The sequence below is a fragment of the Amblyomma maculatum genome, chromosome 1 (assembly GCF_055883805.1).
Source record: "Amblyomma maculatum isolate TAMU_Amacu chromosome 1, ASM5588380v1, whole genome shotgun sequence".
NCBI classification, from domain to species: domain Eukaryota; kingdom Metazoa; phylum Arthropoda; class Arachnida; order Ixodida; family Ixodidae; genus Amblyomma; species Amblyomma maculatum.
Window position 1 is genome coordinate 9,813,379 of NC_139344.1, and position 142,775 is coordinate 9,956,153.

Consider the following 142,775-nt stretch of genomic DNA (forward strand, 5'->3'; position numbering starts at 1 on the left):
ACACAGACGCCCAAAATACACTCGAAAAGCTAGATAGTTAACACATCTACACGGTGTAACAATAAGAGACGCAAAAGAAAGAACCTAGGCATCCTAAGTGTTATGCAAATGATAAACTCGAGATCGAAATTGGCGTGCATCTGTTGAACTCACCGATTACATGCAGCGTCTCTCACGATATCTGACTAAGAGACTCAAAGACGAAGTTCGACCGCCAGAGCAAATAGATGTCGGTTTAATCTTGTGATTAGTGGCAACTTCCGAGAGGCGACGAAATGTTTGAGAAAGGTGCGCCTTTTCTCTTCAGTGCGGCCCGTCATCAGTTAGCGGCAGCCGGAGAAACATAGAGCTTGGTTGCACGTTTTGATGTGACAATCGTGTAAGAACGTTTCTTCTTTTTAAAAAGGTGCACCTAATGGTATCACATTGTCATCGCATAATGGTAGCTTAAAGCACTGTTATATATATTGGCATACTCGTTTCCCAATTGCAAAGTTACACATGGAAGCTGCACTCTGCAGGGCACTTCAGGATGAAAAAAAAAAAAAAAAGAAAAAGGAACACGTCTTTTGTTTTGTTTTTCTCAAAGGTTGACATCTACTGCAGTCTAGCCGCACTTTGTTAGCATCAATGCGGTCAATACTTAGGCGGCGCATGCAGCTCCCTCGGAGTATCTGAGATAGAATAGCAGAGTGAATGATGTCACGCCAATGATGCCCGAGAATCAAACGTGCATATGTGAGCAATCAAAACGTAGATTATTGTTATTGGGAGCAAATTGCAGGTGGCTTGAAAGCAGCTGTTGTCTTACCCAATTGCGCCACCGCAATACCCAATCTTCACGCACGCGTCGCGACACGGTTAAGTAAATGCGTCAAATGCATGCGACGGCCGCACTGACGGAGCCGCGCACAGCCGAATCTTCAAGCAAACAGCCTGAAAATGGCAGCTTGTCTTTTATTTAACGGGACATTTCGATGAGCCCTCTTACAACAAACATTACAACTCGAAACCAACCTTCGCCAACGCGCATTCCTGTAGGAAACTAACTACAAGCTCTCTCTCTCTCTCTTTATCATCAGCTGCTAGCACTATCGCAGTTCAGCCTTACAATAAGCAAATCCCAGCACCCCCCAGCTGTAAAAAAATAAAATACTCCGGAGACGTCAGGCCGAAATTACTTATGCTGAAGGATCGGGTAATGCATGATCTTTATACGGTAATGGTGCTCACGGCTTTAAGAATTCAGCCTCGTACTCTGTAAACTTGCCGCGCTGCTACCTTTTTTTTTTTTTTTTTTCACGTGCTCTGCTTTACAGGATTGAAGATAGCTTTGGTATTACTAAAGTTAATCACTTTGTGCACATTTGTTCACGTTCTTAGCTGAATCAAGTAAACATTTCACCTAGCCAACAGGCAGTGAGACCGCGGGCCAGCACTGCGAATGACGATCACGGCCTAAGCGTGGGCATTCGTTTTTGCTTAATAAATGCAAGGCCTTACCTACTTGTACACCGGTTGCTCGAGTGAACGGTTTTAAATTCTTTTTCTTTAAATAGGAACTGGAAACAGGAAGAAACTTCTCAGGAACAGACTGTTACCTTCGATAGTAGTCAAAAATACATTAAATGTGATCAAAATTAGATGACCAGATAGAAAACAATTACTAATTAGACTTTTTATGAGCACTATCTGGTGGTCTAGGAGTTCATAGTCATATCACTTCAAAGCAAACTGACCCCTAAATTTGGTGTAATGCAAGTACGTGCGATGCTCATCTTGTTTCATTTCGCTTTCATATTTTAGGCAAAGATCGGCGAAATCGGTGACTGTGGACCTCAGTGGCAGCGCAATGAAATATTCGGGATCGCTTACCGAACTTAATTAAGAGGGTTTCCGTGATAGCTGTGTGGCCTGGATCCACTGCGGGCAGATGGAAGGAAAATGAAGACGACATGCAATGCACACGCAGGGAGCAGCAATTAAACGCAAGGGTTGTCATGTCCACCCGGCATGTGCCCCTCTGAAGCATGTATCGTTTAGTGAGCACATTCTGGTGATGGAGGTGTACCATTATATACAAGGAGACAAAGTCGCGGTTTAACTGGAAACTCTAGAAGCTGGGTGACCATATTCAGTAACGCATTGCTTTCGCTTCACCGTCGGCTTTACGATGAGCTTTGTGAACGTTATTTGAAACGCTCGCCACACCGCCACACTAGTTGACACATTACACGAGCAGTCTTCACGCCCTGCGCTTCACGAATCACAAAACATTTCACCAGCGACTACCACAGCCATGCGTAAACGTGCGTGCATCCAGCAGTCAGCAAAAATAAATAAAAAATACGGCTGTTGTCTTTTAGCGCCACCAATCGGAAAGGCAAGGAAGCTACTATCTTCTTCTGAAGCCTCCGAGTTCACCTCCGCGCGGAGGTGATCTTGGAGGCTATGCTGCTTCCACGGGCGGACTGGAGGGACCTAAAGAGGGGCTTTAGAGGGACCTCGCTTCGCGCGCCCTCCCTCGAGACCAGCCGCGCTTCTTCGAAAAAAGTTAAGAATGGCGAATGGTTTTAAAGAATTCTGGCGCTTGTGTTATCTTTCCTGGAAACTTGGATTAACCATTCGGTCGGAGCCAATAGTTGGTTCGCGATGCTTGAAACATGATTGTATTTCTTGAAAACTGACTCCGAGTTAGAAATACTATCCCAACTGTATGGATGGTATTCTTATGAGAGCTGATCGAAAAGGCAAGGCGTAGCCCGTCGGCAAGAGTTCGACCGTTTTAACAACGTTTACATCTAGTTGTCTCCGTTGGAGCTGACCCTGCGTGTTATATTTAGAAGGATGATGAAATATTCGAAAAATTAAGAACGCGTTTGTTGGATGGAGGCCTGAAGGAGGCGCACATGTGCCAATAGCCGGTAAGGATCGCTATGGCGCGCCGCGGCCGGACGTGTTGCAAGCCGCCGCTTGCGTCGCTCCGGCGGCGCTCCAGCGTCAACGCCATGGTGACATAGGAAAGCTGTGCGGTGGAGCGCCGAGAGGACGACCCGGCGCGCTGGCCGCTGGTATGTCATAAATGCTCTAGTAAGTGATTTTTCGAGTAAATAAAAAGCCACTGGACTGCCAATAACAAGCAAAATGTGAAGATCGCTAAACAACACTGAAGTGCTGTTCGAGCGATATCTGCGACCCAAGCGAGGTTTTTCAAGCCACTGCTGATCGGTCGATCGGCAAACGTCTGCTCGCTCCGCTGCTGAATGCGCCGCGCAAGTGGAGCTTATGATCATTTTATTATAAGATGGCCTTCTCAGTATGCTGGAGAGGGAATTCTAACCTTTATAAAGTGTTGGCCCCTTCCGGTCCGCTGCCCCTTCGATGCGACACGGCACGAATCGGTGGAGTTCGTCGCCCAGCGCGTCCACGGGTGGCACCGTTGCCGAAAGTTTGGAACTTGTGAAGGCACGCTGCTGTTGCACGATTATGGCTGGCAATCCTTCTGATAACATCGCTGTTTTGTCTTCTTTTGTACGAGCGTGCTTTGACATGGTACGTCATCTGTCGAGCAGTGAGGCAAGCTCCATCCCGGCCGTTAGCGCGCTTGCCTAGCTGCCCGACAGATGACGCTCCATGTCAAAATAGCTTTTCGACTCTCTTCTGCGAAAATTGTGCACGCAACCGAGAGCAGTTTTTTCTCGATTTCGGAAAATCTAGGCAAGCAGCGATGTTGAATCACTTATCAGATTTTGTAGACTATATTTTGCTACTTTGGGAACGTTATTTCAGCTCGAATGGGGTAGTAGATGTTGCATAGGAATTTTTTAAATTCCAGCCCCCAAATATTCAAGACCCTGTAGATGCGAGCGAGTGGCTCGGTTTCCAGCGGAGCGGAGAGGAACTACAAAACCTACGCGCATCCGCGCCCGCGCTGCGCGCGGCTGTCTGCGGAGTCTGCGCAGCCCGCTCGCTCGGGAGCGCGTGCTACAGGCAGCCGCACGTGCACGCGGAGCGGGAGAAGGAGAGTGAGGACGAGGGGGGATGTCGTGCGTCTGTGCGCGCAAAGCCGGCGCTCTTTGCCAGTGGTGTTTCTTATTTCTGCTTTTTTCTGTGCCCCGGCTGACATAGAGGCTGGCTGGAGGCACGCTTTTTATCGGTGCTTTCGAAAGTGAGAAATTATGATTAATTGATCGCCGCGGACATTGTTTTCAAAGAGCGCTTCTTGGCAGGCTCAGACAAAAAAAAAACAACATGAACGCGAATTCGGTACTCGAAGGCAGAGGCAAGCGACAGGTATTTTGAAGGACTTGAGGCGGCACCTCTTGATGTCACTTCCATGTTGCTCAGAGAATGAAGGGTCCAGCTAGTCCAGCCTTCTCGTTGAGAACTGATACGCGTGTACACAGCGACGAGTGCTCCGAGCGCTGGTTGGGGAGCTTCCTTTCCATTTATGACTGCTCACTTGAAAGGGGCCTATTAAACTCTTTGGGGACAGACGTTTTAGGCGATGCTGCCGGCGCCGTGGTGCCTGTTTTCGGCGCGTTTAGGACGCGTTCCCTACAAAGGCACAAAGAATGCCGCCTTAACCTTTGGTTCCTGCTGACAGCGGTGAGGGGGAGTTCGCTGCTGTGGCGCTGCCATCCGAAATCAATGACTTACCTACCTTTAACGATGAGAGGTTTCTTAACGACCTGGATCACTGACGAGAAGCCGAGGCATGCCATTTTTTCGGCAGTTTCCTCTCTCCGCGAGACGAAGAACGATACCACTCGCATTTCCACTCGCATTTCCAGTAAGCATCTTCAATAGCTATCCCAGTGAGCTGCGCTCGCGCCCGTCTACCTATATGCCCTCCTTTTCAACTCTTGCTGTTAGCACTCAGTACAGTGCAACTGAAATTACCGGATTAAAGTGGGACCAGAACATCCGCACTCTCGAAGCATGCAGCATAATCTCGATGAATGGGAAGTGATGAGGTATAGACGCCAAATGACAACCTCCTCAGCAGCCCGAATACCTTCAAGGACAAGAACCGGCCGAGAACGCTTAAAAAAATCATTACCGTCTTTGCCGTCTTTTTTTTTTGTTTTGTTTTTTTGCTAATTGTTGTTATTTTCTGATTATTCGGTAATGTACAAACTTCTGTGCGTATTCTTTGTGAACGCTTTATTTTATATGGCTCCCTGTAACTATATCGTCCTGCAGTGCCTTTGCAAATAAATAAATGCGCAAATTAGGAGACAGGGCTTATCACATATCTGGAGTCCGGGCAGCGAAAAGCTCCAGCAAGTTCTCCGCGTTAACGGCAAAGTTAATAACTTCATCAGTTTGTCAGTTTGTCAGTCATTAATTTATCAGTTAATTGACAATCTCTGTTAGTTACCACAATGTGAACTGCTCAACGTGCCGGATGTCAGAAGAGACAAGTGCTCAACACGCCGAACAAAACCGAGCCTTGAAAAAAGCCGTTAAATCCATGTTGCTGACAACGCATTCCTCTTCTCATTCGAGGCCAGCGGTGTCGAAACAATACCGCTGGGTAAAATACTATTATATTGAGTTCCGTCGTTTAAATCATATCACCGTCATGAAATATAAATGCTTGCTCATTCAAGCAGCGTAGACTTGAAGCGCTCTTTCAAACCTAAGAGGGCCTTCTGGGCTCATCTTCTGTCTGCAAATAACCGAAATGGCACTTTGGAAGCTCAAAACATATGAATATTAGTAGAGCTGAATGGCAGCAATGACACATTATTTTATAAAAACCGCATTCCCGTCCAGCGTAAGTGCAAGTTCCCTGTTTACCGCTTTGTAAACTTGACCCCGCAACATGCAAAATTCCGGAATAGTATAATATTGCAATAGGGTTAAAGGCTCCGTTCTATAGAAAATCCGGCGTCGGCTTTGTTTTTGTGTTTTTCGACGCGATGTTGTTTTAAGTTCAACTTTTCTTACGTCTTAAGACCGCACCCCACACAGCTAATATATGCGCATATCGGCCATCTGGACCCTTGTGCTTTTCTGTATTTTAGTGCAAAACTAAACCCATTGTTTTTTTTAATGGTAGTATTTACTACTTCCTGAGAGCTCAGGAGAGCTTAAAACAAATATTTTGTTATTGATCAGAAATTGAGCAACACAACCTTAATTTCAAATTCCTAATAAGCTCTTTATAACAGTATCTCACAATAAAAAAAAAAGTAGCCCACTATAGCCTCATCATTAAAGGGGAAAATAAATTATGGTGGACACTTAAGTTTCGCCATCAAAGGTATGAGGCGATAGCGTAGGCCACCAGTCCACATATAAAGCCCCGCTCTAACCAAGCCGTATAAGAACGTGCCAGCATGGCCTAGGGGTAACAGGATCCTGGCAGGCTGATTCCGATGCCACCCTCCCAGATAAGAGGAGAGGCCCTAGTTGGCAGCTCCTGCCAGATGTGACGTCAGACAAAAAATTCAGTCAGTGCGCCGACATGTTAGCTGCCAGCTAAATCTAGTGAATGGGGCCTTTAAGAAAAATGGACATGTGTTCAAACATTTTTAAGAATTGCAAGCCTTCCTATCTACCACTGCATGCACTCTTGTAGCTAACAAGAATTCTAATGCCAGTAGTCTTAAAATCACAGCCATTGCACAAAAATCTTTAAATATTATATATACAGGCTCCCAGGCGCCCATGCTCCCATGCTCCATTCAGAACCGCAGCATCCCTCACGACTTAACGGAAGACCTTGAAGACGTCTTTCTCACTTTACGCCCTGCCTCCGTTGTTTTAGATCTCGCAGGGATGGTCGGAAAAGTGTTGCCTCGTCAGATTGCCCAAGCCAAGCGAGCTCCGGTGATTTCTTTGGTTACCTCACCTACCAACGTCGAGGCACGGCTCTTATAAGCGCACAAGCCCTGGACACTACTCAAAGCCCCGACACGACATGGCTGTTACGGGAACTTTATCTCCACCTCACTCTCCCCATGCTCACACGTACTCTGCAAAATCCAAGCCAACAAACACCCAACTTACCCCAGTGAAGCTTTACCTCTACTAGTTTGGCGCCGACCCCTCCTGCCATAATCGCCCCTCCTCGTGCTTCAACCTTCATCTATACCTCGTCATCAGATGCACCACTATACCGGACCTGCATCTTCATCCTGGCGTGTCGCCAACGGGACAGGACCAGCAGCTGTTGGCAACACAAGCTATGGGCATTTTTATGATCTGTGCATTCTAAATAAATACCCTTCTCCCTGTTTACTTTAACATATCAGTTGGTACTTCCGAAGGTTAGCCTTGAAACGGCAGCCTGCCTTCTCAATCCTGTGTTTCTATAATAACGACTCCGCGTCGATAAACAAATTTGCCTTTGTATTCCGATCGACTGCTTATCGAAGCCTTTGTATCACATCATGGCTGCCTTCTCCTTTGCCTAACACGTTTATTGCAAAAGCAATAGTACTTTAGGTTTCGAGCCTTCAGCGTAGCGCGGCCGTGGCCACGTCTTAGCCACATGACGCTGTGTCGTCACATTCCACGAAACACTGGGGTGAGAGCTGGGCTACCAACTCAAGCGGTCGGCGTAACTCGGCGGTAGCCTCGTCTTACCCACGTGCCACTGACGTCACACCCCATGTGACAAAAAAGAGAGAGATGGGCTCCCGACTCAAGCGGTCGGCGTGGCGCGGTCGGAGCCGCAGCTCAATTGGCAGGAGCTGCCAACTTGGGTCTCTCGTTTCACATGGGACGGTTATATCAGAATCAGCCTGCTAGGACCCTGGAATTCACGTTCCCCTATTGGCCACTAAGGCACGTTCATGAGATATTAATAAAAGCGAGTTGGTTCCCCATGTTCATACGACTCGGTGTTTGCGGGGCTTTATATGTGGGCTGAGGAAGAAGAAAAAGAACGCTTGGTCCCCCGCAGCTAATGCTTTCGCTCACTATTTGGTTCAGCAGTGTTGAACTCTTGTAATTTTTTACTTTTCTTTATCTTAAAATTATTCCAAATATACCTGGATAATGTGGATATATAACCTGTCACATTGCCTTGGAGGTCATGTGAGTAGTGCAAGCTGCTAAAGGCACTGTTGTTAGTATTTACTATACTGCAGGCCATCTTGGACCTGGACTGTTACCGTGGCAAGTGCTACTACACATATTGCGGACGTAGAAATGTGTGAATCAGCTGATGAAAATGCGGCTTGCGCCGCCACAGGTAGCCTGTTTCGGTTGGTGCGATTCTTAGAAATTAAGCACTCGGTATGCGCATAACATTTGGAAGCGTTGTCTGATAAACAAACGAATCAACAGAAAACGTTCCATATTGAGTGTCACTCCACATTTGCCTTTTCACAGCGGCCGGAACGTGCTAAGACTGCTCCAAATAGCCACAATAAAATAATTTTCTACTACGGAAAATAATTTCTCATGTGTCATAAAATTTAAGTTTCAGGCAATTGTGCTTTCGGTTAGTGCCGCGGTTATCAGCTTTGTCAACGACTGTAGTTGAAATTCGAACTCTGTCTTTTTTTGCCTACCAGAAGTCAAGAATGCATTTCTGCTGTAAAAAGCGAAAAAGCTTTTGTTAGGACAGCCTTACCGCCTCGTGGAGCACGCCAGAGTGACCCACGAGAAAAGCAGCGACCTTAGAATCCGGTAGAAGAATGCCGCGAACATGTCCCCGGCCGAGGAGCCTGAATTTGAAGTCCGGTACCAATTGAACCTCATGAAGATGCAGCACAGGCAGCAGCCCATGGCCGTGCTCCATTCGACAAGCTGCATGACCTGGGGAAAATAAACATTAAGGTGATATTTGTGTAACAATATTTACTTCCCTTTTTAGAAATAGTGTGAATTATGCAAGTCACGTGCCCGGAATGAGAAATCGAACACTCGCGGATCCCGTGCACACGATTTCTAGAACAATCTGTCTTCCAGGACGATTCTCCGTAGTTTGACCTCCGGACATCGTAGCTTACTTACGGCCCATTAGGTACAAAACTCGTAAACAACATTTTTTAGTTGTCTCAGAAAAGCAGGCAGATCGAAATAAAGCACTACTGTCAATCCCTAGCTGTTATGAGAGGAAAATGCTGGTCACAATAATTTATGAAAGCTATTTATGGAATGTAATGCGGTAAGGGCGCAAAGATTAAAGTAACGCTCAAGTTCCCAGTCTATGGCAGCATACAAACGACCTAAAGGAAATAAACAAGGCTTATGACACTTAACAGCAATTTTCTCCGAATCGTCAAATACCGGCTTTTTCATTCCATCCCTTCATTATATAGCCTGCGTCTCACATCTCTCAGTCATTTAAGCTACTACACTTGCTTATTTATCAGTTATTTACTAACTTTAGAAAATGCTCATAAACAATCAGTATTCACCCGTCCTCTGCACAACACAAAAACTTCGAAGCTAGCTTGACTAATGTCGAACGTATCGGTCGCCAAACGTTGCGTCCCTGATTTCATTTCTGAACTCAGCCAACGCCGGCGAGCGATAAACATTATGAAAACGAGTTATGATGACGCCCCTGAGCCCCACGTCTCGCCCCCGTCACTTGGGCGCTCCCGTAAGAGGGCGGACCCAGAAAGCGCACTTGGCGTCGAAGCGAAGGGCTGGTATACGATTGCGTATTGAGACGTGGTCCTAATCAGTTGCGATGGGCGCCACGGAGCGTCCAACAAAACACATTTGTGAAATATAAGGTCCAAGCAGAGCTTTTAAACTTTACTCAAGTACTCACGAATGCCACATCTACGGATACGCTTCATTAGAATATTCTCAAATATTTTTCAAGGCTTCTTTAATGATATCTCAACCACTGACGATGATTGACAGTTGACACAATACTAAAAACTTGTGATAAGGTGCTGCATAAGAGAAGCTTTGACGACGTTGGAGCGACGTTTATTTTTCATTTTCTGTGCCAGCTGCAAAGCATATGCATTCCAGCACGTCCATCTTGTTCTGTTTTTCGAGCAGCAGCGATGTGCTGGGTACTTGTCGTGTGTTGTACCTGTAAATCTCTTCAGATTTACTTGTACATTGAACGCCGTTACCTTTGTATGTCTTTCTCTACCATGCTGGTCTTGATTTGTGTCCTGCCTTTTTTTTTTAGCCCTGTAATAAAACGTTTCCTTAACAGACTGTTACTTTAATAAATACTGCATGTTGATTGACCACTTGCTCCAAACAGGACAATTGCGCCACGTAGAAAGAATCATTGCATATTCATGAATTCATACCTATCTGTATTATAGGTACACGTTTCTGTAAAATTTACATTCAAAATAATTTCGGTACAACAAAATTTGCAGAGGGGGTTAAATGAGGCATACAGTCCACATCCGGCCGCAGATGAACATGGGTGATGCGCAAGCAATTTGAAATTTGTGCCAGTGGAACCGAATCAAGAAGTGTTGTTTCACAGACCCTGGATGAGCTAAAAACCATTAGGCGGCGCGTAAGAAGAATGAAATTTGCGACATGATGCCGGAACAGGAAGTGTGGAGGCAGTCGCTTTCACCCAACGCTTGGTACGCTTAAATTCATTGTGCGGCTTTTAGCAATTCGAAATTCGCGCCAGTGAAACTGAAACAAGAGGTGTGGGCCAGTTGCTTTCACACACCCAGCGTGAGTTAAAATCTATTGGATGGCGCGTAAACAATTCAAAGTTCGTGCAAATGAAACCGAAACAGGAAGTGGGGGGATATGTGCTCTAACCCACGACTAGGCGCGCTAGAATAGATTGGACCACTGGGGTGCATGAGTAGTCTTCATTCCCTACGGTAATATGAGTTGATGGCGTTATCTCGTTACTACACACTGCAGAATTTCTCAAAGCTAATAATAACAAGAGGTGTGGGCCAGTTGCTTTCACACACCCAGCGTGAGTTAAAATCTATTGGATGGCGCGTAAACAATTCAAAGTTCGTGCAAATGAAACCGAAACAGGAAGTGGGGGGATATGTGCTCTAACCCACGACTAGGCGCGCTAGAATAGATTGGACCACTGGGGTGCATGAGTAGTCATCATTCCCTACGGTAATATGAGTTGATGGCGTTATCTCGTTACTACACACTGCAGAATTTCTCAAAGCTAATAATAACAAGAGGTGTGGGCCAGTTGCTTTCACACACCCAGCGTGAGTTAAAATCTATTGGATGGCGCGTAAACAATTCAAAGTTCGTGCAAATGAAACCGAAACAGGAAGTGGGGGGGATATGTGCTCTAACCCACGACTACGCGCGCTAGAATAGATTGGACCCCTGGGGTGCATGAGTAGTCTTCATTCCCTACGGTAATATTAGTTGATGGCGTTGTCTCGTCACTACACACTGCAGAATTTCTCAAAGCTAATAATCTGACCCAGGTTTTCTGTATGCGTGCCGGAATGCCATTCTAAAAAGTTTACTATGATCTAAAAATCAATCTAGAGACCACTGGGGTGCATGAGTAGTCTTCATTCCCTACGGTAAAATGAGTTGATGGCGTTGTCTCGTCACTACACACTGCAGAATTTCTCAAAGCTAATAATCTGACACTGGGGTGCATGAGTAGTCTTCATTCCCTACGGTAATATGAGTTGATGGCGTTGTCTCGTCACTACAGACTGCAGAATTTCTCAAAGCTAATAATCAAATGAGTTGATGGCGTTGTCTCGTCACTACACACTGCAGAATTTCTCAAAGCTAATAATCTGACACTGGGGTGCATGAGTAGTCTTCATTCCCTACGGTAATATGAGTTGATGGCGTTGTCTCGTCACTACACACTGCAGAATTTCTCAAGGCTAATAATCTGACCCAGGTTTTCTGTATGCGTGCCGGAATGCCATTCTAAAAAGTTTACTATGATCTAAAAATCAATCTAGAGACCACTGGGGTGCATGAGTAGTCTTCATTCCCTACGGTAAAATGAGTTGATGGCGTTGTCTCGTCACTACACACTGCAGAATTTCTCAAAGCTAATAATCTGACACTGGGGTGCATGAGTAGTCTTCATTCCCTACGGTAATATGAGTTGATGGCGTTGTCTCGTCACTACACACTGCAGAATTTCTCAAAGCTAATAATCAAATGAGTTGATGGCGTTGTCTCGTCACTACACACTGCAGAATTTCTCAAAGCTAATAATCTGACACTGGGGTGCATGAGTAGTCTTCATTCCCTACGGTAATATGAGTTGATGGCGTTGTCTCGTCACTACACACTGCAGAATTTCTCAAGGCTAATAATCTGACCCAGGTTTTCTGTATGCGTGCCGGAATGCCATTCTAAAAAGTTTACTATGATCTAAAAATCAATCTAGAGACCACTGGGGTGCATGAGTAGTCTTCATTCCCTACGGTAAAATGAGTTGATGGCGTTGTCTCGTCACTACACACTGCAGAATTTCTCAAAGCTAATAATCTGACACTGGGGTGCATGAGTAGTCTTCATTCCCTACGGTAATATGAGTTGATGGCGTTGTCTCGTCACTACACACTGCAGAATTTCTCAAGGCTAATAATCTGACCCAGGTTTTCTGTATGCGTGCCGGAATGCCATTCTAAAAAGTTTACTATGATCTAAAAATCAATCTAGAGATTCTTTTGCGCTGTGTGCGCGTAGGTGCCTTAAAATTGATAATCCTGACCTCATGAAGTCTTCTTTCTGTTACTGCAAATAGTTGTTATCCTATACTTCTTGCTTAAAGCGGCAAGATATATTTAAAATTAGATGTAAAAACAAGCTGAAACGTAAGAATGAAGGTACGTGGGACGGGGAGGATCACGTGGCAACAAGAGCGACGCAGAAAGTACGTCACTGCTACGTATTGCTTTCCCGGTCCACCTTGTCCTCTCAGCAGTCTATTTTGTTTTGTAACTTTCTTCCCTGGCTGTCTAATAACCCGGTGGGGTGAATGGGGAGCGGGCGCCCGGCGTACAGGTAGAAGCGTACGCGAGGGCTCCGCACACATCGCTCGAATGTATTTCATTTCTTTGTGTATGTGTGTCTGTGCGGGGGGGGGGGGGGTAAGCGGGTGGGGGCGCTGAAGAGATTTCGGAGGTGCTGTGCGCACGCTGAAAAGCTCACTCCCCGGTGTTGTCGTCGATAGCATATCTTTATTTCACTGATTTGTGTGCGCGGAATGAGTGAGCTGCGCTCTTTTGCTCCCGCTCAGCTCTGCGCTTGCGGCTTGGCACGTACACATTAAATAACTAGAACTAGTTCATACTACGCGAAATGAAACGGCGCAAAGACGCGGACAATCAAGAGGCAGGTGCCTTTACTAGACCAAAGTTTATTCCACTCGCTCGATATGGGAAACTTTGTGGCGAAGAGAACAAAATACGGGAGCGGTAAATGCATTCGCATAATGATTTTCTATTCATAATGTTACGAACGAGAAAGAAGCGGGCAGTGGCGTGGGCAGGAGCACTGCCGCTAAGCCCACCGCAATTCAATAAATCTCATAGTAATCGGCCATCTTCTTTCTATTCTCTTGTGTTCATCGGCTTGCAGCCTGAGATGCGTGCCTGGGCTTAGGCTACCGCCTCTTGGCGACCGGTGGCCCGAAAAGCGTCCTGGACCAAGATTCATCGGGGAATCATCATGGCGGCAAGCCGTTGTCTTCCTTCTTCCTGCTCTCCATCCAGTAACGCCTATCGTCATGCCGTGGATACCATGTAGATCGACAAACTTCTTCGTCCACGATCGGGATGATCGCTTGGTTACTGACGAGGAAGGGGTCAGTTGCGTGGGCATGCACTGGCGCTAGGCTCGCCGCGATTCATTAAATAAGCTACCAGTCATCGGCCATCTTCCCTCTGTTCTGCTTTGTTCACCGGCTTTCCGCCTCGTGACAGTATTCTCTTGTAGGCTTTCACGCATTACATTTCTCATTAAAGTCTCTTCGAACAAACTTGCTGATAAACCACGGAGGAACATTGACTAGTTCTTCTCTGAGTCACTGTTATTTTATTTTTACGTTCTCTTTTACAGCCAACATATGGCCTGCCCCTCCTCTCCTTTACCGGGGCCTGGGCGCAGACTTTTTGCTCTAATGCGCTGAATGCAACATGAACAAATATTTTACCTCATCGCCTATTTGTTTTCGCTGGTCCGCTTTGAATTTCATTGGAGTCCACGTTGAAATATGCTTTTAAAAGAGCCCTGAACAGACCTCACTGAGGTGAGCAGACGTTGCGTTCTTTCCGCAAGTTGTTAGCGAGGCGAAGCGGGCACCGCAGTTGATGAGGAGTGTCGTGGAGCAAGTCTTTTCGCCAATAAAACTTGGCGTGACAGCAGTCGAAAGCCTCAATTGGTCTTGGTCAAAATACTGTTTTTTCTGTCCTACTTATTAGAATTCCTCTTGACATATGTAATGCCTAAATGTCATTTTCCACTTTAGTAGAGGAAATCGAAAAGTATTTTCGCGCAAATTGATTGTTTCCTTTCATACTCAGCGATGATGTACAAAGTACTCGCACGGATAGCAGTGGTAGAAATCGAGGCGCGAGCGCAGCTCGAGGAGGTGCAGGCCTATCAACGTATTCACTTTTTGCAAAATTTGCCGATTTTCATTTACAATGCTAGGTCGTCAAGCTAAGTTTATAAGTGCACACCAAAGTATGTTTAGGGGAGGGAAGGAGAGCTCAATACCCCCGTGCCACTGGCCGCCTAAATTCACCACCACTTGAAGCTGCCCATACGCTCCATCTGCGGCAGTTCGGAAATGAGGGGAAAAATGAAAGGAAAACTTCAAGCGCATGCAGAAGAACCACAGCGCTGGGGCACCCGTTGTCAGAGACCGAAAAAATATCCCCGGTCATCAGGGGGACGGGGAAAGAAGTTCAAAAAGAAAACGCGTGCTGAGCGGGAAAGAAGGACCAGGATGGTAATACGTTGCGAAAATTGAGTCGCTGAGTAGAAACCAGCGCATCAGCATGTAGAAAACTGGCAGAGGATTATCATGGTCAAACATAACTATCTGACTCAAGCTTTGTTAACTAATCAGGGCTACGACTACATTATTTCACTGCAGGAATGCATGCGTGCCGGCCCATCTTCTGTTGGCATACACAAAGTACAGATTGTGAGAAAACTTAGTTTTAATCACCCGTAAGGAACGCTGTGGCGCGGGGCAGCGAGCAACGGCATGTGGTAATTGAAGACACATAATTCGTCCTGGTTGCATCTACGTGCTTTGTAAAGATGTAATCAGTATACGATGCACTTCTGGTAGTGGGTTGTTAAACTGTGTGAGCCCGAGTAGTTCGCGCATTCTGAGTTCTGAGGATTTTAGAAATTTCTCTGAGCCTCACACTGGCAACCACTGCGATTAGCGTCGATGTCTGTTTTACCGCAGGTGATGAAGGGTGCGTTCAGTGCCCGGCAATGCATCGGCCACGTTTAGATGAGGCCGAAACGCGAATCGCTCGTGTGCTGTACGATATAAGCAGACGTTAAAGATAACACTACCGAAGATAACCGAAGCGGTGGCCTTGTGGTAGAGCATCCGCCTCGCATTCGGGAGGTACCGGGCTCGATCCCTGGTGCCGCCGGTTACCCACCGGTTTTTAAATGGGTACAAGCTTTCCCCCGGCCTGGTGCTCGGCTCTTCTGGGGTGAAATGCTTGGGAAAAGGGGTCACGGCCCAAATAGTTGCGCCGATGTGGCAGTGATTCGTTCCGCCATCGGACAACAATAAGTCCGCCTTGCGCGGCAACAGCCCATTATGTGGCTGTTGCCGCGCAACAGCCACATAATGAGGGTCAAAGGAAGTACCTTTGCAAGACAAACAGAACCACCTTTGCAGGCTGCGAGGTTCGAAACTGGGTTTGGGCCCACTGCGGAGGAGGGGCGCGCAGCGGGGTTTACGGAGCTTCTCCCAAACGCACACCCCTGTAAAAGCCGAGCACCAGGCCGGGGGACGCTTGTACCCATTTTTACCGGTGGGTGTCCGGCGGTGGGTTTTCCTGGGGCATTGCAGCAGCTTTCGGTGCTGAATGGCACCTTGCAGTATTCTGTGTTCCTAAAGGTTTTTACGCTGTTCGCCATTGCGTATCGAATTACATTAGAGGTGTAAGATACATTTGAAAGCGGTTGCGAGCGTTCGCACAGCAAACTATGGGTGACCTCTTGCAAGACAATGAACGCATCTGTAGAGCGGGGGCCACCGAAGCGGTGGCCTTGTGGTAGAGCATCCGCCTCGCATTCGGGAGGTACCGGGTTCGATCCCTGGTGCCGCCGGTTACCCACCGGTTTTTAAATGGGTACAAGCTTTCCCCCGGCCTGGTGCTCGGCTCTTCTGGGGTGAAATGCTTGGGAAAAGGGGTCACGGCCCAAATAGTTGCGCCGATGTGGCAGTGATTCGTTCCGCCATCGGACAACAATAAGTCCGCTTTGCGCGGCAACAGCCCATTATGTGGCCCTTTTTTTTTTTTTTTTTTTTTTTTTTTTTTTAGGACTGCTGCAGCTGAGGCTCTAAGGGAGCACTTCAGGTGAGGGGTCAAAGGAAGTACCTTTGAAAGACAAACAGAACCACCTATGCAGGCTGCGAGGTTCGAAACTGGGTTTGGGCCCACTGCGGAGGAGGGGCGCGCAGCGGGGTTTACGGAGCTTCTCCCAAACGCACACCCCTGGAAAAGCCGAGCGCCAGGCCGGGGGACGCTTGTACCCATTTTTACCGGTGGGTGTCCGGCGGTGGGTTTCGAACTAACCACCTCCCGCAGCCGAGACGGGCGCTCTAACCATTAGGCCACAGACGTACATAACACGTTCTTTTCTTACACGGAACACTGGAACGGTCTTATATCACAATGAAAAGTGCAAGACAGGCAAATAACAAATGTATAGAGTGTATAGAGACCCGACTTTTACGCACCATGACTGCATTGCTCTACAGATGCGTTCATTGTCTTGCAAGAGGTCACCCATAGTTTGCTGTGCGAACGCTCGCAACCGCTTTCAAATGTATCTTACACCTCTAATGTAATTCGATACGCAATGGCGAACAGCGTAAAAACCTTTAGGAACACAGAATACTGCAAGGTGCCATTCAGCACCGAAAGCTGCTGCAATGCCCCAGGAAAAACAAGCTCAAGTGGACGATGGAAATACGAATCTGGATGCTCGATCGCATTCCTGCAGTAGCCACTGTGAAGGTTCTCGCCACTATTCCCGAAGATTCACAGGTGAAAATTTCAACTGGTCTAACTGGTCCCGTACTAATAATAATTCGTTTACAGGAAAGGAAAGTCGCAGTGTTTCATGTTTACTTTGGACACCTCAATTCCGCTGTAAGACGAGGGAGGAAGGTGGGAGTGAAAACGGAAAGAAAGAAAAAGATGTAGTGGGTGAGCTACAAATAATTTGGACCACCTGGGGATCTTTAACCTGCGCTGACATCGCAAAGCACACGGACGCCCATCCGTTTCGTCCCCATCGAAACGCAGTCGCCGGCAGTCGCGATCGAACCCGAATACTGCTGAACAGTAGTCGGGCATTTTAATCACTATGCCACCGCGGCGGGGCCTAGGCAGTCGAAATTATTACTGAGCCCTCCACTATGGTACTTCATTGAATGCCACCTTCCTGCCTTCCTTTAGAGCTGAGTTTGAGTGTCCAAAAGATGGGACAGATGTATGTGCCTTTCTTATAAACCAATTTACATTAACAGTTCCAGGGCACACGCGCTAGAAATTCTCTATGTTCTGCATTTTACAATATCGTTATTGTAAGCCGTAATTAATTAAAATATCCGTTCGCAGTTAGTACACTTTACTTCACGATATATTTGAAGTGATACGTCGAAAAACATCACTGAGGATTTTAGAAATTTCTTTGAGCCTCACAAGGGCACCTAAGGTTGTCCTGTACAGTTTTGTGGTCGGAATCATGACGGGCAAAGGAAGTTGAAAACGTAGCCTATAAATGCATTCCTGCATTAAAAACTTGCGGAGGGTTATCCCAGTCAAACCTCGTTCTCTGACCGCAAGCTTTGCTAGCCATGGCTACACAGCCAGGCGGCTGCGCCGAAGCGTTGACGCACTCGTACAGGCACGCACATCAGTCATGACGAGACTGATCCACAAAGTGCCAGCAAAGCAGTTAAATGCAAGCGTGGTCAACATTTGCGGAGTCCTCCTCTGAGGCGCGTCAGGGCTGAAGGTGACACGCGCAAGTGAACGACCTTGAACCTAGATGGTCGGAATATCCGAAGCCCTCCACCACAGCGTATCTCAACTCAAGGTCAAATTTGACACATAGCCTTGGTAGTTTGCAGTGAAAGAGTATAGCTAACACCTAAAAGCAGTACTAATTGAACAGGGGCGATGCCAGTCAGAATGCACCTAAGAGGAGAGAGAGAGAGAGAGAGAGAGAGAAGGACACGAGACCTTTATGTGCAGTATGCGACGAGCTGACGGTTAGATTCCACAGTTCTTGCGTGTGTTAAATTGACACAGTGCAAACTCGGCCGCATTTTTATGTGGGCCAGATACTATGGCGCTGTAATGAAGCGTGCTGTCAGGGCACGCAACCTGTCTTTGTGTGTATCGCTTAACAAGCCCTTAATTATCCCAAAATTTATTTTCTGGTCTGTACGACATATTAATGTTGGTCCTGCGCTCACACCTAGCAGTTAAGAAGCTCCAAAAATGTTACTTGCGGTAATATTATTATGCAAGAAATTCATAGAGATGGAGTATTCGAGACAAATTTTAAAGCTTTGGCTGGAGCCTATAATTAACAAATAATTTTTAAGCGTGCGCCTGGCGACCTCTCGCAGCTCATTTGGGCGACACATTCCCGAGCGCACCGCTCGCAAATCTCCCTTATGACGTCCCTGTAGATTGTTGGGCGCGCCCGCTCATTGGATGTTCCCAAGTTACACGAGGAGGGATAGGAGAAGTCGCGACTTTTCTTTTTTTCTTTTTGCGCGGGTTTGGGCAAAGCGTAGGGGTGAGAGGAGGAGTCTCATTTTCGATCGCCTATATTTTCGGTGCTACTGTAGGTAGGTTAAAAATGTGTGCGTCGAAGAGACGATTGATCGGATACCTATTTCTCGCACGCGTACGTCTGCTAGTTTTATTAAATAGCTCTTCATAGGCCCTTTACCTTTTCATTGCCGAGAAAACAGAGGGGGCACGTTTTTTTTAAATCAGAGCAAACTCTATACTCGAAGGGAGATCTGTGGATATCTTGAACGGTACCCCATCATCTTATGACATTCCCAGAAATTCCGTTCATATATAATTTCTCGATTAAAAATGAGTTTCTGTAGAATTCTTACTGACCGCTGCATCTCTCTACGTCTGCTAAATTATTTCCTCGCGAAAACACTTGCAGGCATTTATACTTACTCGGACTGCACTTTTGATTAGTTCTACAACTTCAGAGTGTGCAATTGTAATTCGCGATACTCCGCTTTTCGCGTGTACCACCAACACACCTCTGTTGTGCGCCCGGATGTCCCGCCAATAGCGTCGCTTCCCCGATCTTATTAGGCAGATCCCCCAGCACACGTGACAGAACACTTCGCTCATTTTAAAATCAGGACTTATCTGCTCTTTCTGTGCTATATTAGCGATTCTAGCTGCATGCTGTCGCGTATAGCCTTGATCTGCTGGCTTATGCCATCGGCACACACAGCTGAAGGTAATCACACCATTGCTGACATTTTCATATTAGCACGCCTCTGATTTCTAAGTCCACTTCATTCCAGTCGTGTTTCTCCGTCCATCATGCTACTGCTAAGTGATGTTGCAGTGCCAACCTTGAGCTATCTGGGCAGCTATAGCGCTGTGTGCAGTTGCTATTCTGTTTTGTAGCGAGAGCTACATTCGCGACAGTCTCGCATTTCGCAGAGCCCTGTCCATGCCTATCCGAAGAAGAAAAAAGAAAGAAGAGAGAAAGAAGAAAAAGCAGAAGACCAAAAAGAAGTAGCAAAAGAAGAAGTGGGAAAGAAGGAAACGAAGAAGAAGAAGAAGAGGTGATCCTCGTGTGGCATAAAACTGAAACCATAAACTACTAAGTGCAAAAGCCATGTCTTTACTTTTAAGCGCAGCCATTCCGATTTCTCTCGCGTAACTCCAGGTTTAACCACTAGCTAAACCACAGCTATTTTTTTTAATGCAACAATCATATGCATAAAATGTTTGCTAAAACGGGCTCCCATTTTTTTTATTTCTTATCCCACCCTTAATGCAACACGTAACATGAGCAGTAGTTTGACGAAACTCTGGTAAGTTGCTAGAATAGAGCTCTGCTACTAATGATGAGTGTCAAAAAGAAACAGAGCCTTTTATTCTCACCGCATTATTCGAATTATTAGCAAAAGTTTGCTATCTTTACAAACTATTATTATATGGGGAAACTGTTGAATACAAAGTTTTAAACTCATAAATAAAAAAATGACGAAGGTTCAGAAAAGGCAGCTTCATTTTGAACGTTCTCTTTTCTTTTTTACTCTTGAAGGACGGGCGCTGTATGAAACAGCAAGGGAACTGTGAGCTGCGTCTGCTTTCAGGCGCAGACGACTGCAAATCGGCAGCTAGGCACGCCGCGGTAATAACCAACGGGAGAACTCTAGCAGGCGCAGGATATTTAGGACGGGCGCTTTTGCATCAAGCACTCGGCTTTTACCTCGCTTTCATTGGCGCTTTCAAGCACTTTTACCATTAAAGAATCTGAAGCACTACTTCTGGCTTCGCTTCTCGCTTAATGTTAAACGTATGATTCGTTTAGTAAATTAGCCTTTTCAAAACGAAGGGCTAAGGTAAACACGAATAAAATACAGTAAAGGTATATTTGAAAACACATATCTGCATACTCCTGAAGCATACAAGTTTAGAAAAACTAACTTCCAGGTCTCAGTGTCCCGCACTTCAATGGACATCAGGAGCTGACGTTCGCGATACCGTAAATTCGAAATTTTAAGCCCCAGCTACTTTTTATCGCAGCAGAAAAGAGAAATGGCCCAAGCTATAAAAGAACTGTGTGTGGTATGCTACTCCTTTCAGTGTCAGTAATTATTGCTTTGTTTCTTTGCGGAGAGCAGTTCCGTTTTGTGTATAGTATAGTCATTTTAGCTTGCGTCCTGCGATATATTTTTGGCTGTTGTCAAATGCTCTGTAAGTTTTTTTTTTTGTTATTTTTGTATAGGAGGCCATTCTATAGTCAAGTGTTCTATAACGCCTTTTGCCTGCTTATTCGTTGTTTTTGTATGCTTTGTGAAGCAAAGTTAAAAAAAAGACAGTCCCAATTTCAATGACGCAATTGTCCTGTTTATTTAACCATTGTGGCCGATTAACTGTGATGCATAGCATACGATCTCTGAATGCATACCACAATAAATTTTATGCTGCTTGGCAGCTCCGATTGTAAACTTTCTATATAGCCCGGTTGTTAGAAAATAATTCCTGGAATTCTTCCCCAGGATGCTTTGAAACATTATCTTCGCAAAGCAAGAAACCGTTACATAGGGCTGTCGTCTCGCAAGCACTTGCAGCCCCCCCCCCTTCCGCGTTAAAAAGAATGAACTTAGGCCTCGGCTCGGTGGCTCAGCGGTTAGATCGGTCAACCGTTGATATGAAGCAAGCGAGTTCGATTCCGGCTGCGGTGGTAGCTTTGCGATGTAGGCGAAAAGCAAAGCGCTCGTGCATTATGCGATGTTGGGGCACGTTAAAGAACCCCAGATGGTCGAAACTTCCATGACTTCCCACTAAGGTGCCTCGATAACCTGATGCGCTTTGGGACGTTAAGCCCCATAAACCAAACCAAACAAAAATTTATGAAGCGTGTTGAAATTCAACACCAAAAATGGACAGTATGCTGCAGAAAGGTGCAGCAATTTTTTTTGTGAACATTGCACCTGAAACAGACGGCTTCAACATCCCCATTCGAAGAACACCTTCGCCAAAGATAACCTTACAACATTTTTTTTGCGTCTCTCTGGTATTGAAAAGCCCCTACGACTGTCTTAAAGATCAAAAGCCTTTTAAATATAAGTACAAGCGATCATAATACTGCACACGGATTTAGAGCTAGGAGTGTTGCATAAGTGTCTCGCTATATGTGACAGAGAAGCAAAGCATGCGTTTGGTTGTTTTTGAAAACACAGTGCGAACATGTACAGTCTTGAGCAAAAGTGGTATACAACAAGCAGACGGTGGCGGAGCTAAGAAAGATAGGAAAAATTGCATGAAAATGCCATCTAGCGACAGCGACAGTGGCAGCGACAAAATAGAGCCCTGCCACGATTGCATCCATCTCGTGCAGCTGTTGCTAGATAGCGTTGCAATGTAGTTTTTTTTTTTTAGCTCCGCCACCAGCTGCGAGTTGTATTGGGCGCGAGCTCCACCGCTGGAGATGGGCGGCGTTAGTGACGACCTGGGGGAGCAAGTGGGATCACGTGGCTCCGCTTACTGCTGCTGAAGTAGGCGCTGGATTGAATTCGTGCGTTTTGTAAACTAAATGTCGGGGTTTTCTCTGCAGTTGTCCTTTTTGACGTGTGCCAACATCACATACTTGCATTTTGCGTCGTCACAGTTGTTGCTTTAGTTTATTTAAGCTGTTGATGGCCCGTTACTGCTCTGTAGACAACACGGAACCCAGCACACACTTCCATTCCTAACCAAAAAATTTGCTGAAGGAAGCTTGGTTAAACAAGTTGCCAATGTGTAATGAAGTGAGTGGTCATTCTTGTGAGTACAACATGCGTTTGATAGAGCAAGATTTCAACTATATGGAGTTGTAGAGTTTGGTGAGTTGCGGCCGAATGACTGGCGGTAATTATACGTTTTTGCGCTTTTCACTTGTGAAGCTGGCGAAGTCTGATTGCTGGCGGGATAGAAAATATGCTGGTTTCTTCGCCGAGCGGTACCTACTCAAAGAAAGGAATGTTCGTCCAAAAGTCAGGAGAAGTCAAATTTCTTCTCAGTGAAGGCATTGATGCCCCCCCCCCCTTCCCCCATTTAGGCTGCCACGCACAGCGGTATGTGTTGTGACTCGGGTTAGGGAACTTCAGCATTTCAAATGACCGAAGAAAACAACCATGCATACCATGATATCCTCACGTATAGGCAACAAATCTACACGAAAAAAGACACCACCGAGGTTTGAGCGGCAATGATCGCAGTCAGTGTGCAAGAAGGAACAGACCTTTGCACATTTACTTTAAAATATTTTTTCGCGCCATCCCCACTGTAAAATTTGACTAATAAAGGATCAGCCAAATGGCGCCGCTTCTGTCGGCACTGTCCGAAGTGCACCGCACCTCTCACCCCCTGAGAGCTCCGCTCCTCTAGCAGAGAAATATATCATTGCCGAGCAAAGCAGCGATGTAGTGGGGCAGCGCGTAATTCTCTCAAAAGGATTACCATCATATATGACCGCTTATTTCTGTCTGGATCTGTCATATGTTCACTTTCTTTAAAGGAGTATAGACACGTACATTTTCTATTGCGGGATTTTTGCTTCAAGCGATCCACGATGGTCTAAAACAGAGGAACTGCGACCCAAAAAGCATCGACATGCCTCAATTAATTAATTATGAGGTATTTATCAGGACCAGTTTCAGTTTCCAGCTCTCCGAGCACAAGCGCACGATGACGTCAAAGATGCGAGTAGCATGGCCCGATCGGACAACGTCAGTCACCGTGACCAGTGTGTCTCCCATCCTGCCCAGGCTCCCGCCTGCTCAAGCGCTGATTGGTCCCGACGCGGCAGGCCTGAGTGGCGCCCCACTAGGGAGCCTACATGTTGCGCCGCGGAGCCGCGGCTATAGTGCTCTTCTAGAGCACTATACCGCGGCGAAACACGTGAGTTCCCTAGCGCCGGTTAAGCATGTGGTGCCATCTGGCGCGGTTAAGGCGATTTTCGTGGCCGTCGTCATGGCCTCCGAGATCACCTTCGCGCGCGTACGCACGCGTGGTTGATCTCGGAGTTCATGCTGCCGCGATCGGCTCCGATGGCCTGCGCTATCGTTAATCTCTCACGGATCACTGTTTATTCCCGTGTATAACATCCATACAAAGGACCATGAAAACGAATAAATTAGGAGGATTGTTTGACCGATACTGAGGTGCTGGTAGAGGGATTGCAACGATCAGTTCAGTTCAGTTCAGTCGTTCAGTCGTGTCCGACTCTTCGTGACCCTATTGACCATGTCACGCCACGCTTTCCGGTCTCTCACTATCTTCCTAACATCACATAACTTCATCTGCAGTGCCTCGAGGATGCCATCTAACCATCGCGTTCGCTGCCTACCCCTTCTCCGGCAACCCTAACCTTTCCCAACATCAAATCTTTCTCCAGCGACTCCTCTCTTCTCATCAGATGACCAAAGTAGCTGAGCTTTAACTTTAGAATTTGACCCTCCAATGAGCAGTCAGGGTTTATGGTCGACAATATTGACTGATTTCATCTTCTGGCAGTCCAAGGAACTCTCAAGAGTCTTCGCCAGCACCACAATTCAAACGCGTCAATTCTTCGGCGGTCAGCCTTTTTCACAGTCCAACTCTCGCATCCATACATCACAACTGGAAAGACCATAGCACGAGTTATACGGATCTTGGTTGGCAGACTAATGTCTCTGCTCTTTACTAGGCGGTCAAGGCTAACCATTGCTCTCTTTCCCAGAAGCAGGCGTCTCCTAATTTCATGGCTGCAGTCTCCTTCCGAGGTAATCTTGGAGCCCAAGAAGAGAAAATCTGTCACAGCTTCCACTTCTTGTCCCTTGATGCTCCAGGACTTGATAGGGCAAGACGCCATGATCTTTGTCTTTTTAATGTTAAGTTTAAGCCCGAACTTCTCACTCTCTTCTTGTACGCGCATCAGAAGTTTCTTGAGTTCCGCTTCACTTTCTGCAATTAAAGTGGTATCATCCGCATATCTAAGGTTGTTGATACGTTTTCCAGCAATCTTCACTCCAGCTGAAGACTCGTCCAGACCGGCCTTCCTCATGATGCACTCTGCATATAGGTTAAATAGGCAGGGCGACAGTATGCAGCCTTGCCTCACTCCTTTCTCAATCGGAAACCAATCAGTAAGACCATGCCCAGTTCTGATTGTGGCCTCTTGCCCTTCATACAGGTTCCTGAGGAGACAGATGAGGTGAATTGGAACTCCCATCTCTTGGAGAGCTTGCCACAATCTGCTGTGATCTACGCAGTCAAACGCTTTCGCATAATCAATAAAGCAGAAGTAGATGGGTTTCTGGAACTCTCTTGCTTTTTCCATGATCCAGCGAAGGTTGGCAACTTGGTCTCTAGTTCCTCTGCCCTTGCGAAACCCAGCTTGCACGTCCGGAAGCTCCCGATCCACATACTGCTGCAGCCTACCTTGGAGGATTTTCAACATCACCTTGCTAGCATGCGAAATAAGCGCGATCGTGCGGTAGTTGGAACAATCCTTGGCACTGCCTTTCTTTGGAATGGGGATGTAAACTGACCTCCTCCAATCCTGTGGCCACTGCAGGGTTGTCCAAATCTTCTGACATAATGTATGCAGAATGTTAACAGCGTCATGGTTGAGGTTTTGAAGCAACTCAGCTGGAATGCTATCAATTCCGCTAGCTTTGTTCTTAGCAAGGCTGGCTAAGGCCCATTCAACTTCACTCTTCAGGATGCCCGGCTCGAGATCAGTTATCACAACCGTCTTATGTTGGGTTTGCACATTCGGGTCCTTCTTGTACAGTTCTTCTGTGTATTCCTGCCACCTCTTCTTTATCTCTGCGGCTTCAGTGAGGTCCTTGCCTCGTTTGTCCTTTATCACGCCCATCTTAGCACAGAAGCTTCCTTTGATATCTTTGATTGTCTTATACAGAGCTCTTGTGTTCCTTAATTGGCTGTTGTCCTCAACTGCTTGGCACTGTATGTTCAGGAAGGCATTCTTATCTCTCCTTGCTATTTTCTGAAAATCCGCATTGAGAACCTTGTATCTTTCTCTTTCCCCCATAACTTTTGCCATCCTCCTTTCCTCAGCTATTTGCAAAGCCTCTTCAGATAACCAGTTTGCTTTCTTGCATTTCTTTTGCTTTGGAACTACCTAAGTAGCAACTTCTTGTATTATATCACGAACATCAGACCACATCTCTTCGGGCTCTTTGTCTTCTAGATCTAATTCTTGAAATCGATTCCTCACTTCCACAGCATATTCTAATGGAACTTGATCCAGATTATACCTGAAAGGCCTTCTAGTTTTCTGCGTTTTCCTCAATCGAAGCTTAATCTTGGCAACAAGAAGCTGATGATCGGTGCCACAATCGGCCCCAGGCCTTGTTTTTACTGCTTGTATAGCGCTTCTCCATCTCTGCCGGCAAATAATATAATCGATCTGATTTCTGTACAGACCGTCCGGTGAAGTCCATGTGTAGAGGCGCCTCTTGTGCTGTTGAAAATGAGTATTCGCTATGGTCAGGTTGTTTTCTTGCCAAAACTCTACTAGCCTCTGCCCAGCTTCATTTGGCTCACCAAGACCGAACTTGCCTGTAATTCCGGATATTTTTTCACTCCCTACCTTAGCATTCCAATCTCCTATGAGAAAAACGACGTCTGATGATGGGGTGCGGTCTAAAAGGCATTGTAGGTCCGCATAAAATCTCTCAACGTCAGCTCCTTCAGCAGTAGTGGTCGGTGCATAGACTTGGATAACTGTTATGTTGAAAGGGTGACCTTGGATCCGAAGTGAAATCATTCGGTCGTTTTTGGGGTTGTACCCTAGCGCTGCTTTGCCCATTCTTCTGTTTACTATGAGAGCGACCCCATTCCTTCTCTTGGATTCGTGCCCACAATAAAAGACATAATGGTCGCCGGGGTTAAATTCTCCCATTCCGGTCCACTTGAGCTCGCTGATACCCAAGATATCAATGTTCAATCTGTCCATTTCTCGCTTGACGATATCCAGTTTACCTTGCGTCATAGATCTTACATTCCATGTTGCTATGTGATACATCTCCTTGCAACATGGGACTTTCCGGTCGCTTCCCGACACATCCACAACTGAGCGTCCTTTTGGCTTTAGCCCAGCCGCTTCATTCGTCCTGGAGCTACTAGGAATCGCCCTTTGTTCATCCCCAGTAACATGTGGGACGCCTTCCAACCTGGGGGGCTCATCTTCCGGCGCCATATCATTAATGGTATTGTGATTGGCCATAGGGTTTTCTTGGCAGGAAATACTGGAGTGGGTTGCCATTACCTTCTCCAGTGAATCACATTTTGTCAGAACTCTCTGCCGTGACCTGTCTATCTTGGGTGGCCCTACACAGCAGAGCTCACGACTTCATCGAGTTTCGCAAGCCCCTCCGCCACGACAAGGCAGTGATCCATGAAGGGGATTGCAACGATACAAGCGAGCTTTTTTCCACATCCACTTTGCTGCTGCTGTCCAGTGCTACTCGCCAGGCGTCTGCTAGCTCCGCTGCTGAAGGCGTCTTGCGAATCATGGATGCATCTTTTATGCGATAGGCTTCATAGTAAAGCGGCCCGAAAGTCCAACGTTTATTACAGCGTTAACCCATTCCTAAGTGCCGTCCGCTGCCGCTTCAATGTGAAACTAGTTAGGCCCAGCATGCTTCGTTCACGAATCACACTAGATAATTCGGCGGCGAGAGCGAGCGAAATCCGCTGCCGCCGGCAGGCTCCTTCGTTCTCACTTCACAGCAAACGCATCGCCGCCGACACGATATCGATGTTGGCGCCATCTGGCGACAGCCCATCAAAGCTGTCCTTTTCGCGCGTTTTCGTGCACGCGCTCTTGAGCTGCGGGTCAATCTGTTTTCGTTGACGCGCTCGATTTTTGTGCAGGTTGTGCGCACTGTAATAAAACATGAGGAATTCAGAAGAGGAGGAGGTTCTCTTGATTCTTCTGGCGAACTCGCTGTGTGCTGCGCGTCAACGGCAACGCGTGCTGGACGCTCCGAAGAAAAGACGGCGACAGCGGCGTTGGTGGGTACGACCAGCGCTGCAACGACGTGAGGAGCTCGGCCACGCCAGCAAGCTACTGCCGCATCTTCGTTCTCCCGACGTGGAATACTACCGAGAGTAAGTCTGGACAGCCCTTTGTACATTCTGTTCTCAGGTTATGTTCAGTGTAGTAGTACCGTGAATAGGCTGCTAAAATAGCATGAGTCGCCGTGGTGGCTCGTGGGTTTGGTGTTCGTCTGCTAATGAAAAGGCCGTTCGGTCTTGGCTGGTGTGGCTGTATTACTAGATTTGGCGCTAGACAAAGAAACATGTTGAGCGTTATAAAAACAAATAAGGCATTTCTCCGCCCATCTTCACGTGCACCTCCACCCCGCTTCAGTTGTCATCAAAGTGTACGCGAACTACTGTAGCTTTCCTTTCCATCAAGCAGTGATTGTTCATTCATTATAATCATGTTGAATTGTGAATACATGTTTGCTCCTATTTTTTTAGTTACCTAAGAATGCCTCCATGTGTATTTGACACCCTCCTGGAGCTGGTTGGGCCTCACATCCGCAAAAAGGACACAAAGTTTACAAAAGCAATCTCGTCAGAGCACCGACTTGTCCAAGCTGTCAGGTAAACACTTTCTTAAAGAAGTGCGTGAGTCCGTACACCATAACTGAAGACTGCTGCTGTTTACATAAACACATCATCTCATTCCTCAACTGTATATTTGTATTTCAGATTCTTAGCAGCCGGTGACACAATACGGTCATCATCGTTCAGTTTCCTGAACGGACATTCAACAGCCTGCGGAATAATTTCCTCAACGTGCCAAACAATTTGGGAAATCCTTGGGCCAATATACCTTGCGGTTCCAACAAAACCTGAGGAATGGCTACAGGTAATCAAGACATTTTACACATTTCTGGCTGTCATACCATGAAAATTGTTTACTATTATTTTGTAACAGCCATATTTAAGGCAACTTCGCTTGGTTCCTAATTATTTCACCATGCTAGTATTAATTATATCTCATTTTTCAGATAGCAGCAGACTTTGAAGAAAGGTGGAATTTGCCACATTGTTTAGGCACACTAGATGGGAAACATGTTGCTGTTGAATGCAGTTGCCAGCAGCATTGACGGCAACTATAAGAACTTTTTCAGCAAATCACTGCTTGCTATCAGTGATGCTTACTACAGGTATACCTCCTCGACTGTAAACTGTACTTCTGCTTGAGTGCTATGCTGGAGCTCGAATGGTTAGAGTGTTACTTTACAGTTCCAGTGAGAAAGCAGCAGGTGTATGAAAAAAAAAGCTTGCCGCATTTATATTATTGTCAATACTGTTTTACCGAAGTACTCTTCGCTTACAATTAAAAATACCAAAGAGCTGGAAACTTACAGCTGCCTAATAGACACTTATAATGAACATGTAAAAGAAGCGTACCTAGTGCAAAGCAGCAGCGCTGGTATTAGTGGCCAACCAAGGCCTTCTGACAATGTCTGAAATTGTTGCATAACTATAACTCTGGTATGAATTGGCTTTCTGTGCCCATAAAACACCAGTAAAGGATGTGCAGTTTTCATTCCCCTCCTTCATTTTAAGTGACAAAGTGTGCTGTGTTTGTTACCTTTAGATCAGGTTCATTTATGTCGAAGTTGGGCACTTCGGAAGCGAGTCCGATGGTGGAGTATTTGGACGCAGCACTCTCCAGGAATCGATAGAAAATAACCAAAGAGGATTCCCGAAAGATGCACCCCTCGGAACCGCTGGTAGCATTTCCTTGTTGAGGATGAAGCTTTTCCCCTGAAGACATACATGATGCGTCCTTACTCAAGGAAAAGTATGTTTTATCAATTTTCTTGCACTAGTACTTTGATACAATAGCAAAAAGCACCAATTTTGTTTTAGGTATACTTGAGTGCTTACTTCAACAAGCATTCTGATGCAATAATAGGCTGTTATTTCGTAAAGTTAGAATCATGCTCTCCAGAAGTTTGTTTCATTTCTAACTGTAAAGAATGTAAACTCGACCAATTCTTTAAGAGCACCACAGCAGTGTTGAACGAACACCCATAGCAGCCTGTGATGAAGCAAGCCAGTGAAAAAGCCAAAAATATGCTCATTCGCACCATGTGCTACCCATTTTCATCCTGTCTTCTCTCTCCACTTTGATCCAGAGCACTGTACAACCGTTTGTTTGACCCCTTGAGTTGGTGTTAAAGAATAGATTGGGCAATTTGCTTTCATCTTATTTATTGTGTATAGGCTGACACATCACTGAGGTGTTTAGTGTGCATGCAGGTATTTAATCAGCACTTTGCAGTAAAAATTTGGGGGACAAGCTCTGCCATTAAGGGTATGACGTGATAGCGTTTCACAGACACGAATGGTGTTTCCTCATTTCTTCAATTTTTTTATTTATAATTACTTAGCATCAGCAAATAATGGCTTTCCATTCTGAAGTTTCACCTGTGAATGTATTTTTCATTTTCAATTATTTCATTTAATCAATAGAACAATTCTACTAAATTTTTTAATGAGCCTCATGAAACATTGCCTTTTCATTCTGACCATTTTGACACCATTGATTCCCCATTTTGCTGTTTTTTCATTTATTTAAATCATCAGTAATATATCAATTACAATGGTTTCATTAACTTGTCATCACCTATCACGCACCAATCAATAAAACCACACATTACCATTATACTAGTTTTTATGCAGGCCTCGATTATTTTCAACATTTGCTTCTGACTATTGTGCTGACTATAATGCAGATGGCTTTTGAAACAAATGATACGTATAGACTATATCACTTAATAGCTGTCATTGGCTTTTAAATTCCTAATGTTGATCTTTACTCATTGTTCATTTCACAGGCCTCCATCCACTGTTTGCTTCGAGTGACTCCAGTGGACCATCGAATACAGATTTCGAAGAGGTCCACAAGAACAGAATCTTCAATTATTGCCTCAGCAGGGCTCGTAGAGTCATAGAAAATGCCTTCGGCATTATGGCCTAAAGGTGGCGCATGTTGCGCCGTCCTTTCAAGGCGAAGGAAGATAACATTAGAAAAATAATCTCGGCATGTATTGCTTTGCATAATTTTCTAATGAAAGAATCTCCTCTCTCTCGAACTGCATATTGTCCGTCTGGCACTGCTGACAGCACTGATTAGCAAGGGAGGGTTGTTGACGGAACCTGGAGATCCGAAGACGACAGGAACTCAGCACTCAATGGCTTGCCCCACACTGGCTGCCATTCAACCAGGTACCAAGACATTGCAGCTAACTGTGGATCATCTGCATGCTAGTTCAGTAATTTGTCAGTCCTTAGCTCATATGTTGTTAACCTCATGAATAGAGCAGACATTTAGAGTTGGCGTCATGGTACTTGATGCGTGTTTGCACAACATTTGCATTACAGGCTTGCTTACGACGTTAGGGACAGACTCTGCCAATACCTAATCAGTGACGGGAAAGTACCGTGGCAGGTGACTATGGTCAGGGGGAACGTGGACTGAAAAGGTAAGATATATGGCATTAGTATATGTGACATTTTTTTTTCCTTTTCATAGCATCACAGTTGTGACTAGTTGGATGGATGATAGGAGCGTCTCATTTGTAACTGGCTGTTGGAAGCTTCCACAATGCTCGGGGGCAGTTGTCATACTTGGCCAGTGCCTCCTTCAATATTGGATTCAGAATTTCAACATAATGCATAGCATCTAATTGTGTTGCAGTGAATGTGACAAAAGGAAACATTGCTTCAAGAGGAAAAAATACCACAACTTTATTTTATAGTGAATTAAGGGTCGAGCATTAACATTGCTTGCCTCATTTTAGGGTACATGATGTTGTCAATTTCATGCATGGCATCGACTTGCTCGAGTGGGCTTAAAGCTCTCAGTCTTTTCACCAGTGCCATACAGAAACGATATGGCAAATCGTCGTCTTGCTTCTCTGTGCTAATAGCTGTAATTATCTGCAAACATGCTGACGCAACTTGAAGGTGCATGTCCTCTGAAGAGCTGGAAACAGAATTTTTCTGGTAAATGGGCATTAATTTTATATCAAAGCATTTTACCTTTCTGTGGTGCTGGCACTTTTTCGAGCCTTTGCTGGCCTTGGACAGCTATAAAATAGACAACTCTGTTAACCAAATTGTTATAATAAGCATGTTACATGCACTGCATAAAGGAATTGTATTTGTAACACAAATTTTGTGCACATGCACATCAAATACCTTTCAGATTCGAAGTACTTGTCCCCTTCCGGCATATCCTGTGACCTACAATGAAGACAAAATTGCTGTCACCATTTCGAAGTGCTGTAGTGACTGGGTTTCGTTTTTCACCTTTCGCTTCCTGTGCTTGGAAGAAAATGTTTCCCAGGTGGATGTACTGCCTGGGACTGTGCAGGAACCTGAAGAGGTGCCTGCGGCTGAGAGTCTTCTTCTGCATGTGCTTGTCTGCAACGGCACCATATAGTGCGCCATGAACAAACCTTGTATGATACTATTCAGCAACAAGTAACCTTCATTTCATTTGATAAATAAAAGTTAGGCAATTAAGGTCCACATTTAAGGGCATGACACATTATCATCAATGGTTCCTTGTTTGTTATATCCTTACTTATGTGTGTATCAATTATCTTACACTAATTTATTAACATAGACATAAGTTACACCGTTATGTGAAAGACCACCCAACAGAATTAAGCTGTACAGTGTGCCTACATTCATTAAGAGTTGCATTTCCTTTGCAAGTTTTGGTATTCTTATACTGCAGTAAAAATTTTACTATGTGCTTGGCTCCATGTATTCCTAAATGCTCTTTGTTCATGTCCTTATTGCCGCTCTATTCTGTTCTATTCACAATTTCCTTTGCTCCCCCACCCCCCTTCAATGTAATGACCAATTGTTTTGATGTATTCCTATATGCTCTTTTGTTACATTGCTGCATTACTGTTATAGTTGGTTCGTTGTTTTTGCTTCCTCCCTTATTTAATGCCCACTGGGACTGTTAGGGTAAATAAATGGAAATAAAATATGTAAAACTAGGGCTTGAAACATTACTGCCGACCCAATCAGTGAACATGCCATGAGTGCTGTTTAACATGAAAGGCTTGTGAATGCTTGCATGCTTTGAATTACATAACATTTTGGTACATATGAAGGCTTCCTTGAAAAAAAATAAGTCTAATTGATTTGATATCTGTGAAAAGACAATAAAACTAATTTGCTTTTGTGCAATCTTCCGTGTTGCATGTTCTTTGACAATTCATTTCTGTATCTCCAGCAGCCCTAAAGGCACACATTGTGTTCAGAATTGAAATCTTTAAGCGGTAATTTTTTGAAAAAGGCTGTCCAAGGTTCTGTCATTGAGATAATGGTTCACGTAAGGTTGCAACACACAAGCAGCAGTATTAGTATTGTAGGAAAGCACATATACATTCTAGTTTTTTCTATTAGTTTGGAAGTCCTTGAGCCATATGTCTCAAGGACTTGCAAAGAAAACATATGTGTGTATAATGCAATGCTGTCACTCACTCTTGCACAGCAGAAAATGCAACATTGGTGCAGAGGCTGAAAAAGTTTGAATATTAGTCTTCTTGAACAGTAATAATATATGTACAGATAGTGTCACCTTTGTGTAGAACGCTCGAGAAGGACCATATCGGGCTAGAAAAGTCAGAATCAGACTCTGGCTCCCAATTACTGGGCAAGGTGCTCATGTCTACCTTGCTTCTAGGTCTCTGTGGCACTACTTCCTCTTGTGTTTTGCCTCTACAACTGGATAATTGCGGCGATAACTGACTTTGCTTACAGAAAAATGCATCTTTCGAGCGCTCTACAAAACACGGATGCTGACTGCACTTCCTCGCACCTGTTGCACACATTACTGTAAGAAAAAAAAATGCTGCATTAAGAGTATTTCTGCCGAGTGACTTGCGACAAGGAGGACAGGATATACGGCGAATTTGCTTAACACGGTTCACCGGTTCCCTTTTATTGTGTTATCTGAAGGAATTATCTAAATATTCACATGAAGTGTTCAGTTGTAGTCTTGACATAAAAGTTGCAACACACAAGCAGTAGTATTATTATTGTAGGAAAGCTTGAATACATTCTAGTTTTTCTAATAGTTCGCAAGTCCTTGAGCCATATGTGTCTTAAGGACTTGCAAACAAGACATATGTGTGTATATGGCAGTGCTGTAACTCACTCATTTGCAGCAGAAAATCCCACGTTGGTGCAGAGGCTGAAAAAGTTTGAATATTAGTCTTCTTGAACAGTAATAATATATGTAGAGATAGCGTCGCCTTTGTGTAGAGCGCTCGAGCAGGACATATCGGGCTACAAAAGTCAACTTCAGACACTGGCTCCCAATAATTGGGCAAAGTGCTCATGTCTACCTTGCTTCTAGGTCTGTGTGGCACTACTTCCTCGCGTGTTTTGCCTCTACAACTGATTAATTGCGGCGAGAACTGACTTTGCTTACAGAAAAATGCATCTTTCGAGCGCTCTACACAACAGGGATGCTGACTGCACTTCCTCGCACCTGTTGCACATATTACTTTAAGAAAAAAAATGCTGCATTAAGAGTATTTCTGCCGAGTGACTTGCGACAAGGAGGACAGGATATACGGCGAATTTGCTTAACATGGTTCACCGGTTCCCTTTCATTGTGTTATCTTAAGGAATTATCCAAATATTCACATGAAGTGTTCAGTTGTAGTCTTGACATAAAAGCTGCAACACACAAGTAGCAGTATTATTATTGTAGGAAAGCACAGATGCATTCTAGTTTTTCTGCTAATTTGCAAGACCTTGAGACATATGTGATGTTCAGTTTCTTTTGTATTACAAATTCAAAGTAGACAACAATGACTGAACTTACATTGGTTCCGGCGACACTGGCTCCATAATTTCCATCATTGCATCGAAGTGTTTCCACTTAATTGCAGGGGTGTCCGCGGCGCCTGCCCCACTTTTAATTTCCTTTTTAATCAGATTTCTCTGCTTCAAAAAAGTATCTCTCAGGTTATTGAACTTTTTCTGGCAAGCGAGTCCTGCAAAATAGGAGTCATGGTAATACACCGAATTTCTTCTCTATACAAGCAATGGTCCGGCCTTGCATTAATCCCCGAACAACAGCCGCATACGTACAACAGCGCAACGAACGGTAGACTAGGAACGAAAGAGTTCGGTTGGACACAAACGTCCAACCCGCACTTTTATTACATTCCAGACGCATGACAATTCATCTACGTGGCTAACGTTTTCGATAAATTGGACTTACTTGCATATTAATTTATTTCGAGCGGTTGGCGAAATCACTACAAATCCAGGGAGCGAACCTCGCAAGCGTAGACCACCGACCGCGATATCGAGGAACTGAGTGGGGGCATACCAAGATGCGTGCACTAAATTATAATAAACGGCGCATCTCGGGTAACATTTATCTGCTCGCTAAAAAGATGTCCAGAAACAGTTGAGTACTGTTTTCATGCACCCTCGAGGCCTCGACTTCACGAGCGACTAGACTGACTGCCTGAGGGAAGCTATGTACGCCGATAAAGAGCGTCCAGCTACGCTATGTGCCGTGCCGAAAGCAAAAAGCATTAACATTCAATTATTCACTAAAGCATGGCACATCTGACTCATGAAATGTGGCAACATAAGCATCGACATGCTATTTGCAGTAAACACAAGGGACATACGTACCGCTCATGCCAAAGGCGGCGCCACTCTTGTTCCAAATGTCGTCTTTGAGTACACTGTTTTTATGTTCCGGGGGACGCTTGTCATACAGACAGCGATAGAGCTTCACAGCGTGGTGGTAGTGGTTGATTTATTTTTTTAAAATAATCAAAAAGAAAGAAAAGAGGATTGCCGGCCGCGGCAACTGCTATCTAGAAAACTGAAGCACTTGAGCTGCGGCCGGCGAGAAAGAAAAGGGGATAGGGAGAGGATAGCGAGGGGAAGTAGAGAGGGGATCGATAGGAAGAAAGGACAGGGGGAGCTTTGTACGTTATTTACAAAGTAAAGACGGTCAACGAGTTCGCATCGCTCGCGCGCAAGTGTCCGAGCACTCTCCACAAATGCCTTCGCGCGAGCGACCCCTGCAATTGTTTACAAAATATATACACATATATATGTAATACCATTGATGTATATACATAGTCGCGCGCACATAGCGTCCTGTCGCAGACAGATCGCGCGCGCGACACAATGCACCAGCTGCCGGGTTGGGGCGCCCGGCAGCATACGTCCAAGGTAGCACACACGGAGCGTTCAGGTCACGCACGCACTACCTGGCGAAGAGCAAGTGAGGCTTCAAGCCCGCCCGCTCGATGAACGCACAGAGGCTCACCATTGCCCTGTCACGGGTGCGCGCACTGCCTCGCGGCCACATGAGCGTCTCGATGCTGTCCGGGATGATTCCGAGCGCCCTATAAGCCGCGAGCATCTCGCGACGTGGCTCTGCGGATGCGGTACAGCGAAGCAGCATGTGCTCCAATGTCTCCACTGCACCGCAATCACCACACACGTCGCTCGACGATAGTCCGTGGCGCACCCGTCTTACCCGGGCCACACGCAGCCGACGCGCACTCGGATGAGCATTGCACGCTGAAGGCGCGACAATGAGCGCGCGCCGACAGCAGGGATGCGCTCTCCTCGCGCGATGCGTGGGTCCGGGTGTTGCTGACGGAGGTGGTCATAGATTACCGCGCGCACGTCCTCCAAAGCGAGAAGTTCGTCGCTGGGAGGGAGCTGATGTGCGGCGGTGGCGAGTTCATCGGCTTGCATCACCATATATTTAGCATCCACGGGTTGCCTTCAACACCTGACATCGCCTGATACCACCAGTGAGCCTGTGAGTGCCACATTTTCGGCTGTCTGACTTCTCGCTACCCCGTGAAGAGCGCTAACCCTAACGGCCAAGGGGTTGGGGTGCCTTACCGCCGCGGAGACGCCGGTGCGCCCGCGGATGCGCGGCATAGCGTTCGCGCAACGCGGGTCTAACGACGCTCGCCAGTGAGTGCTCCCGCTTCATTGATGACTACCACGACCACGATGAATTCTCTAAGAGGCTACGACCCGACGGAGATGGACTTCACTCTTGTACCAACATCCCAGCAGCAGCTGATGCCCCCGCAGGATCTCCCGAAGGAAGACAACAGCCATGGCTGGAACATATGGTCCCGGCGCAACGACAGAGCGGCGCAAGCTAAATCCACGCCTCCCAAGAAAGAGCAGGGGAACAAAGAACACCGAGAGCCTCCTGCACCGAGACCTCCGCGTCTACCGAGTCTCAGGAATTTTCCATACAAAGTCATCATCCGACCTAAAACCACGGTGGATCTGCAATCTGTGGCTCCACGCTCCTACGATCTCGAATTAGGGATCCAAGCAGCCCTCAACACCCCTCTACAAGAAAAGCCAACGCTGCGCGTTGTTAGCCAGCAGAACATTATAATGGTGTGTACTCACTGTGAGGAAGACGCGTTCCGCCTCGCCAAGCTTAATTGTCTGCACCTCGACGGCAAGAGTATAACGGTCACCGCTTATGTTGCCTTGCCAGATGATGTCTGCAGGGGTGTCATACATAATATCAAGCCTGAAGTGAGTGATGACTCTATCTTCCAAGACGTGTCCTCACCCAGCCATTCCATCCTGGGAGCGCGCCGACTGGGCAAGACTACGTCGGCAGTCATCGTCTTCGCCGGGCAGAAGGTTCCCTTCACGGTCAACTACGGTTGGTCAGAGCGCCGCTGCTACATCTACCGGAAAACAAGGGCGGCTTGTATCAACTGTGGAACGCCAGGTCACCGAGCAGATGTCTGCCCGAAACCCAAGGGGGCTGCTTGCCAAACCTGTGGAACGCCGAGTCCAGATGAGACGCACGAGTGCACACCCGTTTGCGCGCTGTGCAAGGGCCCGCACAAGACTTATGCAAGAGACTGCAAGGAGAAATTCCAGAGACCGCTGAACAAGAACGCTAGTGCCGCGTCATCAAACGCGGCATCAACAACGAAACTTGAAGATGAAGAAGATAGGAGCAGGCCAAGGCAGAAGAAGCAGCCTGCACAGCGACACAGAGGAGCGTCGTCATCAGTCTCCCGCTCTCGTTCCGCCTCCCGCGGCCGTTCCAGCTCAAGACGCCGGGCAACAGGCTCCATCCAGAACGCTAGTCACGTGGAGGCGGGTAAAGAACAAGGGAAAGAGAACCTCATCAAGACCACCGGGGTGCCGAAGAAGACGTCCTCGGGTCAGCTTTCAGATTCGAAGGTGAGCTTTGCAGAGTGGCCTCCCCTCCCCTCGTCCTCCCCTCAGAATAACACGGAGTTGGCAGCACTCAAAAAAGAGATAGAAAGTCTGAAAAAACAAGTCAGTGCTTTAACAATCCAAAACCAAGAGCTTAAGCGAGCTACTACTAGCGCAATAACCCCGGTAACTCAGCCGACTCCTCAAAACCAAAAACAGCAGGTAGTACCTAGCTCCCAGCCCGCCTTAGGCGAGGTCTATCAACAAATTATCCAAGAACTGAGGTCCTTCAAGGAGGAGTTTCAAGCTTTTCCAATTTACGTGAACGCCCAATTCCAAGAAATTCGAGAGCAGATTGCAAACAACCGACGATACACGGAGACGGCAATTTCTGCACTTCGGAAGGAACATGCGTATAAAAGACATAAGTCGAAATTCGCTCGTACAATGCAAGTGGACGAGCCATCCGATACGGATTCAACATGCCAGCCAAACCTAGAGTAAAGATCTGGCAGTGGAACTGCCGGGGATACAGGAGAAAGCAGGCTGCTCTAAATCTACTTATATCTCAGGAGTCTGACCCACCGGCAGGTATCCTAATTCAAGAACCCCACCTAATACCTATTAAACTCCAAGACTATGTCACCTACCAGCACGACCAGTTAACTGCCACGTTAGTGCACAAATTATACACTGCCATATTGCACGACCCTTTCGAGCCGGATATTGCGCACTGCTATATAACTATTCTTCCTCTCCAAAGAGGAGCGGCAAGCACGCACGTATTGAATGTATACAGCCCTCCTAAAGACAGGCACGCAAAATTGGGTTCCCTCATAAAGAAATTTCTGACCTCAGTGGGCCATTCCCCCTGCGTGATTGGGGGCGACTTCAACGCACCACACCCTTCATGGGGCTACCCGGCAGCGACACCAAAAGGCAGAAAACTGGAAGAAGTAGTGACGCAAGAAGGGTTATCGACCCTCACCGATCCCACTTACCCTACGAGGCTGGGAAACAGTGTCAGTAGAGATACGTGTCCTGACCTGACGTTCACCAAGAACATACAAAGCGCCATTTGGAAGAATACCGAACAGCACCTGGGAAGCGATCACTTCATACTCTCTCTGGAGATAAGCACAAATGCGTGCAAGCGCAAAATAGGTATCGCAAGAGTTACGAACTGGGACAGGTGGAGAAAGGCCCAGACATCTCCTGCAAACCCTATTACCGACCTAGAGGAATGGGTTAAAGATGAGGTGCACACTTTGAAAGCCTTTACAAAAGAGGTCTGCACGACAGAGGACTGCCCAGCGGTCGATACGCACCTTCTACATTTATGGGAAGCGAGGCACTCATTGACAAAGAGATGGCGCAGACAGCGGCTTAACCGCAAACTCAAGAAAAAAATAGAGGAGATAAACAAAAAGGCAGAATCCTATGCCATATCCTTAGCCAGACAGAACTGGAATTCGCTCTGTGATGGTATTCAGGGGAAGCTAGGGGTGTCAAAGACTTGGAAGCTCCTACGTGTCCTAATCGACCCCAGCAGCAGCAAGTCGGCCACTAAAGACAGGCTCACGAAGATCGTACACGCCACCCCGGGTACGGACACAGAGTTGATGGAAACGCTCAAGACCAGGTATCTGTGCACTGACCAAGTCGTGGAACAGCCGGAGTATTCTGGGCTGCCGAATCCCGAGCTGGACATCCCACTCACGAAAGAAGAAATAAAAGCAGAAATCGTGGCCATGAGAAAAAATGCAGCTCCAGGTCCAGATCAGATAACAGCGAAGCTCTTATTTAACCTCAGCGATGACACCATCACCTCGCTGGTGGAATGCTTCAACGATCAGCATTGGGCTACAGGAACGTTACCAATATCCTGGAAGACAGCCGAGGTTCGGTTCATTCCGAAACCGAACAAACCCCTTAAACTGGATAATCTAAGACCGATATCGCTGACCTCGTGTTTGGGGAAACTCATAGAGAGGGTCATCAACACGAGACTGAGTAGATACTTAGAAGATAACAACCTCCTACCTAACACTCAATTCGGCTTTCGCCCACACCTATCAACACAGGACGCCCTGTTGTACTTGTACAAAGACCTCCTTGAGACACCTCCCAAGTCACAGACAAGGGCCATCCTGGCACTTGATTTGAAAGGAGCGTTCGATAACGTTCTACATAAAAATATCCTGCAAAGCCTCGCCGATACCAACTGTGGCGCAAGAACCTACAACTATATCAAAAACTTCTTATCAGCCAGGCAAGCCACTATAAACTTCGGTGGAATAAAATCAGATCTCATCACTCTAGGCCCGAGGGGAACTCCGCAAGGGGCGGTACTGTCACCCCTCTTGTTCAACTTAGCTATGAAAGATCTACCAGGCCTTCTTTCCGAAATTCCCGGCATCAAACACACATTGTATGCGGATGATATCACTGTCTGGTGCAACTCGGGGAGTGACGCCGAGATCGAGGAGCGTCTTCAAGCAGCAGCGGACACGGTGGCCCGGTACGCCAGGGAGAGAGGCCTCCAGTGTGCGCCGGAAAAGTCCGAGTTGCTAATTCTGAAGAACCCGAGGACACCCCTAGCACAGAACATCTCGGTGTATATAGAGAGCCACCCAGTACAGAAACCCACGGAGATCAAGATCCTAGGGCAGTATATCCCGCAGGGGCGACAGAACACCACCACAATGAAGAAGCTTACAACATCCACCGAGCAAATCCTCCGGATGATACATCGTATCCGAAATAAACACCATGGCATGAAGGAAAGGGACACCATTCGCTTGGTGCAAGCTTTCGTGATCTCGCGGATAATGTACGGGACGGCATTCCTTAACCTCTCCAGGTCGGAAATTGAAAAGTTGGAGACACTCATCAGGAAAGCCTACAAGACGGCCCTGGGGCTACCGAACTCCACGCCAACGGCCAAGCTCATGGCTCTAGGAGTACATAATACCCTCGAAGAGATGTGGGAAGCACAATGGCTCTCACAACTCAATAGGCTCGCACTTACAACACCCGGCAGAGAACTGCTCGAGAAGATCCATGTTAATCAGCCCTATACAATTGACCAAAGGGAAGAGGTCCCACGCGATGTGAGAAGACGCATCAACGTGTACCCCATGCCGCGGAATATGCATCCCGCATATAACATCGAGAGGAGGATAGCAAGAGGGGAAGCCCTGCAGAAGAAATGGGACAAGCAGACTAACACCCTTTACGTGGACGCAGCAGGACCACACAATGGAGTCATGACTATCGTAGTCTCAACGCCTGCGGGGTCGATGGTGAACTGCGCCTCGGTGAAAACATCTAACCCCACTCACGCAGAGGAGGCAGCTATTGCATTAGCTGTAGCATCTAACCCCAACGCCGTTGTGCTCACTGATTCTCAAAACGCCTGTCGCAACTTCAATTACGGATTAATTCATAAGTCAGGGTTGTCATTGCTAACTAAGCACCCACCCAACCAAGCATCAATCATCTGGTTTCCCGGTCACCTGGAACTACCAGGAGGAAACGAAGCCGCTCACAGGCATGCCCGAGCTCTTCTATACCGGGCGTCTCCCCCTGATGACCATAAAGGGTGCCGTGACCTGATAGGTTTAGCAGTGTATGCTGACAATCTCGCGCCATACAGAACAGCCAGAAAGGAGTACCCAACACCACACAAATCCCTCAATAAGTTAGAAGAGAACATCCTTAGGAGACTACAAACCAACACATACCCAACACCAGCTAAATTACACCTGTGGTACCCTACACTATACTCTCCGCAGTGCCCACACTGTGGAGAGGTAGCTAACCTCTACCATATGGTGTGGGCATGCCAATTTAATCCCTTAGTTGACCCCATTCCTAACCCCTCGGAGGAGCAGTGGGAGGCTATTCTGCTCAGCGATGATCCTGACCGTCAGCACTGGCTGGTGGGGAGGGCCAGCGCAGCAGCAGCAGCCAATGGACTACCGGACTAGGCGGCCCACCCACATGTTCTGAGAATACTGAATAAATAAAGATGTTTTCAATCAATCATTGCCGTGTATGCCGCAGTGGCCGGGCACCCACTGCGCGCGAATGCTGCACTTTCGCTCTGCGAGGTGCTCGAGGCGCTTGCGTATCGCGCACAGCAGCGGTGTGCCACGGCCGGGAGTCTGCAGGCGGCTGAGGGCGGCGCGGGAGTCACACAGCAGTGCACACCTGGGAGGTGGCGGAGCAATGGTGAGCAATAGGTCAAGGCCCAGGCGAAGGCCCACTAGTTCCTCCGTGGTCGAAGAGCCCAGGTGTGTCACTCTTTGCTGGCGGTGCAACTGCAGGGTAGGGATGGTGGCCGCTGCAGCGAGCGAGCAGCTTTCTCTCGCCACGGAGCCGTCAGTGAAAACAAGCAGGTGGTCGCTTACTTGCTCATGTATGACGGCTCTGGCTAGCTGTTGCACCGCACAGAGTGGTGTGCTGCGTTTTCCCGCGATGCCGATAATCTCGCGCTGTACCTCCGTCGTGAGGGGCCAGGGCGAGCAGAGGCCGTAGGAGGGCGTGGCACGCGTCAGCTGGTCATACTCCTGCAGCGCCGCACCCATTCTAGAGCGTGGGAAATTCCGAAGGCGCTGCAGGAGTTCGCCGCCGTCTGGTGCGCGGTGAAGGCGGTCGATGTGGTGCAGCGCTCGCTGTGTGGCCTGTAGCTGCAGGGGCCACGCGCCTGCCTCGGCCAGTGTCGCTTCGCATTGAGAATTACCCGGCAGGCCAAGGCAGGTTCGCAGTGCTTTGCGATGCTGCACCTCCAGTGCTCTCCACGATGGTTTGCGCACCGTCACGAGTGGCAGTGCGTAGAGAATCGCCCCCACGGCTGCTGCGTTGTAGAGGCGCAGCGCAGCCTTCTGGGAAATCCCCTGGCCCCGGGCGGTGAGCTTGTGCACGGCGGCGGTGGTCCTCTTCATCTGCTGGCATGCCCTGGTCGCCGCGGGACGGAAGGAAAGGCGCTGGTCGATATCTAGGCCTAGGTACCGCACGGAGCATTTCCAAGGCAGCGGCATGCCAGCCAACGTTAGCGGTGAAAGGCGGGCGCCCCTGCGAGCGCCGCAGGCCATGGCCGCGGACTTGCCCGGGCAGGGCGCCAGACCGAGATCCCGCAACCGGGCGTCTATCGCGCAAAGAGCCCCTGAAGGCACTCTCTGACGCGGGGAGCCTCGCCCGGCGGCCCCAGGCACCACAGTGCGATGTCATCCGCGTACATGGAGATGTACACACGGTGCCGGTTGACTGCGGGCAGACAGCCCGGCACCGCCGACATCGCCACATTGAATAGAAACGGCGACAACACCGATCCTTGCGGAACGCCTAGATCCACCGGACTGGGTCGCGAGAGAGCCCCTCCTACACGCACGCGAAAGTGCGCGCGTTGAGGAAGCCCTGCACATAGCGCAACAAGCGCCCGTTCATGCCTGCCTCTTCCAGCCTCGCGAGGATCACCGCACGGCGGACGTTGTCAAACGCACTCGACACGTCGAGCAGCAACAGCAGTGCGACCTGCCGCGCCGCTACGACGTGCTCGAGCGCAGAAACCACGTCTGCGATTGAGTCCGCCGTGCAGCGCATCCCTCGAAAGCCTGTCTGACACTCATCGAACAAGTCCGCCTCCGCGGCCCGCGTGTGTAACCGCTGAAGCGCCATATGCTCCATCACCTTGCAGGCCGCCGACGTCAGCGCCACAGGGCGATATCCGCTGAGCTCCGTGGGTGAGCGACCTGGCTTCGGTAGCGGGCAGACGACCGCTGTGCGCCACTCCTCCGGTAGCTCCCCGCGTTCCCACACCAGGTTCAGTTGCCGCAGAAGGACTTGACGTTGCTGCGCGTCCAGGTTGCGCAGCACCTGGTAGGTCAACCCGTCGGGCCCGGGCGCTGAGCGGCGGGTGCAGCGGCGCAGGGCGTCATTCAGTTCCACCGCTGTGAAGAGCGCGTTGCACGGGCCGTCGTCCGAGGCGGAGGAAAGGACATTGGCATCGGGGCTCGGGCTCGGTGTAGTTGCTGCGATGGCAGCGGTGCTCGCGGGGCGTTGCGGCGCAAACCGGTCAGCGAACCGCTCAGCTAGTTGTTGGGTTGTTTGGCCGCTTAAGATGGCGAGAGCGGCGAGGGGCTGAGGGTTCGCCTGAGGTGTAGTCAATAAGCATTTCCACCGTGACGCTCATTTCTTGTAGCACTGTATCCGAGCACGCCGTCGCCATGCTGCACCGAGCGACAGCGCTCAAACCTTCCTCGCCTTCCTATTGGCTGATGGGATTCGGCGGAAAAAAATCCGGCGGCGAGAATCGGTCCCAGACCGATTCGGCTTTCCGCCGCGATTTCCGGCGGATTCTCTCCCGTGGAGGCGGAAACCGCGCGCTGTCGCCGCCGAATGATCAAGTGTGAACGAGCCAGGCGGGGAGCGGCGGCACAGTTCACGTCGCCCGGAGCGCCAGTGGACGGCGCCGTTGCCGAAAGCTGTGCTCAATGCCCCGCCGGGGTGGTGCAGTGGTAAGCCGCCCGACCACTGTCCGGAGTTCCCGGGTTCGAACCCGACCTCGGCGGCTGCGTTTTGATGGAAGCGAAACGAAGTGGCGTCCATGTGCTGTCTGATCTCAGCGCACGTTAAAGATCCCCAGGTGGTCTAAATTACTCCGCAGCCCTCCACTACGGCTCCCCTTTCTCTCTTTCCACTTTCACTCCCGCCTTCATCCCTTCCCATACGGCGCTGTTCAGGTACCCACATAGCAAGAGTGACAGATACTGCGCCTTTCCCTTCCTGTAAACCAATTATTATTATTATTATTATTATTATTATTATTATTATTAATATTATTATTATTATTAATATTATTATTATTATTATTATTATTATTATTATTATTATTATTATTATTATTATTATTATTATTATTATTATTATTATTATTATTATTATTATTGTGCAGGAATGCTCTTGGGACCCCAGCACAGCAGGCAGCCTTAATGTACACCAGGTTTAAGTTGCGCGAGAGTGTCTTACGAGTAAATAATTTGTGCATCCCCTTTTCGGAGTCCGATCTGTATGTCCGTGCGCGCGCACGAAGTATACGCAAGCATTGCGCTTTAAAAACACGCCGACCGTGAAATCGACGCCAAGTAATCGTAACATGCAGCTACGAAGACAGCGTGAAAAGCCATCCAGTGAAGCCAGCAGAAGCGGAGAGCTTTTCCTGGGGTGCCCAGTCGATAGGGTGAGGTATCCTGTGTCGTCATTTGTCTTTGCTCTGCTGACACCACGTCAAAGTTGTTTGACGACGTCATGTTGTTTACCTATGTACACATTTTCGTCACAGAGATGTCACTGTCGATGGGTTTTGAAAAACGGACTCTTTGCCTGGCTAGTATTTAAAATCAAACTGAAATATTTTCGCGGCAAAATGAGAGTTGGGATTACTTGGAGAGCATATCTGTATAACCAAGAAAGCGACCGTATTCCTTCTGGCGCTTCAAAAATCGGTGTCTATACTCCTTTAACAAGAGCGACAACAGCGTTGCACGTGTGCAGCGTCGTAGCAGTAATTCAATCTCTCCAGGCTACGCTTCGACAGTTCACGGACTTTGTGAAATGCCTCCTTGCAAAATCGAGTTGGCCTAATAAATCAAATAGTCTTGAACAGGCCTAGGCCGAAGTGTATGTGAAATAATTGAAGTTTGGCATTAACGGTCAACTAAACTGCTTAGGAAAGCTTCGCACAGCAGCAGTTCAAAGCGCTTTATCCTACTTTCTGCGTGACGCGGCGTTACCAAGAGATGACGCAACGGTATGTCCTCGCACCCAATACCCCTTTTGCTTACGACAGCACAGGTGCGACATAAGCGCATATTCCCATGTAAATTTGAGCTCGTGAAAATTTGAGCCATTGCCGCAAACTTACTTTTAACAACTTCCGCTGCCTGAAGTCATGGATGGTGATGAACGCCACGCAGCCGCTGAAGTAACACACGGCACGGTAGCACGATCGTATGTAGTACTCATTGGCGGCCTTCATTACAATCCTGCAAAAAACCGGAACATCATACATGAGCACAACGAAAAGTTGCCTCTGTGAAAACTCTACTAAAATCAATATCCTCCAAAATCTATATTATATTATGAAACGCTCCATTAGCTCAATAGATTAGTAGCGTATATGCATCTTTCTATGAGTTCCGTGAACTCACTCTCCTCTCACGACTTTCTGCGGGCGCGCAGAAACTGACATAACACCCAAATTCATAACAAATAATGCCTTTGTTTTCTCGGAAGCCGTAAAGTGACGACAGAGAGCTCATGAAATAAAATCAATGCTATACAAGCTGCTTGGGAGTAGTGAGAGTTTGGCACGGCTCAGAATTATACCTAGCTAAATCAGTAGCTGACATTTTGTGGTCTGCCTCGGAGCTTGAAAACGTTTCAATGCCGCCAAATTCTTCAGAGCTTAAAAAATTAAGTTGATGTTTAGGGCGCGAAATTGGGATTTGGGGGGGAGGAGTGACTTTCTCTATTTTTTTACATGTAGATTTCGAATAAGATATCTGGATGAAGGGCTTCCGCGGATTATTCGAACGTAATCAATACGTATTATGAACCTTGCGTAAATCTTAGCTTTACGGTCCGCAAGGCTACTTTTCATCCAGAATGTTAACACAGACAGTATATACCTTCAGCTTGCCGCATTGCCAAGCTCAGGTGGAGCGTGGTGCCCCTGATTAAATTTCCTGGAATCAACTTTTTCCTCCTGTTTATTTTTAACGTTTCCTGTTGCCCATCATCGGCAGGCACATTATTTGCGTGAGGCTTTTTAAATTCTCCACACAGACAAATTAAGCTCCGCTGATAGAACTCACAAAATTTTCCTCGCTATTTGGGTTAGTTTTCTGTAATTATGAGAATGGGCAGGCAGAGCATTCCAAATTGCTTTTTTTTTTCAGCGGAATTTACCTACTGAAGTTCCGCTACAATAATAATAATAATAATAATAATAATAATAATAATAATAATAATAATAATAATAATAATAATAATAATAATAATAATAATAATAATAATAATAATAATAATAATAATAATAATAATGAATCTTTGTTTAATGTGCGCAGGAACAACCATTTGGTCTTCGTGCTGCAGCACAAATAAAATGAAAAATACACACATAATAATAATAATAAAAGTAATCCATCAACCAACCAATCAATCTTTATTTAATGTGCGCAGGAACAACCATGCGGTCTTCGTGCCGCAGCACAAATAAAAAAATGAAAATGCACACACAAGTTTTACACACACAGATAGAACACAAAAGAAGAAACAAATAACACATGAAATGAAACTGAGACGAAAAGTGTCACGGAAGGAAAAAAATCAGTGAGTAGCATGTCTTATATACACAGTGAGAGAATTGTTGAGCACATAACGAAAAAAAAAAAAAAGATATATTGAGAGAAAGAAACAACAACAAATAACGGACATTGATTATAGTAATATAGAAATATACATAAAATAAACAACCATTCCAGGCGCAACAAGTGAGTGGTATTTGAAACACGGGCTAGAAATACGGGAAATATAATAAAGAAATAGAATTGAACGCGGGACAGTAAGATTCCAATATGGAGCTTAAAGTTAAAATATAAATAAGAAACGGATAAAAAGCAGTTCAAGGTACAGACAGCATTGAACAGGAGAAAAAGAAAAACGCGAAGAAAATTAAATATAACATTTAGGCTAGAAAGTGGAAGTTATATGTGATAAGTACAGTTTAGAATACAAAGCTACGAACGTCCAATATAAATGAAGAGAGCGAGTTTTGGAAGATGTCAAGGTGAAGACAAAAAGAGGTAAGAGCCTCTGCATTCTGTCAAGAGGGAATGGGAATGAAGAAACGAAGAAACTTGAAACGGTCTGAATTCCCTCATGCCCTTTCGCGGAACGCGCAGAAGGATGTACTCTAAGAGCTGAGGGCACCTAATGTGGCCATGACATAGCTTGTACAGAAAAATTATATCTTCTCTGACACGACGGCAGTTAAGAGAAGGAAGATTCATTGGGGTACTCTTGGTGGAGCGAGAGGAGGAAGTTGAGCAATAATAATAATAATAATATGGTCGATTCACTTTGTGTATATTTTTCTATCCAGCTCGCATAAACGCCGAGTCGCGGCAGGCCGGCAGCGTTGCCAACAACTTTCACAAAGGCCACCGTGAAAACATATTCAAGAAAAGTGTACACGTGACATTACTTGTTTAACAGAAAGTCTTACAGCGATTATTACAGAACGTGAAAAAAGACAACAAAAAGAAAGAAAAACTGCATACGTAACCCATTTTTAGGGAACAAGGAAAGCAAACAGAAAAAAGTGAATCTCAAACGAAAACAAGGGTCTCGCACTGATGTACTTTCAGTACATGGACATCATCGATAGGAATACAAAAGGTGAAAAGTATTACAATTCAAACAGGAATAAAATGAATTATATGTCTGACTCAGGCCCATACTAAGGAGTTTTTTAACAGAGCTGGTACGTGGTTATCATTCACAAGCTGGTTAAAATGGAACGGTATATAAAATATTCGTGTCCTCCTTCCATTATTAGTAAACATTCGCTGTTGGATGAATTTTTCTATGCACCGGAGAGCGCGTGTTTTTATATTGTCAACCTTAAGTCAGAAAAGAAGTAATTTTTGCACAAAACGTCAAACACACCCAGCTCCTGGTGGTAAAGGATGTCTAATGCCCGCATGGCAATTAGAACATGTTCATCATGGTATTGGGTACCGTGAGATTATCCCATATTTTGTGAAGGATGCGGTTGAACATATTTAACTTGCACGCAGAGGCAAATCCGTAAAGTGTAATTCCATATTTTATAACTGCTTCGCCCAAGGATTTGTATACCATTTTCCTCACTAGCAGATTGCACGAAAACCTTTATGTTAGCGATCAAGGAAATAGTAGCGTAGGAGGGCTACGAGGGAGATTTCGACGCCAGAGAGTTGAAGCTTTTCAAGAAGTAGTCAGTGTGGGTAACAACGTCGAAAGCTTTGCTCATATCACAGTACACAGTATCAACTTGACCTCTCTGAAGGACTGCTGCAGAGGCATACGTCATAAACGTGACTAGGTTGGTAGAAGTAGAGCGACCCGATATGAACCGAAGCTGATTCGGTTTTATGATATGTTTGAGATGGAAGGAAAGTATGTTTGGCAAAGCTAATTCGAAAAGCTTAGAGGTTGCGCATAAAAGAGAAATCGGACGATAATTGGAAACATCATATTTGTTTCCTGACTTGAAGACTGGAAACACGCGTGCCATTTTCGACACGCGAGGAAAGGCAGCATTTTTTAAACAGTTATTAAATATGGCAGTTAGTACTGGTACAAAAATACAACTGAAGGCTTTCACTATGGCCGCTGGAATAATAATAATAATAATAATAATAATAATAATAATAATAATAATAATAATAATAATAATAATAATAATAATAATAATAATAATAATAATAATAATAATAATAATAATAATAATAATCAATCTTTATTTAATGTGCGCAGGAACAACCATGTGGTCTTCGTGCTGCAGTACAAATAAAAAAAAATGAAAATGCAAATGCACAAACATGTTTACACACACAGAGAGAACAAAAAGAAGAAATAAATAACACATGAAATGTAATTGAGGCGAAAAGTATTACGGAAAGAAAGCAATCAATGAGTAGCGTCACTTATATACACAGTCAGAGAATTGTTGAGCACATCACGAAAAAAAAAAAAAAAAAAAGAACGGTAGATAGAGAGAAAAAAACAACAAATAACTGACATTGATTATAGTAATATAGAAATATACATAAAATAAATAACAATTCCAGGCGCAACAAGTGCGTGGTACATAAAACACAGGCTAGAAATACAGAATAATGCAATAAAGAAATAGAATTGAACACGGGACAGTAAGATTTGAATATGAAGTTTAAAGTTGAAATATAAGTAAGAAACGGATAAAAAGCGGATAAAAAATAATAATAATAATAGCGAGAGCTGCATTGTCTGTCCTGCGCTACCTAAGGTAGCCACTATTATTCGATCTATGATAACAAACTCTGCTAGACACGGGGGCTGCAAATGAACTCGACCTTGCCTTCGTTACGGTGCGAAGTGGTTAACACTATATGCTGACTATGAAGACTTCGATACATGCCGTACCGCGAGCACTAAGTTCAAGATTCGAGATTCGCACCTTAACCCTCAGCATAATCAGCCACCAGCGTACTCACTGCGAGGACTTGGCGGGGAATACGACAAACGCAGTGATCTCGGCATCAGACGCAGTCCACGTAGCGATGATGCAGCCCAATAGCGAAAACCCGGCGAGTGCTCCCAGGGCCAACGTTTTGCGGCTGTTGAGAGATTGTGCGCGCGAATTCTCAGGGTTCAAATGCTGTGGCGTAAGTTTCCTTCAAGTGAAGATCGCACTGACAAAGTGATTTTTTTTTTTTATTTGCCCGCTGAACTTGAGGGTGTTCGTAATACACGATGTCATAAGACATTTACAAAGCAAACAGGCAAGAAGGCTGCTGGAGTGCATACCGCAATCTAAAAACGTTTCTGAAACGAAGGAATTTACTAGTTGGTTTCTTTTTATATATATATATATATATATATATATATATATATATATATATATATATATATATATATATATATATATATATATATATATATATATATATATATATATATATATATATATATATATATATATATATAAATAACATGCCCGTGGCATGAACTACAGCTTAATGGCTACCAAATGAATGGAGGGTTATCAAATTGTTTTTAGTTTACTGTGTTATACTTCCTGTTGATCGTTTAAAACAGATTTCAGGACATATACACTAGCATGAAGTCGAATTTCACTATCGGTAAAGAAAATTCTCAAGGTATTTACGGGCAAGTATGCAAAGGATGGGGGTCTAGTAAATTTGTATTTTTGGCGCTGTTTTAAGTTGTTTCTTAGAGCTGCGTAACGAGGCATCCGACAAAGAGTTATTTTATAACTATAACACGAATAGCATGAAAGAGATATGTTGCAAGCGAAAAAGAAAAACAAAAAATGTCCAGATTTCTGACACGCCGCTTAATTGTAAGACAACAATTCGATATTGTAAGCTACTGTTATGCACATGTGGATAGAATTGGTTTAAACTTCAGATGCGCCGAAAAAAAAAAGGATTTTATGTGCTTTTCTGTGCTCCCAGCGAGTAGATAAAAATGCAACATAAAGCTTGCGGAGTGCGTTTTTCTTTTACAATAAAAAACCCCAAGCCTGCCAAGGAAGACCTGCGGGTGTATTGAAATATGGTGCGGATATAAAATATATGAATAAATTATAGGTTCAGAAATTCTTTCCCAGATTTAGTCCGAAACATCCGAGTATGAAATTGCACGCAGTCACGCTTTCGATACGACACACTCAACAGGGATACATTTTTTTTCCTTTCCAAGAACTGTTTTCATTGGGCACATTTTCTGATACCAGACACACGTGTGAAAATATGAGAAAAAAATATTTCGGTCGGCTAACTTTTTTCTAAGGCAGCCTTAAGTGTGACTGGGAGGAGTTCAAAAGAGGAACTGATGCGCTGTAACAGTATTATCAGCATTGTTTACTCACTCTCCCACCGAGGCACCATACTGACGCAAGAAAATCCCCGATATATTAAAATTTAAAACCACATGTTTAGGCTTGCTCCACTTAAAGATTGAATGTCGAGCCCTGTGGAATCTAAACGTATACAAGTCGACCGTAAAGCAGACCTGCTGTGGTGTGCACGATACTTCAGCTCACCAAAGAGCAGGCTTTCAATGAGAGTACAAACGGGGTTATAAAGAAAATAATGGCACATTTGATTAAAAAAAAAAGAAACCAGTTATTAAAAGTGCTAGCAAATTACTATGTGCGAGTTTACTCGATGCAAAAAATATGCGCGTGCAGTAATGCGCAGTTTAGCCAGCAATCCTTATGCAGCGCCTGCATTCCGATTTGTGCTTCGCAGCAATTTCATACGGCGCTACAAACAGTTAAAACTACGAGGAGCAAATGTAATACATCGTGTATCGATGGTTTGCCTCTCATGTACGCAATTCAGGCTCCATAGTGTTTCATAGTCGAAGCCCAACCAAGGCGCAGGTACTGCAGAACATACTAAGTCTGCACCTTTAGTCGTGCTCACCTTTTCAGCAGCAGCAGCGTCAGAAGTGAAGCTACAAAGAGTGGAAAATCTGCCGCCAGGTACCAGGTGTGGCCCAGCACGGTCTGCAATTGCAACAAAAGCCACGTCCTGAGCTGCGTATCGTATAGTATGCACAATGACGACACCTAGAAAAATAAAGCCAAGAGTTATGTGCGAAGGTGGAGAGGCGTAGCCTCGCTTAAAGCCTACATCGTGAAATGGACGGTGCTGATGTTGGCTGCGTGCATTTTGAGGCACCACGAAAGTCAGCTTTTACTTTCAAGTCGTAGGCGCCTAAACAGCGGAACAAACCGGAACGTCTAGACGTGCTAGTTCGAGGCCGAGTTCGTCAAAGCGAAAGCGGAATTGCCGTTAGTTCGTGGTGTAATTTGGCGTGTTAAAGCCTACGCTTCTTATAATTAAAAGGGGTTAAGTGCTTTAGCAAAGTTTTGATGCCTGTGTTACTTTGAGTACAAAATTAATTCAGATAGCGAGCTGTTTTCTCGCAAACATCTACGCCTGGGCAGAATCCGTCAAATTTAATTCTAGCATAGTCCCACTTCGAGCCGTTGATTAACCTGGTTTCGCCCAACTTTTCCTACAAGACATTATTAACTGAATGTATAAAGCACCTTCATTACACTCTGAGTCCGCATTACTATGTTGTTGCAGGGGTATACATGTATTGCGGTCATTGCCTAGACAGAAGAAAATACAAACCCAGGGGATTCTCCGAAACGACTCAGGTTTGATCCCAACGGTAGTCTATATCTAAAAAAAAATTGTTTTATTGCATACGCCTTCACGGTAAAAACCATCTGACTCCCATACAATTCTTGTCTCATGGCAAAGCCCAAGGTTCTCATTATTTTCAGATACTCATACTGACAGCCCCACAAAAAAGAGCCGGAAACTGCAGTGCTTTTGAGAATGAGAACATTTCTCGGTCCCGTTAAGAAATGCCGAAGAGCAAAGTTCCAGGCAAGTATTACCCAGTGCGGAAAGTACTGACCCCAAAGCCCTATCTACGTGACCGGCTGGTCAAATAGAAAAACAGATTGAAACATCGGCGTCCAATTATTTACGCATTGGCACCATCGCCTGTGTTATCGCTCCTTCTCAATACCTTCCCATTCATTCAGCCTTACTTATAGATCCTCATCTCTTAGCCTTCTTCATCGACGTCGGCATAATGCTCAGTTGTTGTCACTTAGAATTATTGCATTTTGTGTTTCTTAGTAAAAGCGATATTATTAGCATTGTAGCTCATGGCGGGGGATCCGTTTCGCACTCGCGCGCTCTCCAAGTGGCGCTTTTCTGCTTGTGCTCCTCAGAAATCGTCAAGACCGGCTCTTCTGAATTGTTTGGTCTTAAAGCGCACGTTACCTTATCGTGGCGGGACAGTTTGGCGCTAGCTTCTCCAGCTTGAAACCACCACAACATAGCCAGTTTGCTAAGCTGGAGTCACTATGAAATGAAGCTTAATAAATTATTCGATTTTATTATTCCGTTTTTACGCAATTGAAGCTGCTGTAATGCTTGAGATGAAAACATAAAATCATATTCAGTATTGGCAATAGCACTATAAATGATGGATATCAATCGCTGTTTGGGGATAATGGAGACTTAGGGGCTAAATTTTATAAGCTTCCATTTTTCATTTCATTTGGTCGAACGTCAGCATGACGCATGTTTCCGATGGAAGAAGCGAGTTAGCATTAGCAGAAATCAAAAGAAAATGAATCGCAGCGGTGGTGTATAGCCATCGCCACTCGCCGTACGCGGTGGCTAACCACTGGTTTTATTATGCAGCCAGTGCTGAGTTGCGGTCACCTATTAGCCAATTGTCAGGTCGCTACCTACGGACGATGGAAAGTCGCTGCTTCGAGCTCCAATAAATTCCTGATGGACAAATCGATTCTAAATGAAAATCGGAATCTAATGGAATACAGTCCTTCGTTATTGTTTTTAAAAGGGAATAGAAGCCTATCGCTCGTACAGCTTCCTGGACACCTTTTAATTGTGAATCAACTGTGGGGTATTAAGGCGAAAGCTTTTCTAGGCTCATGGAAAGAAAACCCACAGCGAGAGTTGTGCGCGAGATGTGCGCGGGATCTGTGCGCTGATGTGTCCCTTGTCAATCATCACGGTGACGTCATTGGAAAAGCAAAAATCCTTTCTCCACCGGAAACCGAACCTCCATCTCTCGGATCCCTAGCCGAGCGATTTAACGAACTGCGCCACTCCAGGGACCGTGAAATGCACAGCATAATTCTCCTTGCCTACCGTGAGGATGATAGTAGCAATGACAATGACGCTACAATTAGTGATAATGACAATGATGACATTATCAATGATAATGACGGTGCATTTATTTGATAACGATAATGACAGCAAACATGATGCCCCGTGTGCAGCAGCAACTCTCCGGATTTCGCATTTCTGCGGTGTATACATTCCGCAGTGATCTCGGAATTTTTGTTTAGAAAGTGCGAAGAGCAGTGCACGAACGTCGTTTGAGTAAATGGGTTATGCGTCCACGCGAACGCAAACAGGGAGAAAGGTTGTGGTAGTAAGGTTGTGGGAGAAAGATAGCAGCAATTTAGAGAAAGTCAATCATTTTTATGCACTGTAGCTTGCGTACTGGTTTATACGGAAAAGAAGTCTTCAGCATGAAGTTCCTCTCTGATACGAAGCAGCTTCTGCATTTCGCGAGCCGCTTAAAAATAGGTGCTAATGCAGGATCGAGACGCTGATAACCTTTCGCTCTTGGCAAGCGTTTCCGTCTCTTGACCCGGAAGCCGGAGAATCACTAGTTGAGGGTATTGGGACGACAGCAGTGTCTTCAAGCTTTTGCTTGTCTGATCAAAAGCGAAAAGCTGCTAAAATAGCCTGCAATTCCGCATTGTTGTCAGTACAAGTGCTATATACGCTATATTGCATCCCTCCAAGGAGACGTACCTGACCACGCACCTTGGTCTCGGATACGTGATAAGACGGTTTGTTGGACTGAATTTGTAACAGCCATATCTCAGTACGCACGTGTGCTATTAAAATTTACAATAGAGTAGACTTCAAATGTGGCGGCTTCGTAGTTCTTGAGATCTAAATTCATGCCAACTGCAGGGAATGAAGATTTTGTTGAAGAATTTTACGGTACTTATAAAGTTTACGGCTACACATTTTCTACAAAGAGTAACAATTTGAGTGGTACTCTTAGTTCTTTTCTATAAAATCCAGGAAGTCCACTTTTCAACGCCCTGAATAAACCAGTTAAAGAGAACAGTACGATTCGAGTACTACAGATGCCGCCATTTCGAACCTCGTACCAGCGAAATGGTGCTGCACTGTTCTCGTCGTATGTCATGTGCTTTTTAAGCAAATAGCCCGCTGTGTCAGTGTCCGGTGATCTCGTTTCTCGCTATCGACCTTGAACACTCACTGATCATCATCATCATCATCAGCCTGACTATACCCACTGCATTGCGAAGGCCTCTCCCATATTTCTCCAATTAACCCGGTTCAGTGCTAGCTGCATCCACTTGACCCCTGCGAACTTAACCTCATCCGCCCACCTAACTTTCTGCCGCCCCCTGCTATGCTTCCCTTCCCTCTGAATCCAGTTTGTTACCCTAAGCGACCATCGGTTATCCTCTCTGCGAACATGAAATGAAGATAAATATAGCGCCTGCTCCTGCATGCGCTTGGGATCGTGTTCGTGCCCTACAAGAGGACAAACCGTCTTGTTTTGCCCTTGGCTAGGATTTGTTCTGTGCTTTCTTTTCATACCGTCACCACTAGCAACGCTCTTCTGTCGCCTCGACAGGCGCAGCAGTGCAAGGCATGAAAGAGAAAACAAAAACCATCCCTTATCGTGTCTCCAAAAAAGCCTTTACTCTGCTGTTGCAGAAAACCCTGGCAAACAGCTCTGTCGCGAGTACAATGACAAAGCACCGATACCGCCTTGATTGACAACACCACGTCCGCGCAGCTCCACGAAACCCAGCGAAGACCTTGATCTTGCAATCAACTCGTAAGACGCCGACGTAGTGTCCCCTCAATAATTCATTTGACTCCACATCTAATCATTCGCAGCTGGCTTTGCATTACGAGCTGTTTGTTTCTTTTTTCTTTTTTTTGACAGCGATATTTCACACTGGTTGTTAACAATAACTGCTGTCGCTGTAATCCTCAGGCCCAAGGAATGCCCACCTCTTAATTTTGACCTGTATTCCAAAGCAATACGTGCACAACAAAGTCGATGAAAATGTTCAGGACGCCGGAAAAATTGACAGGGAAACTTATGCACAGTGGTTTTTGAGGGCTTAATCTCGTTTCTCTAAGTTCTTTCCTGACTCTTCAGTAATTAACGTGAATTTTTAAGTGAAAGGTAGTGTTTTGGCAAGTTGTTAGTGCCGGGAAAAAAATTGTGGAGGTGCCAGAAACTCCACGCGGTGAAAAATTTCAGCTCTGCATAGTTGCATATTGAAAGACGGGTATATGGGTATTGTTGTGAAATTTCGTAAGAGGATATTTGCTGCAGACTTGAGATGATTTCATGGGGGGGGGGGGGGGGGGGGGGGGCGTGATCTTGGAGGTCACGGCGCTTTAAACCATTTTCTGCTTTCCGCCGCGCCTCGAAGGGGTCGCCACTGCCGCCACCCGCCGTCCTTCCGAAAGTAAAACGCGCGCTCGCTCACGTACGGTCCGCGTAAGGGAAGTGAAATTACCGTCAGGACCTGACATTCCATCCGTTACGCTTTACGTATTGAGTGCGTAACCAGCTTCTCTGACTTGCCAACTGAGAGGCCTGAAACAACAAAACTTGCGTGCTCGCTGGCCAACAGTACGACTGTGCAGGACCACACGTATACTTCAGACGTCGTTCTACCCCCCTACACTTAGCTCAGAACAAAAGCTGTTAGCCCCTGTACTTGCCATCTGGCAAGTATGATTGTGTACACTATGTGTAGCTTGGATCATTTACATGGCTGCAGTTTCGGAAGAGTAAGGATTCTGCAGCGTAAATGTAGGACATAAAATTTTAATCGCGCCTGCTTTAGCTATTCAAAAGCGGCATTACAGAAAAACTATGGATAATTCCCAAGCGAAACGCAATTATGTAGTCCGCAAAATTAAGGGCTATAAACGCATGAACCAGCATTCAAGACAAAACGCAACATAGGCTGCAGATGGGTGCGATTTGAGCCGTCACACTGTGAGCAGCCACAGCGAACACAACACAGCAGGCGCATCCCACTCTTTCCGAGCAGCTTACGCCACGACTCGGGGCCTCCAGTGGCGGCGGTGATGGCGATTCACCACTGCTCCACCTACCCGATGCCGATGCATTTATTAGCTCAATTGTTTAGGGCAATTGATAGCGCACCTCCTTTTTTTCTTTTTTCTTTTTTTTAAGACAAAGTAAGCTAGGAAATGAGAACATCCGGGAAGGTTTGGGAATTTCAGCATGTCTTGGAAAATATGTGTAGAGGCTTTAAACATTATATACAGCTGATTGAATTAATTTCATGCTTGCTAATTCACAAAATAAAGATTATTTAGCTGATAAAATCAAAGATCGTTAATTAATACCTACACTCTTTAAATCCCATTTACCAAACGTGATTCCTCGAACTTATAAGCTATACAGAATCAGCGTCATTTGTTAAGAAAGGGCTGGTGATGTGAAAGCCGGCAGCATTTCCTTTCCTGCGACTTCGTGCTTTCCTTGCGGTTACTAAACATAGTTATTGCATCGAACTTTCCTGCTTCCTTGATGTTGGCGTAATAACATGCACGAGCCAAGCATCTTGACGTCCTTAACAACGTACTAAACACGCATGCCGGATGGACGGTGCACTGATTTACCGTTTCATATAATACAGGCAACAGTTCAAAGCGCTAGTAGGAGCTCGCAAAAGTATTAGCCGCATCTCCCAGGTGGAGCTTTGTGCGTAACCACCAATTACGAAGCGCGAGCGACATCAAAGTGTTCGCAATGACGCATGCGGAAAAGTAGCAATGCTTCAAAGGGCGGAAAAAGAAATCGACACAGTCAAGCAAATTAAGTTCCACGTTCTAAGCTGACAAAACCTGCTCCATTCAAAATATGCACCCAGGGTGGGCAGCATTATTTTAAGTGCTGACGTTGAGGCTCTCGGAAGTTTTCAATGCGCAGTCCTCAGCTGCAAATAATCGATGAAATAATATTCTGTTATCGGAGAAAGCAAAGGCACATCATGTATCTCAACTTCAGGCAATTGCGCCGCGAAGGAAAAAAGGAAGAAGCGAGGTGAAAGAAGGAAGAAATAAAGAAGCGCCGTAGTGGACGGCTCTGGGTTAAGTTCTACCACAGCAGCTTCTGTAACATTCTACCTTGAGGCGACAAAGTGTCTTAAAACAGCCCCGAAAAACACCCTACGAAACCATTTTTGCTTCACACTGATGCCTTTGGCGGCCGTTGTGCGACCTTCCGATAGCAAGAGCGTTCAAGTACGTTCAGAGTCGCTAAGCGAACTTGGCATAAAATGGAAAGCAAAAGAGAAGCTGAAAGCTGGTGATTCCTACCGCGTACGACTACATGTATGCAACATATCATCGACCATCCCTTTCCAATAATATGATGTAAGCTGTTTGCTAGTTGCCACCAATATTTTTTTTTCCCTGTCGCCTCAGCGGTAGATCAGGGGCATTGGCGTACGGCTGCTGATTCCAAGGCCGCTGGTTCCATCCGGGCCCCGCTGACCGTATTTCGATTAAGGCGAAATAAATAAAAATGCACGTGCAGTGTCAGCATGCGTCCAGCTCGTCCCAGGCGGTCCACATTTATCTCGAGCCCAGTGAATAAGAGCTAGAATACCCATGAAAAACGGTAGATTTAAGAAGTGGGATAGACGAAAGGCAGTCTTTGCGTCATTTCTCGCCTCTGCTTGTCTCTTCAGAAAGGGGCAACAAAGAGCGTGCTTTTTGTACCGCGCGATTACAAGACCATACACAAGGATTGAACAGGTTTGAAATTACAGGCCTTTCTAAGAAAACTTTATCTTCCCATACAGAGGATGCCTATTATGTGACATTAACAGAAGCGCATTCGCAAAACAAGGTATCTATTTTTTGGGCGGTTCCCTCACAAACCCGCTAAAAATTGTCGCGTAGGCAAGTGCCATATCCTTTTTTGAAGGCATATACACAGAGTTATATATGTAGTTACTTGTAATTCCTATCGCAACCTTCCTTTTATCTGAATTGGAAATACATGCCAACTGGGAACCGAAGTGGTATATGACATCCCCGAAGCACGGTTGGAAGAAAGTTTGCGTTGCAATTTTGATAAGGAATATTCTAAAACTGGCACCACGTGCAAGTCCGTTAGTGATGCCTATACGAACATATAGCGGGTCAGAAGGGAGATATGACGAGTGGTTCCCTGTCACCCCGGTGTATACAGTTAAAACACTTCCTTGAGATCTGTTGTCCTGCTCGCCGTTTCGGTGTCTAGGCATCGGCTGTGTTGTCCGGTCAATTTGCCGAGCGCCAGGAAGTGTTGACAACGTTGACTGGAAGATTTTCGCTCAATGGTGCTAGTAAAGGTTTCGCCTTAAAAATGGCGTTAAAATGACATAAACGTGTTGAGAGAAAATGAAGCCTCATCATTTTTTACCGAAAAATGCAAACTGCGATACAAAGATCATAGACATCTTCTGTTAGTTGCAAGCAGAAAAACCTGTGAAAACGTGTGAAATGACAAAATACTTAAAAACGGAAAACATGCAGAACCAGAAACTTCTGGCAGGACAGCTGGAAGAAACTTTGCTTCAGCATTTTTTTTTATTTTTTTTTTTACAGTGCACGTAGTGCAAGTTATATGACATGCATCAAACTTTAGTTGGTCCAGGCAATTTTCCCCTGTCTCTTTGTATTAGTCACTGGTGTGTCAGTATGCCAATCGTTCTGTTGCTTCGTTCTGTGGTAACTGCCATACTCAAAAAAGGAAATCCGGAGCGCGGTCGAAAGGGCACGATGGACTAAAAATTAAGCTTTCTTAAGTAAGTAACGTGTGTAAATAATTAAAGTAACTAGCCCAGATCCACACTTTAAGAATCTTCATTGACATCTTCCCAAGCTGTTGTTTACAATCTAAGCTCCGTCGAGCGCGTAAAGTATGTCACAAAACAGTTCTTACATGTACGCAGCCGTTTTAGCATGTAAGTGAACGGTCTGCCGAGTACTGCGCTGACCACAGTAACCCTTCTATGGAAGCGCACGCGCTGATGAGAACCGTTTTAATCAACAAGCGCTGTGCTACTAGTATTCCCGCTAACTGAAAGTCTGGGAAAGCGTTATATTTGTGCATGTGTTGGAGAGGGAGCGGCTCCGAGTCAATTTAGCGACTTGAGAAACCCCGCGAACTACAGGAGAAGAAACACAGTTCAGTTCAGTTCAGCCGTGTCCGGCTCTTCGTGACCCTATGGACCATATCACGCCAGGCATTCCGGTCTCTCACTATCTTCCTAACATCACATAACTTCATCTGCAGCGCCTCGAGGATGCCATCTAACCATCGCGTTCGCGGCTTACTCCTTCTCCGGCGACCTTCAACCTTTCCCAACATCAAATCTTTCTCCAGCGAATCCTCTCTTCTCATCAGATGACCAAAGTATCTGAGTTTCAATTTTAGAATTTGACCCTCCAATGAGCAGTCAGGGTTTATGGTCGACAATATCGACTGATTTGATCTTCTGGCAGTCCAAGGAACTCTCAAGAGTCTCCACCAGCACCACAATTCAAACGCGTCAATTCTTCGGCGGTCAGCCTTCTTCACAGTCCAACTCTCGTATCCATACATCACAACTGAAAAGATATATAGCACGAGTTATACGGATCTTGGTTTGCAGACTATTGTCTCTGCTCTTTACTAGGCGGTCAAGGTTGACCATGGCTCTCATTCCCAGAAGCAGGCGTCTCCTAATTTCATGGCTGCAGTCTCCCTTCTTGTCCCTTGATGCTCCAGAACTTGAAAGGGCAAGACGCCATGATCTTTGTCTTTTATTGGGAAGCAATACTGCTTTAGCTACCACCTGAGCCCGTGCCGTGCCGCGGCCGCATAGCCCCGCTTGATCTTTCGCGTGACCTCGCTGCGTGACGTCGCACCATCTGTGTAAAAACGGGGCCCCATCTCACGCCGTCGCCTTCCGTGGCGCATAGCCACGGCCGCGGCCTGACTATCGCTCCTCTCACCAGGGGCGCTGCGCGCTATGTGACGTCATACCATCTGTGTAAAAACAGCGCCCCATCACACGCCGTCGCCTTGCGCGGCTCATAGCTACGGCCGGGGCCTGACTCCCGCTCCTATCACCAGGGACGCTGCGCGCTATGTGATGTCATACCATCTGCTCGCGTGTTTACCCATGCCAAACATAGCAGAAATATAGCGCAGCCAAGAGTATCACCATAGCCATACTAGCATAAGCATAACCAGAGCATCACCACATGCGGTACAATAGCAGAACCCACGTATTGCTTCGCAATTACCAGGCTTAACCAAGCTAAGCCACAGCCCATTTTTTTAATGTTCAGTTTAAGCCCAAACTTCTCACTCTCTACTTGTACGCGCATCAGAAGTCTCTTGAGTTCCACTTCACTTTCTGCCATTAAAGTGGTATCATCCGCATATCTAAGATTGTTGATACGTTTTCCAACAATCTTCACTCCAGCTGAAGACTCGTCCAGAAACACACGTGGCAAGAATACGGAGTATGTACCTGCGTCACAGTGGCGGCCATTTTCTGGTGCGTGTAACACGTTGAAAGGCTACGAGCATATCTAATCGCCTTAAAATGCCTGTTCTTGCTTGCACTGCTGAAGCTGTGCTCTGCACCACAAAGTAGCACCCATGACATCACATGAATTATAATGCTATTTAAAAACGCCGACATTTAATACAAAGCGGAAAAGAACACGGCCATGGACTAGCTGAAAAGAAACTGCCGAAGCACAAAACGCTGGGCAAAAACAGTGCCTATTCAGAGTGTGTGCTATGCCCAGCCGATGTATGACTAGTTCTTGTCATGGGCAACCTTCAGGCAGTCGGGCCTAACGCATGCAGACATCATGTGAAAAGAAAATTGGATTAAATGGATCAGAGGAACGGCTCAACTCGACACTACGAATTAGGTTAGTATGTAGGTTACGATATGCGTCACACAATGTGCATTTCAATAAGTTGTGCAATTGATTTGCAGCATCAATAATGTGCGAGTTCGCATTGCGCGCTTTCGTGCTTCTGCGACGATACTTTCTCTTCAGGTGATGCTCTCAAGATTGAGAATACGCGGTGCTTCGGAGAAGGAAATAAATCAATCTGGGTGAATTTTGTACCCTTCGAAGAATGCAGCAAACTCTTCACGAAATTTTGAAGGGTTCCCTACTAGATTATTATCACTGAAAAAGACGACAGCGCAAAAAAGACACTAAAAAGACACTAAAAAAAGACTCTAAAAAGACGCAAAAAATACACTAAATAAACACAAAAAGACAAGGGTTGAACTCCTAACATTTTTTAATTATGTCAAGCACATGGAGTTATCGACTTTATGGTCAACGCGATCCGCTGCGCACGCCAAGTGAAAGCTGAATTGATGATATATATCAGCATTGATGAACTATATCGTCGAATGTAAATTCATTAGGCACTAGTCTCAGTTTTTTTTTTTTAATCTAGCGCATTTTAGCTTGCTAGTAGATACATAAAAGTCCAAGTCATATTTATGAAGGAAAACTAATTCACCATGACCCAAACACAAATGACTGAGAGGATGATGCACGATGCCTGCGTTTCTTTTTCGTGCTCGCTTCTGTTATTCCTCACCCAGCCTTGAGACCTTGAACCAAAAGCAACGTTTACGAATGCGATTTCGTATATGCAACCTGTCTCACATATTATTCTCGTTTCGAATATTTGAAATCATGTAGGAGCCTCAAATTTTACACGGAATACACATGTTAAGATATGTTACTGGAGGCGCCGACAGAAAGGAAAATGTAAATTGGAAAACTTCAAATAACCATCGACGTTGCGGGAATATAAAGTTACGGCACTTTATTTTCCCGTTTCTCTGGAGGCGTGTTACGCCCTTTCGATATAATTGTTTTCGAAGACACTTTAGCTTTTCTCTCTTTCAGCTTCCTGTTTGCGAAGAGTGCTTCAAAGTATAACTACGAAAAGCCACAAACCTGCGCTCAAAAGAACCTAAAGTTCCGTCAAAGAATCTTTAAAATTTATTTCTTGTTCTTAAACTCTTAGACAACCTGCAGAGCGTATTTGTTGCTTCTGTTTGCCGTTTGAATTCGTCCTTATCCTAGAATAGCGTATAAGGAGAACTGCGATATGACTCCTATGGTCTGGTCACGAAATTGGACTGGGGATGACCAAGGACACTGTAAGTGGCGGAAGGAGGGGAAGGGAGAGGGGAAGGGGATATTACGAAATACAAGGAGTTTCACTTGCTACTTCCTACTGTCCTTTACGTCATTAGCCCGTTGTGCCTTAGGCGGTGCGATCTGGGCAATGTTAATTTTGTTTCTTTTTTCTTGCGCACGCTAATTCACGTCATTTCCGTCTTATTCGGATTCGCGTCACGGGCGCTTATGATCCTGTTTTTAAAGCAACGCAAGTTATCGTGGAGGCTTGATTATGCGGATGAAATGAGACAAAGCGCCAGACTTGAATTCTCGCTTGTAATGCGGACATTTTTTCCTTCTTTCTCCACCCATGAGCTGGACTCAACGGGCTAACTTTCCGCCTCTCTTTCTGTTTCTTCACTTCCGTTTACCGTTTTGAAAATGTGCAATGTGAGCAGAGTATATCGAGTCCGATATTGGAAATGCTTAACCTTCCATTATTTAATTTTCCTACCCCTCTCTCAGACGTTCCATTTGTATTTTGCGAGTAGGACTCAAATTGATTTAAGACAGATGAATTTGTGAAATGAGCAGCCACATTGTGTGCCACAAAAAGGGCAGCCTGCAGGTGGCTAGATGCGAAATATGCCATTTTATCCAGCCGAGTAAACTCACTGCATTTGCGAAACTTCCTGAAAACGAGCGCTGCAGATTCACAAAAGAATCCTGTGTTTGTGAACACATGAAACAATATCCCTAATATTCCCTGTTATAGCTTTGTTCTCTTTTTGAGTATACATTATCGCCCCAATTGTGTCCTGTGGGACCATTCATTATGAATAGAGGTCATAATGTAACAAAAGTCCAGCAATAGCCTTGTCCTCATGATATTACATATGTCCCAAAAGGTGCGATGCCTTAGCGATCCTTTACCGTCTTACTCTTTATTTGAACAGACAGTCGATTCAGTTTCTCATAAAGAAAGTTGACCAGTGGGGCTGAATCAGTTGACGACCTAAGATGGCGCTAATCTAAAGGGCCTAGAGAGGCTTAGTGAAAACTTGAACACGGGGCGCTTACCACTGTATACACGAGTAGAAAGCAAGATCCAACGTTAGGTGCGGAGGTATTTCTATTTTGCGATATGTGCTGGTGTAAAGAACTTGGCAGCAGCATATCCACCGGCGTAATTAGATGGAACTCTTTGTAGTTTTGTACTTCTAAGCTATTACTAGACTGCTACAACTGGCGTGACTGATTCAGTTCATTTAGACATTTGTCGTTTCAAATGACTTCGTATAGTTTATTTTCACGATAAGAAGAAACGTGTACAACTTTGTTACGAGGGAGCAAGAGCTCGCAAAACGCATGCTCATCGACAGGGCTCGTTATGAGTTCTTTTCGCCTGCAGAGTCCAAGCGGTCCACTAGCCTCAGCCTTGGCCCCTCTGCCCCAGGTTCCGGCAGTTCGTCGCCCGGGGAAGATATTCTGCCCGCTATAGATAGCCAAAAGGTCTCTGGCTTTCGTCAAGCGAAGCAGACTTATACACAAAAAGCTGTCGCCTAATGGCCGTAGCGTTTTACGACTACCCTTCGAATGCGTTTTTTCATACCTGCTTCAGTCAACGGTAATCCTCCCCCTCTTTACGAATTAACAACCCTCCCAATGATTCCTGCTGAAACCAGCCACAGGAATCGATGCGCAAGTTTAGGACAGTTATAACGAATCCAACAGTCACAGGGGTTTTCTTCGTTGAATACGAAATGCGTAGGAAGAGCAGTTGCCTATTAATTAAAAACAAATGTCAATTCAGGCAAAAGTGGAGTTCATTTGAATTTAAAAAAAATCTGCTAAGAACGCCAGTTTCTCCAAAGTGGACCCTACCACGCCTCCTTTAAAGCTCACCAGAGTGGTCGTGTGCTCGAGTCCTGACCTAATAACTGGCTGCTTACGAGCCACCTTAGAGACACGAAAATACCGACAGCGATCTGAGCGTTCGTGGAGCGTTCGTGTTGCTGTCTTGGCATCCTCGCCCTCTATAGGGGAGCGCACCTGAAGTTTGCTCCCACTACACCAGCGCCGCCTCCTTTCTCTGGCGGTCATTTCTGAACTACTGGTCTGGAACGTCGCCGGGGGGGGGGGGGGGGGGCGCCGCAACTTCGCCCAGAATTTCAAAACATTGGAATCGTTGCTTATTCTGGGCACCTCTTCAAATGCGTAGAGCAGGCTCTGTACTTCATCAATTTTGAGAAAACTTCAGCTGTCTCCGATACCTTGCAGGCAGTCTTCTTCTCTTTCCATAAGAAGCGCTTCAAGCTGAGCTTGTAATCTCTTAGGGGCAGATTCTGCTGCCGTTTGGAGAAGTATTTAATCGCCGCCGGCGATCCTACGAAGTCGCTTCCGTGTGGTCACGAAATGCTTTTTTTCTCGGCACGTTTCCTCGCTGGTCAGCGTAATGTGATATCGATGGTCTCACGCTGCACTTCAGCGGTTGCACAATTACTGCCATTCCTCTCTTTTTTTTTTATTCCACACACACACACACACACACACACACACACACACACACACACACACACACACACACACACACACACACACACACACACACACACACACACACACACACACACACACACGCACACACACACACACACACACACACACGCACACACACGCACGCACACACACACACACACACACACACACACACACACTCGAACACCCACACGCACGCACGCACGCACACACACACACACACACACACACACACACTCGAACACCCACACGCACGCACACACACACACACACACACACACACACACACACACACACTCGAACACCCACACGCACGCACAAACACACAAACACACACACACACACACACACCCACACGCACGCACAAACACACACACACACACACACACACACACACACACACACACAGAAATAGAGAGACAGAAAGAGAGAGAGAGGGATGAGTTTCAAAGGGTATCGGCCCCATGTCTCAAGATAAGTTAATAAGGCTTTACAGGTTTAACAAAAGTTTCTGTGAAAGTAATATACATCAATGAACGGCTTTCTCTTCATCACCTCAGGACCCTGAAAGTTAAATCGCCTTTACATCTAAGGTTTAAGTAGATTTTTAATCCTGTCCGTCACGTACGCCCAACCTAATTTATTAGGTTGTGAGTGCGCGTAGACCCTCATCCCGGAGATTAAGAAAATCCCGTTCACTCACGTCTCAGCGCCCACGGATCCAAGTTTTTTATGGCGCGCATGGTCCGGAGAAGGGCAATGCTGCACTCTGGCCGCACGTCTGCACCGAGCAACTTGCGTGTAAAGGAAGCGGGCATGCTGGAAAATCCCTTGGATACGATGTCTCGCAGCATCTGCCCGTAGTCAGTCTCTTCGTTTGCAAGCGTACTCGCCACTGTCGTCGGCACATTCAACGCATGTTCTCCACTGGTGCTGGCTGTCGCATCCTGTGCTCGCGAACTTCCAAGGAAAAGCAGAATCAGCAGCCACGTTGTGAGTTCAGCCATTTCCGGAAATGAACAGACGTTGAAACCACCCCTCTTCGATGATCCGGAAGGCATGCGGTTGATGCGACGGAAATCACAGCGCAAAACTTGTATATTCGGAAGTCAGTCTGCACGGACTAGTTTCAGGGCGGAAGAGTTTCTTCGGAGGGACTACTCTGGCAATCTGATGCAACAAAATTCAGGATGAGTCACATGGATGCTGACAGCGTGCGTTCCTGGCCTCGGTCTCTATGACGGACAAGCTGCGTTCCAACATCCGCTACGGTTGTGTGCACATTTGCGCCTTGTGCTCCCGATCCAACGCCCTGTTGAACCCAGGAAGATCTACTGAATGACGATAAGGAACGGGAGAAAAGCCCTTTCCGGCTTTCTATAACACAGTCTTGGGAGAAAGAGTTACTTGCCTGCAAGGTATGAGTTCACGACTTCAGATCAGAGATCGCGAAGTGGTTGAAGGAGTTAATGATTCCGCGTAAATCTCGGTCTACTGCAGAAGCACGCACAGCTATGTTGGCTCCCTCAACAATATCTGACAGAGCCTAGCAAGCGACCAGTGTTCATGATGTCCCGTAGACTGGATTAGTAACATGCCCCCCTTTTTGTAATTCAGCGCGGTCTCTTTAGATACGACTTCCTAGAGGGAGATCACGTAAAGTTGTGCGACAATCCAAGCAGCCACCTCGGTCTGACTTTCGACGATACCCTATCCTGGGGTGAGCAAATTGTTGAAGTTGTAAAATGGTTACGATCAGTCTGCACACAACATAAAGGTTTTCGTGCAATCTGCTAGTGAGGAAAATGGTATACAAATCCTTGGGCGAAGCAGTTATAAAATATGGAATTACACTTTACGGATTTGCCTCTGCGTGCAAGTTAAATATGTTCAACCGCATCCTTCACAAAATATGGGATAATCTCACGGTACCCAATACCATGATGAACATGTTCTAATTGCCATGCGGGCATTAGACATCCTTTACCACCAGGAGCTGGGTGTGTTTGACGTTTTGTGCAAAAATTACTTCTTTTCTGACTTAAGGTTGACAATATAAAAACACGCGCTCTCCGGTGCATAGAAAAATTCATCCAACAGCGAATGTTTACTAATAATGGAAGGAGGACACGAATATTTTATATACCGTTTCATTTTAACCAGCTTGTGAATGATAACCACGTACCAGCTCTGTTAAAAAACTCCTTAGTATGGGCCTGAGTCAGATATATAATTCATTTTATTCCTGTTTGAATTGTAATACTTTTCACCTTTTGTATTCCTATCGATGATGTCCATGTACTGAAAGTACATCAGTGCGAGACCCTTGTTTTCGTTTGAGATTCACTTTTTTCTGTTTGCTTTCCTTGTTCCCTAAAAATGGGTTACGTATGCAGTTTTTCTTTCTTTTTGTTGTCTTTTTTCACGTTCTGTAATAATCGCTGTAAGACTTTCTGTTAAACAAGTAATGTCACGTGTACATTTTTCTTGAATATGTTTTCACGGTGGCCTTTGTGAAAGTTGTTGGCAACGCTGCCGGCCTGCCGCGACTCGGCGTTTATGCGAGCTGGATAGAAAAATATACACAAAGTGAATCGACCATATTATTATTATTATTATTATTGCTCAACTTCCTCCTCTCGCTCCACCAAGAGTACCCCACTGAATCTTCCTTCTCTTAACTGCCGTCGTGTCAGAGTAGATATAATTTTTCTATACAAGCTCCTTCATGGCCACATTATGTGCCCTCAGCTCTTATAGAGTACAATCTTCTGCGCGTTCCGCGAAAGAGCATGAGGGAATTCAGACCATTTCAAGTTTCTCCGTTTCTTTATTCGCATTCCCCTCTTGACAGAATGCAGATGTTGTTTAACTCTTTTTGTCTTCACCTTGACATCTTCCAAAACTCGCTCTCTTCAATCATATTGGACGTTCGTAGCTTTGTACTCTAATCTGTATTTATCACATATTATTTCCATTTTCTAGCCTAAGCATTGTATTTAATTTACTTCACGTTTTGCTTTTTCTCTTGTTCAGTGCTGTTTAAAGTAGCTTGTACTGCTTTATATGAGTTTCTTATTTATATTTTAACTTCAAACTTTATTTTCGAATCTTACAGTACCGCGTTCAATTCTATATTTTTATTGTATTTCCCTGTATTTCTAGCCTGTGTTTTAAGTACCACGCACTTGTGCCTGGAATGGTTGTTTATTTTATGTATATATCTATATTACTATAATCAATGTCAGTTTCTTGCTTTTTCCTCTCTATCTATTGTTTTTTTTTTTCGTGATGTGCTCTACAATTCTCTGACTGTGTACATAAGACATGCTACTCATTGATTTCTTTCTTTTCGTGACACTTTTCGTCTCAGTTTCATTTCATGTGTTATTTGTTTCTTCTTTTGTGTTCTATCTGTGTGTGTAAATTTTCTGTGTGAATTTTCATTTTTTTTATTTTTTTATTTGTGCTGCAGCACGAATACCACATGGTTGTTCCTGCGCACATTAAATAAAGATTGATTAATTATTATTATTATTATTATTATTATTATTATTATTATTATTATTATTATTATTATTATTATTATTATTATTATTATTATTATTATTATTATTATTATTATTATTATTATTATTATTATTATTATTATTATTATGCGTCGGTTGTTTGGAATGGCACTTGCAAATCAAACTTGGACAAGGTTGATAGAGTACAAAAAAAGCTATCTCTGTGTGTGTAAACATGTTTGTGCATTTTCATTTTTGTTTCTTTTTTTTTTTTGTGCTGCAGCACGAAGACCACACGGTTGTTCCTGCGCACATTAAATAAATAAAGATTGATTTTTATTATTATTATTATTATTGTTATTATTATAAAAATATTTAAGGTCATACATTCTTTTCAAGGTTGCTTGTTGTTGCAATCGGACATATCTGCTTTTGCTGATTGGTGTGCGAATAATCGACTTACCCTCAAGTCTTCCACTAGGGTTGTTGCCCCGCCGGGGTGGCGCAGTGGTAAGACGCCCGACTACTGTGCCGGAGTTCCCGGGTTCGAACCCGACCTCGGCGGCTGCGTTTCGATGGAGGCGAAACGAAGTGGCGTCCGTGTGCTGTGCAATGTCAGCGCACGTTAAAGATCCCCAGGTAGTCGAAATTACTCCGTAGCTCTCCACTACGGCTCCCCTTTCTCTCTTTCCACTTTCACTCCCACCTTCCTCCCTTCCCTTACGGCACGGTTCAGGTGTCCACAGAGCAAGTGTGACAGATACTGCGCCTTTCCCTTCCTGTGAACCAACCAACTCATTTACTCGTCAAACGCAAGGCTTTCTCCACCATTGTTCCGTGAATTCTGTGCTGTTGGACAGGGTTGATGAAATTAATGACCTTGGTGTACTTTTTGACCGCACCCTCAGCATCTCCTCTCACACTAAACGCATTGCTCAGCGGGCTATGCGCACACTCGAATTCGTCTGCAGACTTTGGAGAGAGTTTCGTGTTCCACTTCCATTCCTAAAGCTGTACCTGTCCATATGGTTGCCGCTTTTGGAGTAGGCGTCGGTTGTTTGGAGTGGCACTTGTAATTCGATCTGGAACAATGTTGACAGAGTACAGAAAAAAAATTTTACGGATATTTCGATATCGCTTTCCTTGCTCAACTTCCTCCTCTCGCTCCTCCAAGAGTACCCCACTGAATCTTCCTTCTCTTAACTGCCGTCGTGTCAGAGTAGATATAATTTTTCTATACAAGCTCCTTCATGGCCACATTATCTGCCCTCAGCTCTTGACAACCTTGACATCTTCCAAAACTCGCTCTCTTCGTTTATATTGGACGTTCGTAGCTTTGTGGTCTAAACTGTATTTATTACATATAACTTCCACTTTCTAGACTAAGTATTGTATTTAATTTACTTCACGGTTTGCTTTTTTTTCCGTTTCTTATTTATATTTTAACTTTACTTTATTTTCGAATCTTACTGTCCCGCGTTCAATTGTATATTTTTATTGTATTTCCCTGCATTTCTAGTCTGTGTTTTAAGTACCACTCATTTGTTCCTGGAATGGTTGTTTATTTTATGTATATTTCTATTTACTATAATCAATGTCAGTTATTAGCTTTTTTTTCCCTATCTATTGTTTCTTTTTTTTTCGTGATGTGCTCTACAATTCTCTGACTTTGTATATAAGACATGCTACTCACTGATTTCTTTCTTTCCGTGACACTTTTCGCCTCAGTTTCATTGCATGTGTTATTTGTTTCTTCTTTTGTGTTCTATCTGTGTGTGTAAACTTTCTGTGTGAATTTTCATTTTTTTTTTATTTGTGCTGCAGCACGAAGACCACATGGTTGTTCCTGCGCACAATAAATAAAGATTGATTGGTTATTATTATTATTATTATTATTATTATTATTATTATTATTATTATTATTATTATTATTATTATTATTATTATTATTATTATTATTATTATTATTATTATTATTATTATTATTGTTGTAGCGGAACATCAGTAGGTAAATTCCGTTGAAAAAAAAAAGCGATTTGAAGTGCTCTGCCTGTCCATTCTAATAATTACAGAAAACTTACCCAAATAGCCAGGGAATTTTGTGAGTTCAATCAGCGGAGCCTAATTTGTCTGTGTGGAGAATTTAAAAAAAAAAAAAAATCCTCACGCAACTAATGTGCCTAGTCGATGATGGGCAACAGGAAACGTTAAAAATAAGCAGGAGGAAAAAGTCTATTCCAGGGAATTTAATGAGGGCCACCACGCTCGACCTGAGCTTGGCAATGCGACCAGCTGAAGGTATATACTGTCTGTGTTAACATTAAGATGAAAAGTAGCCTTGCGGACCGTGAAGCTGGGATTCACGCAAGGTTCATAATGCGTACTGATTCCGTTCGAATAATCCGCGGATGCCTTCCATCTAGACATCTTATTCGAAATCTACATGTAAATAAATACAGACTGCTACTCCCGCCCTCCCCCTCCCATCCCCCCCCTCCCCCCCAAAACCCCATTTCGCGCCCTAAACATCACATTAATTTTTTAAGCTCTGAAGAATTTGGCGGCATTGAAACGTTTTCAAGCTCCGAGGCAGAGCGCAAAATGTCAGCTACTGATTTAGTTAGGTATAATGTCTGAGCCGTGTCAAATTCTCACTACTTCCAAGCAGCTTGTATAGGTTGTATTCACTGTCGGCTGCAGTGCGGGGGAGGCGGGAAAAATGAAGCATTTCCGCTTCCGGTTCGCCATAGCCTTGGTCATCGTAGTCGTCTGCTGAGGTTTCGTTTGGGTAATTCGGAAGATCCAAGCTGCTGTGAACGCTAATTTGCTGCAATAATGGTCAGTTGCGCTGTCTACGGAGGCGGCAATAGGTACTGTAGGTGTGAAAACTCCGCGAACAGTACGGCTGTCAATTTTTTGGGGTAGACACCTGCTGTGGCGGGTCTTGCACTGTTGCTTCTGCCGCGTCGTTTTGATAAAGCACTACCGGGCTGACTACCCGCTCGATGTGATATAAATGCGGTTGCGTATGTGCATGTGATCACGCTTACTCAATAACAACTTCATTAACATGCTACTTTCAACCCTTGGAGGAGAACCTTTCGGACTTCTGCCACTCCCGGTACATGTATGGAGCACAACTGCAAGCGCGCTAAAGCGCTAGAGTAAAGCGAGGAATACTTTCAAGCCGTTGCACGTTACTAATTAGCTCTTGCGAGCTTTTCCCTGTGACTGAGTACCAGATCAGGTGCTGACCAGACATACCGCTGCGCGCACTAGAAGCGTCAGGCTGAGATGATCGGGATAAAGAGCAGTGCGACGCCCGCTCATGCATGCCTGCTTTGCGGCTGTGCTAGTCAGTCCCTAAAAGCCCGCTTTCCTCCGGCGTTTTAGTAGAATATATGTTACGCTGTACATGCTTAGGCGCCAGGCTGTGGCTGGAATGCTCTTCGCTACAAAAAATAAAAGCTAAAGGAAAGTGTAGTTCGTGCATAAATCCGGAGGCGAACTGCGAAAACGCTGCTCGCGGACGGAAGCAATACGGTGGAAATCGCTGACTTAAGGGCACGTCTACAATATGCTAGAATATTCTAGCTCACTAAAGTTACGCGATGCCAGATCACGATAGTGCTTCACGATTTTGTCCGCCGTGTGACACCACCACACGCCAACTATGGTATGTGACGACCGGGCAGCGTCGCTCACGTGACCACAAAAATTGCGGATGGCGCTCGTGCGATGACGTCATGGGGTGCGATGATGTCATGTGAAATTAACCTAGAGCAGTGATTTTATTTCATGTACTCTCTGTCGCTACTTTACGGCTTCCGTGAAAACAAAGGCATTTAGTATTTGTTATAGATCTGGGTCTTATGTCAGCTTCTGTGCGGCCGCAGAAAGGCGTGAGAGGAGAGTAAGTTCACAGAACTTATGGAAAGATGCATGTACGGTAGAAACTAATCTATATACTGAGCTAATGGAGCTCTCCAGACTATTATATAGATTTGGGAGGATATTCATTTTAGTAGAGTTTTCACAGAGGCAACTTTTCTTTGTGTTCATGTATGATGTTCCGGTTTTTTGCAGGATTGTAATGAAGGCCGCCAATGAGTACTACACACGACCCTGATACCGTGCCGTGTGTTACTTCAACGGCTGCGTGGCGTGGCGTTCATCGCCATCGATGACTTCAGGCAGGGGAAGTTGTTAAAAGTAAGTTTGCGGCAATGACTCAAATTTTCACGAGCTCAAATTTACATCAGGCATATTTGGGAATATGCGCTTATGTCGCACCTGTGCTGTCGTAAGCAAAAGGGGTATTGGGTGCGAGGACATACCGTTGCGTCATCTCTTGGTAACGCCGCGTCACGCAGAAAGTAGGATAACGCGCTTTGAACTGCTGCTGTGCGATGCTTTCCTAAGCAGTTTAGTTGACCGTTAATGCTGAACTTCTTTATTTATTTCACATACACTTCGGTCTAGGCCTGTTGAAGACTATTTGATTAATTAGGCCAACTCTATTTGGCAAGGAGGCATTTCACAGAGTCCGTGAACTGTCGAAGCGTAGCCTGGAGAGATTGAACTACTGCTACGACGCTGCACACGTGCAGCGCTGTTGTCGCTCTTGTTAAAGGAGTATAGACACCGATTTTTGAAGCGTCAGAAGGAATACGGTCGCTTTCATGGTTATACAGATATGCTCTCCAAGTAATCCAACTCTCATTTTGCCGTGAAGATATTTTAGTTTGATTTTAAATACTAGCCGGGCAACGACTCTGTTTTTCAAAACCCATCTACAGTGACATCTCTGTGACGACAACGTGTACAATGGTAAACAACATGACGTCATCAAACAACTTTGACGTGGTGTCAGCAGAGCAAAGACAAATGACGACACAGGATACCTCACCCTATCGACTGGGAACCCCAGGAAAAGCGCTCCACTTCTGCTAGCTTCACTGGATGGCTTTTCACGCTGTCTTCGTTGCTGCATGTTACAATTACTTCACTTGGCGTCGATTTCACGGTCGGTGTGTTTTTAAAGCGCAATGCTTGGGTATACTTCGCGCTCGTGCACGGACACACAGCTCGGACTCCGAAAAGGGGATGCACAAATTATTTACTCGTAAGCCACACTCGTGCAACTTGAACCTGGTGTACATTAATGCTGCCTGCTGTGCTGGGGTCCCAAGAGCATTCCTGCACAAGCGCACAGCTTTCGGCAACGGTGCCGCCCACTGGCGCTCCGGGCGACGTGAACTGTGCCGCCGCTCCCCGCCTGCCCAGACGTCACTGGGCCTAGCTGATTTCACATCGAAGCGGCCGCGGACGGCGCTTCGGAATGGGTTAACGCTGTAATAACGTTGGACTTTCGGGCCGCTTTACTATGAAGCCTATCGCATAACAGATTCGCAAGATGCCTTCAGCAGCACAGTTAGCATACGCCTGGCGAGGCGCACCGGACAGCAGCAGCAAAGTGGATGTGGAAAAAAGCTCTCTCGTATCGCTGCAATCCCTCTACAAGCACCTCAGTATTGGTTAAACAATCCTCCCAATTTATTCGATTTCATGGTTCTTTGTATGGATGTTATGCACACGAATAAACAGTGATCCGTGAGAGATTACCGATAGCGAAAGCTATCGGGGCCAACCGCAGCGGCATGAACTCCGAGATCAGCCCCGCGGGCGTACGCGCGCGGAGGTGATGTCGAGGTTATGGCGGCGACCACGGAGATCGCCTTGACAGCTCCAGATGGCGCCACATGCTTAACCGGTGCTAGGGAGCCTACCTACATGTTTCGCCGCGGCGCCGCGGCGCAACACGCAGGCTCCCTAGCAAGGAGGTTATATAGCACTTCTGGAGTGGAGGCGGTGCGTGAAAAGTGAATCTGGCGTCCGCCATCTTGCAAGGGGCGAGAAGGAGATATCGCCAAGTGGCGCTTCCATATATATAACATCCCATTGCGGTTCTACGCTACTTTGCACTTGTCTGGATATCTTCACGCTCTTTTGGATCGCATGGGATACAACTTCAGCTAAAAAGTTCTGAAAAAAAATGTGTATATTAATGAGCAGCATTATTGGATCCTACGGCACAGAGCATTTATACAGTGTGTATAAATGTATAAATGTATGTGTGTATAATGAGAGACCGGAAAGCGTGGCGTGACATGGTCCATAGGGTCACGAAGAGTCGGACACGACTGAACTGAACTGAATAAATGTGCTGTGTTCATTATGCCGAGTATGAGAGCCTCATCGTTATGTCGTTGAATAGCTTATGTCGAGTATAATTGCACTAGACTTATTGTAAGTCTTAATTGCTATCAATAATAAAATAAAATAAATAAATTAGTTCTTTGTAATAAGTTCAACTTTCCGCTACAGCATCAAGACGTATATCGTTAAATAGCTTGTATCGAGAACGAAATACTGCACTATACGATTTGCTGGTATTAGCTAATGAGCTTTAATTAGGTGATTTCATTAACAATTCAACCTTACGCTAAAACATCAAGTCATATATCGTTTAAAAGGTCTCTACGAGTAGAATTCAAAATCAAATGGTAAACCACGCAAAACGATGTAAAACCGAACTAACGCGGGTCTCACTCGGTTGAAATAAACGCGTGATAGAAGCGGAACTGTCTCAATGTTTACAGATTCACAGCACCTAAGGAGTGCTAAAAGGGCTCCCGATATTTATTTTTTTTTGGCCGCTTGAAAGAAACCAACATCTGGCGTTGGCACGTGCGTCCCCTCGATTAGCTATTGGCAGAAACAACTGAAAGAAGACACTCGTTTTTTTCCTGCACTTCATAATTTCTGTAGCATTATCATAACACTTTTGCAGCTTGAAACATTTTTATTAAAAGGCTGTCATTTTTCCTCACAGTGCTACCCAAAATAGATTGAAAGATGTGGCACTAGTTCTAGAAGTCGCAGTGTTAAGATAGTTTTCCAGTGCTAGTAATATCATTAAAATAACAGACATAGTTCGTTCAACGTTGGTAAGGCAGGCGACGAATGCGGCTCATTTGGACAGAAATTTTTATACTGTCAGCGAAGCATACGTGCCGCAATGCAGATTTAAGGGCATCTTCTCATGCCGAAGCAGTGTTCGTCAACTGTGTGCTCTAATTTTGAAACTCAGTTTACGGATGTGCTATGTGCGCCGCAGCGCAAGAGTGTTTTTTGGACCAAGAAGCTGCAAAATATCTGGAGAACATTATGATAGCTCGGCCCCGATTACATCCACTCTTGTCACAATGTAAGGCGTATGAAACAAGAAATTGGCAGTCTATAAAATGGATTTTGACGACAACGTGATTTCATTAAGATTTTCTTACATTCGCATGCGCGCAAGTGCTCGCGAAACGCGCGCGATGCGCTTTCACTGGCCGGCGCCGCGTGCTTTTTGCCCCTTGCAACATGGCCGCCGCTGGCTCGGCCGGCTTCACCCGCTCGCATTGGCGTCCATGGGGGACCGCCACTCCAGAAGTTCTATATAACCTCCTTGCTCCCTAGGCCGGCGCCACTCAAGCCTGCCGCGTCATCACTAATCAACGCGTGAGCAGGCGTGAGTCTGGGCAGGATGGGAGTCACGCTGGTCACGGTGGCTGACGTTGTCTGATTGGGCCATGCTATTTTTTTTTACTGGTAAAACTACTTTTATAGAGCGCAGCTCTTTGGCGCCCGTTCCTGGGTTTCACGTCGTCGTCGGCGTCGGCCGCGTCGACCTCGTAAAGGTCCGTTTACACTAGGCCGACGCGACGCCGATGCCGATGCGACGCCGACGTCGGTGGTCGGCGGATCGGTCGGCCGATTCTGTCGTTGATGCACAGGTCAGTCCCACTAGGCCGACAACGACGCCAGCCCGACCAACGACCGCCTGTCGTCGTAGTGTGACAAGTTCCCAGACCAGCGACGCCGACGAAACGCATCGGCCGACGGTCGCCCGATCAGTCCTCGGCAGATCGTCGAGCAAGCGAAAATGAAATGCCGATGAACGACGTACTGTGCATGGCTTCGCTTCCCTGTGTCATATACATACTAAAATATAGGCAAGGAAGGATGGCGGTTCGTATTATCACACTTCGACACTCGCGGGTGTGCTTTTTTCGTTGAACATGAGTCGACGCCGGCCCCGTCGAAGGCGAGTAGGCCTAGCGAGCCCGCAGCCAATCGTGTGTGTGATTTCGACGATCGTGGGGAGCAAATTATTATGTTTTAACGAGTGAAACCGTCATCGAGGGTAAGTTTGGTTATAGTGACCTAAGACCGACGTTTGTTTTTATCACGGGACGCCGGTACAGAAAGCGGTAAGCGCCGGTGTAACCCGGTCTGCCGAGCAATGTTGAGGCTGCTGGTAGTAGTCGGCGGCACTCGTGGGACACAAATAACACCGTTTTAATTTTTGCAAATGGCTGAAGGACATACTTCCGGTTTAAAGGAACCAGAATCGAACACTGATGGCATCGAAGAAAGCAAATACAATTAGCAGGAAGCGCCGCTCTCGTGCGATGTCAACAACCAAATTCCAAACATTCCGCATGCGGTATATCGCCTCATCGGCGCTTCTTGCGGAGTTATCGCATTGCGTAAATGCGCAATGTGCAGCCGTAGCGCGAGAAGAGAAAAACCCGAGTAAAGTACAGCCCGGCAGGCGGTTGTTTTGCATTGAAAACTAGCAGCCTGTGTGTATGCAAAGAGATGTAAACTGCAGCAGCGATGGTATGCACTCGTCGTCATCGGCGCATTCCCGGTAAAATTTCTCGCTCACACGGAAAATGACAAAGCGTTTACTATTCTAATGAAGTATTCATTTAGCGAATGCGGGCGCTATTTGGTGAACAAGTGGTAAAAATCGAGAAGCAGGTATCGAAATCAGTAGCCCCGGGGTCTGCAGCAGACGAGAGACGCGGCTGTGGGCGGGGCGAGGTGAAGGCAGCGACTGCTATTGGTCGGCGCGGGCAGTGAGGCATCGCGTCGTCGTAGTGTGACTACGAAATCGGCCGACGGCCGCCCGATCGCTTCGCTCTCGGCGTCGGCCGACCAACATCCCCGTCGGTCGGCCATCGGTGCGTTGTCGGCGTCGGCGCCGTGTGACAAGCACGACGACCACGCAAAAAATGCGTCTGGCGATGGTCGGCCGACGTAGATCGGCCTAGAGTAAACGGGCCTTAACCAGCTCCGCTCCCCTTTCATCCCCCCAATTCGAGCCGGCACTTCAGCAAACGGAGCCTCGAAGGAAATGGGGGGGGGGGGGGTACACAGCAGCGAACGACGGGGGCACGAGCGTGCGCGCGCAGCAACCGGAGAACACACGAGGAAAGGAAGGGGGAAATAGGAGGGGGGGGGGGCTCTGTCGCCGAAGGCAGCGCTAGCAGCGACTGACTTATGCCGCTGCCACCGCTAGAGACTCAAGACAACGTGACTGCGTAGAACACTGTCGCCGCCATGCAGAAGGAGGAGGAGGGGGTCCCCTCCTCTTCCTGCGTGGCGGTGATGGTGCTCTCTTTTTGCCGAAACGCCGGCTCGCTATCAGCGGATCACGGTGCATGCATCCCGTTCTCACTTGCTTCACTCGCTAGCGGCGTCAGCGGCTCAGTCAGTCGCTGCTATCTGTTCGTCGCGCAACGTTCCTTTATGAGCCTACGCGCCGCTTCCCGCAACCTCCCTAAAACTCAATTGCTCTCTCCATTTCTCCGACCACAAAGCCTCTTTCATGACAGCCAAGAACTGTTAGTGGAGTGTTTCTTGAATTAATACGTGTGAAAATTAAAAATAGTTCTCTGCAATTGTACATATGTGTCTTGCTCGAAATCTTTGCCTCAATCTATCGAAAAGGTTAAACAGGTGATGAGCTGCGCTCAAATTTCGCATTAAGAAGTAACGTAATCGCTAGTTAATGGTCCGCAGAGGTTTTTCAGCAAATTTGAGCGAAGAAACTTTATTGAGAAATGAAATGCATGAAAGCCTACAAGAGAATACTGTTACGAGGCAAAAATCTGGTTAACACAGCAGAACAGAGGGAAGATGGCCGATGACTGTGAGATTATTTAATGAATCGCGGCGAGCCTAGCGCCAGTGCTCCTGCCAACGCCACTGCCCACTTCCTCATGCGTAACCGAGCGATCATCCCGATCGTGGGCGAGGAAGATTGTCGATCTACATGATATCCACGGCATGACGATGGGTGTTACTGGATGGCGAACGGGAAGAAGGAAGACGGCAACGGCTGGCCGCCATGATGATTCCCCGATGAATTCTGGTTCAGGAGGCTTTTCGGGCCACCGGTCGCCAAGAGGCGGTAGCCGAAGCACAGGCACGCACCTCATGCCGTCGGTAGGGAGGTGTCCTCATACGTGGGGTCGTCTAGGGTCGATGGGGTCTCTCTGGTCAGCGCCTCGGCAGTGAGGTCATAAGGTCAGCCGGTTCTCTCCTTGTGTCCTGTGTTCGCGTGGCAGGCGTCTCGGGTCGGTGGGATCATTTGGTCTCTCCTGCATCCTGTCTTATGTCTGAGCGGGCGACAGGGCAGAGGAACGGCAAGGTCGCGTCAGGTCCGGCAGGCTGGGGAACAGCCAGGCGATGCGCTCCATGGGACCCGCTGCCGATGACACAAGAAGACACAGGGTGCCAAAGCTCCAGGCCAGGATGGCGAATGATGATAACTCACTCCGAACCTCCACCCAAAAGGTTACCAGGCTGCAAGCCGATGAACACAGGAAAATAGATAGAAGATGGCTGATTACTGGGAGATTTAATGAATCGCGGCGGGCCTAGCGCTAGTACTCCTGCCCACGCCACTGCCCGTTTTTTCCTCGTCCGTAACATTATGAATAGAAAATCATTATGCGAACGCATTCACCGCTCCCATATTTTGTTCTCTTCGCCACCAAGTTTCCCATATCGAGCGAGCGGAATAAACTTTTGCCTAGTAAAAGCACCTGCCTCCTGCTTGTCCACGTCTTTGCGCCATTTTATTTCGCGTAAAATGAACCGGTTCTAGTTATTCAATGTGTACGTGCTGAGCCGCAAGATCAAAGATAAGCGGGGGGAGCAAGAGAGCGCAGCTCGCACATTCCGCGCACTCAAATAAGTAAAATAAAGATGTACTATCGACAACAACACCGGGGAGTGAGCTTTTCAGTGAGCCCACAGCGCCTCCGAAATCCCTTCAGCACCCCCCCCCCACCATACATGGCAAAATGACTGTTGAAAAGGAAATAAAGTACTTTACTAATTACTTTTATGAAAACAGCAGAAAAATAATTAAATTACATTACTCATTACTGCTTCTCGAAAGTAATAAAATTACATTACAATTACTTCTAGTGAGTAATTCAATTACTTTAAAATTACATTACAGTTTCCATCCATGCAAAAACTAAGCAAAGCTGGTAAAAAAAACTTGTTCTCTAAATGCAAAGCTCACACATTCTTTCGTGTTCCCGTCAAATTCCGTCCCTGAGAGCTATTCCTTCCCTCTTTCATACAGCACTTGCCATTACAAAAACAAGCCAACCGCAAAAAAAAAAGTGGAAGCATGGTCGAACGGCCGTGAAATGACCGGTGAACCCAGCGTCTTGCTGGCCCGGTGCTGTCTCCGCCATTTCAAGGGCCCGAAGAACCTAAGTTATTTATTACTTCCTCAGTCCCAATAATCGACGTCGGTAACTTATGCTCACTGCTCAGTAAGGCTCAAGCCGCGGTGTCTCAAGCCATGGACCCTCCTGCCCATCCCCCCCCCCCTCCACAATCCTCCCTCGCCCCGTGGTGACGAGTGTAACCAGGCACCACTGTGCCCTAGCCGAAGCAACAGGGAATGCCACTGAGCCGCGCTCCCAACTAGTTTTCAACTCCAGCCTTCTTGCACCATCTCTCCCTTCGGCATTCCCTTGATGCCTTGTATCCTGCTGCTCAGACGCACTGTTCTGCTCAATTCTGTCTTTCCCGGCACTCTAGATTGTTGTCTATTAAAGTAGTGGGGCACTTTAGTAAAAGTAATTTCAAAAGAAATTAATTACTTTTGCTGCGAAATTACTACCAAAAAATAATTAATTTCATTACTTAATTACCAAGCCAGAAAGGAATCCATTAATTTACCAATTACCGAAAACTGTCCTTAAATTGCAGTAATTTCGTTACTGTAATTCCATTACTGCTGTCTGCCCCACACACATACACAAAGAAATAAAATACATTTGAGCGATGTGTGCGGAGCCGTCGCATACGCTTCTTCCTGTACGCCGGCGCCCGCTCCCCACTCACCCCACCAGGTTTTCAGATAGGCGGGGAAGAAAGTTAAGAAAAAAAATACATAGCCTGCTGAGAGAACAAGGTGGACCGGGAGGGCAATACCTAGCCATGAGACATGACGTAGATTCTGCGTCGCTCTTGTTGCCACGTGATCCTCCCCGTCCGACATACCTTCTATTCTTACGTTTCATCTTGTTTTTACTTGTAATTTTAAATACCTTCTGCCGCATTAACAAAGAAGTATAGGATAACAACTAATTCCAGTGAGAGAAAACAGACCTCATGAATTCAAGATTTTCGAATTTAAGAGAACTAAGCGCATACAGCGCAAAGGAATCTCTAAATTCATTTCCACATCATAGTAAATTTTGTATAATGGCATTCCGGTACGCATACAAAAAACCTGGGCCAGATTATTAGCTTTGAGAAATTCTGCAGTGTGTAGTGAACAGACAATGCCACCAACTCATAGAGAATGAAGACTACTACTCAGATTTTTAGATTATTAGCTTTGAGAAATTCTGCAGTGTGTAGTGAACAGACAATGCCACCAACTCATAGAGAATGAAGACTACTACTCAGATTATTAGATTATTAGCTTTGAGAAATTCTGCAGTGTGTAGTGAAGAGACAACTATTAGCTTTGAGAAATTCTGCAGTGTGTAGTGAACAGACAACGCCACCAACTCATAGAGAATGAAGACTACTACTCAGATTATTAGATTATTAGCTTTGAGAAATTCTGCAGTGTGTAGTGAAGAGACAACGCCACCAACTCATAGAGAATGAAGACTACTACTCAGATTATTAGCTAGTGAAGAGACAATGCCAGATTATTAGCTTTGAGAAATTCTGCAGTGTGTAGTGAAGAGACAACGCCACCAACTCATAGAGAATGAAGACTACTACTCAGATTATTAGATTATTAGCTTTGAGAAATTCTGCAGTGTGTAGTGAAGAAACAACGCCACCAACTCATAGAGAATGAAGACTACTACTCAGATTATTAGCTAGTGAAGAGACAATGCCACCAACTCATAGAGAATGAAGACTACTAGCTTTGAGAAATTCTGCAGTGTGTAGGGAAGAGACAACGCCACCAACTCATAGAGAATGAAGACTACTACTCAGATTATTAGCTAGTGAAGAGACAATGCCACCAACTCATAGAGAATGAAGACTACTACTCAGATTATTAGCTTTGAGAAATTCTGCAGTGTGTTTATTAGCTTTGAGAAATTCTGCAGTGTGTAGTGAAGAGACAACGCCACCAACTCATAGAGAATGAAGACTACTACTCAGATTATTAGCTTTGAGAAATTCTGCAGTGTGTAGATTATTAGCTTTAGCTTTGAGAAATTCTGCAGTGTGTTTATTAGCTTTGAGAAATTCTGCAGTGGGTAGTGAAGAGACAACGCCACCAACTCATAGAGAATGAAGACTACTACTCAGATTATTAGCTTTGAGAAATTCTGCAGTGTGTAGATTATTAGCTTTGAGAAATCTGCAGTGTGTAGTGAAGAGACAATGCCACCAACTCATAGAGAATGAAGACTACTACTCAGATTATTAGCTTTGAGAAATTCTGCAGTGTGTAGTGAAGAGACAAAAAGCCTGGGCCAGATACGCCACCAACTCATAGAGAATGAAGACTACTCAGATATTAGCTTTGAGAAATTCTGCAGTGTGTAGTGAAGAGACAATGCCACCAACTCATAGATAATGAAGACTACTACTCAGATTATTAGCTTTGAGAAATTCTGCAGTGTGTAGTGAAGAGACAAAAAACCTGGGCCAGATATGCCACCAACTCATAGAGAATGAAGACTACTCAGATTATTAGCTTTGAGAAATTGTGCAGTGTGTAGTGAAGAGACAAAAAACCTGGGCCAGATTATTAGCTTTGAGAAATTCTGCAGTGTGTAGTGAAGAGACAACGCCACCAACTCATAGAGAATGAAGACTACTCAGATTATTAGCTTTGAGAAATTCTGCAGTGTGTAGTGAAGAGACATTAGCCTTTGAGAAATTCTGCAGTGTGTAGTGAAGAGACAACGCCACCAACTCATAGAGAATGAAGACTACTCAGATTATTATTAGCTTTGAGAAATTCTGCAGTGTGTAGTGAAGAGACAACGCCACCAACTCATAGAGAATGAAGACTACTCAGATTATTAGCTTTGAGAAATTCTGCAGTGTGTAGTGAAGAGACAACGGATTATTAGCTTTGAGAAATTCTGCAGTGTGTAGTGAAGAGACAACGGATTATTAGCTTTGAGAAATTCTGCAGTGTGTAGTGAAGAGACAACGCCACCAACTCATAGAGAATGAAGACTACTCAGATTATTAGCTTTGAGAAATTCTGCAGTGTGTAGTGAAGAGACATTAGCTTTGAGAAATTCTGCAGTGTGTAGTGAAGAGACAACGCCACCAACTCGTAGAGAATGAAGACTACTCAGATTATTAGCTTTGAGAAATTCTGCAGTGTGTAGTGAAGAGACAACGCCACCAACTCACAGAGAATGAAGACTACTCAGATTATTAACCTGGCCAGATTATTAGCTTTGAGAAATTCTGCAGTGTGTAGTGACGAGACAATGCCACCAACTCATAGAGAATGAAGACTACTCAGATTATTAGCTTTGAGAAATTCTGCAGTGTGTAGTGAAGAGACAACGCCACCAACTCATAGAAAATGAAGACTACTCAGATTATAAGCTTTGAGAAATTCTGCAGTGTGTAGTGAAGAGACATTAGCTTTGAGAAATTCTGCAGTGTGTAGTGAAGAGACAACGCCACCAACTCATAGAGAATGAAGACTGCTCAGATTATTAGCTTTGAGAAATTCTGCAGTGTGTAGTGAAGAGACAACGCCACCAACTCATAGAGAATGAAGACTACTCAGATTATTAGCTTTGAGAAATTCTGCAGTGTGTAGTGAAGAGACAACGCCACCAACTCATAGAGAATGAAGACTACTCAGATTATTAGCTTTGAGAAATTCTGCAGTGTGTAGTGAAGAGACAACGCCACCAACTCATAGAGAATGAAGACTACTCCGATTATTAACCTGGCCAGATTATTAGCTTTGAGAAATTCTGCAGTGTGTAGTGACGAGACAACGCCACCAACTCATAGAGAATGAAGACTACTCAGATTATTAGCTTTGAGAAATTCTGCAGTCTCTAGAGACGAGACAACGCCACCAACTCATAGAGAATGAAGACTACTCAGATTATTAGCTTTGAAAAATTCTGCAGTGTGTAGTGACGAGACAACGCCAACAACTCATATTACTGTAGAGATTATTAGCTTTGAGAAATTCTGCAGTGTGTAGTGACGAGACAACGCCACCAGGCACCAACTCATAGAGAATGAAGACTACTCAGATTATTAGCTTTGTGAAATTCTTCAGTTTGTAGTCACGAGACAACGCCACCAACTCATATTACTGTAGAGAATGAAGACTTCTCATGCACGCCATATTATTAGCTTTGAGAAATTGTGCAGTGTGTAGTGACGAGACAACGCCACCAACTCATATTACCGTAGAGAATGAAGACTACTCAAGCACGCCAGATTATTAGCTTTGAGAAATTCTCCAGAGCAACGCTACCAACTCATATTAAAGTAGAGAATGAAGACTACTCAGATTATTAGCTTTGAGAAATTCTGCAGTGTGTAGTGACGAGACAATGCCACCAACTCATATTACAGTAGAGAATGAAGACTACTCATGCATGCCTGATCATAGTAAACTTTGTATAATGGCATTCCGGTACGCATACAGAAAACCTGGGCCAGATTATTAGCTTTGAGAAATTCTGCAGTGTGTAGTGACGAGACAATGCCACCAACTCATATTACAGTAGAGAATGAAGACTACTCATGCATGCCTGATCATAGTAAACTTTGTATAATGGCATTCCGGTACGCATACAGAAAACCTGGGCCAGATTATTAGCTTTGAGAAATTCTGCAGTGTGTAGTGACGAGACAACGCCACCAACTCATAGAGAATGAAGACTACTCAGATTATTAGCTTTGAGAAATTCTGCAGTGCGTAGTGACGAGACAACGCCACCAACTCATACTACCGTAGAGAATGAAGACTACTCATGCACGCCAGATTATTAGCTTTGAGAAATTCTGCAGAGCAACGCCACCAACTCATATTACCATAGAGAATGAAGACTACTCAGATTATTAGCTTTGAGAAATTCTGCAGTGTGTAGTGGCGAGACAACGCCACCAACTCATATTACCGTAGAGCATGAAGACTACTCATGCACGCCAGATTATTAGCTTTGAGAAATTCTGCAGTGTGTAGTGACGAGACAACGCCACCAACTCATATTACCGTAGAGAATGACTGAGAAATTCTGTAGTGTGTAGTGACGAGACAACGCCACCAACTGATATTACCGTAGAGAATGAAGACTGCTCATGTACGCTAGATTATTAGCTTTGAGAAATTCTGCAGTGTGTAGTGATGAGACAACGCCACCAACTCATATTACCGTAGAGAATGAAGACCAATCTATTCTAGCGCGCCTAGCGATGGTTTAGAGCACCTATCCCCCCACTTCCAATTTCGGTTTCACTTGCACGAACTTTGAATTATTAGCTTATGAGAAATTCTGCAGTGTGTAGTGACGAAACAACGCCACCAACTCATATTACCGTAAAGTATGAAGACTGCTCATGCACTCCAGTGGTTCAATCTATTCTAGCGTACCTAGCGGTGGTTTAGAGCACCTATCCCCCCACTTCCAATTTCAGTTTCACTTGCACGAACTTTGAATTATTTTTTTGTGTAGTGACGAGATAACGCCACCAACTCAAATTACCGTAGAGAGTGAAGACTACTCATGCACTTCAGTGGTCCAATCTATTCTAGCGCGCCTAGCGGTGGGCTAGAGCCCCTATCCCCCCGCTTCCTATTTCGGTTTCACTTGCGCGAACTTTGAATTATTTACCAGATTATTAGCTTTGAGAAATTCTGCAGTGTGTAGTGACGAGACGTCACCAACTCATATTACCGTAGAGAATTAAGACTACTCATGCACTACAGTGGTCCAATCTATTTAGCGCGCCTAGCGGTGGGCTAGAGCCCCTATCCCCCCACTTCCTATTTCGGTTTCACTTGCACGAACTTTGAATTATTTACGTGTCATCCAAAAGATTATAGCTGACGCTGGATGTGTGAAAGCAACTCGCACACACCTCTTGTTTCAGTTTCACTGGCGCGAATTTCGAATTGCTAATGTGCCGCACAATGAATTGTAGCGTACCAAGCGTTGGGTGAAAGCGACTGCATCCACACTTCCTGTTCCGGCATCATGTCGCAAATTTCATACTTCTTACGCGCCGCTTAATAAATTTTAGCTCATCTAAGGCGTGTGAAACAACGCACACTTCTTGTTACGGTTTCACTGGCGCGCATTTCGGATTGCTTAATCCACCGCCCAGCGAATTTTGCCGCACCCCTGTGAAAGCGAGTGGCATACACTTGTTGTTTCGGCTTCACTGGCTCAAGTTTCAAATTGCTTGCGCATCACCCATGTTCATCTGTGGCCGGACGGTGACTGAATGCCTCATTTAACCCCTTCTGAAAATTTCGTTGTACCGAAATTATTTTGATTGTAAGTTTTACAGAAACGAATACCCATAATACAGACAGGTATGAATTCATGAATATGCAATGGTTCTTTCTTTGTGGCGCGATTGTCTTGTTTGGAGCAAGTGGTCAACCAGCGTGCAGTATTTATTAAAGTAACAGTCTGTCGAGGAAACTTTCTATTACAGGGAAAAAAAAACGGCAGGACACAAATCAAGACCGGTCAGCATGGTAGAGAAAGACTGATACAAAGGTAACTACGCTCATTATACAAATAAATCTGAAGATATTTACGGGTACTACCAGTGGCGTAGCAAGAAATTTTGTTCGGGGGGGAGGGGGGGGGGGGGGCTCACGTTGCAGCGCGTCCTCCTCCATATAGAATTCCACCCTTATACAATAATTGCGAAAGGAACATTTCTTGTGGCGAGGTATATAAGAGTTATGATTGTTGGTGGGAGTGCGCATATTTAGTACATTATTTGAAAATAAAAGTAAAAAAAAATTGAACTTCGTGACTAAGATACAAAAAGGAAATATTTTATATAGACCACAAAATTTTTCTTTCTGCTTGATATTAACAATTATTTTCTGAAAAAATTCCTTACGCTTCTTGAGTTCCACAGGCGCTGAGAGGGGCCGCATTGAATGCTGATTGTAGTGGTGTGGCACTTCCGCCGGATATCGAATATGCTGTCACCAGCGTATGCAGACCGCCAACCCACGAGGAGAAGCGTCCCATACCATGTTTAAAGGGGGCATGAAACGGCTAGAAAGGTCACTGACAAACGTTTTCAATGTGTACAAGAAATGCTTCCGAGCATTCGCTCAAAGTAAAACTCATCGGAAAAAATCCAGCGATTTATTCTTAATTTTTAAAAACAGCGTTTTTTTAAATTCGCTGGCTGCGCCATTTCCGCGTGGCGGCGAGATTTGGGACTATTCTGCCGTGATTACCTACGTCACCAGTCACAGAGTGACAGGCCACGACAGGCTGCCATTGGCTGCAGCCGCGACGCCCTCTACGTCACTGACACACTTCCGGTAGCTGCGAAAGTCGTCTGCTCGAGTGCTGCAATGCATGCGTGAACCCGAGCTTGGCGCTTCGGTTCGCGATGTTAACCGAAAAGGTGGTGGCATCCGACTGAAAGTGCGCGTCGGTGCAGGAGTGCGAAAAGAGCCCTAGCTGGTCCGATTTAACACCGTACCGATTAAATAGGCAGTATCAACCTTTATGTACCGACCGAAGGCGCAGCAGCGTACTGTAGTCCCGTCTCGTCTTTGCCGCATCGACCATTTGTGCGGCGTGTTAATAAATAAATGGAACGTGCGTCAAAAAAAGGTGTACCCTCAGCTTCATCGCGAAAGTACACAAATTAGCACCGCTTAAGTGCAACACCCGATGCCGCCAGGCGCGGGCGCTTCGGCCGACGGCACTCCGGTCGTGCGCTGCTCCCTGTTCGTCGCTAGGCCTTGTTTCTTTTGCATCGCAGCCACGGCGGACGGCATTTTAGAATCTTCCGCTTCGCTGCGTCTCTAGTGTAGTTGCTCGCGTGCTCCTGTGCACGATTCTTGCGTGTAGCTCCGGAAAACAGTGACAACCTGCGCTGCCGAACTGCATGTGGCGAGCATGCTTTGCTCATGTTTTGCGCCGTTGTTTCTGGATCGGCCGATGCGTACACATGAGATAAAACACGCGTGCATGTTACGCATTGGCACTTCCTAAACTATGTGCGTCCGACTGAAAGTGCGCGTCGGTGCAGCAGTGCGAAAAGAGCGCGCAGGTCCGATTCAACACCGTACCGATTAAAATGGCAGCATCAACCTTCGTGTAAATGAAACGTGCGTCAAAAAAGGTCTGTCCTCAGCTTCATCGCGAAAGTACACAAATTCGCACCGCTTATGTGCAGCACCGGATGTCGCCAGGTTACCGCAGAGATGCCGTCCGCGGGCGCTGCGACCGACGGCACTCCGATCGTGCGCTGCTCCCTGGTCGTCGCTAGGCCTTATTTGCGTCGAAGCCACGGCGGACGGCCTTTTGGAATCACCCGCTTCGCTGCGTCTCTAGCGTAGCTGCTTGCATACTCATGTGCGCGATTCTTGCGTGTCGGTGCGAAAATCAGTGACAACCTGCGCTGCCGAACTGAATGTGCCGAGCTGCTTTGCTGATGTTTTGCGCCGTCGATTCTGGCTCGGACGATGCGTGCACATGAGATAAACACGAGTGCACGTTGCGCATTGGCACTTCCTAAACGATGTGCGAAAGGACGTCAAAAAAAAAAACACTACACTACAAAGTGCTCCCTCTTTGTTAATCTCAATTTTAAGATTCGCGGACGAATAATTCGTGCTCACCTGTCAGCCGATAACCAAACTCTGTAGCGATCATCAGTCCGTGCTGTCGTCGGTGATACGTACGCGTATACATTCCATTCGTTATGCACAAGAGATGCCTCTCGCCGACCATAATGAAAGCAGCTCCGGACTAAAAGCGACGACGACATATGTTTGCACGCGGGCAACTCGCACGCTCGATCGTCTGCCAGCATTCATGCAGAGTCGATGCTATCGCGTCAACTCCGCGAGGGGTCACCGGCCGCCGTTGGTCAAACCGCAGAAGACGGTACCAAAGAGACTGAACCAGGCAGCGCGAGAGAAGAAAGCGGTCTTGTAGAAAGCCGTGTTCGGCAGGAGTGCACGCTAATTTGCGCTGAATGGGACAGGGATATGAAGGAAAGTGCTCCCTCCGCGGTGGCCGCCAGTATATGTGGACTACCACCTGCAGGTATGCGCTCGCGAACGACCCGAGTCGTTCGGGCTGCTGTCGCACACAATTCCGAGAGGTCAAGAAACTGAAGACACCGGCGGCCGAGGAAGACAGCAGACAAGGTTGAAAGCTATGCAAACGCAGACGGGACGGGAAAGGCAGACCGTGAATGCATGGGCGACGCTCGGGGGAAAACAGGCGCGACGACCGGAAGTCTGAGAACCGAGCGTCACCCGATAACGCTCGGAAAACAAACGAGGTGCAATAAAAAAACCAAAACGCTCCTGGGACAATGTTCAGCTCCTTCTCTTCGGCGCGTAGGAAGAAGCGTGAAAACGAAAAAAAAAACGACAACCACAAACAAAAAGCGCAACCACGGAGAGAGCGTAGTGTACGGGGAGAAGGGCGAGGGAGTACCACTAAGAGCTGCTACAGCGCGGTGAGGATTCGCAGAAGGCACGAGAAAAAAGAAAGCCCCAAAAGAGAGACACAGGGATTTTGAGGAAGCGGGGAGGCGGGGAGTCGAAGGAGAGGGAAATACCGCCTTTGAAACACTGAGCGGGAATGGAAACCTGTCTTGTTTCGTCGTCCACCCCCACCTGCTCGGCCGGCGCCAGTTGACGCGACGAGCCCGCTCGCTATCTAAACGCCCTTGAAACTTAGTGCTCGGAAATGGTCCCTGGCTTTACGTGACTCCGTCTGCATGGGCGTTGCTACGAAATGTAGCCCCCAAGTTCGTAATGTTCGTGCCGAAATGTATTTTCGAACGAACCGGAAAAAGATATTGTAGACAAAACCCAGAATGCTTTCGAGCGCCGGTGGTTGTTTTGGTCGGCGGTGCATGACAGCACGAAAACATTTCGGGGGGGGGGGGGGGGCTGTAGCCCCATAAGCCCCCCCCCCCCCCCTGGCTACGCGCCTGGGTACTACACAAGACAAGTACCCAACACATCGCTAGTAGTCGAAAAACAAAACAAGATGGACGTGCTGGAATGCATATGCTTTGCAGCTGGCACAGAAAATGAAAAATAAACGTCGCTCCAACGTCGTCAAAGCCTCTCTTATGCAGCACCTTATCACAAGTTTTCAGTATTGTGTCAACTGTCAATCATCGTCAGTGGTCCAGATATCGTTAAAAAAACCTTGAAACATATATTTGAGATTATTCTAATGAAGCGCATCCGTAGAGGTGGCATTCGTGAGTACTCGAGTAAAGTTTAAAAGCTCTGCTTGGACCTCATATTTCACAAATGTGTTTTGTTGGACGCTCCGTGGCGACCCCTCGCAACTGATTAGGACCAGCCCTTCGCTTCGACGTCAAGTGGACTTTCTGGGTCCGCCATCTTATCGGGAGCGCCCAAGTGACGGGGGCGAGACGTGGGACTGCGGGGCGTCGTCATGACTCGTTTTCAAAATGTTTGTTTATCGCACGCCGGCGTGCGCTGAGTTGAGAAATGAAAGCAGGGGCACAACTTTTGGCGACCGACACGTTCGACATTAGTCAAGCTAGCTTCGAAGTTTTTGTGTTGTGCAGAGGACTGGCGAATACCTATTGTTCATACGCATTTCCTAAAGTTAGTAAATAACTAATAAATAAACACGTGTAGTAGCTTAAATGACTGAGAGATGTGAGGCGCAGGCTATATAATGAAGGGATGGAATGAAAAAGCCTGTATTTGACGATTCGGAGAAAATTTGTGCTAAGTGTCATAAGCCTTTTTTATTTCCTTTAGGTCGTTTGTATGCTGCCATTGACTGGGAACTTGAGCGTTACTTTAATCTTTGCGCCCTTCCCGCATTAAATTCTATAAATAGCTTTCATACATTATTAAGACCAGCATTTCCCTCTCATAACAGCTAGGGATTGACAGTCGTGCTTTTGTTTGAATCACCCTGCTTTTCTGAGACAACTAGAAAAGGTTGTTTACCAGTTTTGTACCTAATGGGCTGTAAGTAAGCTACGATGTCCGGAGGTCAAACTACAGAAAATCCTCCTGGAAGACAGGTCTGGGCTAGAAATGGAGTGCACGTTCAACGCGAGCGCTCGATTTCTCATTGCGGGCACCTGACTTGCATAATCATCGCACTAGTTCTAAAAAGGGAAGTAAATATTGTTACACATATAACACCTTGAGGTTTATTTTCCCCAGGTTATGCAGCTTGCCGGATGGAGCAAGGCCATAGGCTGCTGCCTGTGCTGCATCTTCATGAAGTTCATCTGGTACCAGACTTCAAATTCAGTCTCCTCGGCCGGTGACATGTTCGCGGCATTCTTCGATCGGATTCTATGATCGCTGTTTCTCACGTGGGTCACGCTGGCTGGTGTGCTCCACAGGCCGAGGCGGTAAGGCTGTCCTAACAAATGCTTTTTCTCTTTTTACAGCAGAAATGCATTATTGGCTTCTGGTAGGCAAAAAAAAAGACTGAGTTCGGCTTTCAACTACAGTCCTTGATAAAGCTGATAACCGCAGCTCTCACCGAAAACACAATTGCCTGACACTTAAGTTTTATGACAATTGAGAAATTAACTTCCATAGAAGAAAATTATTTTATTGCGGCTATTTGAAAAGCACGTTCCGGCAGGTGTGAAGGGGCAAATATGTAATGACACTCAATTCGGGACGTTTTCTGTTGAGTCGTTTGCTTAAGACACAACGCTGCCAAATGCTAAGCGCATGCCGAGTGCATAATTTCTAAGAACCGCACGAACAGAAACAGGGTACCTGTGGCGCGCAAGCCGCATTTTCATCAGCTCATTCACTCATTTCTACGTCCGCACTATACGTAGTAGCCCTTGCCACGGTACCAGTCTAGGTCCAATATGGCCTGAAGTGCAGTAAACACTACCAATCCATTTAGCAGCTTGCACTAATTACATGACCTCAAAGGCAATGTGACAGGTTATATCCACGTTATCCAGGTATATTTGAAATAATTTGAAGCTGAAGAAAAGTAAAAAATTACAAGAGTTCAACACTGCTGAACCAAATATTGAGCGAAACCATTAGCTGCGGGAGACCGAGCGTTCTTTTTCTACTTCCTCAGCCCACATATAAAGCCCCGCAATAACCAAGCCGTATGAACACGGGGAACCAACTCGCTCTTATTAATATCGCATGAACGTGCCTTAGTGGCCTACAGGAGAAACGTGGATTCCAGGGTCCTAGCAGGCTGATTCTGATATAACCTTCCCATGTGAAACGAGAGACCCAAGTTGGCAGCTCCTGCCAATTGAGTCGCGGCTCCGACCGCGCCACGCCCACCGCTTGAGTTGGGAGCCCATCTCTCGCTTTTGGGTCACGTGGGGTGTGACGTCACAATGTCAGGTGGGTAAGACGAGGCTACCGCCGCGCTACACTCACCGCTTGAGTTGGTAGCCCAGCTCTCACCCCAGTGTAATGTGGGGTGTGACGTCACAGCGTTACGTGGGTAAGACGTAGCCACCGCCGTGCTACGCTGAAGGCTCGGAACCTAGAGTAGTATTGCTCTTGCAATAAAAGTGATAGACAGAGGAGAAGGCAGCCATGATATGATACAGGGGCTTCGACAAGCAGTCGATTGGAACACATAGGCAAATTTGTTTATCGACGCGGAGTCATTATTATAGAAGCACAGGATTAAGAAGGCAGGTTGCCGTTACAAGGCTAACCTTCGGAAGTACCAACCGAGATGTTAAAGTAAACAGGGAGAAAAGAGCATTTATTTAGAGTGCACAGAGCATAAAAAAATAGAAGAGTTCAACGCTGCTGAACCGAATATTGAGCTAAAGCAATAGCTGCGGATGACCGAACATTCTTCTAATTCTTCTTCTTTTTCTCCTTCCCCAGCCGACACATAAAGCCCCGCTTTAACCAAGCCGTATGAATTTGCCTTAGTGGCCTAGAGGGGTAACGAAATGCAGGCTGATTCTAACATAAGCGTCCCATACGAAACGAAAGCCAAGTTGGCAGCTCCTGCCAGCCCACATATAAAGCCCCCCTTTAACCAAGCCGTATGAACGTGCCTTATTAGGCTCTATGAATAACGTGAATACCAGGGTCCTGGCAGGCTGATTCTGACATAACCGTCCCGTGTGAAACGAGAGACCCAAGTTGGCAGCTCCTGCCAGCCCACATATAAAGCCCCCTTTAACCAAGCTGTATGAACGTGCCTTCTTAGGCTCTATGAATAACGTGAATGCCAGGGTCCTGGCAGGCTGATTCTGACATAACCGTCCCGTGTGAAACGAGAGACCCAAGTTGGCAGCTCCTGCCAGCCCACATATAAAGCCCCCCCTTTAACCAAGCCGAATGAACGTGCCTTATTAGGCTCTATGAATAACGTGAATGCTAGGGTCCTGGCAGGCTGTTTCTGACATAACCGTCCCGTGTGAAACGAGAGACCCAAGTTGGCAGCTCCTGCCAGCCCACATATAAAGCCTCCCCTTTAACCAAGCCGTATGAACGTACCTTATTAGGCTCTATGAATAACGTGAATGCCAGGGTCCTGGCAGGCTGATTCTGACATAACCGTCCCGTGTGAAACGAGAGACCCAAGTTGGCAGCTCCTGCCAGCCCACATATAAAGCCCCCCCTTTAACCAAGCCGTATGAACGTGCCTTATTAGGCTCTATGAATAACGTGAATACCAGGGTCCTGGCAGGCTGATTCTGACATAACCGTCCCGTGTGAAACGAGAGACCCAAGTTGGCAGCTCCTGCCAGCCCACATATAAAGCCCCCCCTTTAACCAAGCCGTATGAACGTGCCTTATTAGGCTCTATGAATAACGTGAATGCCAGGGTCCTGGCAGGCTGATTCTGACATAACCGTCCCGTGTGAAACGAGAGACCCAAGTTGGCATCTCCTGCCAACTTGGTGGTCAACGCCGGGCCACGCTGACGGCTCAAACTGCGAGCAGTATTGCTTTCGCAATAAAATATCCATAGCTGATTGCGCCAACACCTGCTGGTCCTGTCCCGTTGGGGACACACCAGGATGAAGATGCAGGTCCGGTAAAGTGGTGGATCTGATGACGAGGTATAGGTGAGGATTGAAGCACGAGGAGGGGCGATTATGGCAGGAGGGGTCGGCGCCGAATTCGTAAAGGTGAAGCTTCCCTGGGGTAAGTGGAGTCTTTGTTGGCTTGGATTTTGCGGAGTACGTGTGAGCATGGGAGGGTGAGGTGGAGATAAAGTTCCCGTAACTGAGCCATGTCGTGTCGGGGCTCTGAGTAGTGTCCAGGGCTTGTGTGCTTATAAAAGCCGTGCCTCGATGCTGGTAGGAGAGGTAACCAAAGAAATCACCGGAGCTCGCTTGGCTTGGGCAATCTGACGAGGCAACCCTTTTCCGACAATCCCTGCGAGATCTAAAACAACGGACGCAAGGCGTAAAGTGGGAAAGACGTCTTGAAGGTCTTCCATAAAGTCGTGAGAGATGCTGCGGTTCTGAATGGAGCATGGGTGCCTAGGAGACTGTATATATAATGTGTAAAGATTCAATGACTGTAACTTTAAGACTTCTGGCATTAGAAGGTAATCTTGCTAGCTGCAAGAGTGCATGCAGTTGATGATAGGAGTGCTCGCAATTCTTAAAAATTCTTGAACACATGTCCACTTTTCTTAAAGGCCCTATTCACTCCAATATCCTTCATCGACGTTGGCGTTGTGAACTAAAAGTAACGAGTATGAAGCTGGCGGAATTTAGCTGATGTGTTCACTTTTCTTAAAGGCCCCATTCACTTCAATATCCTTCATCGACGTTGGCGTTGTGAACTAAAAGTAACGAGTATGAAGCTGGCGGAATTTAGCTGATGTGTTCACTTTTCTTAAAGGCCCCATTCACTTCAATATCCTTCATCGACGTTGGCGTTGTGAACTAAAAGTAGCGAGTATGAAGCTGGCGGAATTTAGCTGATGTGTTCACTTTTCTTAAAGGCCCCATTCACTTCAATATCCTTCATCGACGTTGGCGTTGTGAACTAAAAGTAACGAGTATGAAGCTGGCGGAATTTAGCTGATGTGTTCACTTTTCTTAAAGGCCCCATTCACTTCAATATCCTTCATCGACGTTGGCGTTGTGAACTAAAAGTAACGAGTATGAAGCTGGCGGAATTTAGCTGATGTGTTCACTTTTCTTAAAGGCCCCATTCACTTCAATATCCTTCATCGACGTTGGCGTTGTGAACTAAAAGTAACGAGTATGAAGCTGGCGGAATTTAGCTGATGTGTTTACTTTTCTTAAAGGCCCCATTCACTTCAATATCCTTCATCGACGTTGGCGTTGTGAACTAAAAGTAACGAGTATGAAGCTGGCGGAATTTAGCTGATGTGTTTACTTTTCTTAAAGGCCCCATTCACTTCAATATCCTTCATCGACGTTGGCGTTGTGAACTAAAAGTAACGAGTATGAAGCTGGCGGAATTTAGCTGATGTGTTTACTTTTCTTAAAGGCCCCATTCACTTCAATATCCTTCATCGACGTTGGCGTTGTGAACTAAAAGTAACGAGTATGAAGCTGGCGGAATTTAGCTGATGTGTTCACTTTTCTTAAAGGCCCCATTCACTTCAATATCCTTCATCGACGTTGGCGTTGTGAACTAAAAGTAACTAGTATGAAGCTGGCGGAATTTAGCTGATGTGTTTACTTTTCTTAAAGGCCCCATTCACTTCAATATCCTTCATCGACGTTGGCGTTGTGAACTAAAAGTAACGAGTATGAAGCTGGCGGAATTTAGCTGATGTGTTTACTTTTCTTAAAGGCCCCATTCACTTCAATATCCTTCATCGACGTTGGCGTTGTGAACTAAAAGTAACGAGTATGAAGCTGGCGGAATTTTGCTGATGTGTTCACTTTTCTTAAAGGCCCGATTCACTTCAATATCCTTCATCGACGTTGGCGTTGTGAACTAAAAGTAACGAGTATGAAGCTGGCGGAATTTAGCTGATGTGTTTACTTTTCTTAAAGGCCCCATTCACTTCAATATCCTTCATCGACGTTGGCGTTGTGAACTAAAAGTAACGAGTATGAAGCTGGCAGAATTTAGCTGGCAGCTAACATGTCAGCGCACTGACTGAATGCTTTGTTGCCTGACGTCACATCTGGCAGGAGTTGCCAACTAGGGCCTCTCCTTTCATATGGGAGGGTGCAATCGGAATCAGCCTGCCAGGATCCTGTTACCTCTAGGCCAGGCTGGCACGTTCTTATACGGCTTGGTTAGAGCGGGGCTTTATATGTGGACAGGCGGCCTACGCTATCGAGTCATACCTTTGAGGGCGAAACTTAAGTGTCCTCCATTATTTATTTTCCCCTTTAATAATGGGGCTATAGTGGGCAACTATTTTTATTGTGAGATACTGTTATAAAGAGCTTATTAGAAGTTGGAAATTAATATTGTGTTGCTCATTTTCTGATTAATAACAAAATCTTTGTTTACACTCTCCTGCGCTCTCAGGAAGTAGTAAATACTACCAATAAAAAAAATGGGTTTCGTTTTGCACTGAAATACAGAAAAGCACAAAGGTCCCGAGGGCCGATATGCGGATATATTAGCTGTTTGTGGTGCCGTCTTAAGACGTAAGAAAAGTTGAACTTATAAACAACATCGCATTCGAAAAAAATAACAAAGCCGACACCGGAGTTTCTATAAAACTGGGACTTTAACGCTATGGCTTTATTACACTAGTCCGGAATTTTGCATGTTGCGGGGTCAAGTTCAAAAAAGCGGTAAACAGGGAACTTGCACTTACGCTGGACGGGAATGCGGTTTTTATAAAATAATGTGTCATTGCTGCCATTCAGCTCTACTAATATTCATATGTTTTGAGCTTCCAAAGTGCCATTTCGGTTATTTGCAGACAGAAGATGAGCCCAGAAGGCCCTCTTAGGTTTGAAAGAGCGCTTCAAGTCTACGCTGCTTGAATGAGCAAGCATTTTATTTCATGACGGCGATATTATGAAAACGACGGAGCTCAATATAAGAGTAATTTACCCAGCAGTATTGTTTCGAGACTCTGCTGGCCTCAAATGAGAAGAGGAATGCGTTGTCAGCAACATGGATTTAACGGCTTTTTTGAAGGGTCGGTTTTGTTCGGCGTGTTGAGCACCTGTCTCTTCTGACATCCGGCAAGCTGAGCAGTTCACATTGTGGTAAATAACAGAGATTGTCAATTAACTGATAAATTAATAACTGACAAACTGATGAAGTTATTAACTTTGCCTTTAACGCGGAGAACTTGCTGGAGCTTTTCGCTTCCCGGACTCCAGATATGTGATACGCCATGTCTCCTAATTTGCGTATTTATTTATTTGCAAAGGCACTGCAGGACGATATAGTTACAGGGAGCCATATAAAATAAAGCGTTCACAAAGAATACGCACAGAAGTTAGTACATTACCGAATAATCAGAAAACGCCAACTATTAGCAAAAAAAAAAAACAAAAAAAAACGGAGAAGCAGTAAAAGCTCCGCATCAATGCTTCCATGTGCGGGCAAAGCTCGAAGAAAGAAATTTATCAAATTATGCGCTAAGCAGCACATGTACAGACGTTCTTAAGAGGTTAGAGCTCAAGGCTTCTTCTTTCAAGCCGTGTAGTGGCGCTTCTTTCGAATTCGTGGAAGTGGCTTTCATTGCAGAGGGTAAAACAAACTATTTTCTTTCCTTGAGGAGGTTTGCAACACTTGGAATGCATTACGAGCTGTACGACGTGGCTCAGAAGCGCCTGGACTCTTCAAATCTGTACTTCAACGAAATCGAGTGTATCCTGGAAAAGAAACACGCGTGGAAAAAGACTATTTAGGTGACGGTTTTGAGTTCAGGCGTCATCCTCAAATTATCGGCGAACTGTCATCAATTAACTTTATTGGTCACGCTGGGCTTGTGAATTATTAAACTAGTTTCGAACCTCGCATCTACCTGCTAGTTTTGTTGATGTTGCAAGAACACACGCTATAGCGAGGAACGCCTCGTGCGTGTAAATATTCAGAACGCGTAATTGCGGGAAAAAATGTTTTGGCTAGAGTCGTTAATAGAGTCAGCCAAACGGCCCAGGCCGCAGCGTCTACCTTTTAGCGTTGTATGGGGCGAAGCTCGAAATCTCTGGAGCGTGAGGAGGAGTCTTGCCATAACTCCTGATGACCTTGGGCGCTACACAGGGGCCGTAAATGTCAGCATGTTGTGCTCGAACGCAGACCCTATGGCTTGTGGGCTGTATGGCTAAACTTGCACGCCGTCTGCCGACGCTTTGTTTTGTAGCCGGACGTATGGAACCGGATTCAATGACAACATATATGTGTCAGATATGCGACAATTTCGTCATATTCGGAGAGGGCGAGCACGGCCTGTGATAGCCCATTAATATCTGGTGTGTTATGTGTAGATGTTATCTGCGACGAGATCATGGTGATTTTTTTTTCAAGCATTCTCGGCCGGTTCTTGTCCTTGAAGGTATTCGTGCCGCTGAGGAGGTTGTCATTTGGTGTCTATACCTGATCACTTCCCATTCATCGAGATTATGCTGCATGCTTCGAGAGAGCGGATGTTGTGGTCCCACTTTAATCAGGTAATTTCAGTTGCACTGTACTGAGTGCTAACAGCAAGAGTTGAAAGGGAGGGCATATAGGTAGACGGGCGCGAGCGCAGCTCACTGGGATAGCTATTGAAGATGCTTACTGGAAACGCGAGTGGTAATGTCGGTAAATGGCAGCAGCGGACGCTTCATCACTAGGCGAGCGCTAGCGCTAGTCATGTTTTTTTAGCGGTGGCTACTTCTACGCGACCTTGCCACTCGCTCGCATCTACATTCGAACATTGCGACGCATGTAGGCCTTGCACAGATTCACGCGTTCACGAGAAGAACGCCGAGCCGAAAAAAAAAAAACAAACAAAAAAAAAAACAGCCGTTTATCCGTTTAGCCGTCATCGGAAAGACTAACACTGGCAAAGGTGCCGAAATCTGCTGCTCATATATCAATAGTGATTCTTGTTAAATTGAGGGCCTTTTGTTTCTACTTTCCCATAAAGTGCTGTTATCTTTTTTAATTATTATTATTATTATTTTCGCATTACCTCGCATGTCTGAAACTTGTGCACTTGAGCGACGTCGCAGCTTCAACCTGCTTCGCCTTGAACTTATCCCTCTAGGTGCTGTCGCTGCCCTACACAGACGCCCAAAACACACTCGGAAATCTAGATAGTTAAGACACCTACACGATGTAACATTAAGAGACGCAAAAGACTGCGCCTAGGCATCTAAGGTGTTATGCAAATGATAAACTCGAGATCGAAATTTGCGTGCATTTTGAACTCACTGATTATGTGCAGCGTCTCTCACGATATCTTTGACTAATAGACTCAAAGATGAGGTTCGATCGGCAGAGCATATAGTTGTCGCTTTAATCTTGTGATTACTGGCAACTTCCGAGAGACGACGAAATGTTTGACACCTTTTCTCTCCAGGGCGGCTCGTCATAAGTTAGCGGCAGCCGAAGAAACATAGAGCTTGGTTGCACGTTTTGTGTTGACAATCGTGTATGAACGTTTCTTCATTTTGAAAAGGTGCACCTAATGGTAGCACATTGTCATCTCATAATGGTAACTTAAAGCACTGACACACACACACACACACACACACACACACACACACACACACACACACACACACACACACACACACACACACACACACACACACACACACACACACACACACACACACACACACACACACACACACACACACACACACACACACACACACACACACACACACACACACACATATATATATATATATATACGTTGTGGGAAGGCACATATCACGGCTCCTTCCCCTCCTGGGTACGGCGCGGCGGCGAGGGTGATGCACGGCTTGTCCTCTCTACCTCACGAGGCAGCCTACTTCCCCCTCTCTCCCTCGACTGCTGTGGCAATGGAATCGCACGCTGTGTGTGTGTTGGCTCGGTGTGGTTTCGGGGAGAGTGAGTGCGTGTGTGGTGTGTGCAACGAGCTCGACAGTGCGGACCGGACGGGCAAAGTGAACGGACGCGTCCAGGAAGAGACGATAGACTGCTCAGGTGAACACTGCGTTGCTTGATGGCCCGCGCGCGGCCGAGGAAGCCATTAAACCGGTTAACCGATTGGTCCTCGGTGTTGGTGTTGTTCTTGGGCCACCACTGTGGTCTGAGCTAGCGGAGCATTGTTTGCGCACATTGTTAGCGTCAATGTGGCCAATACTTAGGCGGCGCATGCAGCTCCCTCGGAGTATCTGAGATGGACTCGCAGAGGGCATGATGTCACGCCAATGATACCAGAGAATCAAACGTGCATATGTGAGCAATCAAAACGTAGGTTATTGTTATTCGGAGCAAATTGCAGGTGGCTTGAAAGCAGCTGTTGCCTTACCCAATTGCGCCACCGTAATACGCACTCTCCACGCGCGCGTCGCGACACAGGTAAGTAATTCGTCAAATGCATGCGACGGCTGCACTGACGGAGACGCGCACTGCCGAGTCTTCAAGCAAACAGCCTGAAAATGGCAGCTTGTCTTTTATTTAATGGGACAGTTCAAAGAGCCCTCTTACAATCAACATTACAACTCGAAACCAACCTTCGCCAGCGTGTTTTCCTGTCGGACACTAACTACACGCTCTCTCTCTCTCTCTCTCTCTTTATTATCAGCTGTTAGCACTATCGCAGTTCAGCCTTACAATAAACAAACCCCAGCACCCAAGCTGTAAAAAAAAAAAAAAAATACTCCCTAGACGTCAGGCCGAAATGACTTATGCTGAAGGATCGGGTAATAAATGATCCTTATACGGCAAAGTTTGGTGCTCACAGCTTGAAGAATTCTGCCTCGTACTCTGTACACTTACCGCCCTGCTACGTTCTTTTTCTTTTTCACGTGCTCTGCTGTACCGAATTCAAGATAGCTTTGTAGTACTAAAGTTAATCGCTTTGTGCACATTTGTTCACGTTCTTAGCTGAATCAAGTAATCATTTCACCTAGCCAATAGGCAATGAGACCGCGGGCCAGCACTGCGAATGACGATCACGGCCTGGGCGTGGGTATTCGTTTTTGCTTAATAAATGCAAGGCCTTACCTACTTGTACACCGGTTGCTCGAGTGAACGGTTTTAAATTGTTTTTCTTTAAATAGGAACATGGAAAGAGGAAAAAACTTGTCAGGAACAGACTGTTACCTTCGACAGTCAAAAATACATTAAATGTGATCAAAATTAGATGACCAGTCCGATAATATTTACTAATTAGACTTTTTATAAGACCATCTGGTGGCCTAGGAGTTCACAGTCATATTACTTTAAAGCAAAATGACCTCTATTTCGATAATTTGGTCTAATGCGAAGTACGTGCGATGTTCCACTCGTTTCATTTCGTTTTCATATTTCAAGACTAGGATTTCATAGTGAGCCTTGAGGCAAAGACCGGCGGAATCGGTGACTGTGTACCTCAGTGGCAGCGCAATGAAATATTCGGGATCGCTTAACGCACTTGATTAAGAGGGTGACTGTGGTAGCAGTGTGGCCAGGATTCACTGCTGACAGATGGAAGGAACATGAAGACGACATGCAATTCACACGCAGAGAGAGCAGCAATTAAACGCAAGGGGTGATATGCTCGCTCGGCTTGCGCCACTGTGAAGTATGTATCGTTTAGTGACCACATTCTGGTCTTGTGTACCATTATATACAAGGAGACAAAATCGCGGTTTAACTGGAAACTCCAGAAACTTGGTGACCATATTCAGTAACGCATTGCTTTCGCTGCACCGTCGGCTTTACGATGAGCCTTGTGAACGTTATTTGAAACGCTCGCCACACCGCCACACTACCTGACACATTACACGAGCAATCTTCACGCCCTGCGCTTCACGAATCACATAACATTTCACCAACGACTACCACAGCCATGCGTAAACGTGCGTGCACCCAAAGTCAGCAGAGGTTTAAAAGAAAAAAAAAAACCCGCTCTTAGTGTTGCTCTATATGCTCCCTAGGAAGCATATACATATACCTTGGCATATACAGGAACACTACCCGCTGTTACCCGCTGTCACCTATCAGCGCCACCTCTCGAAAAAGCAAGGAAGCTACTAACTACTTTGTTGGCCTCCGAGATCACCATTGCGTACGGAGATGATTTTGGAGGCTATGCTGCTTCCACGGCCGGACTCGAGGGAGAGCGAGAGTGGTGAGAGAGCGAAGAGAGGGAGAGCGAGCGAGCGAGGGAGAGCGACTCTAGGAAGAGCTAAAGTCGGGAGAGGTAGAGCTAGGGTGCCTCGATGTCAACGGCGGCGCTGACATCGAGGCGCCCTAGGGAGAGCGCGCGCTCTCCCTCGAGACCTCGTGATTCGAATAATGTCAAGAATAGCAAATGGTTTCAAAGAATTCTTGCGCTTATGTTATCTATCCTGGAAACTTATATTAACCATTCGGTCGGAGCCGATGTATGGTTCTCAATGGTTGAAACAGGATTGTATTTCTTAAAAACTGACTCGGCTTTTGAAATACTTTCCCCACCGTATGGGTGGTACTCTTATGAGAGCTGAACGAAATGGGAATGCGTAGCCTGTCCGCTGGAATATAAACAAGCTAGCAATCTTTTTTCTATGGGATATGCCTTTTCCGTGTTAATGTGGCACGATGATTTTGAAGTAATTTATAAATAGATTTCGTCGCCTGTGCGAAGGCGGGATGGGACTAAAACCCCTCAATAAACTAAAAGTAGTGCCATCTCCTCCCTTCTCCTCCGGCGGCGCCGCTCTTCCTCTCGCATTTCGACCGTGGCTCCACCTACGGGATGCGCGACTAGCGCGCGCTCTCCGGAGCAGGCGCCCTTCACAGCCGTCTCGATCAGCGCCGCGCGCGCGCCGATCGAGGCGGCCGTGCGCCGGGTCTCACCAGAGCCTTGCATTTTGTCGGAATGTGTTCAGGTTAAAATATTACTCAGTGCTGAAACATAATTACCGAATGTTGACAGGGATTTCGCGCCAGAATAGTTTCAGCTGTGAGTGTCATACACCACATATACGCGATATCGGCGTTGGTTCAACTCGCCGTCATCTCCGTGTGTCCGTAGTTCGTCACATTTGACCACTCAGCGGCATGCTTTATAAAATTTGTAACTAGGCGGCGGACAGGAACAATTTTGGAACAGTCTGTGTATGGTTTCTTCGCAGCGTTGACTGGATTGCGAGCGGCCGCTAAACTTGAGAAGTGTGGCAGCAGCTGTCTTCCATGTATTTTCAACTTCAGCTGCAGATCAAATTAACTATAGGCGGCGGAAGCTGCAGTCTGTGTGGAGTCTTTGCAGCTTTGATTGACTTGTGAGCTACCGGTAAACTTGGGGAGGGAGGTAGCAGTTATTTTTTTTATATATTTGGCGTTGAGACGGTGCCGTGTTCAGCTGCCATGGTGTGTCACCATACGTATACGATTTTGGCGTCGATTTAACTGAGTCCGTCAGCCGTTGACAAAAGTGCGCAACATGCTTGAAAAAAAATTAACTAGGCTGCGGAAGCTGCAGTCTGTGTGGTTTCTTTGCAGGTTGGACTGAATTGTAAGCTACCGTGAAACTTGAGAAGCGTGGTAGCAGCTTTTTTTTTCTATTTTGCGCTGAAACGGTTCCGTTTTGCAACTGTCAGTGCGTGACACCATTTGTACGCGATGTCTGCGTTGGTTGAACTCGCCTTCGCCACCGTGCTTCTATCAGCCGCCGGCCAAAGAGCGCAACATGGTTGAAAAAAAAAATTAAATAGCCAGCGGGAACGATTTAGCAGCAGTCCGCGTGGCAGCAAAACACACGGCGATATGTGCCACGCGCGCGCCGCCCGCCCCGCTGGAAAGGAGGAAGCTGCACGCCCAGCAAAAAAAAAAAAAAAAGCGCGCGCGCGCACGTGACGGCGCTCGGCCAATGAGAGGGTCGAACGACGAAGGAGAGCGCAGGAGAGGAGGCGGGCGGCAAACTTCACATGTTGGCGCGCTACTTTTTTAGACAGGACTAGGGTGCCTCGATACCAGCACATCGAGGCACCCTAGACAGGACAGCTCTGGCGCGCCCCGTCCGGACGTGTCCGATCCACCGCCCGCCGCCTGCGTCGCTCTGGCGACGCTCCAGCTTAGCTCCAGCGTCAACGCCATGGTCTCATTGGAGGGCTGTGCGGTGGAGCGCCAAGAGGGTCGGCCGCGCCGGCGTCTGATATATGCATTGGTATTGCTTCTTCGTGTAAATAAAAAGCCACGGATACAGGACTATCAACAATAAGCGAATTGTGGAGATCGCTGGCCAGCACTGAAGTGCTGGTTCGAGTGATAACTGCGACACAAGCGAGTTCTTTCACGCCACCCGTCGATCGGCAAACGTCTGCTGGCTCCGCTGCTGAATGCGCCGCGCAAGTTGAGCTTATGTTCATTTTATTATAAGATGGCCATCTCCGTATGCTGGTGATGAAATTCGAATCTTTATTACAGCGTTGACCTACTTCTAAGCGCGGTCCGCTGCCTCTTCGATGCGACACCTTCTTCGATGCGACACCTTCTTCGATGCGACACAACGACAGGCACGAATCGGTGGAGTTCGTCACCCAACGCGTCCGCTGTTGGCACCTTTGCCGAAAGCTTCATACGTGTGAAGGCATGCTGTTGCACGAGTATGGCTGACAATGGTTCTGGTAACATCGCTGTTTTGTCTTTTCTTTTATAAGCGTGAAGTCATGTGAAGTTCTTCAAGCTAAGCAACCTTCCGACTGCGCGGTGCTACTGTGTTGCGTCCGGACGGCGGCTTCAACGGGACATCCGGTCCGCACCGGGTGCAACGCTCAGGAGGGGTGCAGCAGTTAGATGGGGGAAGGGGTGGGGGGCGTAATAATTTTTGTGTCATCATCATCATCAGCCTGACTACACCCACTGCAGGGCGAAGGCCTCTCCCATATTTCTCCACTTAACCCGGTTCTGTGCTAGCTGCATCCACTTGACCCCTGCGAACTTCTTAATCTCATCCGCCCACCTAACTTTCTGCCGCCCCCTGCTACGCTTTCCTTTCCTTGGAATCCAGTTGGTTACCATAAGCGACCATCGGTTATCCTCTCTTCGCACTACATGTCCTGCCCATGTCCATTTCTTCTTCTTAATGTCCACTAGAATGTCGGTAACTTGAGTTATTTCTCTGATCCACTCTGCACGCTTCCTATCTCTTAATGTTACCCCTGCCATTTTTCGTTCCATAGCCCTCTGGGTTGTCCTCAACTTAAGTACAACTCTCTTGGTTAGCCTCCACGTTTCAGCGCCATAGGTGAGTACAGGTAAGATGCAATCGTTATATACTTTCCTCTTTAGCGATACCGGTAAGCTGCTAGACATAATATGCGAGTGCTTGCCAAATGTGCTCCATCCCAATCTTATTCTTCTTGTTATTTCCTTTTCATGGCCCGGATCTGCGGTACTACCTGTCCTAAGTAGACATATTCGCCTACTACTTCCAGTACTTCGCTACCTAATGTAAACTGCTGTCCCTTCCCGAGGCTGTTGAACATTACCTTAGTCTTCTGCATATTGATTTTCAAGCCTACCTTTCTACTTTTCCTGTCTAGGTCATCAATCATTATTTGTAGTTCATCTCCCGAGTTGCTTAGCAAGGCAATGTCATCAGCAAATCGCAGATTACTGAGGTATTCTCCATCTACCCTTATCCCTAACTGCTCCCATTCAAAGATCTGAATACTTCCTCTAAGCAAGCTGTGAATAGTACTGGGGAGATTGTGTCTCCTTGCCTAACACCTTTCTTTATGGGAATTTTGTTACTTTCTTTATGCAGAACTATGGTTGCTGTGGAGCCACTATATATATCTTCCAGCACTTTCACGTACGGCTCGTCTACCCCCTGATTTCGAAATGCCTGCATCACCGCCGAGATTTCAACTGAGTCAAAGGCTTTTTCGTAATCAATGAATGCTATGTATAAGGGCTGGTTATATTCCGAGCATTTTTCTATCCCCTGATTGATGGTATGGATATAATCGATAGTAGAGTACCGTTTCCGAAACCCTGCTTGATCCTTTGCTTGATTGAAGTCTAAGGTTGTCCTGATTCTATTAGCGATTACCTTAGTAAATACCTTATACGTAGCAGACAGTAAGCTGATTGGTCTGTAATTTTTAAGGTCCTTAGAGTCCCCTTTCTTATGAATGAGGATAATGTTTGCATTCTTCCATGGTTCCGGTACCGTCGATGACACCAGGCACTGCGTCTACAAGGTGGCCAGTTTTTCTAACACGATATCCCCCCCGTCCTTCAGCAAATCCGTAGTTATGTGATCCTCTCCAGCTCATTTCCCCCTTTTCATAGTTTCTAATGCTTTCTTGACCTCGTCCTTCGTCACTGGTGGAACGTCTGAATGTTTGTCCCTACCGCCAATCTCATTACGGTCCTGAATACTTTGGCTACTGTAGAGATTTGTATAGAACTCCTCAGCTATTTTGACTAGCTTACCCATATTCGTGATGACGTTGCCCGCCTTGTCCCTTATCGCATACATCTGGTTTTTGCCTATGCCCAATTTTTTCTTTACCGCTTTAAGGCTTCCCCCGTTCTTTACAGCATGCTCAATTTTCTCCATGTTATACTTCCTTATATCGGCCACCTTGCGCTTATTGATTAGCTTTGATATCTCGGCCAATTCGATCCGGTCTGTTGGATTGGAAGCTTTCATCCTCTGGCGTTCCTTAATCAAATCTTTCGTCTCCTTAAATAGCTTACCGGTATCCTCTCTAATTGTCCTACCGCCTACTTCTACCGCGCTCTCAGTAATGATATCTCTAAAATTATTGTTCCTTGCTTCTAGGGTAATGTCGCCATCCTCGGTTAGAGCTGAATACCTATTCTGTAGCGAGATCCTGAACTCTTCTGCCCTCTCCCTCACCGCTAATTCGTTGATGGGTTTCTTTCTTACTAATCTGTTGCGTTCCTTCTTCAGATTTAGGCTAATTCGGGACCTCACCATCCTGTGGTCACTGCATCGCACTTTCCCGATTATCTCTACATCTTGCATAATGGCGGGGGTTGAACACATTATGAAGTCGATTTCATTTTTAGTCTCCCCGTTCGGACTTTTCCATGTCCATTTCCGGTTCTTCCGTTTGCTGAAGAAGGTATTCATGATTCGTAAGTTATTGCGCTCTGCAAACTCAACTAGTAACTCCCCCCTGCTATTCCTAGAACCAATGCCATAGTCACCTACTGTCTTGTCTCCTGCCTGCTTTTTCCCTACCTTGGCATTGAAGTCGCCCACTAGTACAGTATACTGCGTCTTTACTTTTCGCATTGCCGATTCTACATCTTCGTAGAAGCTTTCAACTGCCTGGTCATCATAACTACATGTAGGTGCATAGGCCTGTACAACCTTCAGTTTATACCGCTTATTAAGGCTAATTACGATGCCTGCCACCCTCTCATTAATACTATAGAATTCATCGATATTACCCGCTATATACTTATTGGCAAGGAAGCCTACTCCTAGTTCTCGCCTCTCCGGTAAACCTCGATAACACAGTACATGCCCATCCTTCAGTACAGTATATGCTTCCTTCGGCCTCCTAACCTCACTAAGCCCTATGACAACCCAATTTTATACCCTCTAGTTCCTGCAAGAGCACTGCTAAACTAGCTTCACTAGCTAGGGTTCTAGCATTAAACGTTGCCAGGGTCAGTTTGCAATGGCGGCCTGTCCAGCGGAGCCAGGCTTTCTTAGCACCCCCTGCTGCGTCACAGGTCTGACCGCCGCCGTGGTCAGTTGTTCCGCAGCCGCTGGTGACTGAGGGCCGGGGTTTTGTGGAGCTTATCATGAGAGGTTGCGGACAATTACTGCACCAGGGTGGCCAACTCCTGTTCTGGTGAGGGAGTGCGTTGCCGGAGGTGTTCACCGGCATCAGGTCGCACCCCAAACCTGTTTATGCAATTCCATCGACACGCGGATTTTTTTTCTTTTTTTTTTAAATCCGGTGGAGAATTGCGCGGCACCGGGATTTGAACCCTGGTCCTCTTGCATGCGAGGCGGATGTTCTACCGCCACGCCACCGCTGCAACCTGTTGTGTAAAGACACGAAAAGGCGCGCATTGGTGCAGACACTGAATGGCAAGTGTGATCTCCTCGTAGAACGAATTATTCTTTTCTGAGGAGCGCTTGAAAACACATTCCTTAGTTTATGCTAGAGACTCCATGTCATTTTAACGTTGGACGGGGTCTACGTACGTGCGTTTTCAACCACTCTAAAGAAAACGAACCATCGTTAAGAAAATTGTACAAGCAGTAACAATCGATCGCTCCCATATAGGCCGACCATTTGCATCAGGGTGTGTAACGGCATAAACCACTTGTAACGAATAATTTATACAGCAGTAATTTAGCTACATTCAAGATCGGATGCTCGTTATGCCCTTAATGGCCATGCACGCCGAGTACTGCCTGTTTCTTTCTTTGTTTTTTTTTAAATGCAACTGAATGATGTGTCCTGGCCGTCACTACCCGATGACATTGAGAACGACTAACTGACATAAATATTATGTTCACTGCAGTCTCGTATGCGACAGCGATTGACATTCGCACAGCTCGACAGAACGGCAGCAGGCTCGTGTGGCTCGGCTGCATGGCTGCAGTGTATGGCCAGCATGTGACGTCATGCAAAGCAGCGCTCTCCGGGCCCCGCGTGGAAGTTACAGTTTTATTATGATTCAAGCCTTTTACTTATTTAAAACGATTGCTTGCGTGTTGTAAAAAATGAAATCATGTACTTTGATGACTAAGCACTCATAAATATAAATCAACCGTTTACTCACTACGGTTGAAAAATCGCCGAAATTGCCTTTTAACGAATTTTTCAAAGTATTGCATGTCATTATTAGCAGAAACAACATGGCCCTGAGCGAAATCCTGGCGCGCATATTTTTGAAAAGGAAGGGCAGCGAACAATGCACAAGCCGACTACCACCATCACACGCCTCCTGCCCCACCCGGAAGGCCAATGTTCTGAAGAAAAAAAAAAGGCCCAATGCTTGGTGTACCAAATGCCATCTTCCGAGTACCCTGCGTCCATACGTCGAGGGAGCGAAGAATTTGATGGAAAGGATGAAGCAATGGAAAGCTGCTATCAGAAAAATGAACACTGATCGAAGTGCGGTTGCCGATCTCTGCGATGCACGTGAGACTTTTATTTTTGCGATGTTTATTGCCTCAGGGCATAAAAATGCTGTGAAGGATGAAGGGTGCGCTCATATAAATTAAAAAAGGTTGGCTGATGCAATGAAGTCGAGGAGTGAACGATGATGTGGTCCCTGCGTCCAAGCGGCATAAGACTGCGAATTATGGAGGGAGAGACCAGCTGCCACCAGGTGCCGTAGCCGCATTGGCTGCAACGCTGGACATTCCCACAGCAGGTGATGGATGTCAGCTTCTATAATTCTGAATTTGCAGATGGAGCACCCAGGGTGTAGATACCAATGTCGAAATTGAGGCCACTTTCTAATCACTGCCGGTGTTAGGGCTACCCCACCTCTAATCCTCCGAAGCGCCACCTCCTCTGCACGGGTTAGACCGCGGGGGAGGCTTACCGTACACGGAGGTATCAGAGCCCGTGTGCGGCGTTGGAGGTGTTCCTTTCTTGTGAAAAGTAGAGTAGCATTGTGCAATTTTATGAGGTTCGGCGATGTCGAGGTTCAGGGTGAAAGGCGGGTCGCAGAATCCGCCTGGCTTTGAAAACTTAAAAGGTGACGCGGAGTCCATTCAATACGAATTGGGTGTGGTATGCGTGCCGCTAGACTGTGTATGTTATGGCAGATTTCTGTGCAACCACTAACATGTCTAAGTACCTTTGTCACCTGGAGGGCATCAGTGCGTATGACCATACGGGCCGTGGGAGGCATGGGAATGATGGTCACAGAGCGAATCGTCTCTTGCAATGCAAGCACTTCCGCACAAAAAGAAGATGGAGGTTCCGATAATTGAAACAATGATGTCTTGTTCAGTGAAGATTTGCTAGGGCTGTAAACTGCAGTCACTTCGCAGGCTTGGATGCTCGCGTCGACGTAAATTATAATGGATCCTTGTGGCAAGTGGGGCGTCCTGTTCCATAATTCGCTCGCGAAGTACCGACGCCGTTTCCTGTGTGTGTGAGACCTGATACATTGACGAAGACCAAGTCAACCCACTGAAAAATTCTGCTTGGGTCTTGGTACATTCAGCAGACGTAAGGAATCCCTCCTTCTTCGTACACTCGAGGCATCACTTGAGTGAATCGACGACTGACTTATATTAAAAGCCAGCGTTCCTAAATGAGAAACCGTTGGAAAACGGCACTGGCACGCCGCGCTGCGGAGTGGGCCCCAACCCCCGCTGTGGTGGATGGGCTTAAGGCCGACTAGGTGGCTGCGTTTCTTCGGCGATGCGCCAGCACCTCGGTTACCGTACTACCGCTCATATTTTTGGAAGAGAAACGAAAACAGACAGAAATGAACAGCGATCACCGCTCTTCTTCATCAAAACCAAGCTGGTTTTAGAGCTGGGAGGTCAACAGCTGATCAGCTCGTTGCATTTGAGTCTTATGCAAAGGATGTTTTTGTACATAAACAACATTGTTTATCTGTATTTTTCGATCTTGAAAAAGCATATGATACCACCCGGCGCTATGGTATCTACCGCGGTCTCTTCTCTCTTGGCATCACAGGGAACATGTTGAATACAATACGAAGTTACTTGTCTGAACAAACCTTCAAAGTTCGTGTTGGAATTGCATACTCAAAGCAATAAATGCAGGAAAATGATGTCCCTCAAGGTGGTGTTCTCAGCTGCACACTTTTAATAGTCAAAATGAGCTCTCTAAAAAGCGTGCTGCCAAAATCTATTTCTTGTTCTGTATATGTTGATGACGTCCAGATAAGCTTCAAATCTTGCAACTTGGCTATCTGTGAACGAGAGATTCAGCTAGGTGTCAATAAATTCTCTAAGTGGGCTGATGACAATGGGTTCAAATTTGACTCTGAAAAGAGTGTTTGTGTAATTTTCTCTAAGCAGCGTGGCATCAGACCTGACCCCAACATCACACTGAATGGTCAGAGCCTTGCCTTTAAAAAGGCACGTATATTAATTTCTTGGCGTAGTTGTTGACAAAATCTTTCCTTCATTGCCCACATAAAACAGTTGCGACTGAAGTGTCTCAAAGCAGTGAATCTGCTAAACATTCTGTCTCACCGGTCATGGGGCACAGACCAAGACTGGCTTCTGAATAGTGTAGTTCTATCATGCATTGACTATGGCTCGATGGTCTATAGTTCAGCATCATCCTCTGCTCCAAAATTGCTCGATCCTGTGCACCACCTCGTCCTCCGCCTCGCCACGGGCGCTTTTCAAACTAGCCTAATTGCTAGCCTTTATGTCGAGGCGAACCGATGGTCACTGCAACGAAGAAGAGAATTTACTTGTGCAACTTATGCTATGAAAGTACTATGCCAACTGAATCATTCATGTCGCCGGCTCCTGCTTGACACAACTAGCACGGCACTTTTCTCAAGAAAACCACCTCTAACGCCACCATATCCAATCAGAGTTGCGACGCATATTGAACATCTGGATGTTCTGATTACCAGTCTTCATACAACTTCCATAAAATGCTTAATTCCTCCTTCGGAAATACACTATGTTAATTGTGACCTATCGTTGCTTGAAGTTGGGAAACATTTGTCCCCTATTGCCATACAGCAGCACTTCATGTCACTTCAGGCAAAGTACATATGCAATGAGTATTATACTGATGCTTCAAAGTCTGCTCAAGTCTCCTGTGCAGCACATGGACCACAGTTTTCACAGTCAAACACACTGAACAGACATACCAATATATTTACCGCTGAATGCCATGGTATCCGGTTAGCTGTGAGACACATTATAGAAAAGAAAATACAGACATCAGTCATCTACACAGACTCCCTCAGTGTTTTAACGTTCCTATCGCCTTGGAAATCGCATCATAAAACCCAGTCCTGAATTCTCTTTATAACACTCTTGTGTTTGCCCATAAACTAGAACTTAAAATTACACGGTGTTGGGTGCCAGGCCACCGTTGTTAACTAGGTAACAAGGCAGCTGATAGGCTTGTTGTATCAGCTTCCCTTCAAAACACTACATACATTGACAAAATAACATATCAGGGCCTCAAGCCACACATTAAAAACATTATTCAACAATAATGGCACGAGAAATGGTACACATGCAACTGAGAATAAAATACACACAATAAAACCTGGGATGGGCAGGTACACTACAGAAAAACGAGACAGATTCAAAGACGTAGCTCTGTGCAGGCTGATAATAGGTCACACATATGCAACACATTCATGCCTTTTAACCAACTCTCCTGCACCACATATTGTTCGAGATGCGGTGACCGGCTAATAGTATCTATGTTTTAATTGAATGTCCGAGACTTGAACAGAAAAGGAGACGTCATTTTCTCGAATAGCACAAGAAACAAATACCCACACATCCATCCATCTTTCTTGGTGACAATCTAATGTTCCCTCTAGAAAAAGTATTTAAATACTTAATAAAGGTAGGCTTTTTATATGAAATTGTTTATCAGCGTGGGCCTCAGCCCGTTCCCTTTACTTAGATGGCTTTCTTTTAAAGAAATTGTTGCTGAGGCAGCATAGCCTTTTAACACGTACATGTCTCCTCTTAATTTTTACTCAGACCACATCACAGCGTGAATCAATGGTTTAGGCCCTATACACCACTGTTGTTAGATTGTACACTGCGAAAGTGATTTTAGGCCGTATACTCCCCTGTTTTTAAATACATGATTAAACATCACAACTAGGACATTTTATTGACTCGAGTTGACACTTCGCCTTGTGTTTGGTGTTCTTTGGCCTTAGATGCCCTTGCGCCATACAGATAAGTCCATCATTATCATCAGCAGCAGCGATCACCGCGCTGAAAGAAAAGCCAAGTACAGAAATCATTTAAAAATAAGAAGAAAATGATGCTTCGTGAAAAATGCATTGTAATGAAGCGGTTTAGATAATTTGCACAACAATATATTTATTTTAGTGTTGCAGTTACGAAGGCTGGTGTTCACAGTGACAGCTCGAGCTTCATCCGCTTTCTCGTCTTCACAATTTCATCATCTTTGGCGCGCGACGTCTCTGTTTTCCTCTTTGTGCTTTTTCACAGGTCAGGCCTCTCTCTTACAATACTCTATCAATGAAAAAACGCCATCCTGGCGGATTAAGCGGAGGCCACGATGGCAGGGTGATAGTACGGTTTGAGGCGGTCAATGTAGACAATTTCACGTCCTAGTCGGCGGTGGTCTGTTGACGGCGTGAGGGGATTGATAAGGTAATTAACCGGAAAAGTTTGCTTAAGCACACGATAGGGTCCTTGGTATCGACTCAGAAACTTGGGCGACTGGCCTGAAGTAGAAGAGGGCACCCATAGCCGCACCAACGGGTCTGCACGATAAGCAGGCGACAGGCATGAGGAACCGGCGCGGTTGATTTTCTGGTGGTACTGGTTTCGAGCTTTGATTTGACATGCGATCTGATGGCACTGTTCGGCATAGGCAGCGTCTTGAGAAATAGGTGTGAATTCGGAGACGTCGGGACGGTAGGGTAGGATCGTGTCCATTGTGCAAGAAGGCTCCCGGCCGTACAGAAGTAAATAAGACGAGAAACCGGTAGTGGCTTGCGTAAAAGAATTGTAGGCGTAGGTTATGAAGGTAACACACGGTCCCAATTTGAGTGGGTGGAAGAAACATGCATAGCCATTATGTCTCCGAGGATCCGATTAAATCGTTCGACCATTTAATTTGTCTGGGGATGGTAGGAAGACGTCGTACGATGAACACTACACGACTGAAGAAGGGCTTCTACGACATCTGACAAAAATACGCGATCACGGTCACTAAGTAATTCCTGTGGCGCACCGTGACGTAGGATGAGGTTCTCAAGGATGAAAGCAGCGACGTCACGAGCAGTTGCCGCTGGTAAAACAGCAGTTTAGGCATGTCTGGTGAGGTGGTCGATGGCAACAATGATAGACCTGTTGCCGACGGAAGAGCAGGGAAGAGGCCCGCAAAGTTCGATTCCAACACGTCCAAATGGCCGAAGTGGACACTGTAGACGCTGCAGTGGAGATGGAGGGAGTGGTGGGTTCTTGCGATGCTGGCGGTTGATACAAGAGCGGACATACTGGCGAACAAAACGATACATGCTCTGCCAGTAGTAGCGATGACGTAGGCGAATAAATGCTCTCAGGAATCTAGGATAGGCGCACTGTGGATCATCGTGACAGCTCGCGCAAGTGACTGATCAGAGATTTCATGGAATAACGAGCAGCCATCTTCGGCCATCCACGAGGTAGTTTCTGCGGTAAAGTAGGTTGTCACGGATAGTAAAGTGATGGGCTTGACGTCGGAGAGCTCGAGAAGTGAGGCACTGTGATTGGTTGGCCAGAGCGTTCACGACTAAAACAATCCGGGGTGCTCTGCGCTGCTCAAATGCCATATCCCTGGTCTCAAGGGAGAAAGGGGTGAGGCCGGCGAGAGCATGTGGTTCAGGGTCAGAGGTCGCAAGGGAGCGTGAAAGGGCATCTGCGAAGCGGTGCTTGCGACCAGAGCGATAAAGCACATGAATGTCATAGTCTGGTAAACGAAGCTAGAGCCCTGCGGGCGAAGCGGCTGGAAGAATCTTTGAGGGATGACAGCCAGCAGAGAGCATGGTGATCGGTGGTGACATCGAATGGCCGACCATATAAGTAAGGACGAAATTTAGTGATGGCCGAAACATTCGTCAGACAATCTTTTTCTGTTACTGTAGAGTTGGTCTCTGCTTTGATCAGGGCACGACTGGCGTAATCTAAGACGTACTCAGGGAAACCGGGTTTGCGCTGAGCGAGGACGGCACCGATACCGATGCCGCTGGCGTCCGTGTGGAGCTCGGTAGAAGCGCACGGTTTGAAGTGACGTGGGATCGGTGGGGATGCCAGAAGTCGGCGGAGCGTAGTGAAAGCTTTGTCCCATTCAGGTGACCAGGCAGAGAAGTTGGGGCTTCCAGCAATAAGCTGCGTCACGGAGGCAATATTTTCTGCAAAATTTCTGACGAAGCGGCGAAAATACGAGCAAAGCCGTATAAAGGTGCGCAGTTCTTTCAGTAAGGTGGGCCTGGGAAATTCCGCCACTGCATGATGTTTCACAGAGTCCGGCAGGACTTCGTCCTTGGACACGACGTGTGTGAGTATCACCAGCTGTCAAGCACCAAACCGACACCTCTTTAAGTTTAGTTATAAGCCTGCGTCACTCAGACATCGAAAAGCACTCTCGAGGCGAAAAAGATGAGATAGAAAGTCCTTCGAGAAGATGACAACATCATCTAGGTAGCAGAGACATATCTGCTATTTCAGCCCGCGGAGGATGTTGTCCATCATGCGCTCAAATGTGTCTGAATCGTTGCAGAAACCAAGAGGCATGACATTAAATTCATATAGACCATCTAGCATTATAAATGCGGGTTTCTGGCGGTCGCCTTCAGCCATTCTCACCTGCCAATGACTAGAGCGGATGTCCAGCAAAGAAATGTACTCAGCTCCCTGTAAACAGTCAAGGGTGTCGTCGATGCGTTGGAGGGGATAAACGTCCTTTCGAGTAATCTTGTTCAGCCGACGGCAGTCGACGCAGAACCGAATGGAGCCATCATTTTCCTTTATTAGCACGACGGGTGAAACCCACGGGCTGTGAGAAGGCTGGATCACTCTGCGCTCGAGCATGTCACTCACCTGGTCATCGATGACGCGGCGTTCAGCGGCTGAGACTCGGTAGCGGCGCTGGCGCAGTGGTGCGTAGAGGCCGGTGTCGATATGATGGCGAACCTCTGTTGTAAGTCCCATCAAAGTTTGTTGAGGGTCGAAGGAAGCAAGGAATCTTTGAAGCAAGGCGAAGAACTGGTCCTGCTGGGTAGGCGGTAAAGATGCGTCGAGAGAACGGCCGAAAAAGTCAAATGTGGTCGTGTCAGTGACTCCAGTGGGAGCGGTGAGGGCGGTAATGTTATGCGCTATGGGGTCTGCAATAACGATGGAGGCGTCGGCGGGATCAATGATATCTACAGTGCCAAGCGATTCTCATTGAAGTCGTTGGAAAAGGCAACGGGTTGGCGACGTAGAGAGCGCTAATACCACTAGAAATTGTAAGTACGGCATGCGAGAGCAGCACATATTTGCGATCAGCGCAACGGACGGAAAGTGCGCACATTACAGTAGCGTCAGTGATGGCGTTACATTTCACGAGCACAAGAACAGAAGAGGAAGCAGAGACAGCGATGTTTTCGGCAGCGAAGATGGGCGCAGCTGGAGCAGGAGTTGTGTCTACGAGAGTGACGCAAAGCGGCAATAAATCGATGTGAGCATGCGCGCAGTCTATAATGATATGATTCTTGGACAAAAAGTCCCATCCGATTATGATTTCATGAGAAGAGTGAGCGAGAACGATGAATTCAATAATGTAGGAGAGGCCTTGTATGATGAGCCGTGCGGTGCACGCTGCAAGTAGTTGAGTCTTTTCGACGCTCGCGGTTCGCAATGACATATCGGGGATCGGCGTCGTCACTTTTCTAAGTTTGCGGCAAAGGTTTGTGGGGATTCACAATCCCCTGCCTCCATTATAACGGCTGCGCGTAATAACACGAATGATTACGCACGCTGGTAGAGAGGTTGGCGGAGGAGAGGGCATGCTGGCCACCCCCCGCCGCCTCCCGGGCCCTGCGGCGACGCTGCCGTGGGCTTCCCTCTTTCCTGCCGGTGTAACCAAGAGACCTCCTCTTCCGCTCCGTGTCGAGGAGCCCGACTGTAGCAACTTGCTCGGGGTTCTTCGGTGGTTGGGCGCGCATGGGCGCTGTTCATGATTTCCGCCGAGGAGACCACCGCCGTCACCGAGAATCGCCCACTCACCGTACGCACTTACCGCAACGGGATGTGAGCTCAAAGCCGCGCAGGTGAGCAGACTCTTCCTCTCACCTCACTGCGCGTGCTTCCTCATTAGGTGGTTTGATTTCATACCTGTACGCGGCGTTCGCTCGCTACACGGCGGTTGTATTTGTGTGCTGTTGATTTGCCGTGTACAGCTGCTCGGGCAAATTAAAGTTTGTTCGAGTGCGCAACTCGTGTTTGTTCCGTCTGGCCCGAACCCGCCGCAGTGGCGACTTCTTGCACCACGGGTTGGGGGTCACAGCTCTGTCTGTTAGGGCTGCACGTCGGGGCTAGAAGGTGACTGTAGCGTCTAGCCTCCCGTGGCGCATTCTTGCGAGAATTAACCCCCATAGGTTGCAACAAATCACGGACACCGCCGAACCTGGGTCAACAAGCGCATCAACGCCTTCGACGAAAACCTCAATAATGTTTACAGGGCTTGACAGTTACTGAATGCGCAGTTCTTGCCTCCGGAACGGCGGAGCCTAGTTTTCCGGCTAAAGGGGTGGTGATCGGCGGGTCATAGGAGAGCGGGACCGACGGCAGTTACATGGCGATCGGTGGGTATATGAATCGGAACGTGACGGAGAGTGATGTGAATGCGGACGACCGGATTCAGGTTCGGACAAAGGTACGTCGAACGCTGAAGCGCGTCCGTAGTCATAAAAACGGGATCCACGTGCACGGCTCCACCGTTCCACATGGCCAGCTACATCGCAGACGTAGCGTATTAGGCGGTTATCTTGTGTGCGCCACGGATTTGGATTGCGGGGACCGATGCGAGGCCGAGCAGGCTGCGTAGGTGGCACTGGAGGCACGGGCGGCCGACGATTGAAGATGTGGTTCGGGGGCGCGTATGTTGGCGTGGCGGGTGAAGCGGTAGGCGGCTTGCGATTTTGGCGTACTTCAGCGGAGCGGCGACCATAGGGAGTGGGTAAGTACTTGGTAGGATCTCGGTAAAGAGGAGGCAACAGAGATGAAGAGTCGGGCCGGCAGGTAACCAAGGAGAACTGTCGAGCCACCTCTTCCCGCACAAACTGTTTTATTTGCAGGAGAAGCGCTGGGTGATCCCGAGGAGTACCGGGAAGATCCAATGTCGATAGTGCTTCATCCGAGAAAATTGTACGGCGCGTCATGAGATGCTGTTGGCGCTAATCGTCACAAGTCTGACATAAAGAGATGACGTCATAGTTCGGGGATTTGGCGACGAGCATGTGGTATGCGTCCTCTTCAATTCCTTCGAGGACATGCTTGATATTCTGCGATTCAGCCATAGATAGATGAAGAAGTTTACACAGGTCGACAATAACGCGAGAACTCAACCGTTGTTCGGCGCGAAGTTTCCGAATAGCGGGATGGCCGAAAACCTCCGTGAGACTAGTTTTGAGTGCTGCCCAGATTGAAATATCAGGATCGGGGTTTCGGAACCACAAGCTGGCGATATCATTTAAATGGAAGATGACGTTGTTGAGCTTAACGTAGTCGTCCCACTTATTATAGGCACTCACACGCTCGTATGATGTCAGCGAGTCCTCTACGTCGGTGTCGTCCGTGCGGCTGAAGATGGGTGGGTCGCGCTGCCGCACTGGCCCCGAACAGATGACAGCGCTGGGAACAAGCGGGCCAGACTGGGTCGCGGCGTCTGTTATGATGGTAGAGCCGGGCAAGGTGCGACTTCACAGCTCCAGGTTGGGAACAGGCGACACCTCCACCAAGTGTAATGAAGGGATTTAGGTAGTTTGCACAGCAATGTATTTATCGTATCGTAGCAGCTACGAAGGCCAGCGTTCATAGCTACAGCTCGAGCTTCGTCCGCTTTGGCGTCTTCACAACTTCATCGTTATCCGCGCGCGAAGTCTCCATTTTCTTCTTCTTTCTGCTTTTTCACAGGTCTTACAGTATGTATATACACAAGGAAAACGCTTTCTGCTCCCCGATTCTTAGCCATCACCCTTTTTTGGTATGTGTCATCTGTAGGAAGTTCAATAAGAACACCTGCACTTAATGGTGGGCTCCCCTTGCGCATCGTCGCTTGAGGCCATTCTCTTTATCATTCGCTTAATCTGTAGTCTCTCATTTGCGTTCCTAATATACGACGCATACTCATTTGCATGGAAGATATTATATAATGCGAAAGACTAACCGACCTAGATATGAATCCCCGTTATAAGCGCAGCGTGTCTGATTCGGGATCCTGGATGGGTGGATTACCTCCCTTCTCAAAGGAGAATCCCGAAGGCGCTTGCCAAACTCGACCATGGTCCCATGACGTCATCCAAACGACAACGTCAGTGCACGGCCAGGTCACCTGAAAACTACCACCTGTCCATAATTTTTCTTTTTACAATGCCGACGTCATATCTTATGAACGGCGTCTCTGACGAAATCGCGCTAAAGCGACAGTGTGATAGGCACTCTGCCGTGTGGTATCCTTTAAGAGAAGCAAAAGTTATAACATTTATCACAGCCAAGTATAAACCATGGCTGCTGTATATAGCTCAATGCAGTAGCACCGTAACAGAGTACATTTTTTGTTTCACTCACAGAAAGAGCCGCGAATTTCGGAAGTAAAGCTTAAGCGAAACTGCTCTAGGAAAGGAGAAAAATGAATAAACGTGTGAGAATAATTGCAAAGCTCAGACGTGGCTTAGAGTGATCATCTTGGTCTCTAATGGCAGAAAAGAATAGAAGAAATCCTAGCGAAAAAACTGCTCAGTCACTTCGGATTGACGGCAAATTCGCATTCCACGCGTTCTTCATATTCCTGGAATCGACAATAATGACGCCTTGGTGTTATTTTAAGGATTCATTGTTTGCGATAAAGCACTCCATGAAAACCTGTAAATGCAATAGTCGACTAAACTACGGCCACCTGCGACCTCCCGAGGCTAGAAAAATGTAACCGGAAAAAGAAGTCTGGAGAAGAAATACACATCGTTAAGGAAACATGCATGATCGTTCAGAATTCTAGGAAGGCCTGAATGGCAAACTACTGAAGTCGGACGCCTAAACGAACAAGAGACTCTTAACGTAACGCATTATGTGCCATATGAGACTAGCATAAGCAAGGTAGCCAGAAGGATTACTAACTTTTGAGGAGTACAAGAGGACGTAGCCGATAGGCTTCACATTCTGAAAAAGAGGAGGCAGCCCAACTCTAGAGTAGGGCACATGTTAAGCATGCATACGTTCTGGGTGACACGGTGCAGAAAACCCGATGCGCGACTCCTTTTAAGCGACATACAAAATCACCAAATGAAAGACACTGTATGTACCTCTATAAGAAATTAACCTGAGCGATTATCTCGGGCTCGTACGAGAGAGAAGGAGGAGGCATGAGTGGGTATGTAAACAGGAAATGTGCACGTGCTGACATTTAGTGAAATGGAAACACAGCTAAGGCTAGTTCGGACTAGAAAGATAAAATATTTAGAAGAAAGCAAAACTCTGCACAGCGCGGAGAGAGGTAAGACGTGGTGCCTGCAATTAGAAAGACCCGAATTAATAAAATAAGATCTTCCAAATAGTTTTGATCTTTGTAAATAATTTCACCAAAGACGAGAAGCTCTTTCTGGATGGCCTGATACGTTTAAGAAATAAATAAAATAACCACTTCGGAAAGCGCTCGGTTCAGCCAAACGAATCCTTCTCGAAATTAACGTGCGCAGACCATGTATAGTAAGCATCATTGGCAGCAACTAATTTGTCATGGGCAACGGGTGTTTTGACGGGAAATAAACTGATCTATGCGGATCTGAAGGAGGTGCTCCATTGCATTGCGCTGCCAAGTCACGGAGAAATTCGCGGCAGTACTCAATCTACCGTTCGAATACACTAGGACAAGAACGCGTGCAACGGCTTTTAAGTGCGCCTAGAAGCTAGGCTCAAGAAGCAGTAACGGTGGTCGTTTCCTCCTTCTTGAAGAAGTTCTGCGCCGATCGATGTCTCGCAGGAAAATCAAGTACTCGGTTGTCGTGGGTTAGGTATCTACATGCATACATAACATATAAAATGAGTATGTAGAGGGCTGAGCCTTTGTTGGAGGTCTTGCTAGTCCATTTCATGGATAGTCGAGAGCACAATAGTGTGCCTGGCTCCATACGACAACCGTCTATATAAATATCGCATGTATTAGCTAAAATTGTATAATCAACAATGTTTTGTCAAATTACGCTCTTATTGTTTTGTTTTCTTGAATTACTATGTATAACCACTCTCCTCTGCAATGCCTCATGACCCTGATAGTATTTTAAATAAATAAATAAAGATATAGAGGTCACAGCAGAAACTGCATAGGGAGGACTTCTTTGGAATATTTATTTAGTTTTATAATATCGCTCTTTTTTTTACCTTTGTATTTACCGCTATCACCACCATCAATAATAATAATAATAATAATAATAATAATAATAATAATAATAATAATAATAATAATAATAATAATAATAATAATAATAATAATAATAATAATAATAATAATAATAATAATAATAATAATAATAATAATAATAATAATAATAATAATAATAATAATAACAATAATAATAATAATAATAATAAATCTTTATTTAATGTGCGCAGGAACAACCATGTGGTCTTCGTGCAGCAGCACAAATAAAAAAAAAACAAAAATGAAAATGCACAATCATGTTTACACACACAGAGAGCACACAAAATAAGAAATAAATAACACATGAAATGAAACTGAGGCGAAACGTATCACGAAAAGAAAGCAATCAATGAGTAGCATCACTTATATACACAGTGAGAGAATTGTTGAGCACATCACGAAAGAAAAAAATAATAATAATAACGTCGCCAATAATATATTTTACGTAGGCACCTTATACTTTCGCATTAGTGATGGGTTTTCCGTAAAGGAAAGGCGCAGTATCTGCCACAGTTTCTCTGTGGTTACCTGAGCAGCGCCGTAAGAGAAAGTAATACTACTGCACCACACTAAAGTTCGCATACACAGTTATGGCTTCACTCTTTGCCTCTATTTTTGAATTCCACAGTCTCGTCTCACCAATACAGTCTATTAATTATATCGCATTAACAAATAAATATTTCGTCCTGTCGTGATAAACCACCTCATGGAAGAAGTCTGCTTTCCAACCAGCAGCGTGTCGTCGGACAAGCGGGCAAAGGACTTTGGTTCTCGTCATCCGACCCTCTTACGATCATCCTTCTTGATTTTAATTTAACTTGCCTTCTCTACTCATGAGCAAATTAGGGTGGAGTTTGTGACTATACGGTTGTATATTAAGCCAGAGAGCCCAACGACAACATGGAAGTACTATATGTAATGGCGCTGACGGCCGGCGAGTGACCCCCTCCCGTCGTTATATCGGGGTTGCTATAGAATTAGGTGAAGACGAGAATGCTTTCGTACGTGTCGGTGTCTCTTGCTCTAGCTTTGACGTTGCTAGCTATATGCTTTGTATTGGGGCATAAGCAACAGGGCCTATTTCTAAGAGGGGGGCATATTGGTAAAGAAGCTCCTTCGGACCACGGAGCTGGGGCTTTCATGCTTGTTTTTAAGCTCAATGTAGGCTTTTGCGACCAGCTTTCTGAATAACAGCTGTGACTGGGGCCCTCGCGTTCACTAAAAGCGCGAAGTTTTCTGAGAAAATGTCATCAAAACGGCACACGATTCTGCGTTTTGCGTTGGGAAGAAAATCAATAAAGCAATACTTGTTTGCACATGTGTTCCACGGTCTGCTGTCTGTTATGGCCACCCCATTTCTGGGCAGAGCAGTGCAGGTACTACACAGACTGGTCGGGAGAAATCTCTTGGACAATAAAGGAGCTTCTGTGTGCCGCGCGTGTGTTCGATTGCTTGTGAGGCAACTTTGACGTACTACGTGAAAATAGCGTCGCGTTGAAGACCAGAAATGGCAGCGTAAAAAGCAACGTTGAGAGTAGATAGGCTTTCCTTTCCAATTTATTATCTCGGTCATAATCATATGTTGAACGAGCATCACTGAGGCTGCGTGCATGTCGGAGCTAGCCAGGGTTTATTGTGCTCCTGTCGAAACAAAGCTGTTCTGGATACCGATAGAAGTATTTCCTTTATACTTATGCCATCCGTCGGGTCGCAATGCCGCGCCAGGATTCGTATAATTATTCTAACGCAAATATTCCCCTCTAGTACATTGAAGTTTTTCTATTACTTCGACTCAGAGTGGCCTTTCCAACAATAGATGCGGATGACGACAATGACGCAAATATTCGCCGCTGTTGGGAAGCGTAGCCAGCGTTATCCACGCCAGAGACTCTAATACATCCAGAATGCGTCTTCTCGTAAGGTAAAGCATTCGCTTCGTTTAATGTTTCGTCACAAATGTTGGCACTCAGCCGAGCAGCGTCAACGGGAAAACGTGTAAGAGAAAGTAAGATGAGAGGTACTTACGTGCGGGTTAGTTAAACAGCGTATACGCTTCGCAATCGCTTAGCCAGTGCGATCGGGTCGGCCTACCATATATTATGAAACCGTCCCCTCAGCAGCCGTAATGAAAGGGTTCCGTAGGCTGAGACGGAAACTAGACAAGGCAGGGGGGGCAGGAGGCACTATTTAATGAACACTACAGACGTCAACGATGGTTGTCGACCTACAGGCTATCCTACAGAGAAGAAAAAAAAAGGGGAGGGGGAGGAGAGGAGGTGTAGACTGCTCTGAACCGAGTTCGTGACAGATTTTGAAGGCCAGTCGGTCGTCTTGAGGAAGCTCGCTTATTATCGGATTAAATGAAGTCATGACGCGCTTTTCAATGAACGAGTCTGTTAATTCGTTTGATATTCTCGTCGTCTCAAGTCGTGTCATCGTGTCATTGCAAAATGGCGCCATTGCATAAAAGAGAAAGAAATATTTTTTTCACCTTTTTCAGTACCGAACCGCTTAGCTGTTTGAAATTTCAGGGTCCGCTTTTTGTAAAATGTTCGGGGTAAATTTACTCAGAGGGTAAAACGAAGCCAAAATGAAACATTTGTTTCCAGCCTTCTGCAGCCTGCTCACTTAGTGAAGGGTTACACTGCCGTTCGATTTACAGCAAATTCGCCCTTGCATACCGGTAATAAACTAAGCGTCGCATAGAGGGGGAGGAAATGAAAAAAAAAATACAAAATGACGGGCGATTCCTTTAGCGGGATTAGTTGATTTACGAATCAGGTGGGCTAGCACTTTTTTCGGGTAGCCGACACTAATTAGCATATAGTCATAATCTACCGCATTATGTGAGCGGCCGCCCTAATGTCGATATAAAGCCGGCATTATCCAATCCGTTCGAACCTGCCTGCGCGGCATAAGGGCAGAGGGTCTGGCCAGGAATCCAAGTTGAAGAGTCCGATTCCAGTTTAACAAGCGCTGACAGAGTTGGCAGCTCTTGCCACTATGGCTATGGCATGTGGTTTTGCGACGAACTAATCGCTAAGAGAACCGTAGAACCGTTGTCCGGCCAAGGATCTTTTGTCGTATCGCGGCATATATACTCAACAGTATACCGGCCTAATCTACCATGTTATGGGAACGACAAGATATACAGATTCGCCTTTCAGGAAACCGTACGAATGTGACTTCGTGGCATAAAGGAAGCGTGTCTGACTATGGGTCGAAGTGTCTGGGAGGTATGGATTCACACAACACGTTTGTCACCTCGAAGAAAAAGCCCGCGTGGGCAGAGCCTGCCTACTGGGCCCTGTCATGTGGTCTCGTTAAGTCATGCTCAGCGCCCGGCCATGACACCTGCCAACCATACTACCTGCCAGAAGCATGCCCGTGCTCCCAGGCTTCATTCCCAGACAAAACAGTTCATTCGCTACCGAAGCACTTAGTGTTTATGCACTGTGCGCCTATGGTTTTTGCCTTTTCTATGTACCTCTGATTTCGTTGGATTTTGTTCAGTACTAGTGGGTGGAATGTTAACTGTTGATTCGGGCTGAGTGGCGATACCCAGAGGCAATAACGGAATCGCGCAATGGTGAGTGATGGAATGTGTGGAACAGACAGATCCTGGTGGTTTTACGGCGGGATTCTAGGTTTGCAAGGTAAGCTTTGTCATTTATTGATGAAACACTTGTGCGATATGAATAGTCTGAAAAAGCAAATATAACCGCTCTGTTTTGCACTGATTCGAGCGTTTTTGTAAGCTTAGTTTGGTGTGGGTCTCAAATCGAGTACGCATATTCCAGTTAGGAGCGGACTAAGGTTAAATAAGTGCACAGTTTTACTTGAGGTGGAGCGAGTCGTAGTGTTCGCCAAAGGTAACTTGAAACACGGCCGGCTTCGTTAGTGATGCTATTAATATGAGATGTCCAGGTAAAATCTTGAGTAAATAAAATGCCCAGGTATTTATATCTAGTTGCATGCAATATTTCTCGCGACAATCGCTAGCGCTCTGTCGCTGCTCCAACTACTGCTCATTTTGCTTTGTGTTCTTAAAGAATTCCATCTTCCTGCTCTTTCTGTACATACTGTTATGGACGAAGGAGGAAGAAGAGGGCAGTGGCGCGGGCAGGAGCGCGCGCGCTAGGCCCGCTCACAGATTCATTAAACGTTTGGTTTAGTTTGTGGGTTTAACGTCCCAAAGCAACTCAGGCTATGGGAGACGCCGTAGTGGAGGACTAAGGAAATTTCGACCACCTGGGGTTCTTTAACATGCACTGACATTGCATCGTCATCTCACGATCATTGAGCATCTTCTCTCTGTCCTCTGTTCTCCTGTTGTCATCGCTTGCCGCCACGTAACATTTCGTTGGAGGTGTGGCGTACGTCATCCCCATCCTCGCCTTGGAGCATCGACGCCATCTGCAAGCCGGGACCATCGACCGAGGGCCCAGGGACATCGCCGAGCAGCTTCGCCCCAGCTCTTCAAGCCCAGACCTGACCAACTACCACCGCCAGCCCCAAGTCCGGACCTGAATACAAGGCCTAGAACAGGCACACTAACCAAAACCGAGACGAAGAACCTGAAAGATCAGAATTACCCGAATGACCCGAAGGAACCGATGGACACGAACACGAAACCCCCGCCCAAGCCGCCCGACGTGACCTCGAGCCATCGGTCCCATGGACGCTGGTGACGGATGGTTGACAGCTCCAGGGGAGGCGGATCACCTACGCATCAGACATCGTGCTGGCAAGCCGTTCTATTCTTACCTCTTCGTCTTCTTCAAGCATCCAGACACGCCCATCATCATGCCATGGAATAATCATCGGTAAACTTCCTCGTCAACAATCGGGACGATCGCTCGGTGGCCCCGGGTCATGTTACGGACGAAGGAGGAAGAAGAGGGCAGTGGCGCGGGCAGGAGCGCGCGCGCTAGGCCCGCTCACAGATTCATTAAACATCATCTCACGACCATCGATCATCTCTCTGTCCTCTGTTCTCCTGTTGTCATCGCTTGCCGCCACGTAACAATATTAAGTTCAGTGATGCATTGTAATTTGATTTGATGGTAACTCTGTAGACTGCGATGGTAGTGAACTTAGTCACTAACCTCACTACAGAAACCATCTCTCTTCCTTCCTATGAGCTTATATTTGTTTCGTCGAGGTAACTGTATTCTGCTGAAAACCACGTATGCTGGTTACATCAAAGAAGCCCTTAATTCCTACAGTTTATGCCTGTATCTAAATTTCAGTAAGTATGGGATGATGAACATACCTTTTGCGAGCAGTCTTGAGGAGTCCTGCGTGTGCAATGCAAATGAAAGGTCCAAGTAGTTGTGCACGTGAGATTCAAAAGCTGCTCGCGGAACGTAGCAGTCCAACTGGGCACTTGGGGATGTAGCCGCTTTTGGACGCTACGCTTGACATGCTCTGTCACTTGCCTCGTCGTTTCGATCCTGCGTTGATACTGGGCATCAATTCGGAAGGCAGCCGGCGTATGTTTCCAACTTCATTGCGAGCGGAAGCCGTGAAACTATGCGCCGTTCTCCTGTACAACCCGCTTTATACCGCCAAATTCTTTAGATGCATGGAATAGCTCCGATATCCATACGGGTTACGGGTGATTAGGAACTGATGCCATGCTTTGCGTACTTCAGTCGACGCAAAACGCCGGTACAGCGGTCGCGTCCTTTCTGGCTAACTGGGCTGCCGCAACGAAGACGTACGATATTGTGAGGGCTCATTTGGGAGGCTCTGCCGCTGCTGCGCCAATCATGCGTTCCATTCCGAGGTAGGCGGCGATATGGGTGACTTCCACATAACAATCGTGCCATATGGGATATTAGTTTTCATATATATTTGAATTGTGTTGCCGAATATTTAGAATTGAAGAGCTACTGGCTAACCATGATTTTGTTTTGTTGTTGTTGCTGAGGATAGATGATTTATTGCCCGTCTTTGCACCTGACACATGCATATAGCGCTGCGCTATAGCCGTGCAGTATATGCGGTGTTTTTAGACTGCTACCCGCCGGTAGCAAGACGCAAATTCGTCTTGTCAGGTTATATTTCCGAAGAAATGCATACAGGGAAACATTACGCGGCATGACAACAAAGAGTCCACTTTAGTTTTACACATTGTAAAATGTTTTCATAGCCGTGAAGTAGGAAGATGTGTTAGATATTTAATGGTGGCTGGTGAAAGACGAAGTGGATGATGATGTTTCACGCGATTGAAATGAAGATAGTCTGCGTATAGCCATTGGCTTTGAAAGGTAGTGCTGCCGGGAGTGTAAAGTGAATGGATGCAAACGAGGTTCCCCAAGGGAAGCCGGCAAAGGGGAAGCATTAGCGCTGTCACGTCGTCCATTTAAAGACGGAGCTTCATTGGGCTGACCTTTCAACAAATGACCTACGCAAGCCGATCGGCCAGGAATTGGGAGCAGAGAGCGCTTTCTTGGTGGACATTTTTCTTTTGCACGTCCCTTTCTTCTTCTTTTTAAGCGTTTATTGTAGTTAGATTTGGTTTCGGAGCTGTACTCGCTGCTCGTTTTTGTGTAGCTTCATTCCTTTTCCAATATTATGCGCATTAGCATCCCGCTCTGACCGTGTCAGCCTTTTGCCAAGTTATCGTTTTACGGTTTGTAAACCTACTTTCATAGCTTGACTGCACCAAATAATATTTCCTCATTTTATTCGTATTTTTTGAAAGTAGGCAAGAAATTGAGGGCCCAGTCGATCCTCTTTCTGGTTGGAAAATATTAGGTCCCCATCCCATCCCATGGAAAATATTAGCTTTCGTTCAGCCAATAGTCAAATACGTTTAAAAAATTATTTATTGCAACATGTAAAAATACCAAGTCGTGTTAGTCAACATAGCTTGGTGGCCCAGCTTTCAACGCAAACTTTTGACTCATGCATATGCACTTGCCTAATATGTAGTCTTTCATTTGCGTTTCTATTATATTGTCACGAAGACAGGGATTTATGGGAATCGGCAACAGGAGCAGAGACACACAGTCAAGACAGGGGTTCACGGGAAACGGTAACACAAAGACACAGGCTCAAGAGTCCACCGTCCTAGCTAGCAGAAGCGCGCGAGAGTCTACAACTTCTTCGTCTTTCAAGCGCTTCCTCAAACCGTCAGGTGGCAATATCAAGCATACTCTTTATCATGCAGTGGTAGGATACCATATCACGCGAAAGAACAGCTGACCTAGATATTATGGTGGTGTCAAGGCCGATGACAAGCAATGAATAGTCGTGGAGTGCACTAAAGAAACTCTTTATTGGGCTGACTTGCACCCTCAAAAGAACGAAGCAATCGGCGGCGGCGAAAGCAACAATCGTGCTCAGCGGTCGTCGATCTATACGAATGCCGGTTTCACTCGTCAGCGCTCACTTTAAAGGCGGAGAAGAAAGATCTAGACAAAACCGTGTACGGTGAATAGCACAATCTGGAACATTGTAGAAGCACTCGGGCGCGGCTGGAATATTTCTAGATGCATCTAGAAGCATCTTCTGCAACAAATGAAGTGATAGAGCCGCGTCTCGCGACAACGAGAATGCAGAAACAAAGAATACAGAATCGATCCTCGCCCTAAAATTACAGTGATAAGGTCGCATGCCGGTGGCGGTCCAAAAATAACAAATAAAGACTTGAATCGTTCGCGGCAAAATAAATACCTGTTTGAAACAAGCCGTACGAAGGTGCTTGCGTTGCTTTGAGGCAGAATGCCTAAATGGGGTCTCTAGGATCCTGGGTGGCTGGATTCCAATGCCACCCCGCCTATAATAGAATCCCGAGTAGGTACAGCTTTCAAATTGGCCACGTCGTGTGGTCTCGTGACGTCACACAATCGACAACTAGTCATTGCCCGGCCATGCCAGCTGCCAACTGCCACTCGCCAGAGTGATGCCTATGATCTTTATCTCATAATGCCGACGCCGGATTTTATGGTGAACGGTGTCTATGACGTCATCGCGCTAAAACGGCAGTGTGATAGGCACCCTGGCCTATGGCACCCTTCCAGAGAGGCAAAAATTATGAATATCGCAGCCAAGCATACCATGTCCAGTTTAATAGCCCCGAAATGGAGTGCATTACTTGCTGACCGAAAGAGCCGCAAAATTGCGCAAACGGCACTTGAGGGTACCTACTACACGAAAGGAAAGAAAAATGGCCAAGCTTTTCAGGATAATTGCATGCCCTAGACATCACTGACAGGAAAGCTGTTGGTCTCGAAATGTATAATAAAGGGAAGAAATACTGTACGTAAAACTGCTCACAATCACTTCGCACTGAGGAGAGAGTATACATTGATCGCCATTCCGTGCACGCGTTCATCAAAAGCATGGAGGCACCGGTAAAGATGCAGTGGCGTGTACGTGCCCTCGCACCGTGACCTTGTATCTGTTGGGGAGACCTTCTCCACGAAAAAATCGAAATGGAGTTTGCGATTATACGCGTTGCCTTATAAAGGCAGAGAATCGAAGTACAAAAGGGAAGAACGGTATATGTAACGTACGCCGCTGACCGCCGGTACGTGGCCTACACCCGTCGTTATGTCGGGTTGCCATAGAAACGAGCAAAGCTAAAAGCGCTTTCAGTCGTGTCACGTGCTTCATCACTCACGTGGCTAGCTATACACTTCTTATCGTGGTCAGCAACAAGACCTATTTCTAGGAGCAGGTTGTTTTGGCGAAAAATGCATTGAGGCTTCGGAGCCGGTACTTTCATTATTATGTTTTCAAGGGTAATGGCGGCGTTTGCGGCCACCTTTCTGAATGACAGCTGAGGCTGGTACCCTTTCGTTTACCGAAAGTGTGAGATTTCCGACGTCTTCCAAAGGGTGCATAATTCCCAACCTTGTGTTGGGGGAGATTACCAGCCCGTAGAGTAAAGCTGGTCAGTAAATATACAGTCCACGCCGGTGAGCTGCTGTAGTAGAATGGCCGCTATTGCGACCACACTTATCGGCAGAACACTCAAAATACGGCACACTGTCATCGTTAGAAGGCTTTCATAAAATAAAGAAGCCGCACACATCTACAATTGCTTGTGAGGCAAGTTTAGCACTCTAAATGAAAAAAACCGGCGTGTTTGAGAACATAAATAAGAAAATGGAAAGCAATATAGACCGCAGAGAAGACCATTTCTTTTCCAATTTATTACATCGCTGATAATGATGTTCTGAATACCCATCACTAAGCACGCGTGCACAACGACGCATCGTATCACAGATGCCCGGAGGAGCGGCTATGCTACTTTCGCAACGAAAGCTACGCAGACTGCGTACTCAAATGTTCTATTTAATTTTATGCCATCCACCGCAATGCCATGCCAGGATGGTTTAAACAATAAAAAAAAATATATACTTTAAGTGCATGCAATTTTTGTATTGCTTTGGATCGGAGTGGCGTTTTGCCAAGAGCGTATGTGGGTCACGGCAATGACGTAAATATTATCCCCTGTTGGAAAACGTAGCTGGCGTTATTCACGTCAGAGACTCCGATGTATCGAGGAGGAACCTTCTTGCTTAGTGAAGCATTCGCTTAATTTAACACACCATTCAACAGAGCATATCGCTACTTTCGAAGGCCTGTAAACGGCTAGGATGCATCAAATCTTGGTCAGGAAGCTTATTTATTCATGAGCTTATATAAAGCGCTATGCGCTTTTTTCATGGACGAGTTTGCTCATTCGTTTCCGTGTCGTTTCAAAATGGTGGAGTTGCATATCAAGGAGCAGAACATGTATATATATATATATATATATATATATATATATATATATATATATATATATATATATATAAACAACGCGCCGCTCGGCCCGTTGTTTTTCCTTCCGCTTTGCATTTAATGCTCGTTATTACAATAATCAACACAAGACAACATTCCAGTAAATGTCAACAGTATGAATAATAATAATAAAAAAAAATGTTTGCCTTGCACTCCTAGACTCTTCACTCCTTTAAATGCTATATATATATATATATATATATATATATATATATATATATATATATATATATATATATATATATATATATATATATATATATATATTATTACGTGGTGGCATAACAAGCGATAGAACACGGCGACGCAACAGAAACAGAAAGACGTGATGACATGATAATGAAATATGCTTTAATGGCCAGTTGGCCAGGCGCGAGCGCTCCGCCCCGCGCCACTCCCCACTTCGTCATCTTCGTATATATATATATCTTCATCCAGTGCTATCCTCATTGCTTGTGGTGAACGTTGCTGTCATGATGCCATCAGAAAAAGCGTGGCGAACAGTAGGACCAATACGTCAGCCACTGACTGCGTTTCCCAGCGATGTAGGAGCGAGGAGGAAGGAGGGTAGTCGGTCATCCCATTTTGCCGCTCATCACGGAAAGAAAAGTAGGGACTCTATTGACAGCAGCGAAACTCTGCACAGCCGCCACGATGAAGCCATGTTAGTTCCGGTGCCGCAACATACCTTCTTTATGAAGTCAGGCAAGAGGTGTCGTAGCAAGGCCACTGAAGCAAGGCCGCGAGGATGTGCGGTATAGCGGAGCCTCCCAATAATAGGTAAAGAAAAGTAGCTCGTCCGCCACTGCATTCCCGCGTGGTCAACGATGACGACTTGCAGCCTGGCACCCAGAACATCGTGAAGAGATGGCGGAACCATGGCTTCGTACGGGCCGAGCCTGCCGCCCACTGTGTGGCCGAAGTGTGTGGGTTCCACGCTGGATGTTTGGATTCCTGGGGAAGATAGCGCCCGCTGCATGGGAACCTTGATACGGAGGATACCTCGTGCGGGGACTTACGTGCCACTAGCAAGGATAGTCAATGAAGTCTAACCATGCCGAAATCTGCGTTAGATCTCCTCACGATGATGTATGGCTCGAGGAGCTTCGACGTGAAAGAGCGCAAGACGGAGAGAGAAACGAAAAGTCGCTGTACTAAGTATATCAAGACGAACGTCAACATTTTTGTTTATTCATATCGAACACGCATAGGCTACTTCGTATTTTCATTATTGATTGACCTGCACGTCGATTTAGTTGCAGTTTCGCAATTTGCCGCATGAAACTCTGTACAAGAATGGAGAGGGGAGGGGGGGGGGGGGCAAAAATGCACAGGCATCCTTCTGACTAGAATGATCGCACGTTTCACTATCTTTGTTGTGAGCTCACGCATGTGGGAGCAAATTGTTATCCGTCGTTACGTTGAAATTCCCAGCAATCCATGGGCCATAGATGGGAAATCATCTCTGCAGCACTTATACCGAGTTGTCATGTGCTCATGTGCAATTTTATTCCGTGTCTGCTTCGAGAGGGTTTTCTGTTCTTCCGTCTTTAGATCTTGGGCTTGTTCTCGCTTCCTTTTTAAAATGCTTGCAAGGAGACGAACGCCTACCACACAGTATGCAGGATTGGAACCAATTTTATCGAATAAAGTGGCTTGTTGTATGGGAGGTAGTCCCGAGTTATAAGGGTCCTGAGTTTGTGGTTCAGCGTGGTGCTTCAGGTGCCCAAGTTATAGCAGACGGCAAAACGCCCATTGGAATTGCGCGCAGCCTTTCATCGCGTGGTCCGTTTTTTCGTACTTCCTATACCCACATCAAAGAAGTTTAAAATGGCAAAGATTTTTTAGGTAAGAGTTATGTAGGCTGTGCAGTCGCCCCTTTCTAGTCCACTTTGCTCGACCTCTCAAATTTTCCACACTTCACAACGCTTACATTCTCTTAACTATGGCGCACTGTGCAAATTCAGTTGTCTATCAGAAGCGCCATAACGTGCTTTCAGGCGTTGCGGACACCAATCTTTTGTAACATCGTTGGCGGGCTATGGCACACTTTCAAGATGGTAAATGGCTGTCCGGCACAACATATACGTCCCACTTGAGAGCTCATACGATATATCGGTAGATTAATTGTGAACACTTTCAACGAAATATTTATTGTGCTTCTATCCACACTTCACAGTGAATACATGACCGCCCGGTGTGCCTTTACAAATGTTAACGACGTTTACAAGCAGCAAGAAGCAACCTCGACAACGAGAAATGGGGCACGTTTGTCGAGATTTTGCGAAAATGTGAAGCTAATGGTTTACGGCAGCCTATAGCTGTTCGGTGATGTCTTTTGGTAAATATCATTTTTCGAACACTCTTCAGCGTAAACAAGAACCTCAGTTTCGTAACCGGTATACGAATATAGTAACTGCTTAAACCTGTCATTTATATTGTGCACGAACGATTTGTTATAAGCATGCACAAAAGACATATCCATCATCAAATTGTTCTCGAAACGTAGAATGAATAGATGCTTGGTTTGGTTTAGTTTGATTATGGGGCTTAACATCCCAAAGCGACTAAGGCTATGAGAGAGGCCGTAGTGGAGGACTCAGGAAATTTCGACCACCTGGGGTTCTTTAACGGGCACTGACATCGCACATCACGGGCGCCTTGCTTTTTTCGATCCCGCATCCTTGCGCGCAGAAGTAGAGCGCCCTAAACAATGCACCATCAGGGCGGGAAAATGAATAGATGTAAATGGTAGCAGGAGGCTCTTTGGAATAACCATGCAACATTGATCATTTTCAGCAAGAAAATATACCTCGACCAAACAAATATTTGCCCCTTTAATGTTAAAGGGTTGCTCAGTAGTGGTAGCTGCGCAATGAGCTTTCGAATGTATCGTGCTGTACTACTTCAACCTTTCATTTGTGTTATAAGCGCTCACAAAAATAAACACACTATCCAATTATTTCTAGAATTTATAGGCGTTATTTATAGCAAATTTATAACACCTTTTCAGCTTGTTTAACATTAAATTCCTAAAGATGAGGGTAGTTCGATGTTTTGCATAGGTTCTTTTGTGTTTCAGTTGGATCTTATGCAGGCTCTTTTCCCCAATACCTATCGAAGTGCAGCGCTATGCAATAGCGACATTCCGGTCACAAAATTGGCTTCCAGAAACGGTGACTGGCGGCGGATGTAAGGTATATATTGGATATATTCTTGACACAAATAAATGTGTTTTCTCGCCCCTTTTTCAACAGGTGTTTGCCTCTTATAATGGTTTGTATTGCGAGAAATCATGATTTATTTTCAAAACAAGCCCTGTTACAAGAAACGCTTATTGACGCGAATGAAATGAGATAGACAAAGCCTCTTATACTTATGTTGGACAAAATATGGATATTGGATATTTTTCTATTTCCATTGACCACGATACACCTGTGACCTTATAGTGAAATGCCATGAACACAAAGTGTTAAACGTCGATATGCTCTATGGGTAAGCAAAAGCTGCAGTCAGAGTGCCATGGGCTATACTTTTCTATTCAAAGTGAGGTCAACAACTCATATTCTAAGCAATTCATCTCAGTCGAGTCGAGCAACAGGCCTCTATCCATTGCAGAACCGATGAGTATATGCAGAGCACTGGCGGACGAATCTCGCACTTCCCGCAAGCAAGTAGGCAGTTGAATCCATGCACTTGCCCACCGCTGCAGTATATATGCGGCTTATTTCTCTCTCTCTCTCTCTCTCTATTTTGGTATTTCCCATCTATTTAGCGCGTTAGCATCGTCGTTTGATAGCAAAAACACCATCTTGTTTGAGGCTGAAGCCTCGGAGCAGCGTGCTTCTGGCTAACGGTACTTGGTAGGTGATATGGCCAGGTGTTGTTTTGCCGGCGGGGAGTTGTGTGACTCGGGCTTCTCCTTTAAGGTTGTAGGAAGAGGTGGGAGTAGAAACCTCCGGGACACTTCGATCACGAGTCGGTCACGCTGCCTCTAGGCCACGTAGACTCGTACATACGGCCTCATAAAGTGGGTTTTTATGTCTATTCCTGGTGTTCTTTCTAATAATGTGATAGATTATGATCGTATGCTGATGAGTATGGGCGATCTGACCACATGCACCGATTGAGTCGGCGTTTGTGTTCTCATGGGCGGACAGACATGGCTGACACTTATTGATAGGTGATCTGTGCGATGTCACAAGAGCACATGTCAGCTGACAACTTGGACCGCACATTTGAGATTGGAATCGTGGCCTCCGGGTCCCTGGGATTCCGTGCCAGACACACTACTCTTTGGCCACGCAGGCACAGCCCTACGGCTTGGTCAAATCGGGCATTATAGACCTCTATTGGGTGCTCTTTCACATAATATAAACCCTAAGTACCAGCACACCTCATTCGTATTTGATCTAACCACAGAAAAGCAATCGTCCGTCATTTTTTTCCTTTTCTAAATAATCTGTCTTCCGGGCTATATTGAATTTCATAGTTGGGCACAAAGCGAGTTAACGAAAGCGAATTCGTCGCGAATCGACTGGGGCTTGCCACTGTTAGTAAATGGGCAGTCTTCAGGAAGCTAGCAAGAAATATTTCAATGTGCTCTATTTATATTCGCCAAATAAATTTACTGCAAACGTTTTACAGAAACCAGTCCCTGCCCTTTCAGTGAAGCCCCGCCGGGGTGGTGCAGTGGTAAGACGCCCGACTACTGTCCGGAGTTCCCGGGTTCGAACCCGACCACGGCGGCTGCGTTTCGATGGAGGCGAAACGAAGTGGCGTCCGTGTGCTGTGCGATGTCAGCGCACGTTAAAGATCCCCAGGTGGTCGAAATTACTCCGTAGCCCTCCACTACGGCTCCCTCTTCTCTCTTTCCACTTTCACTCCCACCTTCATCCCTTCCCTTACGGCGCGGTTCAGGTGTTCACATAGCAAGTGTGACAGATACTGCGCATTTCCCTTCCTGTGAACCAATTATTATTATTATTATTATTATTATTATTATTATTATTATTATTATTATTATTTCAGTGAAATAAGCGGATCCTTCACTGACTATATGAAAAACACGCGCGCACACACACACGCACATTTATATATACATTAGACATCGTTTGCTTGTGACTAATGGGCCAGGGAAATTCAAAGAGGATGTCACAGAACTTTCCCGATTATCTATGTTATTCTAACAATAGTTTCGGACAATCGACCGTCCGAAACTATTGTTAGAATTAGTTAATCGGGAAAGTTGTGGGGCATCCTGTGTGTGTATATTGTAACAGTACGGAAGAAGATGAAGTTTAGAAGGCAAGTGAAGGAAAAAGACGTTGAAAAAAGGACTCTCGTGCCGGACGCGCTGCCGTTGACCCGCTGAGCTCCCTACCCTATCGTCTTGTTGTTCAGCGCTCCGACGTCTTACCCCCTTCGTAACAATATATATATATATATATATATATATATATATATATATATATATATATATATATATATATATATATATATATATATATATATATATTCAGTTCAGTTCAGTTCAGGCGTTCAGTCGTGTCCGACTCTTCGTGACCCTATGGACCATGTCACGCCACGCTTTCCGGTCTCTCACTATCTTCTTAACATCACATAGCTTCATCTGCAATGCCTCGAGGATGCCGTCTAACCATCGCGTTCGCTGCCTACCCCTTCTCCGGCGACCCTCAACTTTTCCCAACATCAAATCTTTCTCCAGCGACTCCTCTCTTCTCATCAGATGACCAAAGTAGCTGAGCTTTAACTTTAGAATTTGACCCTCCAATGAGCAGTCAGGGTTTATGGTCGACAATATCGACTGATTTGATCTTCTGGCAGTCCAAGGAACTCTCAAGAGTCTTCGCCAGCACCACAATTCAAACGCGTCAATTCTTCGGCGGTCAGCCTTTTTCACAGTCCAACTCTCGCATCCATACATCACAACTGGAAAGACCATAGCACGAGTTATACGGATCTTGGTTGGCAGACTAATGTCTCTGCTCTTTACTAGGCGGTCAAGGCTAACCATTGCTCTCTTTCCCAAAAGCAGGCGTCTCCTAATTTCACGGCTGCAGTCTCCTTCCGAGGTAATCTTGGCGCCCAAGAACAGAAAATCTGTCACAGCTTCCACTTCTTGTCCATTGATGCTCCAGGACTTGATAGGGCAAGACGCCATGATCTTTGTCTTTTTAATGTTCAGTTTAAGCCCAAACTTCTCACTCTCTTCTTGTACGCGCATCAGAAATCTCTTGAGGTCCACTTCACTTTCTGCCATTAAAGTGGTGTCATCCGCATATCTAAGGTTGTTGATACGTTTTCCAGCAATCTTCACTCCAGCTGAAGACTCGTCCAAACCGGCCTTCCTCATGATGCACTCTGCATATAGGTTAAATAGGCAGGGCGACAGTATGCAGCCTTGCCTCACCCCTTTCTCAATCGGAAACCAATCAGTAAGACCATGCCCAGTTCTGACTGTGGCCTCTTGCCCTTCATACAGGTTCCTGAGGAGACAGATGAGGTGAATTGGAACTCCCATCTCTTGGAGAGCTTGCCACAATCTGCTGTGATCAACGCAGTCAAACGCTTTCGCATAATCAATAAAGCAGAAGTAAATGGGTTTCTGGAACTCTCTTGCTTTTTCCATGATCCAGCGAAGGTTGGCAATTTGATCTCTAGTTCCTCTGCCCTTGCGAAATCCAGCTTGCACGTCCGGAAGCTCCCGATCCACATACTGCTGCAGCCTACCTTGCAGGATTTTTAACATCACCTTGCTAGCATGCGAAATAAGCGCGATCGTGCGGTAGTTGGAACAATCTTTGGCACTGCCTTTCTTTGGAATGGGGATGTAAACTGACCTCCTCCAATCCTGTGGCCACTGCAGGGTTGTCCAAATCTTCTGACATAATGTATGCAGTGTGTTAACAGCGTCGTGGTTGAGGTTTTGAAGCAACTCAGCTGGAATACCATCAATTCCGCTAGCTTTGTTCGTAGCAAGGCTGGCTAAGGCCCATTCAACTTCACTCTTCAGGATGCCCGGCTCGAGATCAGTAATCACAACCGTCTCATGTTGGGTTTGCACATCCGGGTCCTTCTTGTACAGTTCTTCTGTGTACTCCTGCCACCTCTTCTTTATCTCTGAGGCTTCAGTGAGGTCCTTGCCTGGTTTGTCCTTTATCACGCCCAGCTTAGCACAGAAGCTTCCTCTGATATCTTTGATTGTCTTATACAGAGCTCTTGTGTTCCTTAATTGGCTGTTGTCCTCAACTGCTTGGCACTGTATGTTCAGGAAGGCATTCTTATCTCTCCTTGCTATTTTCTGAAAATCCGCATTGAGAACCTTGTATCTTTCTCTTTCCCCCATACCTTTTGCCATCCTCCTTTCTTCAGCTATTTGCAAAGCCTCTTCAGATAACCAGTTTGCTTTTTTTTTGCATTTCTTTAGCTTTGGAACTACCTTAGTAGCAACTTCTTGTATTATATCACGAACATCAGTCCACATCTCTTCGGGCTCTTTGTCTTCTAGATCTAATTCTTGAAATCGATTCCTCACTTCCACAGCATATTCTAATGGAATTTGATCCAGATCATACCTGAAAGGCCTTCTAGTTTTCTGCGTTTTCCTCAATCGAAGCTTAATTTTGGCAACAAGAAGCTGATGATCGGTGCCACAATCGGCCCCAGGCCTTGTTTTTACTGCTTGTATAGCGCTTCTCCATCTCTGCCGGCAAATAATATAATCGATCTGATTCCTGTACAGACCGTCCGGTGAAATCCATGTGTACAGGCGCCTCTTGTGCTGTTGAAAATGAGTATTCGCTATGGTCAGGTTGTTTTCTTGACAGAACTCTACTAGCCTCTGCCCAGCTTCATTTGGCTCACCAAGGCCGAACTTGCCTGTAATTCCGGATATTTCTTCACTCCCGACCTTAGCATTCCAGTCTCCTATGAGAAAAACGACGTCTGATGATGGGGTGCGGTTTAAAAGGCATTGTAGGTCCGCATAAAATCTCTCAACGTCAGCTTCTTCAGCAGCAGTGGTCGGTGCATAGACTTGGATAACTGTTATGTTGAAAGGGTGACCTTGGATCCGAAGTGAAATCATTCGGTCGTTTTTGGGGTTGTACCCTAGCACTGCTTTGCCCATTCTTCTGTTTACTATGAGAGCGACCCCATTCCTTCTCTTGGATTCGTGCCCATAATAAAAGACATAATGGTCGCCGGAGTTAAATTCTCCCATTCCGGTCCACTTGAGCTCGCTGATACCCAAGATATCAATGTTCAATCTGTCCATTTCTCGCTTGACGATATCCAGTTTACCTTGCGTCATAGATCTTACATTCCATGTTGCTATGTGATATATCTCCTTGCAACATCGGACTTTCCGGTCGCTTCCCGACACATCCACAACTGAGCGTCCTTTTGGCTTTAGCCCAGCCGCTTCATTCGTCCTGGAGCTACTAGGAATCGCCCTTTGTTCATCCCCAGTAACATGTGGGACGCCTTCCAACCTGGGGGGCTCATCTTCCGGCGCCATATCGATAATGGTATTGTGACTGGCCATAGGGTTTTCTTGGCAGGAAATACTGGAGTGGGTTGCCATTACCTTCTCCAGTGAATCACATTTTGTCAGAACTCTCTGTCGTGACCTGTCTATCTTGGGTGGCCCTACACAGCAGAGCTCACGACTTCATCGAGTTTCGCAAGCCCCTCCGCCACGACAAGGCAGTCTTCCATGAAGGGGATATATATATATATATATATATATATATATATGTGTGTGTGTGTGTGTGTGTGTGTGTGTGTGTGTGTGTGTGTGTGTGTGTGTGTGTGTGTGTGTGTGTGTGTGTGTGTGTGTGTGTGTGTGTGTGTGTGTGTGTGTGTGTGTGTGTGTGTGTGTGTGTGTGTGTGTGTGTGTGTGTGTGTGTGTGTGTGTGTGTGTGTGTGTGTGTGTGTGTGTGTGTGTGTGTGTGTGTGTGTGTGTGTGTGTGTGTGTGTGTGTGTGTGTGTGTGTGTGTGTGTGTGTGTGTGTGTGTGTGTGTGTGTGTGTGTGTGTGTGTGTGTGTGTGTGTGTGTGTGTGTGTGTGTGTGTGTGTGTGTGTGTGTGTGTGTGTGTGTGTGTGTGTGTGTGTGTGTGTGTGTGTGTGTGTGTGTGTCACACGGGCGAAACAAAATTATTGCAGATACTTGTATCTACTCAGTTCATTGAAACAAACAGGACAACGCAACACCAACTAGCTTCTTACGTCGACTGACTTGCTAACTTGAATAACACATAGCTTTGGCCTTTCATCGAGTCTAGTTATCTTTATCTGACCTGATGTCCTTGTTAATATTTTACATAAAGCACATTGTTCTCATACACTAACAGTGGGGTCATGCGGGCCTGTTGCTCCGAATCAAACTTATCGGTACCATAGTAACACTCGGTTAGGTGAACGAAAACCGGAAATTTGCGAAATCCATCGTCCAGGCTCTGTTCTTGTAGCAAAATATATCCTGTGGCGCATCATGCTTTCCCGTCCCAGAATATTCGTTGGTCCGGCAGTGACAGTGGCAGTGGTCCGCAACCAATCTATTGGTGTACCGTCAAGGGTGGGATTTTGTGAGGGTGGGATTTTGTGGTGCAGCGCGCACTTTAGCACGTGGTGACAAGCCGATGCAACATCCGCTCAGCCTTTCCACGTGCTAGATGAACCACAAAGTGGACGCTGGCTACTTAGGCTCAACGAAGCAGCGGTTTTAGGAAGCCAACTGATTCCGGCCGACATCAGGAGGGAGATAGACGGTGAAAGCGGGAGCTGCGTCTCACCCGATCATCCATGCTCTCTGACGGGTGCAAATAAAGTGCTTTCTCTCTCTCTCTCTCGGCGAAAAAGCAGAGTTTTTCCCGTGTTTGACAGTTATGTTGACTTTTCCGAGTGCATTTTTTAAAACCTGGATTGTGGCCTACCCGCCTGTCGTTTGTAAAAACAGCAGGATTTCCTAGTTCATGAAATTGCGCCGAGAGACCTCGCCTCGAGGCAAAATCAGTTAAGTAAAAGTGC

General features: G+C 46.1%; 1 pseudogene; it reads right to left on the bottom strand.

The window, feature by feature from the left end:
• Nucleotides 1–4,878: 4,878 nt before the first annotated feature.
• LOC146201626 (uncharacterized) lies at nucleotides 4,879–120,788 on the bottom strand (annotated as a pseudogene).
• Between the last annotated feature and the right edge of the window lie 21,987 nt (nucleotides 120,789–142,775).